Source organism: Nymphaea colorata, chromosome 14 (genome assembly GCF_008831285.2).
Source record: "Nymphaea colorata isolate Beijing-Zhang1983 chromosome 14, ASM883128v2, whole genome shotgun sequence".
In the NCBI taxonomy this organism is placed as follows: Eukaryota; Viridiplantae; Streptophyta; class Magnoliopsida; order Nymphaeales; family Nymphaeaceae; genus Nymphaea; species Nymphaea colorata.
Genome location: NC_045151.1, coordinates 343,084 through 487,262, shown reverse-complemented (window position 1 = coordinate 487,262; position 144,179 = coordinate 343,084). Strand labels below are relative to the sequence as shown.

The 144,179-nt window shown below is 37.3% G+C and overlaps 7 protein-coding genes and 1 non-coding gene across 18 annotated transcripts; 4 read left to right on the top strand and 4 right to left on the bottom strand.

Moving 5' to 3' along the window:
* Positions 1-9,880: 9,880 nt before the first annotated feature.
* Positions 9,881-12,187, bottom strand: LOC116267816 (3-ketoacyl-CoA synthase 17-like). Its single transcript, XM_031649749.2, has one exon. It carries the CDS (start codon positions 11,964-11,966, stop codon positions 10,557-10,559), a length of 1,410 nt encoding a protein of 469 aa, XP_031505609.1. The 5' UTR covers positions 11,967-12,187; the 3' UTR covers positions 9,881-10,556.
* A 42,140-nt stretch (positions 12,188-54,327) lies between these two features.
* LOC116267595 (type I inositol polyphosphate 5-phosphatase 1) lies at positions 54,328-61,792 on the top strand. 2 transcript variants are annotated; one of them, XM_031649424.2, is made up of 11 exons: positions 54,328-55,151; positions 55,346-55,496; positions 55,612-55,686; positions 56,547-56,637; positions 56,721-56,825; positions 57,706-58,543; positions 58,742-58,923; positions 59,302-59,410; positions 59,885-60,027; positions 60,111-60,345; positions 61,255-61,792. In XM_031649424.2, the coding sequence occupies exons 1-11, from the start codon at positions 55,122-55,124 to the stop codon at positions 61,267-61,269; spliced, it is 1,974 nt and encodes a 657-aa protein (XP_031505284.1). In that variant the 5' UTR covers positions 54,328-55,121; the 3' UTR covers positions 61,270-61,792. The 2 variants fall into 2 exon arrangements, with proteins under 2 accessions (XP_031505284.1, XP_049931199.1); XM_050075242.1 differs by having other exon boundaries at positions 54,330-55,151; positions 55,391-55,496.
* A 2,664-nt stretch (positions 61,793-64,456) lies between these two features.
* LOC116267434 (cysteine-rich receptor-like protein kinase 10) lies at positions 64,457-70,154 on the top strand. Its single transcript, XM_031649145.2, has 7 exons — positions 64,457-65,399; positions 65,533-65,643; positions 67,060-67,229; positions 67,802-68,012; positions 68,229-68,466; positions 69,037-69,190; positions 69,586-70,154. The coding sequence occupies exons 1-7, from the start codon at positions 64,589-64,591 to the stop codon at positions 69,880-69,882; spliced, it is 1,992 nt and encodes a 663-aa protein (XP_031505005.1). The 5' UTR covers positions 64,457-64,588; the 3' UTR covers positions 69,883-70,154.
* Positions 70,155-74,880: 4,726 nt separating this feature from the next.
* LOC116267523 (sterol 3-beta-glucosyltransferase UGT80A2) lies at positions 74,881-97,800 on the bottom strand. 4 transcript variants are annotated; one of them, XM_031649288.2, is made up of 16 exons: positions 97,553-97,684; positions 93,135-93,193; positions 92,515-92,586; positions 92,319-92,406; positions 92,029-92,165; positions 91,845-91,915; positions 90,071-90,152; positions 86,612-86,713; positions 86,393-86,448; positions 85,306-85,340; positions 83,242-83,461; positions 79,232-79,450; positions 79,091-79,150; positions 78,946-78,985; positions 76,460-76,681; positions 74,881-75,333 (listed from the first exon to the last, which is right to left on the bottom strand). In XM_031649288.2, exons 4-16 carry the CDS (start codon positions 92,395-92,397, stop codon positions 75,271-75,273), a joined length of 1,386 nt encoding a protein of 461 aa, XP_031505148.1. In that variant the 5' UTR covers positions 92,398-92,406; positions 92,515-92,586; positions 93,135-93,193; positions 97,553-97,684; the 3' UTR covers positions 74,881-75,270. The 4 variants fall into 4 exon arrangements, with proteins under 4 accessions (XP_031505148.1, XP_031505146.1, XP_031505145.1 ...); XM_031649286.2 differs by lacking the exon at positions 93,135-93,193 and having other exon boundaries at positions 76,425-76,681; positions 97,553-97,800; XM_031649285.2 differs by lacking the exon at positions 93,135-93,193 and having other exon boundaries at positions 97,553-97,800.
* A 1,305-nt stretch (positions 97,801-99,105) lies between these two features.
* On the top strand, positions 99,106-106,630 carry LOC116267397 (uncharacterized). The gene is made up of 10 exons (XM_031649081.2): positions 99,106-99,368; positions 99,490-99,551; positions 102,552-102,671; positions 102,966-103,065; positions 103,324-103,404; positions 103,715-103,764; positions 103,883-104,033; positions 104,765-104,821; positions 106,024-106,145; positions 106,246-106,630. The coding sequence occupies exons 1-10, from the start codon at positions 99,354-99,356 to the stop codon at positions 106,454-106,456; spliced, it is 969 nt and encodes a 322-aa protein (XP_031504941.1). The 5' UTR covers positions 99,106-99,353; the 3' UTR covers positions 106,457-106,630.
* Positions 106,631-109,326: 2,696 nt separating this feature from the next.
* On the bottom strand, positions 109,327-109,397 carry TRNAG-GCC (transfer RNA glycine (anticodon GCC)). The gene has a single exon. It is a non-coding gene; the product is annotated as a tRNA-Gly (tRNA).
* Positions 109,398-110,095: 698 nt separating this feature from the next.
* On the top strand, positions 110,096-117,632 carry LOC116267442 (tRNA(His) guanylyltransferase 2-like). 5 transcript variants are annotated; one of them, XM_031649160.2, is made up of 8 exons: positions 110,097-110,311; positions 111,071-111,255; positions 112,340-112,471; positions 112,655-112,699; positions 113,506-113,612; positions 115,306-115,391; positions 116,449-116,556; positions 117,224-117,632. In XM_031649160.2, exons 2-8 carry the CDS (start codon positions 111,152-111,154, stop codon positions 117,356-117,358), a joined length of 717 nt encoding a protein of 238 aa, XP_031505020.1. In that variant the 5' UTR covers positions 110,097-110,311; positions 111,071-111,151; the 3' UTR covers positions 117,359-117,632. The 5 variants fall into 5 exon arrangements, with proteins under 5 accessions (XP_049931149.1, XP_031505020.1, XP_049931148.1 ...); XM_031649161.2 differs by lacking the exon at positions 113,506-113,612 and adding an exon at positions 112,796-112,965 and having other exon boundaries at positions 110,102-110,311; positions 111,071-111,171; XM_031649158.2 differs by lacking the exon at positions 113,506-113,612 and adding an exon at positions 112,796-112,965 and having other exon boundaries at positions 110,102-110,311.
* A 1,530-nt stretch (positions 117,633-119,162) lies between these two features.
* On the bottom strand, positions 119,163-127,638 carry LOC116267441 (probable choline kinase 2). 3 transcript variants are annotated; one of them, XM_050075190.1, is made up of 8 exons: positions 126,299-127,638; positions 122,711-122,884; positions 122,053-122,174; positions 121,785-121,980; positions 121,270-121,387; positions 121,079-121,126; positions 119,592-119,692; positions 119,163-119,361 (listed from the first exon to the last, which is right to left on the bottom strand). In XM_050075190.1, the coding sequence occupies exons 1-8, from the start codon at positions 126,488-126,490 to the stop codon at positions 119,257-119,259; spliced, it is 1,056 nt and encodes a 351-aa protein (XP_049931147.1). In that variant the 5' UTR covers positions 126,491-127,638; the 3' UTR covers positions 119,163-119,256. The 3 variants fall into 3 exon arrangements, with proteins under 3 accessions (XP_049931147.1, XP_031505016.1, XP_031505014.1); XM_031649156.2 differs by lacking the exon at positions 122,711-122,884 and having other exon boundaries at positions 126,134-127,638; XM_031649154.2 differs by lacking the exon at positions 126,299-127,638 and having other exon boundaries at positions 122,711-123,930.
* Positions 127,639-144,179: the final 16,541 nt, after the last annotated feature.

Here is a 144,179-nt window from a genome sequence, read left to right as displayed (position 1 = left end):
GAAACATATCTCTGCCCAATGGTTTTGTAAAAATATCAGCAATGACGTGGATACATGCTGAGGTTGAATTATTTTCTGTTGAACCTTCTCTCAAACAAAATGACAATCAGTTCTATATAAAAAATTTTGTTCGTTCATGAAAAACTGGATTTTTGGAGATATACAAGGCTGCTTGATTGTCACAATATAGACTTATTGGTTTGTGATGGTATACATCCAAATCCTCTAATAGTGCCTTCAACCATACAATTTCGCATGCAGCAGTAGCCATCGCTCGATATTCCGCTTCTGTGGATGATCTGGCTACGGTGGTTTGCTTCTTTGACTTCCATGAGATTGGACTTTTGCCAAGAAAAACCACAAAACCACTTACTGATTTCCGACTTGAAGGACAACTCGCCCAATCAGAATCACAATACGCTCTTAACTGCATTTCAGTAGATGATGATAGAAAGATACCTTTTCCAAGAGATGATTTTAAGTATCTTAGTATGCGAAGAGCTGCTTCATAATGTGGAAGTCGTGGTGATTGCATGAATTGACTTAACGTATGAATTGAATATGTTATCTCTGGATGAGTAATGGTCAAATAGATCAAGCACCCTACTAACCTTCGATACAAAGCTGGATCTTTAATCGGTTCACCTTCATCTGGAGTTAGTTTCAGTTTTTGATCCATAGGAAACTCGGCTGGTTTTGCTCCTAATAGACCAGCGTAAGAAAGAATCTCCAATGCATACTTTCTTTGATTTAAAAATATCCCGGATGGCGCTCGAGCAACCTCAATTCCTAGGAAATACTTGAGATTTCCTAGATCTTTTATATGGAATCTGGAGTGTAAAAAGATCTTGATTGAAGAAATACCATGCTCATCATTTCCTGTAATAATAAGATCATCCACATATACTAGGATAGCAATAAACTGATTTCCAGAGTGCCGAGTGAATAATGTGTAATCTGCATTGGATTGAATAAAATGAGCATCCTTAAGGGCAGTCACGAGCTTGTGAAACCAGTTACGTGGACTTATGGAGGCGACAAACAGTAGTACTGAAATACTCCCCCTCACGAAGAAGGCCTGGAGGAATGGTCATATAAACTTCTTCGTGCAGATCCCCATGTATGAATGCATTACTAACATCCATTTGATATAGGGGCCATTGACGAGTGGCAGCAACCGCAAGTAAAGTCCTCATGGTAGTAAGCTTGGCGACTAGAGCAAAAGTCTCATGAAAATCGACACCCTCAATTTGAGTATACCCTTTTGCTACAAGTCGGGCTTTGTAGCGTTCAATGGTACCATCAGACCTTTGTTTGACTTTATATACCCAACGACATCCAATTGGGTTTTTATTTGGAGGTAGGGTAGTAAGAGACCAAGTGGTATTTTGTTGGAGAGCATGGATCTCATCAGCCATAGCTTGGCACCAGTGTTGATGTTGCACCGCTTCCGCATACGAGCTAGGTTCAACATCACTCAAAATAGAGGTCAAAAAAGCAAAGTGTGGTGGGGAAAACTTAGAATGGTAAAGATAATTCTGAATGAGATACCGTGTACCTGAAGATGGCGTCATGGAGTGAGGATCCTTAGGCGTCGAATCTGATACCATCACGTTTGAGCACACATACTGATTGAGATAGGAAGGTGGGTGTCTTGGGCGACTTGATTTTCGTATGGTGGGTTCAGGTTGGGATGAGATGGAAGAATTATGATGATTGACTGGTTCAGTAGAAACGAGATGGGTAGGTGGAATGGGTGGCGACATTGGTGGAACTGGCTCATGCGCACTTACAATTGGAGAGTCACTTTCTTCACTCACATAGTCTTCTTGTGGTGTTGGCAGCACAGGTGAGTTCAAACCATCATCATTTTGAAATTGGAATGGGAACCGGTCTTCATAAAATACCACATCACGACTTATAAAAATTTCTTTGGAGTCAAGATTGTAGACTTTATATCCTTTTTTATTTGAAGGATATCCTACAAAAATGCATCTATATGCATGTGTGGTAAATTTATCTCGGTGTGCACTCATATTTCGAGCATAACATAGACATCCAAAAACACGCAAATCTTCATAGATGGGCTTTTTATAAAACAATAGTTCAAAAGGAGATTTATTATTCAAAATAGGGGATGGGAGACAATTAATCAAGAATGTGGCTATTAAAATGCATTCGCCCCAAAATTTAATAGGTAGGTGTGCATGAAAACGAAGCGCTCGGGCGACTTCAAGTAAGTGACGATGTTTTCTTTCAACTCTTTCATTTTGTTGCGGTGTCGCAACACATGAAGTTTGGTGTTCTATCCCATGTATATAAAGAAATTCTTGCATATTATTTGTGATAAATTCTGAACCATTATCACTTCGAAGACATTTAATTTTGGTATGAAATTGGTTTTCTACCATGGCATGGAACCGAGTGAAACAAGAAAAGGTTTCAGACTTAAAGCGCATCAAGAAGACCCAAGTTGCAAGAGAGAAATCATCAACTATAGTGAGGAAGTAGTGTGCTCCAATATGTGAGGGCGTGGCATATTCTCCCCAAATATCACAGTGAAGCAATGCAAATGAGAAACTTGCTCTACTACTACTATGAGAAAAGGGCAAGTGGGAGAACTTAACTTTATGACAAGCATCACATAGAAATTCATGTTTGGAAATAAGAATACCAGAATTCAAAGATTGAGTTTTGTCAAACGACGGGTGTCCAAGTCTCATATGCCAAACATGAGATTTATTATGAGAAGAAACATAAAAAGCATGAGAACTGGCCGGTAATCGTAGATGGTACAATCCGCCACATAAGCTACCCACTCCAATCAGCCTCTTCGACAAACGGTCTTGAAAGAGACAGCAAGATGAGAGAAAAACAGCAGCATAGTCAGTGGTTTTAGTGAGTTTAGGAATTGACAATAGATTGTATTTAAATTCTGGTATGTAAAGGACGTCTATAAGTATGAGATTCGGCTGGAGTTTAATGGTTCCTGTATGAGTAGCTGAAAGTTGCTGACCATTTGGAAGATTAATAAGACACACTTTGGGTAGAGGAATGACATTGGACATCAAATGAAGTTGGGGGGTCATATGGTCTGAGGCTCCGGTATCAATAATCCATGGTAAATGATTGGAGAAATTGAGTGTATGCTTACTTGCAACGTTTGCGGCAGTAGGTTTATCATCAGCACTAAGCCATGCCGTTAATTTGCTGAGTTGATCTTCAGTCAGTTGGGAGAGAACTGTTGCAGCAGTAGTGACATTTGCCGAGGATCCATTTTTAGTGTGTCCGCCTTTAGCCATTTCAGGTGAAGCTTTAGATTTTGGATGGTTAGGCGGGTAGCCATGTAATGCATAAGAGCGTGCTTGGATATGACCAAGTTGTCCACAATGGTCACATTTTGGACGTGGCCTGTTTCTAGTGTACTGCTGTCCTCTTGGCTGAAAGTTTTTGTTATAAGAAGGTAGCGAGTTTACTGCTAACGCAGTATTTTCAGAACTTAAGAGTCATCGAGTTTCCTCTTGCAGCACAAGGGAGTAAACCTTGTTAATATTGGGTAATGGATCTACGGCAAGAATCTGGCTTCTAATGTTGTCATACGATTCATTGAGTCCCATAAAAAATTGATACACTTTCTCACGATCTTGACAGAAATTGAACTCTTTAAAAGCACCACAAGAGCATGTAAGGATAGTAGAATATGAAGCAATTTCATCCCATAAAGTCTTTAGATGAGTAAAATAATTTGGTAAGGAGCATTGCTCTTGTCGTAGATCAGAAACCATCTTCTTCAATTGGTAAATACGAGAAGCATTACCTTGAGAAAAATGATCTTGTAGGTCATTCCATACCTCACGAGCTTCATTGGCATAGATAACGCTGTTAGCGATTTCCTTTGAGAGTGAGTTGAGAAGCCATGAATGTACCAGATCATTGCAGCGGATCCAAGCTTTATGGTATGGACTGTTTAGCGGAGGTTTGGGAATGGAACCATCAACGAACCCAAATTTGTTCTTTGCACTTAAGGCCATCTTCATTGCTCTCTACCATGTTTAATAGTTGTCACCGACTAAAGGACTGGTCACAAGGATAGCACCAGGATTATCCGAGTGGTGCAGGAGAAAGGGTGACGTGTTGGCTTCAATTTGATCATCACCATTATTATGAACGCCCGATGCGGTAGCCATGAGAGCAGGATGAAAAACAGGGCACAGCAGAATGAAGAACAAGGCACAATGCAGAGAAACAAGAGGTGTGGGTGCTCTGATACCATGTGAAATTAACAGTAAGAAAGAAGAAGATGCTCAAGAGGAAGAATCGTATGTTCTATGCATTGTTATTGACAACTTTCTATCTTAATATACACAGTAGCAAGAAATTAGGGATATAAAGTTACAACGGATTCTCTGTTACAACAGAATTGGAAACAATATCTTGACTAATAAAGAAGATTTTATTTTCAAAGTTCTAACAGTTTCGGCAGTCATCCTACAGAATGAGCCATATTGGGTGGTGGAAAATCAGTCTGTTCTGTCATTTTGTATAAAAACACTGGCCTAAAATAATTTGAAAGTAAGGAGGTATATAAGATATCGAGATCGGTGTGAACCTAGAAGGCTGATGCAATGCATGTTGGCGATTCAGCGTGATACTAATTGATATTGAAAACCCAGATTTCTTATGGTTCATATATGCAACATAGGTATTATTTAGTGTTCATCCGCCCTTTTTGAGTTACTGCTACAAAAAAGGACTAGTTTCTATCTCACAACCATCCAGTCAACTTTATAAAAGAATGTTCGCAGTTTAACTACAGAAAACAAAACCCCAATGGGGTTGTGCAGGTAAGATAGGATCCTCAAATATTCACGTTTCTTTGTCAAAGCTTGTAGAATACACACATGTTCACACATGTGTGTGTGTGTGTGTGTGCACGTTGGTAGTTGTTCAACTGTGTCAATGTTCAGTTCGAAACTGAAGAAGCCTAATTGAAGCTAGTCAAGAGAAAGAAAAAACGAAAAAGTCTTGACATGAGAAGCAGGAGACAGTTCATGTAGCAAACATAACCTTTCTGTTGCCATAATATATGAAGCATAGGCAAGTCATCCTTGGCTGTAAAATCTTACTCTACCCCTTTCATGCAAAACCCTCATCTTCCACCAAACACATAGCTATGAATGTTCTACACAACACTGTTAGGACAGAATGCTTTACCGGCAGTTTCTGAAAGTACATCATCTAAACTGCACAACTCTTAACATCAGATCTACTTCTTGTTCACTTCACTTTTTCCATCTTTGCTTACATATTTATTTTCTGACAGATTTACTTTCACTATCCTCTTCATTAATGGCAGAAACGTCTCTCAGTCATCTCAGGTTTTAATTGAATCTCCAATCAAAATTTCTGTATGTGATTATCAGAATCAAATTGTGTGAATGGCAAGCAAGTTTTCAAAACTTTATGCAACTATTACCATTTATTACCACTTGGATTATGTCAGATTCACAATTTTACCCGGTGAAAGGTACACATTCATTTGGTAGTATGCAATTAAGGATCGATTTTAATTTCTTGCTTCACCATGTCCCTTTGGTGGGCTCCAAAGGGATAAAAGTTAGGTAGCAATGGAATTGGGCAATAACTTATATATATCATATTGTGAATTCCATTGTGAAATCCCCTAATGCTTTGTTGTTGTTGTTGAATTTATTGCCGCAGAAGAAAACAGCGTAGAATTGAAGGTGCCCCAACCAAGCATGTCATTGCTTCCAGCAAGCAGCCATGAATACGTTGGACTGGAATTCTATCCATTTTCTCTGCAGCCAGCCCTCCAAGACTGCATCTTCTACTTTCCAGCTGCCCCTGATTGGACAGTCGTTGGCCATCTCTACCGCCACTAACATATAATGCTTGATCTCAACAGTTCGACTGGTGATGGCATTCTCATAAGTTGTCGTCTTCAGAAACAAATCCAGTACTAGTTTGTCACCACAGCAAGGAAGGAATCTTGTCTTTTGAAGAGGTTAAGTTCATTTAAGTCTCCCTGCATGCTTGCTTTGTCACATTCACCTCTTTGTTGCGCCATATCTTGTTTCAAAAGGGCAGCATGATTTCAAATTTGCCATAGTTTCCATATCACTGAAGTATTACATGAAGGATACAGTTGAACATCAAGAGTGCAAGAAATTCTAATCAGGAATATTCTTGTCCTATTCAGTATGTTTTTTGGATTAATATCAAAAAAATGAGACAGAGAAAGAGAGAGAGAGGGTTTCTTTTGGGAGCAGGAACCTTTGCAAACAATAAGCCTTCGGAGGTCAAGGAACAAGACTTTAGTTCAATCCAAAATTTAAATGAAAGGATCGATCTTTCATTTTATATTGTCTTTGTCTGCAGCATTAATTTAGTGGAATTATATATGAACGATTGATCATATAAATTATGCTGTTTGATGCATTACGTAAAAACTTATGAGTTATGAGTTGTTTTTTATCTCAATTTTGTGGGTCATGCATTAGTATATATATATATATATACGCTGCCATGGCCCTACACCCTCATTTTCTACCCTCATTTTCTAAAATGGCTAAATCCTTAAAAGTTGGATATATTGGGGGCTCTTACCTATTCCTATGCACACCTGCACCCGCACCCATGTGACTTAAAGATTTTAGGTATCAAATCTACTGTGCAAAGATAAGGTGGACCGAGAAGTTGGTGAATCCCTTAACCATGCCAACAAGTGTGTAGTTTTGATATTCAACTTGCTTGTTTTTTGTTTTAAAGTTTTGCCATGCAGGTTTTTTGGCCAACTTTGGCATATACAGGCACAGCCAATGTTCTTCAATGAAAAGGTGAGGCACTCAATTTGCTACCCAAGACTATTCAATTGACTTTATTGCTGAATAATGTACATATCATTTCTTTTCATTCTCCTTGCAATAATACTAAAAAACCATAAATTAGCGACGGGTTTGGTTACGGCCACATATTTTTCTTCTGGCGATGGTGTTCTCGAATTGTTCCCTTGCAATTAATATACTTCCAAAGTAAACTTCAGGTTCCCCACGTTTTCCAGTTACATCCCCTTACTTTTGGGAAGCTTAATGCCATCTCTTTAATACGAATGGAAATAATAAGGTCCAATATATATCAAAGTTAGGATTTTTTTTCCTAAGGGTATGTTTGATGGCCTCCGATCTAAGATCTAAAGCTGATCTAAGATCCTTTTTATGCGAAACTCGTTATGTAAACAAATACTGTGTTTTACCAATATGAGAAAAAGAAGATTAGAGTTCCTGAGTTTATGGCTAAAGCTTTAGATTTGAGGTCGGATGGGAGGAGGAGGAGGGGAAAGGATGGTTTGGGTGTGGGATCGTTTTAATTTTAAATCTATGGATCTCAAATTCCTAATGATTTGAAATCACATCAAATCTCCTAACGAATTGAAATGACATCAAATCTCAGATTAGAGACTATCAAACGCACCACTAAAACGCACCACTAAAAAGGCCACCATGTAAGTTCCAAACTTTTCAATTTGGATCAAGTGAACATTTTTATAGATTTTATGTTATTTTTTGAAATTCAAATCCAATGACAATTGTCATTTGAGATCCATGACCAACTTGGAATCTTGATGTGAATTCAAAATTTCAATCCACATTCAAATTCAAAAACTGAATCCAACTCAGGATCTAAAATACTGTGTGGGTCCCACATGTGGGTCCACTTTGCTTACGTGGGCAAAGGCCCACCCAACAGGCCACACCCCCTCTCTTTCTCAAAAATATCTCATTTTTAATGAAACTATATAACATCATAATTGAATTCTATGGGAAAGGGAGGAATTTATAACTCTCTCTCTCCATTAATTAAAAAAGAAGCCACTAATTATGAAGAGGGGCTCAGTTCCAAGAAAGCTATGATGGCTTCACCTAACCTATTTAACTCAAAGAATGTTTGACTGGGTGCTCCTAAATGTGGCACCAAATTAAATTTAAAGCTCACTCAATATGAGCTTAACCCAGTCAAAGGACTAGGTCTATCCCACAATCCAAATTCAAAACCCCGAGAGGCCAAGGCTTGACCCCTGCTGCCTACAGGCCGCCGGAGCCACCAACTATATATATATATATATATATATATATATATATATATATATATATATATATATATATATATATATATATATATATATATATATATATATATATATATATATATATATATATATATATATATATATATATATATATATATATATAATATATATATATATATATATATATATATATATATATATATATATATATATATATATATATATATATATATATATATATATATATATATATATATATATATATATATATATATATATGAGGCAATCAGAAGGAAAATTCTAAATTGAATTTGAAAGCGGGGAGAGAAAGAAATAAAGAAGATATGATATTCTTCAACAAAAGTGGGTTGTTTCTTACACTGGTGGCGGCGTTGGGTTGGGGCTTGAGATAATCTATTGGAAACACAAAAAAATCAAATTTGTTATGTGCAACACTGCAAAAAGTGTGGCTCGCATGAATCCCCAGCTAATCAGATGACATCTGAACTAACGTTCTAACCATTCTAAGTTTAAGGGCATTCTGGTCATTTCCTCACCCAAGTACCACCGTTGAATCTGTGGCGGAAGGAGAAGTGGACGGTGAATCGTCGACATAAACGCATTGTATGAATCCAACCAGGCGATCCGCAATTAAATGTCCCTGGATTTTCTCCATCCCCCCGATCTCCGTTGTGAACGAGGGGAGATCGATCGGCTTCAATTATTGGTCGGACTCCCACGGCTACGCGTTTCCTTCGTCTTTCTCTTAATGAATTCATTAGATCCTGAGCCTTTCACAATTCTTCCAAGCTCATCCACATGGTGCTGAATGATCTCATTAAATTGTATTGCGAACGGATTCATCTCTTTAAAGAGTTTGTCAGAGACAGATCTGTAGTGGCTCCTGGTGCTAATGAACCAACTGACAACTCCCAGTTTATTCCTGTCACACTCACCCTGTTTGTCACTGTTCATAGAGAGAAGAGAAAGAGAGACAGAGATGGATTTGATTCACTCCTGCCCTTTTTCTTGCTCAACGTGTTTACTTCATTTTCTTCGCAGATTCTATCGTTCGTGGTTGGGATGAAAAACGAAACGCGAATAAGTTCCTGAACGCAGAGCGTTAAAGCACCGCCAAGTTCCTCAATTTCAAGAAATTTTGCTGCACGACCCACCGTATGTGGGATCATGAAAGCCAGGATTGCTTTCTCATGGCAGACCAGGCAGAAGCGTGGGCAGAAGGGTAATCGTATCATGCAATCCATAACAGGAAGACGCATCTTGATCGAATACTTGTATTTAATTCTCTCTCTCTATCTGTCTCTCTCATTACTTGTTGTTTGGTGACACCGAATGAATTCCCATTTTGTCCTCTCTCTCTCTCTCTCTCTCTGCAGATCATAATCTGAACCACCCTGCAGCAGCCAGGGGGTTGAGAATAGAAAATTCATGGACTCTGCCAATTGATGAACATTCATGTAAAACCTTTGAGGCACTCCAGTTATCTCTTCCATTCACCTGGAAGTAAGGCTGGACCTCCTTCGACGACCTTGGAGATGAAAGATTCTCCGGCTCGAAATCCAATAAAACGGACTCGGGAGAGAATAATTACGGCACAACTGTAAGAGAGCTGAAAGATCAATTTTACGTTCATTAATGGAGAAAAAGGAAGTTGGCCACAGAGAAATCCATTGAAAGCGCAAGTGAAAGAAGATGAGCGTCATTGAGTTTGGATGGTAACAGCGTAGAGCTTCCATTAAGAGCATTTACACATGCTTTAAACATTTTGCCTTTATTTTTCTCCATTACAAACAGCCAACATCATTAAATTTCAATTATGGAAACACGACAGTTACTGGGAGACGGCCAGCTAGAAATTTACAGCAGCAGCAACAACGAGGACTATAATAACCACATGACGCCACAAACACGTAATGAATTTCATTTCGAAACTTCAAAATAATACTTTGCATGCAAGCATATCTTCATATGCTCACTTATTAAAATGCTTTCTCATAGATGCCCATCAAGTAGAGCCACCAAACCTTGTCTCTTCTTCAATTTTTTTTTCTCTTCTTCCTGTATCTTTCACAGGAATGGAGCAGATACGGCTACAACCTTCTTAAGTATAAGACACTTAAATTTCTTTCTTCGTATTCCTAATCTCCCTTCTTTCTCTGCCACCAACAAGCAATAAAAAAAGAAAAACAGGAAAAATAACAGGCAAGACACCCGTTACATACATTTCCTTTTCATGTCATCATCCCTCAACACTATGGCAACTTGATACTTCATCTATGAAAATTAGAAGAATAGATAATTCAATTCTAATCTTATACTTCACCAGCTTTGTTTTCACCTTGCCATGTATTTTTATTACTAAACTAGATCTCTCTCTCTCTCTCTCTCTCTCTTTTTCTCTCTCTCTAGATCATTCTCTCTCTCTCTCTTACCATGCCTTGACTGGGTACCTATGAATGCAATCTGACCAAGGATTGGATTGGTCAAGGCTGGAGTCATGCATGGCCTTCCAAACAAGCGAGCACACCTTGAACCCAGTCCCAAAGGCCAGCATCCACACCTTGTCACCCTTCTTAACCCTCTTCTTGGCCTCAAAGTAGGCGTACTCATAGAAAACTAGGCTAGAGGAGGTGTTACCGAACCGGTGCAGTGTCATCCGAGAAGGTTCTGTCACGTCATCGTTGAGCTTGAGCACTCTTGCAATGTTTTCGATCACCGCCTTCCCGCCGGTGTGGATGCAGATGTGCTCGAACGCCGACGTGAAGTCCGGCACGTAAGGCTTTGCGGCGCTGCCGGAGACTAGCAGCTTGGACTTGGCGGCGGCGTAGACGTAGGCCAGCAGCTGGGAGTATGGTAGCACCCGCGGTGCGAAGACTCGGAGGTGCGCTCGCAGGCCCTCGCCGGCGACCCGGATCAGGTCCTTCGTCAGCGAGAACCCCACCGTGCCGTGTTCGTCCTCCTCCTGGATCGCCGCCCTGTAGGCTCTGTCGTCCGCTCCATGGTGGGTTCTCAGCGAGTCGATCAGCTCCAGCTTCACCGACTCGCTCTTCCGGTTCGTCAAGAGGACCGCCGCCGTCCCGAGCCGGAAGATGCAGTTCGTGACGAGCATGGAGCGGTTGTCGCCGAAGTACCAGTTCTGGCTGATGCTCTCGGTGACCACCACGAGCGCGTACGACCCCTTGCGCCGGTTCCGGAGAATCCGGCCGGCGAGGTCGATGGACGCGACGCCGGAGCTGCAGCCCATGCCGTTGAGGTTGAACGTCCGAACCGATTCTTTCATCCCGAATCGGTTGACGATCCGCGACGAGAGCGAGGGAGTGACGGCGAAGACCCCGGAGGTGACGATCAGGTGGTCGATTTCCGAAACGGGCACGTTGGTCTTGGCGAGCAGGTCGGTGATGGCTCCGAACATGCCTTGCTCAGCTTCTTCGATGGCGGAGCTGAGCTTGGCCTCGTAGTCGTGGTTGAAGATGAAGGGCGGGACGTAGGTCTCGTCGCCGAGGCCGGATTTCAGGTAGATCCCCCGCATGAACTCCTCGCTCACCGTCGAGAACCGCTGGCTCCGGCGAACGAAGTACTCGCAGACCTCGTAGCTGGCCTTCTGATCGAAGTCGGGCTTGAAGCAGGAGTAATCGACCATGAAGACCCCGCGAGGTCTTGAGCGGATGTATAGGAGCGCGGTCAGGGCGAAGCACCACAGGGCGGCTATGGAGGCGTTCCTGTGGTGCTCAATGACATGCAGCAAGTCACAGGAGGAGAGAGCATGGAGGAGAAGGCACAACCCTAGCAGGGTTCCAAAGGAGAACTGAAGCACTTGAATTTGTGACAGTCCCTTCATCTTTCTCTTTTCTGCTTCTCTCTATCTCTCTGGGGATGTTGGCTTTGTATCAGCTTGATGTGCTGCAAGAGGTAGGTTGTTCTAACACTTGCAGCCTTCTTCTTCTTCTCTCTCTCTAGACTGGTGTTGGAGGAGGGAGAGGGAGGAGGGGATATAAATAAGGTGGTGAATGGTATTGGGTAGGGTTTATGTCTTCCTTCCCTTAATCAAAGGGGTCGCTAGCTGGCTGGTTAAGTCTGGAAAGCATATTAATGGCCATGCATGAAGGGAGGGAGAGGGTTAGAGGAAAAATAAATGGGGAGCGTTGGGAGGCAGCCATGGGAAAGGAAGTGGAAACGCGCATAGCGCTCAGTGGGGTCACCAAGGTTTCCATGATCTCTTTCAACCTCTCCTTGTTGTTGTTGTTGTTCTTCTTCTTCTTCTTCTTCTCTGGTGGGGGCTGGTTGGTGCTTTGAATGATTATTTTTGGTCGAAGAATGGCTGCTTTGATTCCCAAGCCACGACTACTTCTGCTGTCATTAATTTTTCTCTTCACAGCTTTTTTTTTCCTTATCTTCGTGATGAAAGGAGATGTGAAACTGATATAAAAACTCGATTTGCTGAAAACAGGAAATCGCGGATCTTTGCTGTCTTAGTTAAAAAATGGTTCTCTGAATGAAGGATCTTATGGGTCTGTGTTGCTTTGTTCTAAAAAAGCAATGTTTGTCTGGAGAAATGGAATCATGGGTACCTGTAATTTGCATAAAAAAAGATTTTCTGCACAAAGAAAATTATGGGTCCTCATCGAATTTGCTTAAAGAATGATGTTGTCGAATAAAGGAAATTATGGGTATAATGGTTTTAAAAAGGATATGATGTTCTTATGAAGAAAGGAAATAATAATTGGCCACATAAAATACTTTTCTAGAACTTCATGACCAAGAAATTGAATGGAACTGAGGAAGCACGGGAGAGAAGATTTGGTCAACCTGTTTTACTGAAATCCAACCTCCAACTGCCCAGCGATATGGATCTCACGTCAGGTCAGACGCGGTAAAACATCAAGATGAGAAGAAAAAGTGACAGATCTTTGTAGGAGTCAAACGCGAGTTGAAAATTAATGGAGGAAAGGCGTTTCAGCCAACCACATCATCAGCTTCTCTGACTTGAACATTGAAGTGATGTTGATAGTCAGACCCGAATCCCAACAATCTAAACCTGTGGTCTCCAAATCAGACATGGATTCGGATTCAATCGCTTGCTTCTGAGAGGCCCACACTCAGCAGATCGAAGACAGGTATCCGGTGCCAACATGTGATCGAATCTGAGTTTGCTATCTAAACTGAGGTTCGATAAAGATTTGAGCCTCATTGCCCATAATCCAAATTCAATTATATGGAGTTCGATCCTATTAAGATGGATTTTGCAAAGCTAGATTTCACCAGAACTTTAAGAGTTTACTTGTCTACTAATCATTTGAATGAATTAGGAGATCAGGATAGATATGATCAATTAACAATGGTTGGAAAAAATTCGAATGAGTCCTTAAAACCATAAAATAATGTCCGGTAGCTTCCTTCACATGGCCTGATTAATATTACACACACGTTAAAGTTATCGACTTAGATTTCCTTGTACTTTCACTTTCTAAGATGCCAGAGGATTTTTCCAACCAAACCACGAGAGATTCCTTGCTAATTTTTTGCTAACCTTTCCTTTCCAAACAAACAAACACTTCGCAATAAACTATTTCTGGTAAGTGTATATGTACCTAGAAGTATTACCCTATTAATGCATGTCCTAGCACCTAATTCACAGGTTCATGCATTAATTAGTCTCATTTCTTTCCACTCCATAATATTATATATATATATATATATCTCAATATCATTTGATAGCTAACAATTATGTCTATGTATCAGCCAATAGTAAAATTTTAGATCCTTCTATTCTAACTCCGCTCATAGTTTACAATCTGAATCCCAAATTTGTACGCTTGCATCAAACTTATATGATTTTTCACATTTTACCAGAGATAAGTAAGTGCCCACTGAGTTGTGCTCTTGGCATGATATAGTAATGAACTTTTTTTTTTGCCATGCATTCTTCAATTTGGTGGTTGTGTCACCAGCTTTGTCAAAAAATTAAATAGTTAACGTCCAATATACTGCACTGAAGGGCTCAAGGTTTCCTTTCATAATCAAGGGAGAAACTTGTTTTACTTATAAACGACAAGATTCATTTGCCAGGAAGGTTGGCCCAGTCAGAATGGTGCACTTCCTGAATGAGGCCAAACTTGCCAGTCCAAACAAAAACTGCGATACATCATCCAGTCAATTTCATGTAGGAAGAAGAATCCATATTCAATATATTTAGTTAATATGCACTGTTGAATTGCTTGGTGGACAAGTAAAAGTGGGCCAATACATGAAACAACTTGGGGAGGGATCCAAATCAACCTGTCTATTCAATATGTGTTCCGTATCGGAAACCTGGACTATCCGCCAAATCGGCCGATACGTGTTGGCCTCTGCAGCAGATTCATGTTACTAGCCTGTGTCGGCCATTGTAGAGCCCATGTTCTGAGAATAGTGTGCGCTTGTTCTAGGAATTATTGTGTGATTATCCCTAGTGCTTAATTGTTAAATTTAAGAATAACATTTATAATCACATCATGTTTTCCAAAACAATTTACCTGAACATGATAATGAAGTTTCCTGATGGTACATTCTAGTGGGATCAATTGAACACTTGTTGGGACCCAACACACACCTAGGCAGGGGCGAAGGGAGGGGTGGGCCCACCTAGGCAATGACCCCACCCTAACTAACTTAAAAAAAAATTACATTAGAAAAATAAAAAATTGTTAGTTGTGCAATGTATTTTTTTGATTTAGGTTCAGTTTGGCCCTACCAAAATCTGAGGTTGAACTATTTGGTCCGTCCCGAAAAAAAATCCTAACTCCGCCCCCGCACCTAGCCTCCCCGACTAAAGAAGATTCAATCCGACCATCCGTTTGATCGAACTGAAAAGAAAGGGACAACAAGCCTCCACATTGGACCAAATCAAGGAACCAGGAAGGTTAACTTGTTTGAATGACAAAATTACCCTCAACAAAAAAAATACCACCAAATTAAAAGAAAGATGCCCCCCAATGTTGCATGAAAGAACACGTGTTGGGACCCAACAAGCGCCCAGGTCTCCTCGACTAAAGAAGATTCAATCCGACCGTCATTGAACTTAAAAAGAAGGGACAACAAGCCCCCACATTAGACGAAATCAAGGAACCAAGAAAGTTAACTTTTTTTTAAAGACAAAATTACCCTCCACAAAAAATAACGACCAAATTAAAAGAAAGGTGCCCCAATGGATTGGCTTTAATGTAAATTTCAAAAGTTTTAGTTTAACATATATAAAAAATTTGAAAAATTTTATTTTTGTTCTTGTTTAATTTTAAAACTATAATTTGACTCCTGCGACAAATGTCATAGCTCCACCGCTGCTCTATAGTGCTACATCACAGCTTTTGCTTGGGTAGATAGTTGATAGCTGTGAAAGTTAAAGCCGTTCCACTATGTGAACCCCTCCAAGGTCTAATTAAGGATGCATCCTTAATCCATACCTATTAATCCACACTTATTCGATCGAAAATCCTGAAGACAAATTGTTACTTGCAAGACACAAAGATTCTTACACCAATCCTTCTCATGCTTAATTTTTCTGCCCAAGGGGATTAATTTGAATGCTTGAAAATCATTGAAGATGACTAATTGTGAACTAACCACAGAGATTTAGAATTTGTTCACCTTGTTGCCTGTGCCTGTGAAAAGAAGTTCACGTATGTGTGTGTGTGTGTGGATCCAGTTCACTCAAACTAGCTCATAGTAAGCTTAAAGTTGCACATTCATGAGCCTGTTCATATATATAGATGAGAAGCCCAGGTTTGAAAGCAATATGTTGATGTGTTCATCTCCAAGGCTATCTTTGATTAAATGGTAGTGGTTGTGCTGCTTGGGTGTTTTCACACCTGGAAATCAATCAATTGGAGAAAGAGGGGACCTATCCTCGCTTGTTTTTAAAGCTTAAAATCATTACCGATGCTGACTATTCTTCACCATGTGTTTAAGTCTTTGTTTGGAGAGATGATAATAACTTTTTTTTTTTTTTGTTGAGCAAGAAAAGTATTTTCATCTCATCATTTGGAACAAGACTTGAAGCCTTTTCTTTGTCCTTATCCCCGGGTCTCCGTCTATGTCAATGCCTGGTGTGGACCCAATGTGTACTAAAAATACCATGTTTTTGTTGATGGGAATGGAAAAGCTTGTAAGGCAGCATTTTTCCTAAAGTGACAAAGTAAAGCGTCAGCGAAGATCTTTTCAGTGACACACTATAGCAACATGTTAGAGTTTTTATCTCTACCCTGATGTGATAATATTGTGCCGCATCAATTGGAGGGCACTGAGGGGACGGCCATGTTTTCCTGATGCAAAGTGGGGCGTCACCAAAAGGCAACACTGTTTTTGATGTGTCATTTGTGTCATTAAAAGTACTCAATTATTTTCCATATCAAATAGATGAATAGTCATGCCTTTGCTTTCCATGGATTCAGACAGTATTGCACACCCCATTGACACAATGGCGTTGCCACCCACGACAATGGAACGATGAGGGGGTTTTTACCTGGTGCCCGCCCAACCAGCTATGCTATGCCCGTCAATGAAAGTTGCATTTACATAAAGTGATTAAAGGGTGAAGATAAATTCATCTGTAATTTTGTTACTTTATCCATGCATATGGCGAAAGCATCCTTTTGCTACTTAGGAAAAATGGGTTTTCCTTAACTTACATCTTGTTTGTTGTTATTGAGCTGTTTGACAATAAGAACACACTATTATTGTCCAATGAATCCATATTAAAAAAAAGGTTAATTCATAGAACATTTGTTATAGTATTTTATGATCTAACTCATTTTTTTTGGATAAATTCATGGGACAATTACAATATGTCACTGATGCCAAACAACTCCTACATTAACTGATTTCTTCCTCTTCAAACTTAAATGTGCCCAAATTTGGATGGAATTAAAAAGCATTTAAAAAGGCAAGGATGAATTTGCCCATGGGGCCAACTCGGAGACATAATTTTCAATTCTTCTTAATGGTTAGAGAGAAAGTTGGTGATCAAAATGCCTTCATTTTCCAAGTTGGTGGTGCATCATGAGCTTGAAATTAACCTATATTCGACTTGCTGCATCCCCAATTACACATCCATGTGTGTGCAGTGGAAGAGCCTAAACATGTGGTCATGTGTGGGCAACTGCCCGCACCATCCCCATAAAATACCATCATTTTTTACATTGCTGCCGTCAAATATTTGACTATATGAAAATTTGGGATTAATGCTCCATCAGCCAAAATTTCTCGCTTCACCACCCTATGTGTATGCATGTATGTGTGTGTGCATGCAAAAACAGATGATTTTGTGTCCTCTAGCTAAGTAAAACATCATCACTCTTTATTTTTAAGTTTGCAAATTTTTGATAGATGCAAAAGAAAGACAGACAGTGTTGCTTTTCTTATGTGCTTCCCAACTGAAGATGACATCCATACATCACTGTGTTGCAGGTAGCGGCACTTATGATCATTTAAAGTGCCGATAGAGCTGCGGACGTGGATGAGTAATGGCCTGACTACCTGCAGTTGCAACCCTGCGACGTTCCACTGGCTTCCAGATGAAGACAAGAGGACAAGTAGTTTTCCAAGTAGGAAGGGGAGTTTAAGGGGCAGATGACTCATTAACTGTGGTCACTAAAACAGATAAGCTAAATTAACACAGAACTAACCTAAACAGATAGCAAAAGCAATAGAGCTACGTCATCTTCAAAAATTAATTGCACAGAGCATGTGTGTGTGTGTATATGCATTGTTAGTCTGTGGCTATATATATATATATACAGCCACAGACACAAATATGTCAAACACCGGATGTTGCTGGATGCTGGTAGTCGTCAGTAAAAGTATCATAACCATCACTAAAAGTATCTGTTGTCACCGAATGTTGCTGGATGCTGGCTGTCGTCAGTAAAAGCATCATAAACCATCACTAAAAGTAACTGTTGTCGTATTGTAAACTGTCACTGATACTACTTGATGCTTTTTTTTTTTATGACAGATTTTTTTAAGTTTTAGCCATCTGACAGATAGCATCTGATATTTTGTATGTGTGTGTCCCTCTCATGGCTTGGCAGGTGTTATCATAACCACTCTACATACATCGCAATCTATCAGCCAATAAGTATGAGGCCCCATATGGGTTTTTATTTACAAATCAATTTAGAATACTTTAAATTATCTTTAAGCTCTATAAATAGAAAACAATGTAAGTCAATGTGCAAAATAACGCTAACTATTGGTGCAATAGTATGTATCGGTGAACAAATTGCTAGGGCAGCAATTCAGTATTTTATAATATTGGCTCTACCCTTCGCTAGAGGTTGTATTTCAGATCGAGTGTGTGCAGACTTGGTTGTATCTCAGATCGAGTGCATGCACACTTCGGTGCATGCAATAAATGCGCACCAAACTATTGAAGGGCATTTTTGAAATTTTTAATAAAATAATGGTTAGTTTGGACTTTTTATTTTTTTTGCAATTTTTCTTACCCTTTTAATTTTTTTTTTTTAAACTTTAATGAAGATATTTTGGTTATGACCCAGCCATGTGCACATAACCAGCTTTGGTTGTATCTTGGCACCGCGCCGAAAATTATGTCAGTACTACCGGGATTAAGTGTAGAGGCCATAGTTTCGCTACCATGCTAGCGCGGCAGGGCTTGGCCCCTTTTCATTTTGGAAAAAAAAAATTATACTTATATTTTTGAAAACTTTTAAAATGGGCCATATAACATTTCAAAAAATATTGTTGGGCTCTTGTACACATTTTGAAAATGCTGTTCGGCCCCCGTCACAACAATTTCTGGTTCCATCCCTACCAGCCGGGTATCCGGTGCCTTCCCGTTTGAATTTATTGTCTAGCATGGGCCATAAAATTGATATCCAGCAATTACTCCCATGGTGCTTTGCAGCCATCGCTAACAATATCCCAGATTCCTCTGCCAATTACATCTTTAGTTTGGCTACACACCTGATAATAATTGAAACCTAAATTTCTGCGTTGCCTTCACTTTGATTTCTTTGTGGGTGTGCCAACATCTTTAGTTTTGCTATATACCTCCTGATAATTAAAATCCAGCAAATTTCTATATTGCCTTCATTTCGACTACCGCTTTGTAGGGACAGAGTCAGAAAATTTTGGCTAAAGAGCATTAGTTATATAAATTCAAAAATTTAAAGTACACCGATATATAAATGAAAAAAAATTACTTCAAAGTATCAATATAAAAATAAACCCTTTTTTTAGGTCCGAATGAGCAATTACCCACACACCATCCACACCTACCTGCTCCTACCTCTTTATGAAGAGGTGTAAGTTGCATTAGTGCTTTAAGATGTGTACTTGGGTGGCAAACTTCCGTGCATTTGCAGTCAAGATGAAACATCAGCTTCCTAAAGAATATTGGGTGCAAGTAGAAAGCCACAAGAATAATTCATTTAAGAAACATAATCTCATTGCAACATAAAGAAAGCTAACATTAGTGAAAAGTAGACATTCAACCGCTAGAATATTGGACAGATTAACTGATGACAGTCACGCGTGGGCGATTGCCCACATAGACCAGAAAAAATTTCATATTTTTGTATTGATATTTCTGAACAATTAGTTTAATTTATGAATGGGTGCCTTCTAAAAATTTAAAATTTTATATCTAATACCCCTTAGCCAGATTTTTTTTGGCTCTGCCCCCTGCATTAAAGGTGTTTAAATTAAACTTTACAGGAATTGTGATTTCTAGGAAGAAGCTTAATCTACATAACCTAATCTAAGTAACTTAGCATATGACTCCTTTATTATGTAATACTTTTGTTTGTTTGGTGTTAGTATCTATAATAATGAAAATGTTATTATTTATAGCGTGTTTGTGAAATATTGTGATAAAGTGTTGCATGAATCTTGTCTCAATCTTTTGTAACATATTTATTAATCATTGATTGACAAGCTTTACAGGAATTGTGATTGCTAGGAAGAAGCTTAATCTACATAACCTAATCTAAGTAACTTAGCATATGACTCCTTTATTATGTTATACTTTCGTTTGTTTGGTGTTAGTATCTATAATAATGAAAATGTTATTATTTAGAGCGCGTTTGTGAAATATTGTGATAAAGTGTTGCATGAATCTTATCTCAATCTTGTAACATATTCATTAAACATTGATCGACAAACTGCAGCCTCTATCAATACCTGTGCATTTCAAGGCAGAATCTTCAAAGTTAACATCGACCTTTGCTACATGTACTCAGAATGTTGAAGTTAATTCGAACAAGAGATGGGTGGGCCGAATGCAATGCACAGTGATACCGACGACTCATCCACGCAAGAGCTGCGTGACCGATTATCGTTTGTGACGCCCTCGAATCGAATTGGCACCTTGCTTTTCACAAATCTAAAATATCGATACGAAACCATTATAATCTTAGATCCTCAACAGATTCAGTTGGTGCATCAGATATTTGGAGATTATTTTTTTTCTGCAAACCAATAGATTTGCCAAGAAGTATCAGATTTCAAGGAGCCGGCCAGAATCTGGCCGAACCGGCGCCTGAAGGGCCAGCGGGGGGCCAACAAGCATTGATAATTGAGAGAAAGAGAGAGAGTGTGTGTGGGAATTCAATAATTAAAAGGGGAGAGGGACCAAAATACAGATGGCGACCAAGGTAGGTGATACAGAAGAATTGATGCAGGGCACCAGAAGGGGGGAGAGAAGGAGATGGTACAAGATCTTATCATCAGGAGATTACATTTAATTTGGGCGTTGAGAGCGGGTGAGAGGGATGGTAGGTAGACTTCTGAGCTCACCTTTTGATTTGCTTCTATACTTAACGGCCAAGTTAAGGCTCCACCAAACGGAGTTCTTGACCAGGATGGGCGCATGCTTCTGAATATTGCCACTGAATTAGGCCCTGAATATTTATGATGTATTTAATAGAAGGAGAAGAAGGTGGAGGTCGGAGGAGTCTGCTTGTCTACTGGTTAAATTAAGGTGGATGATCAGTTTGACAGATGATTTGATGTTTTGAGAAGGACATCAACTTTTTACTTGACTTACTTCATGATCGTGTAAGGGCAGATGGCGCATTTGTGTCAATTTTCATTTAAATTACAAGGGACCTTTTGGGACCATTTATTCTAGAAAAATAATGCATTTTAATCTCTCTTCTATTCAACACTCCAGCTTTTGTCTCTCTTTCGCGCTGCAAAATAATGGGTAGCAAAGCTGCCTCGGTGACATGTAATGAGCACATCCCTATTCGATTGTTAGGGGCACTGGTATTCTGATAGCATTGTGAGATGTTGGTATTGGGTTGAGGGGGGTATTTATCATGTTTAAGGAGTGATCTCTCTCTTTCTCTCTCTCTCTCTCTCTCTCTCTCTCTCTCTCTGTTGTGAAACATACTGGAATTGATTATGGTTAGTTAAATTATAATTTTCTATTAAACTAAGTTACTCTCTTCCTTAAGATTCATAATACTGATTACTGAATATTCATATTGTAGGCAAATTATGTTTAGACTTGATTAATCACAAGGGTTCTAACCCAATTTAAAGTTTAGCAATTTAAAAGAGAAAAATTTTTAAACTCAAAATTCCCTGAAGTTTGATGCATGGGCTTGGGCTAGTGGCTGGTAGATGGCCGGTTGTTGGTTTGAGTGACATCGGTCTCAACTCCTTATGCAAGCCTATCAAACACCTTTGATACATTTAGGACCGTGATTTCCTAGTAGTTGCTTTGTTTATATTGAACTTTTTGTGATTATAAACTCAACATGAGGCAATTTCTCATTGGCTTCTTCTAAAAACTTGGTGATAATAATAATAATACTTTTTGGGATTTCACTTCTTGTGGTTTTGTTTACAAGTCAAGATTATAACATTGAAATTACTACAAAATTATAGAAATTTCACTTCTTTTACCTGCCTGCCACCTACTTGACAGACAGTCCTCTCCAAAGCCTAGAAGGGAAGAAATCTAATATCATAAAATACTCCCAATAAGAAAGAGTGGCATGAAGCATGCAGAATGCAGCAGATAAAATATAGGCCAAGCCTCTGCACAAAATAAGAAGCGAACTCACAGTATGCAGCAGCCATTGATGCATGTTTTAATGAGCAAGTTGGGCAGCAACAGCATTCAAAGTAATTGGTGACATAATGATCTAAAAAAACATACATCTTTATATCCTGCCCTTATCAATCCTTCTCAACATGCATGACGAGGCTCAGTGAATGAAGCTCTGTCAAATTGGCCTCTCTCTAGGCAGTGACGTGTGTTGTGGAGAGCTTCCATGAGCCTGCCCTGTTTCTTGTGAGAAATCACACAACAGAAAAATGGCTGCCAAGTATGACTGTGATACTGATTTGTGTATAAATAATGGCCAATAACTTAACTAGAGGTTGACATGCAGAAAAGATCATTATTGGTTTTGACTCAGTATTTATTTTGCTGGGCTTATCATTGGTGCATACATAGACACAGGTGGGCGCCACTCATGACTCCATAAATGCCAATGAGAACTCAAGCACCAATTATTAATTTATATATAAATGAGTCAAACTCAAATATTCAATCCTGTTTGGTGGATTGTTAGCAATAACGCATCCTTTAAAAGCTAATCTGTTGCCGTCGTTTGAACATATGGTCAGATCCTGGATTAACAATGCTACAATAAAACTCAATTGATGCGAACTTAAAGCTACATATTGTTTCGTGGTCGATTCATTGACATGGTAGATCAGTTGGTAAAAGAAACATGTTCAGGACCAAGTCTTTCTAAAGCTCGTCATCGCAAGTGTTACTTTTTTGAACTATGATGTGTTACTGTTGGAATTTCAAGGGTCGATATGCTTTTGAAGATGATCATGATTCGTGATATTTTTTCAGAAAATGCATGCTTATTTGGTGCAATCATGTTTTTATTACTATACTTTATGATGCTTACATTCCTCTTTATAATAGATTGGCTGTAACATGTCATTGAAAAATTTATTCCTGTATTTGAGATCATGAGAAATCTTGGGGGCTTATAAAAAAGGTTATTAAGTGATTGATTATGCTGGTTTCTAGTATTTTTGGGGCTGGAACCAAAGTTGATAGGAAGCGGGGTGTAGATCTGCCAAACGAGAAGTGTGACATTACTGACCCTCTACTGAAGGTATGTGGTATAACTGGTTGGGTTGATGGACAAATAGAGGGTCTATCTTCAATTCTTTTTCCAATACATGGGTGTTCAGTTTTGGAGCAAGTTGGTTCTCTTTCTATCTCTCAGTCTTTCTTTTTCCAAGAGGCTTAACATAACTGGTTAGGTTGATAGGTTGGGCAAATTTAGATATGGGTATGGACATATCAATTTTAGAAAATATATGCACAAAGTATATATATATATATATATATATATATATATATATATATATATATATATATATATCATTATATGTTGATGAACAATAACTCTAAAAAATAGAATTAAAACTGCATTACAAAAAAATAAATCAAGTAAAATTAAGCAGTTTAGATCATTTTCGAAATAAAAAGTGCCCAAATGTGTCTTAGTAATGATTTTTGGTGTGGGTATGGCAAAATGGGTGCATGAACCTTATTGAAGTACCCATGTGACTTACCTTTTGGTGCAAGTTGTTTGTCAGTCTCTCTCTATTTTTTAGTAAATGATGCGATAGATAGTATAATTAGTGAGGGTGAAAAATAAAGAGTTAAAGATGAAAGGAAATATAAAAACTTAGGCATTTTTAATATCTCCCACCTACCATCTTTATTTTTTTCCAGCTCTCTGAGCAGGAATAGAGGGAGGGGGGCCGCCTAGGACGTGGCCCCACTCCAGCTGCTAAAAAAAAAATACATTAAAAAATTTGAAAATTTTTAGTTGCCTAATGTATTTTTTGTATATTTGATTTAGTTTGGTTCTACTTGAATAAATTCGTTGAACCATTTGGTCCGGTCGAACGACTATTTGGCCCGCTCTTTACTTGACTCCGCTGGTGTCTATGAGACTATTGCCAACAAAAAGAAAGAATCTACTGACTTCTGACGTCGTATCCAAACATGCACTTCCGTCATTTCTAAATAATTTTTTGTAGATAAAATTTGAGGGACTTTCCACTACAATATATTATTTTTTTATTAAGCAAAAGACCAACTCCAGCTGGAAGAATCAACTGAAACAGATAAATGACAGCCACCATGGAAGTTGAGTATGAGTGCATGAAAGAAACAGGAATGACCGATCTTATTTTGATCATCATCCCATCAACATTCTTGCTGCCAAATAGAAAGCCGCCATGAGCTGCTCTCCGCAGAACAGGGATCAGGTCTGCTGCTCGTTTTACCACTTCACCTCAGCTGCCATGTATTTTTATCAATGTATATATAGTTCATGGGCGGGCAGAGGCATGTTTTCTTCGAAAAGTTAATTTAGTGGTAAAATTTCGGTGAACTTGGGTCCAAATATATAAGATAGCTTACCAGATTCGAGTCACTGCTTCATGGTCAATTGAAAATTTATTAACTATATATTTAATGCCCCATTGAAAAAAAAATTCTGGTTCTATCCCTGTTAACTTGGCACAGTCTAAGTTGTTCAAGAACACAGATCACAGGTCATGGTGAACTAATCAATCTCAATTTGTTTTTATCAGTATAAATTTACATACTGATTCTCTCTTGTGCTGATAAATGGTAAGGTCAACTAGATTTTCTACTTCTAAACCTATTTGTATAGAAGGAATTATTCAGTCAAATTCATTAATTTTCTATAGTTAACCACTTGGACTCATCAGTCGCGGCCGCAATATATGGAAGCAAGCCACCAAAGATGACTGTAAATATCAGACGCCCATCATGGTCGTCTTTGTTCATATTTGAACTCATTTATTGCATGTCTATGACCAATTTAAAATGATCACTGTTATATGATCTTATCATATCGCTTTTTCGGGATTTCATTTAAGCAGTAGTAAACATAGAATGCATTTTAATATTGTTCAAGATTAATTGTGACAGAGAGCCCATCTTTTAAAAAAGCCTCATTTTATAAGTCAAAATATGTCGGCCGAAAAAACCTGTCCTTTTGAAAAAGACTCCAAAGCGAAACAAAATGCAAAGGAACACATTTTTTGGTATTTTTTATTTTTAATTCTACATTTTATTTTTGATTTTTTTGCATTTTTTTAAAAGATTTTTTAAATTCTGTTTTAAACTTACCCAATTTTTTTTGACATTTTCAACTTTATTGCATTATACTGAGAAAAACCACAATATTTAAAACTCATATACAATACTTGTAGCATTAATGCATGCGACAAGGAGACTGAGTTGCTTGCACCCAACACATATACATTAATTAAGGGAAAGAAATAAGGAAGTGGTGGTTTGATAAAACTATGTACATTTTAATCTTTTAAGATTTTCATAGTTCTTATTTTAGACTTTCAAAAGTCTTTGCTTTAATGGGGACGGTTGTGCATGTAACCATCTTCTTGCATCAACACATTGGACGAAGTTCGCTACTAGTGAATTAAAATTTGGTGTGTTAATATGGTTAATGACAAAAAATGTTCCAGTTTAATAGAAAAAAGAATTTTTTTTCTAAAGACAAAAAAAAAAGGAAATCAAGAAATAAAAAGACTTCAAAAAAACATTTTTTTTCAATCATTTAAAAAATATCAATTTTTTTTCTTTTTTGTTGTTCATGCACCGAGCCACGCACGAAACTCAAAATCCACATTAGATCCCTGCAGTACTATACCGTAGGGGACAAAAGGCAACTTATCGTCCTTTGGTTTGAGAATCACCTTTTCTGTCATTGCATGTTTAGTACTCTAAACCCCAGCGTGCTTCTCTCCTAATAAGATCATGAATCTTGGAGCTCAAAAACGAGAACGCAGTATATTTTAGAAAGCACATATACAGATTAAAATCTGTTGAACCAGTGCGACGAAGCCGGATGCATCAAACTCGGCCTTTCTCTACATGACACGAGCCCTCGCTGGTGGGTCAGGATGGCTTGTGATGTTGAGACGAATGGACCAGATAGATGAACCTCCAGCATTGACTTCCCACCTGTTAGTTGCAGAAGGTTACAGTCAAGTAGAAAAAATTGATTTTAATGAACTACCACTCTGGTTCAACCGTGTTTGACAAAGTTCCTTTTATCTTGGCATTAAACATGTAGCATTTAATTAAGGCTGGTAAAAAAAGAAGTTAATTGTTCTCTCTCTCTCTCTCTCTCTCTCTCTCTCTCTCTCTAACTTTTCTCATTTACATCTTCAAGGTACTTGGCTCATAGAATGCTCCCAAGTAAATCTATTGAGACACATATATTACCATTCATCCACTTACTAGAAAACCAGTATGTGTGAAAATAGAGACTAAAAGGTTAAAGTTTTGTACTTGTGTACCTAGAACGACATAATTTAGTGGGAATCAAAATGACCGAACCCATCACATATGACCGATCCATTTGTGATTTTATATGTCAACTTGTATAGGCAGCTGCGGCTGCTACTGTAGCTTTTAAATCCTCAATTTTTAAAATAAACTGCAGCATTTTGGGTGACTTGGAGGTTACTCACAGTCCGAACAAAAGCCGAACTCCTTTCTTTCATGCCTTTAGGGTCCAAGGTGGCATTAGTGTCTGAAGATTAATCAAAGTACATTCATCTCAGTACTACATTGGCACATAAAAGTCGATAGTGCTCACAAGAATTAATCAAACTGGCAATGCACCCCTAGCTTGACCGGGTACACTTTGCCCGTTGAAACAATAAATCGTCACCTTCAAATACATAGTAAGGAACAAAATCTAGCAAAAAAATAGATAAAAAACAATATCTAAACTGTCATGTCATGTCCCTAAAAGAGACCAAATCAAGGAAAGGAGAAACAAAAGGAGTACCGAGTTGAAGCATAACATGAGCATCATCATAGAATACAGAGCAAACTTAGACCTTGGAGAAGGGGGAGGCTTTGGCCTTCACTCGAACAGCAGGGTTTCCTTCTGCTCACCCATTCTAGTAAGTTGTTGCCACACCCCTCCAGTACTTTAAGTAGAAGTCTCTTTTATTTGCATTGCAAAGTGTATATGACATGGTCCCAAAGAGCTTGACTAAGTGACCCGCAGGCTTTGACTGTTAAATAGGCAGTTATTGTTCAATTTCCATAGGCACGACCGTTGGTCTAGCTCATTGATGTCAGGAAAGGCCTAAGAAGGGTTTACAACTAAGTTTTCTTTACCGAATTGAAAAGAAAAGGAGGAGGAGAGGAAAATAGTTTTTGAAATTCTTTAGAAGTACCTCACAGACCTATGGCTGCATTGGCTAGTTAGCCATACAGAGTCACACAATTTGTTTATTACATATTGGTGTCTTTCAAACATTTTATTATCCATTTCAAGGGTTTAAGAATCTTTGAGAAATTTAAAATTTGATCATTATAAAGTATAATTTTAACTAAAAAAAATTCTGGCTCCGCCACTGAGTGACAAAATTCAATCATGTGATTCTGTACAAGTGGAGATGCCGCAAACGGCGTGTGGAGATGCCGCAAACGGCGTTCGGATAGATGTCGTCCAGCCCCAACCTTAGCTAGCTCTCCATGCTACCGGTGATGTCCATGACACTAGCTGCCGATTATATAGGAACATTATAGCATGGACATGTTCAACATCTTTGGAAGGTAGTGTGATATGCATCGATGTATGTTGCCAGAGGCCGAGCTAAGGGGGCCGGTAGGGGCCATGCTGCAGGATATTGAAAAATCAAAATTTACTTTTTGAAACAATTTAGCAACTGCAAAAATTTTGAAAAATATAATTGACCCCATCAAAAGTTAATTATACAAATTCAGTCACGTTCAACCCTGAAATTTATATATATATATATCCCTTGGACCCTTGGCTTTAACAGTTTTCTCGAGAAATGGAGAAAGCCATAGTTTGAATGCCGTGACACTCGCTTAGTGGGACCGAACAGTGTTCAAATTCGAGTTGGCAAGAACAGCTTAGTCCACAAAAAGCGGGTCCAGTGGAGGAGGCATGATGAGAAGATGATAAGCAAGAAGAGGACGACGAGGGAAAGCTTGATTCACCTTCCTCCCCATCATTCATGGCGGGTCAACATGGTAGATGGACTGATGGCATCTTTAGAAAGACTCATTTATTAGCAAGGAAGACGAAGAAGATCTCATCTCTCTCACGGAACTGACAAGTCGCATGCCTTTTTGGTTCCCATTTATGGCATCCAGATATTATGAGGCCAACAAGGCCGACCGAAAATAAGGGGAATAGTATCAAAAACGTCGCCTGAGGTCATTTTCAGGTGAGGTGAGCCAGAGCGTTATCCCGCCATCCGGGTGGAAGCCCAAGCCTCTATGACATTATTTGATTGTCAGCACAGGGCGGGCGGTGTGTTGGTGTTGAAAATGACCAAAATACCCATATTTTCACATTGAAAAAACCCCCCTATAAGGGTAAAAGTGAAATTAAAAAAAATCTCTCTCATAAAATGTCATTCTAGTTAAATTGTGCAACATAGCTTCCCCTGTTAGCGGCATAACGTTGTGGGGATGCTTGTCCTCACTCTAAGTTGCAATCATGGCCTTCTTCACTCTTATCAATGTCATCAAAAATGTTAAAAATATGAGTTAGTAATAAAGGGCGACATTGGAAATAACCGCAGCTAAAAAAGTGAAAATGTGGGTTCATTAAAGAATTACAAAAAAAGTGATAGCTGGTTTGAAATTATAGTCAAAAGTCAGCTCCCAAACATAAATTAAATCTTCCTATTTAAAGCAATGAACTTGAAAAGAAAAGGAAAATGTCCTTGTAATGTCAAATCAAGCTTCTTTGGGTGTTTTTTAATATCAGTAATTGCAGTAGCAAATGAAATAGTATTTTTACTATTGTTCAACACTATTGTATCATTCAGCTAGAGAATGCGAGCCTCTACCACTGTAAAAAAAAAAAAAAAAAAACAATGAAATTTAATAATCTAAATGTGCTGTTACCAATTTGATTTACTTATATATTCCATTATTAATGACCACATATCTTGATGAACAATAATTTAGACAGCTGAAAAATATACTCTTATTTGCTGACTCGTTTTCCATATATTTATGGAAGGACAAAAGGAAGGATGTTGCATTTAAATTTGTTATTTTAATTAGCTGAAATTTGTAAGATCTACCGCATACTTCACTCTTAGCAAGAATACGGAAAATGTGCAACAAATTTTATGACTTTATGCATGGTTGGCTAAAAGGGCTTGAAATCCAAGTTCACATCCATTCTAATCGCGCAGAAGGTTATATGTTATAGCCCTTAACAAGGGATCAAATGCTATGATTGTAAAATTACCAAAAATGGCCCTATCGGTTAAAAGGAAGACTCTCTCCTATAAAGGCAAAAATGAAACCTGGGAATTTTTCTCATATAAAATCAACAACATGACCCTCTTGCAAAATATTAGCTGCATAACATGGAAATTACTCTCTATTTCCCAGGTCACAACTACTTAATTACAAGCTACAACTAAAATTAATCATATCTGTTAAGATCTAAATCAAGAGCAGTGAAATGGAGCTCAATTAATTTGCAAGTGGCCTTCTCAAGTACGTGCATGGGAGCTGATATACAAGACCAACCAAAGCAGCATTTCCCACCTAACATAAGTAAAGAAAGAATCCAAACAATATATATGGCGTGTTTGAATCAAAATAACAATGGACAGCTAGCATGGTAGTTGAAACCCCATGTGGCTTTGAATAAAGCACGATTTGAGGGTTGTTGATGTGAAGACCCTACATTAATCTACTAGGATGAGGAGCACCAATAATTCAAATTATAATGTTTATGGGGCAACTAACATATAATTAGATAATGACTATGGTGTATTACTATGTAAATAAGCAATTAGTGTGGGTCTGCATCAGTGGCGGAGCAAAACATTTTTGGTTATGAGGCATTGTTATAAAAATTCTCACGTCTGAAGGGGCACAACATATATAAAGAAGTAAATAATTGTAAAAAATCTATGTAAAAAGATGTAAAAATAAATAAAAATTTTGTTACTAGCATAGGCAACTGCCCACGCCAGCCTATATGGAGCTCCGTTGCTGGTCTGCATGCATGTGCATCTACCATTGCTTTAGACTAACCTGTGCAATTGGTGCCGGTTGTTTCTCACAAATCCCATTTTGTCGACGAGGTTCAAGTGTCCAAATCTACCTCAAGGGGCACAACTTAACTAGTCGAGTAAGGTATATGTGGGAAAGCAGGTTTATAGTTTGATTCTCGTAGGTGCTATACCTCTGCATTGTGCAATACCTAAGTTAAAGAGTACACCATTGCTATTATTGATGCCGATGCAGCTCACAACCTTAGAAGTAGAGAGAATGGAGGGCCCTTCAGGCCTTGATTATGGAAGGTGGGTTATTAACCTCTTGTTCACCTGGAATTGTCCAAATCCATATTCATATGAAAAGTTACTAAAACCTAATGTGTGTGGATGTGGTTGAATGGTCCCCTTATCTTGTATGGATATACAAGAATGTTATTATAATCTCTTCCTATTTGGATGAGTGGAAGAAGAATTCTGCTGCCTTGGTGAGAGCTGAAGCTGCCCCTTCCCTTGCCCTTAGGGTCCAGGATTTTGTTGATGCCATGTGTGAGCCCAATATGCATAAACTATTATAAGGCTACTCTTATATATTGACATAAGTAAAGGCATAGCACCAACTGGAACCAAACAGGTGTCAGCCCGACCAACCATACAATTCATTTCTTGATAATTCTTTAGTTATAAAAACAGATGTGGACTTTTCGCATTCATCCATATGGTTGGATTCTAAAAATGGCTGAACTGGCTGCCAGCACGCACTACGTGGTGGATACAATGGATGCATTTACTCTTAATGAAAAGTGAAACCTCATCGTTTTAGAAATTATCCTGGATTTGTTGTCTCGGGAGATGTAATTTTTCCCTTTTCGAGTCCTGTTGTTCCAAGTTGTAAAACTCTTAGGTAATTCTTAATCCTGAATCAGCAGGACGTTTGGATACATTTTAAGCATCCCATCAGGCAGCGCATGTCCCAGGTTTTCAACCCTGGATCTCTTTCGTGGGATGTTTGAATTCTACATGGAACGATCCGCATATAACATTATGGACATTTCATCATGCACTTGAATCAAACATGAAACTGAGTGTCCTCAAACACACAAACAAATTTAAGTATCGCACAATTAGCTACACTGAAAAGTTAAACTATCGCACCTTAGAATTGTGATTGGAGAGAAATTGGTATGAGACAGGATATCTCAGATCGGTCGACAGGATGTCTGAGACGCTGCATCTCATTACACCTTTATATTATATGCAACCCAAACAAAGTTGAGGAGGAGCTCCCCAGAAGTTTTACGCGATGAAGGATTTTATCACAACCAATCTAGCATTCATGTCTTCAGCCCAGGTTGCCGTTCATCAATCTCATGATAAATGAATAAATTGGACAAACATCTCAAAGAGTCCAATAGGCCATTGGATCATAAACCAGGTTTCACATAAGAGAGTGGTAGTAGATGCATGGCTCAAGACATGTCCAGGCGGGGGCGGAGGAGGGCGGCCGACATGGGCCTTGGCTCCCTTCAAATTTTTTAAATTTCCAAAAAATTGTATGTAAATTTTAAACATTTTAGTTTAACTTATATGTAAACTTAGAAAGTTTTTATTTCAAGTCTTGTTAAAATTTTGAAACTACAGTTTGACTCCTGCAACGAAAAATTTCTGGCTCCACCGGTGTCCAAGTATGATACAATACTAGGCCAGACTTATCAAAGGTGTTACAACATAGAGTTGATCCAATTAGATGAAGGCATCAATCAGTTTGACTCGTAACTAGCTCATCTGTACTTAATTCAAGTTTTGCTTTTCACTCAATCAGGCAGCTCAAACCCTCATAAATGTATGTGTTTACGTGCTTGCGAGACTTAAGCCTTTTATAATCCGATTTTATTACTATACATGCACATTTTTTGTTAATCAAGTCATCAAAATGAGATCTACAACATCATGCTATGGCATCATGAGTTGAATGAGAATTACAACCTCTGTGAAAATATAGATTGAGACGAATAATTGCTAGGCAGCTGCCACTATGTCCGTGAAACAGTTCATGTGCCCTACCTCGCACTACAAGAAACAAATGGGACCAGTGATGTTGGAAAAGCGTCACAAATGGGATTTACTGACGGTAAGTTCACATCAATGGGACCATCAATGAAAGTAGCGTAGGTTATTCTTTCAGTGACAAAATTATTTTTGTGATGATGGGAACATCGTCATTGAATTGGATTTAAATAACGATCATACTACATCAGTGATTAGCATGGCTGAAACCATCTTTACTCACGGTTGGGCACAATCACTGATTTTCTGTCAATGACGCCCAGTCAGTAAAGATGGTCAGGCATCATTAGTGATGGTGCCCAACCGTCAGTAAAGATGGTCGTGCATCATTAGTGATTTCGGTTAGTCGTGCCCGGCCGGTGGAATTCAAGCTACTCAATTAACAACCGAGCTCATTCGATTATCTTGTTGGATTGAAGCTGGATTTGTTGTCCATAATGCCACGGATCACGGTCCAAGAACTTGGATATTGGTTATTAAGCTATTCAAACATGGTTTGGATCCATAGATCCGCATAATCATCTAGATTATTTTGACCCAATAATTTGTAACGGATGAAAGATCCGTCTAGGCAAAAATACCATAGTTAGGAATTGTGGGGTCTTCATTAGTCTTCACTAACTTCATATGGATGCCAATTGCTTTGTGCTTCATTGCACAATATAATGCAAGAAAGAATCTAATGAGATTATCTTTTTGCGTACTAGTGATCTTGGTTTCGTCAATTATAGGATCTAAGGGAAAGTTTCCATAGCAGCAAAGGCATGATCGTACCATGCATGTGGTCGACATTGTAAACCAGCTAATCGGTTGATCGATTATTAAATTTTCTTCATCACTACTGCATCTTGTGGTGGAGCAAAAATCAGTGAGGCAAGCCAACTTGTGAATTATGTGAAGTGGGGTTGATGTCTTCTTCATCGTGAAGATCAATTTCTACCCATTGGCCTAATTTCCCGGTAAATGAAGCACACACTTCCTCATGTTATATATGCACTCTGCCTATTGTAGTGCCAGCTGATTTTGATATTTTTATCGAAAATTATTAGATTTGTTACTACACTAATCCAATTTGTTGTCAAGTTCTATTCCAATTTATGACTTATTATTTCACTAGTCTGTATGGGTTTTATTGTGCTGAATCTCTGGCAGTGTTTAAGAACCCAGCCGAGTCAACTAAGTTAACTCAGTGACTCGGTCATCAACCTGGTAAAAAAGAAGGAAAACCAAGAGTCGTCATGACCAGGACGGGTCATCGAGCTTTGACCAAGTTGAAGCTGGCTTTGGCCAAGTCATCTATGGATATGATTTAAGTGTGCATATTATATGTACAAATGTACTTACAAATGATACAAAACCACAAGTTAATATAGTGAAACCAGTCCTCACTGCTTGCATTAATCATGGTTTATTCAAGCTGGTATTGTGAAAAAAAATGTACATTTTTGCATGCATGTGATATAGAATGCTAACTTTGTCACGTACAACTGATTGTAACATCTCCAAGGGTTCATTTACGTTCGCCATGTGGACATATTTTTTCTTTCATCATCAATATGCACTGTAGGTTTGATGGAAGCTTCCTTAACCAATATAGCCATCACTACGTTATTAAATTTTGCTTAATTTATACATCACGGCTTATAACTTAGTCCTCTTTTCCCTTTTGAACTACTTAACAATAGCCCAACTGTTATTTTCTATAGAGTAAACTTTATTAATTATCTATATATTACGACTTCTAGATGTGAACACAACTGATGCCCTAAAAATTGACAAGCTCTTTAGACAAGGGAGACGCTCTGAGTAAAGCAGCAATATATCCTTCATATGGGTTGCCATTCAACCCATTGTTGATAGAAGCCTTTTACTTGAGGCTAGTGTTTATAGGTAGCGAGGAAATGTTCACAAGTTTCCAAGTGAATGCCCTTTGATTGACTAAGAACTGGTCTCTTAGGGGCCGTTTGGCATTAGGAATAGTGTGTTAGTAGTTCATGAATATGCCTTAAAATCGAAGTAGATTCATATAACACTTGTTCACATTTCCTGTGAATCTACTCCAATCTTTACTGCCAGAGTTTTTAATTCTAGATAGCCTCTTAAAATGCACTCCTTGATTAAATAGGACCGAGCCATGTGATATTGGACTAGTCTAGCAAAATGAGCTTAAGCTGCATGGTTTAGCTCGGCAGTTAGGCGATTGACCACTTAACTGACCTGCATTCTCTTTGACAGGCAAGAAACACAAGCAAGTTTCTGAATCACCCGGGTTTTAGGTGGACAAAACCAGGCTGGGGGAGCTCAAGCTGCAGAATGGCGGCCCTGGGATTTGATCCAGATTCTTCACCTAATTAACATCCTTCACAACTCCCCTTTAATTACCACCTGCTCTTGATCTGTAGTTAGGGATGTCAACTAATTGGATTTAAATTAGCTGTACTCTTAATCACATCCACTTTTTTGGATTTTCATATATTCAGATTCATAAAGGTACAAAAAAAAAATGTAATACCATATCCAAAGCCAAATTCATGTCTATAATTGGATGTGAATCTGATTTTTAAATTCACATTGGATTCTGGATCAGGCTTTTAAACTAAGTATGAACTACATTATGATATGTTAAGAACCCAGTTGGAAAATGTATGGACATTGAAAATATGATATTTATTTAAACCTAGATACAATCTGAATCTGAAACCAATTGGATATTTATTTAAATCGAATTCAAATCCAAATCCAATCATATGTCATTTCTTAAATCTAAATCCAATCCAGTTTCTTAGTTGGTGTTATCATTTTTTTCTTTTGAGACAGTTCAATTACATATTGGATCTTAATTTATTGACATCTTTATTTCCTTGTGTGTATATATATCCCTCTACTTGGGGGTTCCTGCGCACAGCTTCCTATATTATTATTTGGCCGTTAATGTAAAGTTCATTAAAAATCAACAAAAAAGATGGTCTTTTCAATCCATTAGAGGAAATATTCATGAGTCTGTTACCCTCTGCTTGGATGGTTTGGTATGGATGAAAGGGAAAAATGCTATCGTAAGAAATTAAGTCAGATTTAAGACTAGGCATCCGGCCCTGATCTAATGCCATTGGATCCAAAGTCAGCTCCAATAAGTTAAATCGACCCTCGAGCTAATAGAAACCCGGTCTGGCCCGTTTTGTTTACTCCATTGGCTGGGCCAGGCTGGCCGGACTTAAGGGTGAAGTTCAAAAACTGAACTCCCTAATTAACCTTAACTCGTATATATATTATAGGAGCTGAAATCCTCCGGCTATTTGTTCATCCGGATGTCTTCATGTGTAAGACATCCTCGTAGATGAATGGCAAGAGGAATCTAATAACTATATATAGGAAAACTAAATGATGACTCTAACTTTTTATAGTCATCCAGCTATCTAATATGTGCGGTCTGATCTAACATGATGGAAGATTAAAAAAAAAGTAAGGAGAAAAAGATGAGGCTAATTTCATCATGTGATATTAGTTTGCACTTTTTTTTCTTGTTTTTCTCTCAACCATCAGTCTATTTAGATGGACAACCTTGGTTAGATTACTGAATAACTCTAAATTATAACCAAAGTCATTGTTACTGACTCACTCTCCTATATATATATATATATATATATCACATTACATCCAGCTACGAGAGGCCAGATAACTTAATTGGAGAAATAAACAATATGATGTAAATATGAACCGATTTAATCAAGTGGCTGCTGGACAAAGTGTCAAGGCCTGTGTTCTTATAATCCCAGGCTTAGTGAAGGCCGTTTTATCACGCTAGAAGGTAATGGTCTGCGGGGCCTTTATGGTCGGGTAATGGGCCGGCACTGGTGCCCAGCCCTCAGCTCTAATGCTGCTTGCTGCTTTTCACTTCGTCGGTGTGTCGATCTGCACATTGTTGAACAATATTGGCGGTGATCGGCCGTTAATCATCGTTAGATTCTTGGTTTAAGTGATGCCCAACTCTTCCTTTGTTAGTCCTGCTTCCCTTTCTGCTTGCTGTGATGCTGAACTTGTCGTTCAATGATAAGAAAGAGTTCTCGTTCTCTTCACATTTCTCTTCACCTTCCCCATCGATTAAAAAAGAAAAAGCTCTATCTGGTTAGATCAGTTTCGGCATCTTCTTCCTCTTCGAGTAGCAACTGTTCGTCTCCAACTTCTCTGGTTGTAGGGTTGGAGCGAGGATCTTTTTCAGGGGCAGGCCAAACGGTTTGACAAACTTATCTGGGTAAGGTCAAACTAAACCCGAATTCAAAAAATACGCTACACAACTGAAAATTTTCAACTCTTGTATTGTTTCAATTAGTTGGGAGCTCTCCCTGTTTGTGACTATTCCTTCGTTCCTCCAATTTGTTGTATGAGAGATATTCTTTTTTATTGTGAATTCATCAAAGCTTAGGCTCCTGTCTGATATAAGAGATCTCGATTGTGTTGAAGAGATCTGAATTTCTTTGAGTGATGGTCATGACTGGATACGATTGCCAGAATGGGCAAGGAAGCAGCACCGTTCATGATCAAGCTTTTTGTTGCAGTTGCCAAAATTCAGGAGAACGAGTTGATTTGTATGCCACCCTGTGTACACAACGAGCATACACTAAGGGTGAACCCTATTACTAATATACATATTTACTTCAATACCTTAACATTGAACATACACAACAAACATTCTTAATTCTATCTATCGTTATTCTCATACTTCAATACTGATAGAAGTGGTATGAGATAAGAACATTGATATGAGATAATGTACATGAGATAATTGACAAGTGTATCAAATAATTAATTGCATGAGCAAAACAAAAAAACTGCTTCTTTGCCACTCAAACGTGTATGTTGGTCATAACGATATGCATATATTGACTGACACAAATCATTGAGGCTAATCTTTATCATATCTCAAAACTTTACTCTTTTTGGTATCCTTTTTTTCAGTTCCTACGAAAAGTTCTCTTTTTCCATGCATTAATCAAGGGCACTTTTCATTATGATTACATTAGTGCACAAAAATTTCATGCACCGGGTGGCGTACATAACATCCTTCAAAAATGAAGCTGATCAGCCTCGTTATTGATGACAATTATTAGATAAGAAGGACGGAGCACGAGCTCGTTCATTATATTCACAAAGCTCATCATGAATGCGAACCAAGGTGTTGTTCCTCAGCTCGGGCTTTGTTAAGTTCGGCTGAGCTCGTATATTGCATTTTTCTGGCTCTTTAGTTTCTTCATTTATTTTATTCTCCTTAAATGCCAGTTTCATTTGATCTTTCTAGAGCATGCAATTGTCTCCCTTTTCAAAACTGACAAAAAAAATTATCTTCACCAGTTTTTTAACAAGACTTCCGATGCCAATGGCTTTCCATCAGATAGACATATGGTAACTGGTAGATCCCAGACCATTAGGTCAGGAACGAAAACCAGACAAATCAAAAAAAAATTATTGATGTATTTTTGTATAGTCTAACGATGTAGATATGATATTATGAATGTTTGATGAGAATCATGCACTTAGTTATTCATTTTTTCCCTTTTACATGCTCCTATAGCAGTCAAAAAATGAACGGCTCTTATAACTTCAAACTTTTAATGGCATAAAAATCAATGATTTCCAGAAAAACGGCTTGAACTAAGACGTGCTTTGTTAAATTAGTATTTACAAACACATTACAATGTTAATATGTTGCTTAAGACTTTTTTTAAGAATTTAAGAGGTCTGGTTTTTGTCCCCGACCTAGCAATCTGGGATCTGCCAATTATATATATATATATATATATATATATATATATAAAATGTTGGATAAACTTATTTTTGTCTGTTGTTTCAGTTTAGTGAATAGAAATTTTTCTATTTTCTTGGTAACATAGTCGTGTCCTCTTCATCTATTTCTAGAACAGTATGCATTGTGTTTTTGGCCATATGCTTGACAAAGAAAATTTCAAATTTAATCTTTTTAATTAAATAGTGTCTAACTCGCGTCATTTTGGAAGAATAATGCAAAATTAGCACGATAACTGTCGAGTATTATGTTCCTGCACTAAGAGAGAGAGTTCCATCTTGGAGCCCACCATTTTGCCTTAATTCCAATTGCAAGGCTTGTGCTATTGATATTAATTTGTTTACTTTTTCTGAAAACTACTAAAACCTAAATCTGCAAGCATTGTTAATATTTTTGGTGTCAACCATGCATCAGTTGTGATGGTTCAGAATATGAGAGCCAGAAAGACGAAATTCAGTTCTAACTAAGAAATCCCGTGGGAATGTTTTGCTGACCATATCCTTCGCCTTCTTCCGACACTGCTATGTAGCTTATTTACACAACATTGCAAGTGTTTCCCTTGTTGGTGCTACGTGCTGGGTGTCGGCCCAGGTACCCTGTAGCTAGCTTGACTCGGGCTCGGGCCTGAAAAAAAGGGCATCGAGCTGGCCCGATCAATTATCGGGTCGGTCTAGGTGAGCCCGATAATGTTTTTTAAATATATATTTTATTGATTTATATATATAACTATAATATTTTATTATGATTAATTATATTTATATATTATTTTATATTAAAAATGTATATTTTTATTTTAATCAAGCTCGGCTCGAGTTCGCGTTTTAGGTGTCGAGTCAGGGTTTTGGGTCTCGGGCCAGGCCGACCTAAACCCGACTCTTTATTGGAACAGGCCGGCCTGATGCCCAGGCTTAGTGCTAGGGGCGGAGGCAGGTGGAGGTTTCGTGGAGCGTGCTCCATAGAGTCTATTCTCTGAAAGCTTAATTTAGTGGTTGAATTTAAACATATCTGGGTCCAGTTATATAGAATAGCCCCCCCACCATTCTATGGCCAATCAAAAATTTGTTAACTATATACTTAGTGCCCCATAAAAAAAAAATTAGCTGTGCCCCTGGTTGGTGCTGGTTGATGGTGAACCTAGCAGTAGTGACTGAGTTTCAGTTGGTGTTGATTAAAGGAGAACAAGTTCTTCTGTTCTTTCTGAGTCTGAAAAACTACCAGTTGTTGTAGAAAGTTTACAGAGATTATGCAAGAGTACGAGAGAGTATCATGAACTTGGAAAGTTAATGCATAAAAAACTTCGTTGCTCTAATTAACTTTACAGTTCAGCGGGAGAATAAAATACTCAAATTAGTTTAGTGGGTGGAAGGAATCTGCTTTGGATCTACATGCATCTAAAGGCAGTTTAAAGGATGGAAATACTAGAAGTGTTAATACAAAAATTTCAAAAAAGGCTGAAAGGGCATTGGGCTAGCAGGGGCGAAGCCAGGAATTTTTTCTCGGTGCGCAACTTCAGTTGATTGGACCCGTCTACTCATTACTTTGTTGCTATTATTGAAAAGGGCATAGAGAATACACAATCCAGTTTGTGCACTGTCTAGTTTGATAGTTTGGCATAAGAGATTATTTCCTATCTAATTTGGTTTATAATTAGCGACCATTATGAGAATTAATGTATAGACTGCTGATTATCGAGTATCCGAATGCTCCAACTGATCATTTGGTCTGTGTGGATTTAGGAATCGATGGCAATCTTGCACCTGCTGGTAGATGGAACTGATTTAATTTCCACCAATGTGATTCTAATTGGAAGATTCAGTACGATTTTATGAAACACAGAGGTCATGTTCGAATACATGGTATTAAAATGTCGGGCATTTAGTATCAGGCACAAAAGTTCTAGATTCCACCTATCATATCTTGTGTGATGATCTTCAGGGCACCTTCTCGTCACCATATTTTGTGGCACGCCTTGTGCAAGGTGATGTCCACTTTGTTATTCGGTTACGGTACCGTCTTTCGCTTGTTGCTAAGTGACTTTGTCGATCCATCTATCCACTTTCTTCCCACCATTCTTATTCTGCTTTATTATGCTTATGTCTTGTATATTTCATTCTTTTATTTTGTTTTTGCAATTTGTTCTTATATCTAAGGGACTTCTTGTCTCCAAATTTTGATATGCATTCTCATTTTATCAACTCTTTCTCTCTCTCAATAGTTTCATGTAAAAAAAAATCCTGGGATTAAGGTTCTATGTTTGTTTCACCATGGAATTTTTCTGAATTTTTTAGTCTCAATTCCACTTCTACAGTAGAATACCATGTATTCAAATCTAGCCCAAGAAAATTCTAGATTAGTGCAGACTTGGGAGAGGCTAGATGTATGGTCTCTTCTAGAATGGGCTGGCGGATAAAAGCAGAATCAGCACCAGAGGGAGCAGCTGAGTCCAAATGAAAATAAATTGATTGGATGGTGTGAGATCACAAGAATTTTTCCTCATAGATCATGTAATGTAGTGATTGAATCCAACCATAAAGTTTGTGCTAAGAATTATCAACAATGTTCTAAATGGTGTTGCCAGACAGCATGACTTTTGACAATCAAATTATGCAGAAGATGCGTTTGTGAAAATGTGTAGGGAATTTTTTTTTTTTGGGGTTCATTTTTTCCCCATGAATTAAAAAAAAAAGACCTTTTTTTTCTATAAACCATACTTAATTTCTTTTGAAGATCATCAAATAAAAGGTTAAAGTAGTAACCTTGTGTTAAGAAGAGATGCAAAAAGAGGCTGGATGAATATTTTCCACTATTACCCTCTATCACTAAATTACATTTTAACCAATATTTTTTTCCAATGGTTTTGCTTAAAATTGAGATAGATTCATGAAACATTATATTATGGGGTCTCCGCAAAAAAATTGAAGTAGATTCACTATGTTACAGGACTTGATGAATCTGCTTCAATTTTTTAACAATTTCATCGGACAATAACAATTTGTTACTAGTACACATTGTCTTATTCTAGCTTATCTATTCAAGGAAAAAGAGATGAGGGAATCACTAAAAGTCATGGAAGGAGGTGATTTAACTTAAAAAAAAGGTTTAACCTACCAAAGTTGGAAAAGGAAATCAATTAAAATATAGATCGACCACGTTTTGCGAAAAGAGTAACCCATGGCTTCCCGAGAAGCAAAGAGGAAATGACATTAGATTCTGAAAACAATTACAAAAAAAGTGCTTAATGTTTCGGAAAATAACAATTCATTGATCAACTTTTAAAAGTTAATAAATAGTGATTCAGAAATGATAAAGGTACTCCTTTTAAGTTTTAAAGAACAAAAAAAAATGACACTTTTTTTGTATGAGCAAATGACTTTTTTGAAAATTTTCTTCAAAATTGAGTGCTTATATGTTAATTTCTAGAAGTTGAACTGTCGAATGGCTATTTACTATTTGATCGAATATCGAGTGACTTTTCTGTAATTTTTTTTGGTTTGGTAGATTCACTTGAAAGGAATCACAAGGGAGACATGACATAGGTGTGCCACAAAAGGTTTACTTAACCAAAAACATAAACAAAAGCTTTTCCACTTTTATATTCTTTTAAAATATTAAATTATTATAACTAAATATTAAATTATTTTTCTACAATATAAGCTTCTAAGAGTAATTTGATTTGATGAGAAACATATATTAACTTATTCATTCTTTTACTTAATAATATTTTTTTTAATAACTGAAAAGTGAACGGCTCTTAAAACATCAAAATTTTGATAATAGAAAACATTAATTTTTTACTCAAGTCTTTGCAATTCAGCGAATACGGAGGACCAATTTGGATAATTACGTGTCAGCATTTCATTTGATGGCAAAAGCATAAATAGAGTGGACTGATAACCACAGCGAACACCGGAAAAGGCCGTCTACCATTGCTCTTGAAGCGGCCGGCAGAGGAGGAAGAGAGCAAAATCCAACATATATCGTGATTTTGGAGATCCAAACGAGGTACAGCTTATTGAAGTCTTCCCCTTCCAATTCATGCTGCTTCGCTTTTCTTTTCATCTTCTCCAACCTCGTCAGGATCTTGTATGTTGTTGATTTCTCGTTGAAGTGCTTCCAGTAAACTCCATATGGAGTTTGATCCCTAGAAAAACGAAATTCGAGGGATTTCCTTTGCTATTCCTCCGACTTTTCAGTGTTTTAATTGCTATTTCTGCCTCGGAATTTTGCAGTGAAATCCGAAGCTTGATCTTCTGTTCTTTTGCTTCTGCTCTGATTTTTTTCAATGACATGAAAATACGGCTTATTATATTTAAGTAATGCAACAGAAATGAAATTAAGCTCCAGCAAAGGAAGAAATGTGCGCGTAGAAAAATCAAATTAATTACTCAAATTGTGAAAGAACAAGCAATTTTAGTTATGTGCACAGGAGGGAAAAGAGAGTCGAAGCATGTAATTCATTTCCTTTTGTTGGGTTTTTAGCATGTAATCCATAGGGTCACATAAAACACGTTTTTTCGAAAAAAACTCAAAAAAACCCAATAAGTTAACTGGCCGTTTTAAACTTTAAAAAAAAAAACACATTTTTTTAACATTAAAAATAAAAAAACACGTTTTTAACACGTTTTTTCAGTTTTTTTAATGTCAAGCAATTTTTTTTATTTTTTATTTGTTGTAAGTCTACTTATCTTATCTTTTGATGTTTGTATTATTAGTTTCTCACTTATTTTATTTTCTTTTTATTTGTAGTTTTTTTAAATTTCTAAAAATTTATCGTATTTTCTTGTATTTGTTTATTTTTTTCAAGCTCACCGTATTAAACACGAGAAAAACCTCACCATTTAAAACTCGAAGACGTTATTTGCGACTATGAACTAAATAACACTCGTACACCACTCTCTAAATCATATGATATTTTTTTGGCACGTGGGAGTCTTTTGAAATAACACAGGAAGGAGGAACCTTAATGAAATTTTCCAAGAAACTCAGCCAGAGAACGTTTGTGAAAATGTTTTTAAAGAAGATGCTAAATTAGATTCTCCATATGTTGTTTAAAAAATTTTAGAAGGCTTACCAATTATAGTTTGTAGGTTCCTTGGTGTGGACTGAGGAGGACGTTTTTAGCTTTTGTTTATTTAAGTTGAGGAAGCATGTTGGGAAATTTGCACAAGTCCTTTTAGGATGAATGGGAATTTATCTTATTATATTTAGACAATTGGATGATTAAGAAAGTTTACTCCACTTTTCTTTTTTGATTGTCACTACTTTTACTGTAAAATTAAGTGAAGAAAGTCCAAGTTCGGACTTTTGTATGAATACACATGGTCTTAGACAATTGTATTCAATTGTGTTGGTTGGGTTTCCAAATCACACAACTACTTTTTTGTAACTTTGCTAGACAAGAAAAAAGTTAGCCTTGAAGTTTTCCGCCAATATATAGTAGTGGGTTTAAGCCTTATTGCCGCCTAAACCTGAGCAGGGCGTAAGTACTGAGGTTGCATTTGATAGCCTTGGATCTGTATTAAAAGGTGTGCTTTAGAAGTTCTAGGGATCTTAATAACATGCATCTGAAATGTACGTTACATGTAAAAAAAAACCATGTATTTAAGGTCGGATTAGAAAGTGGGTCCGTTTAAAACAAACACACCTTGAGGATGAGGGTATTAACCTCGGGGTTTTACACCGTTAGGCGAACGACAAAATCTCTTGGATCAAGATGTGGCTTATTTGAGTTAGGAAGTAAAACTACATGTATATAAAGTGCTAAAATGGGGGACGAAAAATATCATGAGTTCTATTTATATGAACGAAAATCTTTCTTACTTGTGTATAAATAAGTGCTAAGATCATGTATATAAATTATTTATGGCTTTCATCTTTAAGCCTATTCACCAACAAAATTGGACATCTAAAAGCAAAATCTCTATGAGTCTGAATTTAGGTGATTGCATGTACTTCATGTGATTCCCAATTAAAAAAATGTTTGAGGTGTCAAAATTGACCTTAATTAGCAATTCATAAATCAACAACAATGATTAAGTTGGTACTAACTGTTTTTAGTAAATCTAACCTGACAGGTATAGTCCGCACCACCAAATTTTTATTTGTTGACGTACAAATAGTAACCTGATGCTTATAAACTATATGTTTTGTAAGTTAAAGGAATGATGTTAGAGCTGCTGTCAGAGATAATAGAATGAAAGAAAAAGCCGTATATGTGACTATCGTCTAGACCGAAATAGTGTATATATGTCATCATTTTTCCGTTTGATAGTAGTTGATTGTCTTATTCTTTGTTAATAAATGGGAGGGAGACCTATTCTCAGTCCAATATATATATATATATATATAAGTTGTTCATGAAGTTACCTTATCTCTTTTTCCTTTTTGTTTTTTTCTGAACCATTTATCTCGTAATATAGACTATCAAAATAATTTCTTAGGACCTACCACTTAATGATATGATATCTATTCTGGTTTAGGTGAAAACAAGGAGAAAAATTGTTAATTAATTTCGTATGACTAAAATACTTAACTTTTTTTATTTTTCTCTCAATTTGTCTCGTAAGATCAAAATAATTCCTTAGACGATCACTTATATATATATATATATATGAGTGACAAGTCTGTCTCACCAAAATATATGTAACTGACAAGTCTGTCTCACCAAATCAGGTTGTACAAAACAAGCAAAATTAATGAACAAACGCGTCAAGTTTTGCGGAGGAAGGGAATTGTTTGAAAGAAATGGCTGGTGGCCTTCACGATTAGGGAAATTCCTTGTACGGGAAGCAATAGATATATAACTTGTTGGTTGGGGTTGGAGTGATGGGTCTGAAATTTTCATGTCTGAAGTAAAACAAAAACATTTAATATCGTCAGTAATGTAATTAGCTTCTCTCAATTTTATATATGCTAACAAATTGTAAAAAACAAAAATCAATAGTTATAATTTTCAAAAATTTTAGTTCGTCCCATGTCAAAAATTTGGAAAAATATAATGGCCATTTACTAAAAACTTACAGAAATTTCATTTAGTCAACATTTTCTTTCTTTCAAGTAAAAAAAAAAATCTATTTCGACTCCTCGTTTTGGGTAGGAGAGTTAAGACTGGCTGAAGCTTCTTTTTTCCCCTCTTAATCTCATCACCTATGCCATTCCACTCTCCTCATCTAGACCATCTTTGATTTCCTTGGATTTAAGGTTGAAGGCTGATCTGTTAAAAAAAAAAAAAAACAATGGATTTCAATTTTTAAATTCATTTTACATTTAAGATCTCAAATCGTATGTCCAAGATGATCAAATATAAACTTAATAAATAAGGGACAGAAGGAAATAAGAAAGAAAAAAGAAGAAGAGATTGTCAAGATGATCACTTATAAACTGATTGGTGAGTCTATCACTTTAGAGCCACACAGCCATTTTAATGGATGGTTAAGAAAAAAATAAAAAGAAAAAATGGAGTGTTTCCGTAATTTAATATAGTTTTCACCTTTTTTTCATAACCAGAGTCATCATTCATATATATATATATATATATATAATAGTGACTATAGTTTTTTTTTAGAGTCAGCCCACCATCTAACCAAGACCGCTGGATCAGCATAATAGATGGTTAAAAAAAAACAAGGAAAAAAAAGATGATAGGTATTTTTGTCATCCATTATTAATTTTTCACATTTTTTTCTCCATGTTTTTTCCCAATCATGTTTTTTTTTTCAATCATTCATCTCATGCTGCATCATATATCTCTTGTTCTTACAAGAGAGAGAGAGACAATGTCAAAATAAAATAAACCAGTTGACCATATGCATATACACGTATTTATATTTAAAAATCGAGCTTTGACAAGTGGGAAGAGGTTGAACTGTCGCATTTTTTCACCTGCAAGCAGCCATGAAAAGTCCATATCCGATGTCTCCCATTCCCATGCTGTAACGTCAATGTTTGTCAATACTTATTACTTGATACCTCCACGGCCAATAATATATATATATATATATATATGAAAAACAGAGAAAAGTTCATAGTTGGTCGAATGGAATCTGAATTGGGACCTCATCTAAAGCTCGTCAAATTTGGAAACGTGCTTGTGTTCCATAATAATGAGAGAACTGTAAACGAAAATATTAAAAAGATATCAACATTATATAGCGTGCCATTGCTCCTAATTGAAACGGACTTTCTAACAAATTAAAAAAGGGTCTGATACGGTTTAATTAATCAAACCCATTCTCACCTATTTTGAGAGCACCACTTCAAAGAGAGGGCGAGATGGATTCGGAACTGTTTCTAAAAACTTCAAAAGGGAGGTATGAAAGAAATGAAGAATAAACGTAATTTCTCCTATGAAATCCTTGATTTCTTGTAAGTTCGTTTGTGGATGACATCTTTTTTTTATTTGGGAGCTAAATATGTTAAATAAAGAATTGTTTGTGAGCGAACAGTCGCGCATCATGCCATGCAGCTCTGGGGAAGGATTTATCTTTAGTTGGCTTAGAGAGACAAAAATAAAACTACCTTGAATATTAAATACATATATATATATATATATATATATATATATTCAATAATATGCGTCGGGCTATTTGTAGCTACCAAATAGTATTAACATGTGATTAACTGTGTCCCAATTAATCAACTTTTAAATTTGCAGTAAAATTAATTGAAAAATATTTTTTCCTTATTAATGCCTGAAAACTATGTAAGAGAAACTTAGATGTACTTTCAGGGATAGGGCAAAATGGTAATTTTCTTAGCTTAACAGTTTCTTAAAAAAAAAAAAGAAGCTTGTAGACCGCCTCGAGTGATGCAAAAGAAGTTATTTACACTTATTTATTTAGAAATAAGTGTCACAATTCATACCTCTAATACGGCTCTGCTGATTTTATGATTCAGCTGAATCAGTAAAAATCAAATGTGCCTCATAAAATGCAACTAAATTCGTGATTTACTGGTTCCACGGAATTCGTCGTCATTTTCATGACAAACGCGTTTTATGAAGAAATCAATACAAAGCTCATGATCTTGCACTTCTTCTGTGTCTTCTTCCAAACGTGTCCCCTTGTCAAAATCAACACAAGATCGTGACTTTGCCTTTTTGTCATTTCACGTTCCAGACGTGGCCTTTCTCCAAGTGCATTGTCGCTTTCTTGCCACAGCAAGTTATGTCATCATCTATCAATAGAAAGGATCCAAATAATTAATGACAAATTAGTAACGTAAGCAAGACTTTACTCTTGGCTGCACTTAGATTTGATGTCAAATTTTTACTGGACAACGAGCCATTGTTCACTTACCTGTTACTGATTTTAAAAATAAAAAATAAAATAAAATAATATTTGACTGTAACCTTAACATGTGGTGTCCAGGATGTTGCCTAACATAAAACTTGTCTTCACATGAGTTCGAATGTGCATTTTTTCTACCACCATGCAAAAAGTCAAGTCATATATATATATATATAATAATAATAATCTTTACATATTTTCATGTCAGAATACATAACATAGCAAATATTTAAAGATATTCATTTAAAAACAAAAAAACTTTCAGAAGCTGCCCATATGTGGCTCCTCGTCTGATACAATGAAAACTTGCACTTAATAGATGAGTCATCAGATGTATCTGATCAATTCACATCCCTTTTCATCAATATATCCGCAAGTTCATTCATATCTCATGACTTCGACTTTTCAAGTGAATGATTAGATACATTAAATGTTCTCTAGCTAAGGTCGCTTCCATTCTCTAAATGTTATTAGATTGTGAGTTTGGTTGCTTATAAGTAGGTTACCAAAATCTGCCCATCTTCTTCCAATGCCCCTCCATAAATCCTTATGGACTGTTGGAAGCAATCTTTAGTTAATTCATTTGAACTTTGGGTAACTTGTCCTCAAGAGATTGGTACAACGATTTATGAGCATGGGGAATCAACCTCGTGTGCTATGAAAGGGGTCACAAATACACAAGTTCAAGCACAATAAGAACGGTACCTTGAGGCACTGAAAGCAGACTCTCTATCCTGAGGGACAAGGGTGTGGATGGGAGCTTCTGCTCTTTGCCGAGTAGTAAGTCTCTCGGAAACTCTTAGTAACTCATTGGTTCCTAATCTTACAAGGTCCTCGTCACTCTCATCATGAATGATTGATGTCCTTCAAGACATTGGAGCTTCCTTGTCGAACTTTCAGTCTATTCTTTGGATTCTTATCATGTTTGGGCCATTCAAGGAAACCCACCGATCCGAAATCCAAATTAGGGGTTTAAGTGGAAGTTTACATTGAAAAGCCAGTGAGAGCCCAAGACCTTTCGGTATCACTGGTCAGGGTGGGCGTGAAAATGCCACTTGGCAAGTTTAACATCCTTAGTTATTAGACAAACTATGTTAAACAAAAAAATAAAATATTAGATAAGGTACATAGTTGCATTTTGTATATGGTTTAGACCCTTAACATTATGACTCGCAAGTGGGGTTAGGTATAGGCAAAATAGAATATTAGTGGCATGCACATATTCTAAATGAGTATAATCAACCATGTGGTACCATTACAACTTAGAAACCGTAAAATTTGGACTTTATAAATAATCAGAACATTTCTTAATTTTTTATTTTTTAAGTAAAGCCATCGTAACCTACTAAAGTTTCCCTTACTAACATATATTAATTGAATATGGCATGGAAAGAAATATGCTTAATTTATACATATACAAGCAAGTATACACTGATCTTATACTCTTCATTTGGGAGTTTAAGGGAAGAGAGACTACACCTACTAACTACTCGGACCAAGTATCAAAGTGCTCTCTCCTTCAACAGCAGCACCGTGGTGTGTTCACGGGTTTCAACACGTATACAGTATTAAATCCCATCTCATTTGTCGGTCTGATCCTGCCACTGTTAATAGGTCATTTTCGTTCCACCTTTTTCTTTTTTGGCTGGTCAAGCAAACAGTAGACACCTTTCCTTTTCACAGGCAGTGATAATGAAAGATGAAGAAATAAAGTGCTAGAGTGACCGTGAATCATGGACGTGAAAGTGATCATACAAACAGAAGCTGGTTTGTTTGATAGTACCAGAGTACTGGTATTACGTGAATTTATAAAGTGATAGGGTTGGTACACGTTCTTACCTGTGTTTGATAGCCTGGAATCTCATAATCAAGACTGATTTAAGATCCCTTTTATGTGGGACCTATAGCTTGTGTTTATTTCACCATAGATCTAAGATCCGTGGTGATATGAGATACCTAAAATCTCAAATCTATGAATTTAAAGTCTGAACCCCCACCCCCAGGGGCGGAGGGCCCCACCCCAAGCAAATAAAAAAAAATTACATTATAAAAATTGATTTTTTTTTTTTGCCTCATGTATTTTTTGAATGTGAGTTCAGTTTAGTCCTACCCAAATCCAACCCAATAAACCCAACTCCCATTTGGCCCGCCCCTGAAAAAAATTCAACCCCCAATCCGATATTAAATCCATGGTTAACATATAGAATGGATTGTAAATCCATGCAATTGAAATCCTCCTCCGTTCATTTAAATTAAGGATCTCTCAAAACACACCTTTTTATGCAGCCTATGATCTAAGATCTGATGCTATCAAACACAACCATAGTGTAAACAAATACTGAATTTTTCACCATTTGAGAAAGAGGATTTGAGATCCTCAAATGAGAGGAGGCTATGACCTTAAATCTGTGGATCTGAAATTCCTAATGATCCCAAATTACCTTGGTTCTCAGATCTGAGACTATGAAATGGCCCTAAGGGCAGATCTTATGCCTTTAACGACAGAAAGAGGCTTACCATAGTTTGTTGACAAAATTAGATTTCTATTGTTCTAAACAGTTGTTCCATAGAGCAATATGCTGCTTTTGGAATAGGGAATAACTGAAATCTTAAATCCAAACATTATGTATGAATGAACTGGAGTGCTGAAATCTGGAACTATTGAAATCTTAGATCAAAACACCATGTATGAATGATATGGAGTGCTGAGATCTAGAACAATTGAAATCTTAGATCAAAACACCATGTATAAATGGTATGAACTGCGCCATCTGTGTTACATCTACATAAATAGGGAATAACCTATACTTTAAGCAGGGCCAAAAGGTATTTTTGCATATCTATATTGAACATTTTGGCAAGTCAAGGAGGAGACATGTGCCTCATAGTTTACATGTGACTCCGCCACCGACCGGTTGTCGGCAGTGACACTTGGATTTTTATATCTATTAGACATTGTAAAAGCCAGAATTGATCGTCTAGAATCACTCTGGATTTTACACTGGATCACTCGAGAAATTTACGTACAGATCCAGATTCTTGTCCACGAGTTAAAAGAATTAGATATTTGAATAACCACAAGCCTACAAGAATAAAAAGTAACATGTAAAGTTAAAACATGGTGAAAAAATTAGGAAAATTAACCTTAATATGTAACTTTTTTTTTTAAAAAAAAAAAAGATGAATGGCTGCTTCTGAAATTGCAGAGAAAAAGAATGAATACCTCCTTTAGAAAAGTTTCTCTGTTTCCGCTTATAATGTTAGTATGTAAAAGATGGTCGCTGTTGTTAACTGCTATCAGACATCTTTTGTGAGTGTTTTAAGAATATGCCCGAAAATTGTAGCAGATTTATTAGAATAGATTTATGAACACCTAGTTCTAGTTGTTTCAGATTCATAAAAATACTAGTGACTCACAGAGTGTTTGTTTCAACTGTCAAACGACCCTATAGTTTGGTTTTTTGTTACTAAATCCAGATGCTAATCTTTATTGATTTAGCAGATGTTGACGGCAGTACTGTCAGTAGCCAGAAGTTGGACTTGGATCTGCCCTGTTTCAGATTCGAGCGGGATCTTATGCCAAGCGTGAGCGATATTTCAATTATATATTGAATCTCATATTCATTCTTTAAGGTGCAAGTTCGCAGTCGGGAGGTAACGTATAACATCTGAGTATGATCTTGTTTTGATATCCACCTGAGACATGAAATCTGAATTTGATAGACTCACTTGCTGGCTTTATTGGCAATAACCATAAGATTATTACAAAAGTAGTTAACATCATCATCCAACAACTCCTGAAAATTTAAAAAGACGTGTGTTGCATGCCGGCGGCATACCGGCCGGAGGGCCCACTTTCAGGGTACTCCGGGCTGCATGTCGACATGGAAGGGTAGGCTTTCACGGCGGTCTCTCTTATGGGCCGGCCATGCAAGAAGGCTTGGTGTTGCATGTTATTAAAGGAATATCAGACAATTAAAAAACATTGTTGTGATATTTTTGTTTTACTGAAATCTCCAATTTTGGTTCTACTTTTGCCTATGGTTGTGAGAAAGACATTAGCTTTTGCAATTTTTCTAGTAATTACTTGCACTTTTCATAAATAAATAAAAAACTATCAAATAGAGGCTTGAAGTTGACCCATGTTGATTGTAAAATAGAAAAGGTTAGCAGCAAGTTTTTTCAGCATTACCGGGTCACTAGCTTACATTCTCGTCACTAGTTGGTCGGTTAGGGGATGAAAAGGTAGGTCTTTAATTCGATTCTCGTGAGAACTATGCTTCTGTGCCTTAAGTAGTGGAGCACGATATCTAGATATCTAAGTTGAACAGTGCACCACTGCGATCGCTTACCCTAAAGCAGGGTATAAAGAATGAAGAGAAAAACGTAAAAAGAGAGATCTCTTTCCTAAAATTATATACGGAAAGTATGGCATAAAATTATACGCGGAAAGTACAGCAAAATGTTTTAGTGACAAATCAAACAGTTTGTATTTACATGTTTTGCACATCTAAGAGGACAACTGTGACATTCGCCACTTAACATTTCTTTATTCCTTAGCTTTCCGTCAAAGACATGATGATGATCTGGTTCAACTAGCGGACAACCTTAACATTTATCCTTTTCTTATGAGCTCCCATTTTCAATATGCCCTCTTTGATTCTTGGGCTTTGAATTCAAGATCTGAACAGTCAGCTGGGCCCCAAGATCAGGCCCATTAGACAATGACCTCTACACTCAAACAGAAAGACGCGCACCAGCCCTTAGTTTTAGACCGAATCACATCCCAATGCGATCATGAAGTTGAGTGAGGATTGATCCGAAGGAATAGTATAGTTGGTCAGATTGATGAAAGTTTCATAGTCAGTTGGATTCCTATAAATACTATTTTTTTGAATTTTGAACTGCAAATGATGGATATGTGATACTCTAGTTAAAAGAGATATTTCGCTCCCCACACAAAACAAATCATAAAGCAGCTCTAAATCATGAGAATAGAAGAAAAATCCTTATTCTCTCTCTAAAAAAGTACATGAATTCCATCTGTGAAATGAGGCGTTTGGTTTCATACGCCAACTCCTTTTCCCATGGGAAATTTATTACATGTTTTCATGTGAGGATTCAATTTCTAATAATGGTACTGCGAAAAACCAGTCGGTGCGTTGCATAAATCTGTGCCGATATGGGCCGTGTATGGCCACACACAACTTGGTTCATGGTGGTATATTAATATAATAGCAGGTAACGTGAAAAAATAATTTAAAATTGGCTGATATGGAGAATCATTGAGGTCTGGAAAATGAGTTGGAAACCAACATTTGACAATGTTGCTCAGACCCAAGTTGAGGTTTAATAACAAAAAGAAATAGCCAGTGTTTTTTATGGTAAACCAGATCCAACCCACTTGCGGCCTTATTTTAGTTTCAGCCAGCAATAGTGCTGGGAATCTCCTCCCCTCTTGAAAAGCTATTTCCTGCGAAAAGGAGTTTGTCGTTTGGCAACCTCATGTCGCGTTGAATGTCAAATCATAGGGATAAACATTAGCAACAATACGATATCTTGGAAAAAATCCAAGAAATTTAGGGAGTGTTTGATAGCCTCGGATTTGATATTTGAGGTAATTTAAGATCATTGGGAATCTTAGATCCGTGGATTTAAGGTCAGAATCCCTGTCCCAGAGGTTTTACCATAAACTGAAGAACTCAAATTCTTTTTTAACATAGTAATATGTGGTGTTTGTTTACGCTATAGGTTCCACATGAAAGGGGTCTTAGATCAGATCCAGACTATTAAGCACATCCTTAGGTAGTGAGCTGCCAAAGCAAGGTGAGACTTGTCAAAAATACGAATTACATGCTGGTTCCTCTCCTCAAACAAATATATATATACATCCTTTTCTCAAACACAAAAACTTATATATAGAGAGAGATGTCTTACTTTAATAAATACATGTCATTTTCTTTTTCCATTTGAATTCAAACAGATTCCCTTAGATTATGCAGTGACAAGTATCATGAGCACCAAACACTTGGACTCCTTCCATGCTAAAAAAGTTCTTCTGTTTTATGGGCGAGCTAGTAGGGGTGAACCTAGAAAATTCTGGTTAAGGGGAACTATATATAAAACTTTATATTTTTTGCGGCCTTAATGTATAATTTTGAGAAAAAATACTCATAAAAGTCAATACGAAAATAAGAAAATTTTTAGTTTGTGTGTGGGCCTTTTGCCCACACGTAACTCACACCTACCTTGGGCCCCTGATAGCCAGTTTCAGCCGATATGGTAGCGTGCAATTCTCATTCCATTTGAAAACCATAATCTCCTGCAACATGCAGGCATTGGTGGGGACAGGGGCGGAGGGAGGGGGGGCTTGCCCGGGCCATGGCCCGCTCAGGATTTTTTTTTTACATTAAAAAAATCAAATTTTTTTACTCGCTCCTCGTCGCTTCTTTTAACCCGACCCTAGCCCGGCTCGTAAATCGTCTTGACTCGACTCTATAAAAAAATCCTGGCTCCGCCCCTCGGTGGGGACATCCCTATTAGCTCTTGTTGATAGGTACGTAATGTTCTTTATCGGCTTCCTTCTCCATCCAGTTGTATTGTTAAAAGGCGTCGTAACGAGGCCGACCCCGGCTGCCCAAGCGACGACACAGTCAATTCTCCTCTTCTAAGCATCATTCCTTGCCTAATCCAGAGCTACAACTTTTCTCGTCAGGATCAAGGCCCGCGGCAATTTTGTTGGTGAAATTATTTCCTTTAGAAGAACTTTACTTTTCCAAAGACCGACAACTTGAGCATGAAAGAAAGAGAATCTGTTTCGCACTCCCCTGTAAAACCGTGAAACTCCGCCACTAAACGCAAAAAGAATTGTTAGTCTTTCTGTGGATTATTAGTATAACAAAACCCCCGTTTTGACACCAAAATCAAATTTCTTCGGCCAATCTAGAATCCAGAACAAAACTATGGTCCAGCATTGGTTCACATCTTGGACGATGTCGATGGGCCCTCAATGATCTGAAAAGACAGTATGAGATTAAAATGTGTCTGTGTATACGTGGGGACAGTTAGATGGGCGGATTTCTTCGATAGTTGCCAGACTCATCCCAGCCGTGGAGAAGTAAAGAGAAAGAGGTTCGTGAAAATGCACCGAAGAAGAAGTGTGCCCTTTTTAGCGGATGGACGGACGGCCAGACGGCCACCATGCCCAATGATTGCCGTTTCGGGTGTCAGGCATGTGCCCACCTCCTTCTATCCTATTACGAACGCGCCTTTGAACAGAGTGGGGAGTCCAATTCCTTCACTCAAACATTACGCTGTTGGTCATCACTGTCCGTTTAGTTGAGACGAGCAGGAAGCGAAATTAAAATTTGGCTGCTGGGGGACTTCTCAGAAGCATAGTGTTGAACGGGATTTTCTCATGTTTTATTTGTTACGCCAAGAAACTGGAAGTGAGATTGTGCTTGCGTTTGCGGCCGTAATTGCGGCTGTTGTGCCCAAACTTTTGTTGATTAATAAGGGGAAACGATCTTCCTTTTTCAATGCTGGTGATGAATTGGTGCATGGGGATGAGCTTATTTTTTTGGGTTTGGACCGGTTGATGATGCTTGAGGTGTTGAATTCTTTGGCTGTGAAGGGAATCCTGCATTCCTGAAGTGGAGCTCTGGGGGGAAAAGGAAAGCCAGGAACGAGCGAGCTTGTTATTTTTTCTGAGTCTAATGCAATGAGGGAACATTCACGCAGGGAAAGAGAGGTACCGTCACTCACCTTCTAAGAGATAACCCACCTTGAAATGTTTTGATTTTGTTGGCGTTTCAGTTCTTCCGATTGTTGGTTCACATAAGTTTTTCCTTGTATACCTTTAGAGGCTGTTGATGGTTCTTGGTCTTTTTTTTCTTTTCCTTTTTTTTTTTGTTTTTGTTCCGAAAATAAAATGGAGAATTGCAGAGGAGTTGGGTTGAAATATGCTGTTTGGGTTGTTTATGCCTACAGCTTTCCTGGCCTGGATTGTTCCTGAAGAAATGGTTGAATATCAAGTCGACAGGCTCGGATTTCAGTGCGGATGATCGTGATAGTGACAGTGAGTGGGAAGAAGAAGGTCTGTTCTTTTCTTTCCTTTCCTGTTCTTCCCTTATTTTGTTTGGTTAAGGTTCAGATTAATTGACTAGGCTTTTCCTTCTGTTGTTTTTCCTTTTTCCCTTCCATGGTGACAGGCGGTAGCTTTTGGAACAGAGAAGGGAACAATGCTTCCGTCGAGAAGAACGATGGATTTAGGTGTCAGTCCATGGGTGAGAAATGGTTACAGTTAACGTCCAAAATTGGTGCTTCTCAATATCTTTAGGACCTCAGCATTCTCTATTACTTGTGTTAGATAATGCGGAATTAGAAATTTAGAATTTCAATTCACAAAACATATAGAAATTTTGGTGGGCAAGTTGCTGCATTCCTACTCTGAAGCCTGTTGGTCGTTTGAAAATTGAAACTGATGACGAATGCTCTCCCCTTGAGTGTTAAACCATTTCCCTTTAAACATTCTTTCAGCACTTCCATCTAAAGGGCCAAAATTAAATCTGTATTTGACAGTATTGCCGGTGGGAAATGGGAAAGGAACTGTATTCGCCTTAATCTGAGTTTGTGAAGGTCTACATTTGACCAATACATGCAGCTTGGTATGTCCTGGGGCCAATTAAATGCTTCCATGTTTCGTCTTCTAAGCACACTGTTAGGGCTCAAACGGCAATGCTTTTGTGGTCAATCGTACCGTGGACGAGACTCTTGATGTTATGTAAATTTGCTTCCCTTTCTAGTCGTCCTTAGATAGAATCTGTGGATGATGAGCTCTGTTTTCCTATTTTCCACTTTCTATTGTTAATGTATAATTTTTTTTTTTCTCGTCTTCCTACGAGCAGTTCATAATATGTGGTTTCGTTCAATATAATAAGATGGGAAACCTGGTTATGGAACCTCATCGAAGCAACCATAAAGCCTTATGGTCGTCCACAATGTGATTGACATTATTCATTCATCTTTTTTCTTTTTTTAACAAAGGTCAATGTATAATATGTGATGTATTCATTTTTCTGCTTCTCTTTATCTCTCCTCTTCTTTTGTCATTTTGATGTATGTAAGCCATCTCTCTTAATTCCAGGTCCTGCCACCTCAGGATTTCTTACTTGCAGGATGAGACGACGCAACTCTGAGACACTTCGCGTGCAATACATAGATGCCAAGGAACTAAGGCACTTTTTTTTCCTTCATAAATTGTTCACCTGCTCATAGTTTCTTGTTTATTGTCTAACTGCTCGAATCTTCTTATGTCCAGAGTTTGTGTTAGTACATGGAATGTTGGGGGCCAGATGCCACCAGATGACTTGGACATCGATGAATGGCTAGACATGGATGAACCAGCTGATTTATATGTGCTTGGGTAACTCCTTCATCAATGCTGCTTTGGAGATGAAAACTTTTATTCGTTTGATTCATCTATCTCCTTGCTTCCTTTCCCTTGGTTGTCCGTAATTTTACATTATATATCACTATGTTTTGAATGGACTTTTGTGCTACGTTCTATGCCCTTCTTTCCAATTCTAGGTCACAAGAAAATAGGAGGGATTCTTATTCGATCCTGTTGTTGTTTTTAGTTTTAGACTTAAATTTAATACGATACATGTAATTGACCAGTAAATCACTTTTCATTACTCTCACACAAGGAAAGTTCAGAAGGTCCCAAACGTTTTCATTCAGATCAAGATTGATCGAATGTTTCTTTCCCTTCTGTTATATCTATCTGTTGACATGGAGACATATTTCATTATGCCAGGGCATATTAAAGTATTTGCCTTTTCTCTCCATGTAGGTGGCTGTTGTTTCATATATATTTTCCTGTGAAAAGTACATATTGTTTCCAACTTTATAAAGGAAATGATTTACTTGCATCTTTTTTGTTCTTTTTCTCTCTGGGCTGAATGTTTGTAATTCTTTAATCTCAGTGCCCATGGATGCAGAATGTTTGCATAATGATATTTTGATGAGTGGCATCTTTCAAAGAAACTGAATTATACCTTATCAATCTCAAGTTTGAGCCTGGGTTGCGTAGGTGTAGGTGAAGTAACAGACCCATGCTAGTCAACCCAGGAATCAGACTCGAGTTGCAGAATGATAGTGTATCAGATAACCCAATTGGAATCTTTTCCCTGTATTTTAGTTACATTGCTTGATCTTAAAGATAAGGTAATCCATCTTGGCCGCAAGTATGGGATACCTTCGAACTTTGCATTTTATAGTTGACAGATGCTTCACATTTGCAGCCTTCAGGAGATTGTTCCATTAAATGCTGGAAACGTACTTGGTGCTGAAGACACCCGTCCTGCTTCAAAATGGGAGCATCTCATTCGCAAAACACTAAACAAGGTCCAAACTACGAAACCAAAGGTTAAATGTCATAGTGATCCTCCTTCACCATCAAGATTCCAGCCCTCAGAAGAAATTCATTCTAATTATGATGAAATATCAAGTGACGATGATAGCCATGATGAAGCTGAAAACAGGTGTGGGGATCCTTTGAATTTCTCTGTGAATGGTGATGAACATCAGGCATGTGCAAATGAACCTACGTTAGATGATGACCCAGCCTGTACCACAAAAACTAGAACAGACCCACAAAGCACCCATTCACCTACAGTGAAGAGATTGGACCGCATACATCAGTTCAGTTGGAGCCGATATAATGCTAATATAGAATCTGATGCCTCTGATACTCCAAAACAGAACAAATTAACCAGAACATATAGTGGCTTAGAGAAAGTAGGTTTGAGTTGGCCGGAGAAACCTCTGGACTTGTTAGATGTACATGATTTTGAAAGACAGAGTTCTATCAGGGCATATAATTCCTTTAAAACTCCAAAATCTTTGAGTCTGTCTTCACTTGGACCACGTAGCAGCATAGAAAAGGAAGAACCAGCTCCAGTAACTAGACTGGAATCTTTTAGATACAGAAGCAGAAGGCCCACATACGTGAGGATTGTCAGCAAGCAAATGGTTGGAATTTTTCTGTCAGTTTGGGTACATAGAAAACTTCGGAGGTTCATCCACAATTTGAACGTTTCCATTGTTGGAGTTGGCATTATGGGTTACATCGGCAACAAGGTGAGTGTTCTGCTCATAAAATGTAGTTAGGGAATAAACTGAAATAGAACATATGGTTTTCTGGTATCAGATAACCAAGTTAGAGGAATTCTTTTTGTTCTTATAATTTTTTAATCCATGTTTAAAATTATATTTTATATTTTCCAATGTATGTCATATTGAGGGATTTTCTGTCATCACCTTTTCATTCTTCTCCAGGGGTCAGTATCAGTCAGCATGTCTATCTATCAAACTCTATTTTGCTTCATCTGTTCTCATCTTACATCTGGTGAGAAGGATGGAGATGAACTTAAGCGAAATGCTGATGTGAAAGAAATCATCCGGAGAACACGATTCAACCTTGGGAGTATTGATCTTCCCAAAACTATCTTTGACCATGAGTAAGTGCAAAGACTTTTTAAAATGTAATCCAAGGTTTTTTATTTTGTTAGCTCATAGAGTCATGATGTTGCCATGTGAAATCTAGGAGTTAGATCTTGTCTGTATCATGGTGTGTAAATTGCCTTTGGAGATTCGTAATATGCTGTACCATATGCGAGAAGCCCTGATGCATCAGCAATAAAATCAGGATTCTAGTGGTCATAGTTTCCTTTGTTTGATGATGTTCATTAAGTGTCATCATTTGCCCATGTCACCCTATTGTCGAGCCAATATTTATAAGCAACCGCCCTTTCCCAGTTTGTTTTTGTGACGAGAGCCATTCTTTTTATATACTTTTTTATTGTGAAACCACACTTAGTGCTTTTTTGCTTCTGCAGAAGGATTATTTGGTTTGGTGATTTAAATTATCGAATCAATTTATCTTATGAGAGGACCAGAGAACTCATCTCCCAGAAGGAATGGTCCATGTTGGCTGAGAGTGACCAGGTATGTTAACCTCAAGGCCATTGCTTTTTTGTTACATCCTTCTTCCTTAAACCTTGTAGTCAACCATCTTTTGTTAGTCATGAGGTATCTATCTGTGCACTTGCTGATTTCACTCGGGTATTATTATCTTTGAAGAAAATAGTTGCTTGACTTGGTGGCCTTTTAATTTTTCTTGGCACAGAGTTCCTTATGTAACCTTGCCTGCTCTTGTAATTTGATGATGAGAACCCATTGCTTCCAGCAAATCTGGTTACTATTTTCCATCAACCGTCTTTTCCTATGGTTATTAGTTATGGCTGTTCAGTTGCTCCGTACCTTTGATTCTTAGTTAGTCCAGCAAGTCAACTTCTAAAACAACTGTGTGCCAAGTCCAAGTGAGCGAAGTCCAACATATGGATATTGCTCGGTTAATTTAGATATATGTGCAATAAGGTGGAACTTAAATGATGACTAATGTTCACCACATTATGGCAGTTGATAAAGGAGCTGCGAAAAGGTTGTGCTTTTGATGGGTGGAAAGAGGGTTGCCTAGATTTTCCACCAACATACAAATATGAGCTTGATTCTGAAAATTATGCACCCGAGGAGCCAAAATCTGGAAGGCGCACACCAGCATGGTGAGTTCTGTCTTGAGAAACTCCTACCGTGCACTTTTACCTAATGACATGATTCTGTACATTCTTCATATGTGTCCATTCAGGTGTGACCGTGTTCTTGCATTTGGAAAGGGACTCCAGCAAATAAGTTATAGGAGAATTGAAAAGAAGCTTTCAGATCATCGCCCTATTGTGGCCACTTTCATAGCTGACGTTGAAGTTTTCTGTCACAAGAAGCTTCAGCGGGCCCTTTCAGTAACGGATGCTGAGCTTGATGAAAATCCATTTCTTGGAGAATTTGGGTTTAATTCAGACTTCAGTCAGAAGCTAATTCTTGAAGTAAGTTCTTTTGTTTATTTAATGAACTCATTTATGACATCCAACTTTCCAATAAACGAGTATGAGGTGGATCTGTACTGGATTAATTTCTGATCTCAATAACCATAACTAAGTGGGATCTTGAACCGCTGCTGTCATTTAGGTCTTTTGACTCCCCAGGTCATCTCTCGCACCATATTTGTCAACCATGTATTTTTCCTCCACGAGCTACTTACTCTTTAGGTTACCTGTCTAATCAGACCTGGTTCCCAAATCAAATAGTGCTAAAGTTAGCCGGAGAGCTAGGCCGTACAGATTCAAATCAGATAATTCTGAATTAAAAAGTTACTGCCTCCTATTCTGGCACACATTGGTTTCTACTGCTGACCTCCAGACAAAGGTTTCTCCATGCTTCTGCTCCATCAGGCTCATAGATAATCAACCACTTTGGAATTGAACATGGTATATTCCCATGCTGGCCCTGCTGGTATGCTTTTTCTACAACAGATGAAAGCTCAGGCTTTTAGTATTTGATCATTATCACTTTGATCGACCCATTCTTTTTCCTCATGGGTTTTAGCATTTATATCCTATTCTCGACTCTTCCATTCATCTGCACCACAGTGAGTTCAGTCATCAGAATCTGCTTCAATTTGCTTGGATTGTTTAATTGGATTACCATTCGGATGTGGTTAAAAATGGAGCACATAGAAAATAACCAACTTGGTCTGATAGGATGCATGCATGCAGTTGTCCGGATCCTAAATGGTCTATATCTTGTGACTGTCTCTCTGATTACGATCCCAAGATGGTTAAGCATGGAGCTCGTAAAAAAAATAAACAACATGGTAGAAAACATGTGTGCAGTTCCTGACCCTGATTGGTCCTATACCTTGCAAACCTCTAACAGTTTGTTGCCTGTGAATGCAGGGTCTGCATAAATAAGACATTACCAGAAAAGGACGCTAAAATTTCTTATATTTTAACTCGTGGGATTCTCTGCTTGAAGGGGCTTGTAATGGTTGGTGGTTGTCAATCTACGGCCTCTGTGTGTTTGTAATTTTCTGATTTCATGTAAATCCCTTGTTAATCAAATCACCTTGTACGGTGCCGAGCATGTTCCCCCACTCAGCAAATCTTCCAAGCGTGATGGTCTCCAGGCATTGTACATAGGAGGCTTACTAAATTCATCAGCATTAGAGATGCAGTTTTCCTTCCATGCTGAACGTGATGAAAGTTTCAAGTTTGGAGGCAACATGTACATGTATGTAATTGTGAGTATTAATTGAGTTACTTCATCAAGTTCTTGATTTTCACCTTAAGGCCTGGTGATACGATATGGATTTTCGATTCTTTGTATTGGAATTTCTTGGAATTTTAGTTCTTATGCTGTTGATAGGTTTGTCCAGTCAGTACCCCTCCATAATGTAATGATTCTATTTATTTGTCAATAAATATCTTTCAGTTATGATGCGCATTAATATGTAATAAACAATGTGAAGGAAAAGGAATGGATATTTATCGCCATTGGATTTGCAAGATCGATTGCATATCCAAGGGTTCAACAGGGAAACAGATTTCCAGAGTCCAATTTTCATTTAGAGAAGTGTACATAAGAGAAAAACACAGTAGACAATCTCGGTCCCTTCTTTCCGTCTCCCTTTCCCTTTTCTTTTGTCTCTTCATGCTCCTTTTTGTATGTTCATGTTCCTAGAGTGGGATGAAGGCGATTACTTACTGTAACCACTCGTCTTTCCTTAAATGGGTCTGGACTCCTGCCCATCATGGGCAGATCCAAAATGCACACGATGTCATAAGAACAGGCACGTAGCGCCACAGAATTAGTGTCCTCAGGACAGCCAAGTATCACTACAAAATCTCCTGTTTAGGTGAAGTTGGAGAATACTGGCTTGGGGAATTCAACATCCTCAGAATGAATTAGGTTGCAAATGGGTTGTTTCCCAGCAGCGAATGTGTAAGTTAGAAGTCCATTTATTGGACTGGTTCTCTAGAAATTGATAAAATCTTCAAAGCATATTTGGACCACTTTCAACCCTACATTAAGCCCGAAATTGAAAACCACCACAATTCAGCCAGAACTATCTAAAAAGGGTGTTTGAAGACCCCAAAAGATTCTTAAGGTGGTTTTTCCTTGAAGAAATTTTCACAGCTTATTGTTGGACTCCTGCAAAGCCAACCAAAAGCCCAAAAAGAAAAATGTATAAAACAGATATAAGCAGATGACTTGATGTGCTTTCATAACCCTCCAAAACCCCAAAAAAAAAAAAGACCTTCGACAACCAGTTTAAAGAGATGACTGTGAGTAATGGTCAAGCTGCCCCTTGAACAACCTTAGGAGGGTTTTTGATAAGAAGAGCGTAATGTTATTGGAATACATATTCAAAGAACTCCATTTTTTGTTTTAGCAAATATGGTGCAAGTATATCTAACATTTGGTTATTGGATTTATAAACAACATTCACAATTTTTACCGTGTTTCATTGGACAAGAATATGGTGTTATAGAATCATCTATTCTAAGAACATTAAGAACATGTATTTTAAAGTTGAAGGGTGTACCACAGAACCAGGAGGTGTCGAAGCAGCTCTGCATTCTAGGAGCGGAACCACCTATAAGAACATGTATTCTACACACACAATGTTCTCCTTATGAAATGTTCTCTATGATGTCGGCTCATCAATCTTCGCTCTTCCCACTATAAATACTAACACCCTGAGCTCCACCAGTTGAATGACCACACTATTGCGCAATTCACCCGGGTAGCAACTTGATCTCTCATGTTTGATAACCACTCGCGTGGTTTGAGTAAATTTCAACACGAAGCGAAAATTCTTCAAGGCATCAAAAATGCCTTTACTATTGAGAATGGATCAAGCTCATGTCAAAATCCAGGAGGTCACCATGCCCAGCATGGGAGTCTTCCAGCTTCGGCCTTGTATCAGAACAAGTCCAGCATAATAGTCATTCTATTTCATACGACAACCGGCCATAACTCGCAATAGCCAGAAGAAGAAGCCCATGCGTGCACACAAGATCGAAATAGTAACTTGCTCTTCCTTTTAACGTCATAGATTTACAGTGGATTTTTCCTCAACAAAAAAAGGGTTTGCACTTGGGTCTTGAGTTGAATGAATGGGTGCAACTTCTAGATGAAAACAGGCAATCAGACTTCAAATGGCAACATTTCAATGGCGGCAGCTGGGGTTTCTGTCGAGGGGCCGATCTTATCCATTTCATAGACCATGAAATTTTTCATGAGAATGAGAAGGGTCGGGCCGAATTAAAGTTTTTAAATTTTGAGCCAAAATATATATTTTTTAAAATTTTTATATAGAACAAGTTGCATATTTTTAATTTTACGTATAAATTTTTATTTTTATTTTTTTACGTGGGGTTGCAGGTCTCCACCCTTTATATCTGGCCAAATCGTGCCAGCACTTTTGATGCTGAGGCGGCGAAGTTTGGCTTGTTATCATGCAGCACTTACATACTTGCAAGGAAGGGGCAACCCCGAACCTTAACCTGAATGGTTGGGTGGAGCATAGAACTAGTGATATGCACATGCTGACATTCTAGGTTTATAGGTTTATGTACATAACACTTATTTTTTTAAAGTGAAATGAGTTATACCTGCACGACAAATTATGCATAGGTATATATAATGATCAAAATACCCTAGTAAAAGTTAAAAAAAAAAACATTTTAAAAAGATAAAAATGGATTATGAAAAGTTAAAAAGTGTAAAGTAGATATTTTTTCATAAAAAAACTTCAGAAATATCCCAAACTCTCTCTTTTTCCTTTAGTGTATATTTGGGTCAAAACTCAAAAGACGCCAAAAGAAATAAGATGGACCTACGTAGTGTAGTATGACCGATCCTGTATCTTATTGAAAAAAGGGTGAGGTACCAATCAATCAATTTGTGGATTATCTTCGAATGAAAAAATCAAAAAAAAGACTCAAGACAAAAAGAGTAGAAGAGAGAAAGAACGGATTCATCAAAAGACTCCGAGCTGGTCCCCAAATACAGAGTCAACGTACTAACTCGCCGTGTTATGGAAGGTTGGGAAAAATAATGACTCCAATCGGTAGCAACTCACACATTATACAAGGCAGAGTTGATTGCAGCAGTAACTTCAACGATTTCCCTTCTCTTAGCTAACAAGACCAGTTACCCTCTGATCGGTGCACAAACTCTTTGGCTTCCAAGACCAGGAAGACTGCAGCCGTCGTCACCTACGAGATGTTTGTCACTGCGGACATCAAGTTCCTTATATTTCTCCTCCTTCTCAGCAGCTTCCACGCTGCCGATGCGCAGAGCTACAAGTGCCCCAGCCCTCAGCTAACCTACACCGCCAACAGCATCTTCCGGCGAAACCTCGACGACCTCTTGGCCTCGCTCGTAGACAAAGTTACTTCCCTTCCTGGGTTCTTTTACAATACCACGGTGGGCAGCAACCCGGACAGAGTATACGGCCTGGTGCAGTGTCACAGAGATGTCTCTGCCGAAGAATGCCGCAGTTGTGCAGTGTCTTCGGCTTCTCAGCTCCGCCAAGTGTGCACCAACTCCAAAGTTGCCATGTTCTGGCGTGACGATTGCTTCATCCGCTACTCGTTTTACAATTTCTTTGGGGTAGCAGACAAAATCCAAGAGGAAATGGAGAACCCCAACGCCATCTCTAGCCCCTCACGGTTCGAGCCGTTTCTGCTGTCCTTCCTCAGAAACCTCACCGCGTCGGCTACCACCGGCGGGTCTTCGCCGTTGTACGTCACCGGTGCCGCTCCCTACGCAAACAGCCTGACGGTCTACGGGCTAGTAGAGTGCACAGGAGACCTGTCCCCGGCATCCTGTCGCTCGTGTTTGAACAATTCCATAGATGGCATACGTTGCTGCACTGATCGCGTGGGTGCTAGAATTTTGTCCGGAAGTTGTGTTGTAAGGTATGAGATCTACCCTTTCTTCGGGAATTTTTCAACGGCAACAACGCTGACGCCGCCGGTAACTAACTGGTCCGCCTCTCCTGCGCCATTACCATTACCTGCTTCACCCCTGGGTAATACTTCGAGTGCTGACTCCTAACCGTCCTCTTTTCACTGTGTAGTGTGATTCTTGATAAACAATAATCTTGACTTCATGGGAGTAATTTCAAATGATGAAACCTTTATTTTACGATCGTAATAATGCAGGGAAGGGTGGAATAGGCTTTTGGAAGATACTTGCGATGATTGTCCCCATTGGAGGTGTGCTACTGGTCGCTTGTATCCTATGCTTCCTTCGAGCAAGGAAATCTCACATGGGTAAATTAAACAACCTGCTGTTTGTCTTTTAATTTGTACTACTACCGTAACAAGAGAATTTGTTATTTTATATATATATATATATATATATATATATATATACGAATGAATGATTGAACGGTAATTTTAGGTATCTAAAAGTTACTTTGACATTTAATCAAGATCTATCTATTTAAAGTATATGAATGATGGAGAGAAAAACAAAAAAAAATGCATAAAATAATATTACCCATTACATGACAAAAATGCTCATTAACTTTTTATTTTTTTTCTTAACAATCTATCATCTTAGATAGAACAGTAACAGTTAGATCAGTAGGCAACTCTGAAAAGTCAAAGTTACCACACCAATGAATGAAGAAAGCGACCACATATGTCAGTAATTAATAATTTCTTATTTTTTAAAAAATAAGAAAATGCTAAAATTTGACCCATAATTTTGAAAGTTTCAACCTCTTATTAAGAGGTGTGGGGAATAGGCCCCCACTCATTTATTTCAAAAAGAAAAAAAAGCCAGAATATATACAATAAAAACTTAGTTTTTAATCCTTCTTGAAACTAAGCGGGTTGACCTGACACCTGAAACCTGGAACCAGCCCCCGCCGACCATCACAACCCGAGCCCAAACTCAGCTCGGACCCAGCTTGATTAAATTAAAAACTATATTTTTAATATAAAATAATATATAATTATAATTAATTACTATAAAATATTATATTAATATATAAAAATTAATAATAAAAAATTATACCAGCAGCCGGGCCAATTGTCCAGCCTTATTTCAAAGGTAAAGGATCCCCATTCGGTGGTACAAAAGATGGACGAGACCACATGTTTGATATCCCAAGGTCTGCTGCTCGCTTACTTGTCTCGTGGCCACCAGCGTTGGAGTAAAATTTACTATAGATGAATTCCTCCATCTCTCCAAACTTCATCTTTAATCAACATCAAACATTTTCCTGCCACTAATCTGAGCAGCAAAAATTAAAAACCGACGTCCAAAACTCCCTTGTGATTCCTTGCATCCATTCCATGTCTGCTCACCAGCGTGCCTTGTGATTCCTTTCTCCGTATCCTTTCTACCATTGTGTAATTTCCACACAAAAAAGCATATTATTAAATGAAAGCAGTTTTTCCAACATTTCATCAACAATTTTTGTTTGAATTTCTTCGTATACCACCTTACATATTCATTACATAAAAATAACTACATTCTTACTTTGTAAGTCTTAACAATTTGATCATTGCTCAAATCCTAACAATTTGACGTTTGGGATTGATTTTTCTTTCTCAATCAATTTCTACTTTTTCCTATCTCTCACCAACTCTTTCCTTTATGTTTTTTGGTTATATGTATTGGTGTTCTAAATGTTTATTTAGATGACACAATTTATTCTTTGCACGATTAATATATAGAGAAAGTGAGATATGAAAGGGAGACATCCTTGCTTGACATTAACGGCCCCAACCAGAATGGGACAAACCACGAAGTGGCAATGGTAAGACTTAGAACGGTACAAACAGCCACGGATAACTTTTCCGAGTCCAACAAACTTGGCCAAGGCGGATTTGGTCCTGTCTACAAGGTATTTAATCAGACGGTGCCATCTTCCTTTTGTTCTTTTCAAATGCATATGGTTTTTCGCCTCCTTTTATTAGCAAAATCATGTTCAGTTGAAGCTTTCATTATTACATCTATTACTGAACCAAATGTGCAATAGGTCCAAATGGAGATGTGCACTGGTCCAATAGGAATTAGATGTGCTTTTAACTATATTCTTTTTCTTTTTTTTTTTTGGGTCTTCAAACATTCAGATTCCAATACGAACAGAAGATTGTCATGCATCCAAATTTGAAATCCTTTCACAATCTAAATCCAAAATTTGAATTCACAAATCCGAATTTTGAAACAAATCTAGCTAACTTGCAAAATGTAAGGATATTGGATGTAGGATATTTATTTAAAACTAATTTGAATCTGATTGGATATTTATGTATAATGAAACCGAATCTGATTGGATGTCATTCTTTAAATCCAAGTCTGATTATTTTTTTTTTTTTGTATCCAATTTGTTTTTGAACAGTTTAGTTGAATATTGCGTCCAAATTCGACATATAGACGTGCATGCTTGAGACACTTGAGCTTTTTTCTTACCAGGGCATTCTCCCCAGTGGGCAAGAAATAGCAGTGAAAAGGCTTTCTCAGTATTCTGCACAAGGTGTAAGGGAGTTTAAGAATGAGGTCAAATTGATAGGAAATCTTCAACACAAGAACTTGGTTAGGCTTTTGGGCTGCTGCCTAGAAAAGGAAGAAATGCTGCTCATTTACGAGTATCTACCCAACAAAAGTGTCGATACTTTTCTAAGTGGTACCCTTCGTTGCTCTTCATATGATACCATTTTACCTGTTTACATGCACATCAAGACATACTCTCTCTCCCTCAGCCCTCAGGCAGGTGAAGGTGCATATGCATGCATGACTTCATGTCTAAGCATGCATATGTGTTAATATGGGCGGAACCAGAATCTCTCTCTCTCTCTCTCTCTCTCTAGAGGTTGTCTAAGTTTATTATGGTGACGTTCAGATCCACAAAAACGAGCTACGTTGGATTGGGAAACGAGACTCAATATTATGGGGGGAACTGCCAGGGGCATGGTTTATCTTCATCATGATTCCCGGCTCAGCATCATCCACCGGGATCTTAAAGCAGCAAACGTTTTACTGGATGAGCTGATGAACCCCAAAATTTCAGATTTTGGGATGGCGAGGATCTTCAGTGGCAGTCAGACTCAAGTCAACACCAAAATAATTGTTGGAACATAGTAAGTATAAGGACTTCTTTTATCATTTGGAAGTTTCTCTTTCAGAATTTGAGGGCGGTACTTAATTCAAAACGCTAGCTCTTCTAATTGCTTTGAGTTGGAATTTGCTTCAGAAATCTTTGTTTAAGTGAATTCTTATGTATTCTGTCGTCCCTCAGAAAGGGGGAGCGACGTTATTTATTTTCCTCAAGTTTGTGGCACCATAAGATTAAACTCTCCATCTTTTCCGGAGGGAGCTCTAATGCGTTGTGCTGTCCCCCAGAAAAGGAGAGAGGAATTATTTTTAAGTTCATCTGCAAATTAATGATGAGTTCTTAATATACATTCGAATCAGAGTTCTTAATATTGCTCACTTTGCTCGCTCATTTACAGATGAACTTAAATTAGATTGTATTTTAGTGGATATTCTCAGATTAAGTGGGAGACTTTTCCTAGTGAGATCAGGCCGTGCCCATTTTTTGTCAAGCAATGTTTCTTTGCAACTCATCGATTCGATTCTACTTCAATTTAGTGCACTTCACTGCTAGCCAACACTTGTATCATTATGATTTTTTTGTGTTCCTGAAACAGCGGGTACATGGCTCCAGAATATGCTATGGATGGACTCTTCTCCATTAAATCAGATGTCTACAGCTTTGGCGTCTTACTCTTGGAAATCATCAGCGGCCAACTCACCAGAGAGTTTAATCAATCCCATCAAGAAAATCGTAGTCTGGTTGGATACGTAAGTCTCATTGGTTTCTTGCTACATATCTCCCGCTTTATTCCTGGAATGTTGCAATATTTAACTTCTAGTTAGCATATATGCACCTTTCCTTTAAAATCAAGACAATCTTTTCGAAGCAAAAGATTTCAGCATCCAGATTTTATACGGCAACCCCACAAGATGATGGAATTGCAAAGGGTTCTATATTCTGCCCCTGTGATGTGTTTCATTCTTCAACAAACCTCTGTTTGGCTTTCTCAAACTTAATCTTATTTGATCCAGAATTAGCATAGGATAACTTTATCAAATTTTCTTTGAACAAATGGGCGGTGAAATTTCCTTTCTCAGTCATCCTACTTGATCAAAGCCAGAGCTAACATTTCATGCATTGAATAAATGAAACTGGGACACAGGCTTGGAGTTTGTGGAGCCAAGGGATGGGACTGGAATTCGTGGACCCATTGTTAAAAGACACATGCCCAGCACGTGATCCATTAAAATATCTGCATATAGGCTTGCTCTGTGTTCAAGAAGATGCTGAAAGCAGACCAACTATGTCTTCTGTTCTTCTTATGCTTGAGGGTGAACCTCTGGCACTTCCGGTGCCCACAGAACCTGCATTTTCTAACAAGAGAACCAAAGATAGGTTCAGCAGATCACAGACTTCTTCAGTGAATGGGATTACAGATACTGAAGTTACTCCAAGATAAAAGGTGCCGCTCGAAATTAATAAGGATTCTGCCTGTCATTTGGATGGAATACCTGCCATTTCTCATAAGACAAAATTTAGCCGTGTTATATATGCATAGGACCTGTGCCGAAAAAGGTTCATTTGGACGAGAGCTTCTTGTTGTTCCTTATAAACGCCCTCTCACTAGTACCTTAATATTCAGCCGGAAAGTGAAAGTTGTTGTGCATTTGCTAAATTACCCACTAAGGAACTCGTATTGTATCAAATGTGGACTATGTTTTTTCGACTTTCCTCCTTGCTTTTTCTCTCTTTATCTGCACTCATGTTCGAGAAATCTTTGAAACAGTAGACATTGATTTAAACTCGATACTCGTTTGCATAGATGAACAAGTACCTATAACCAAGTGAAAACCAGAACGCAATCACACACACACACACACACACACAGAGAGAGAGAGAGAGAGAGAGAGAGAAAGCTCACAAGAAATACAAGAAGAGTATTATTACCCTTGGCTTCCAAGTAATGGGCAAGCTGCCCTGTTTTCCTGCCTGAAAGTCACAACAGAAGAGATATATATTCTGGTAGGAAGAAGAAGGTGAGAAACGAGCAACCAAGAATGTACATAAGCAGATTGACCATCCTCTCGCTGCAGGGAGGTGAAGTCAATTTCCTTTCTGACAATATTTCAAGATCGACAGTGCTTACTCCGTAAATTCCAATGTCTCTACGTCTAACCAATATAGATCCATCAATGTCAATCTCTAAAAGCCAACTTGCTCGTGTTTGTTTATGAAACAGAGCATCAGTAAAAGCGTCCTTACAAGTAAAAGCCGCTCAAGCATCAGTTGGTTGAAATGAAAGCATTCATATAAAAAAAATTTTATGTTAACCTTTATCAAATTCTCAAATGTTTTTTTTTTTGTCCCTACAAAAAAAAAAAATCTAATTATGGGTATTAGCGCATGAAATTTCATCAGCGTATATAACCAGCTTCACTCCAAATAGGCCAGGAAAACACAAGTGATGCACCGGGGGAGCTGTGCGTGCACGTAACCACCTTCAGCAACACGCTCTCTGCTTTTGCAATCATCTCTCTCTTACTCTTTCTGAATATTTTGAAATACCTTTGTTCACGGACACTCGTGACAACAAATGTGGGCTGTGTCCTCATGAAGTCTGCATATAACTAATATCTGTGTATAGGCCTCCTGCACGATTTAGTATGTTAAAATCTGTATGTACAGGTCTAAGGTGCAAGATTAATTTGCCAGTAATAAGCTTGACTCAGATGTTGAAAAAATAGTAATTCTCTTTGAAAATTTATTATCTTAGGGATCTAATAAGAAAATGCTTTTCACTCGTCGTACTATCGAATCGATTACTGACCATTAAAAACATGCATGTCTCAAAGATTAAGCCATGCATGTGTAAGTATGAACTAACTAATTCAGACTGAAACTGTGAATGCCTCGTTGCGTCAATTAAAACTGACAATGAAACACAGTCTACGCCGGCAGTTTTGAGTGGAATCGACAAGCACTTAGATTGAGATGTAAAAGAAACTTTTTTGAAGCCATGACGTGTGTTAAAGTGGCTTGAATTATTAAGCTTCATTGTGGAGCTAAATGTGGAACGATTGCAGGGTTCGGTGGGACTTGTTTGAGTTGCTTTAACAAAATATAGAAGGTTGGGCATGACTAGGTTTTATGTTGGGAAATTTATATGATAATAGTTGTGATTTACCATCCATTTACCTATCAAGGATAAGTGAGCATGCAACACAACTTTTTACTTTGATGGTAATAAATAATTAATCACTTCAATAGCTGATCGTTAGTAAAAATCTTCCCATCAATATGGCTCTTGTAAACACATTTTGTGAGTCTAAGAAAGCATTGAGAGGAAGCTTTGTGAGAAGGTTTTTAATTGTGAGATATCTTTCCCTAACTTTAAGGGTATGAAGAAAGTGTAAGAGCTTCTGTGAAGTAGAGGAATTTTGTGTAAAGGGCATCTAACTAGTCGCTTTAATTGTATGATTTATGATGATAAACTATTCCAGTCTCTCCTATAAAGGTAGGTTGTAAGGCTGATAACCTAAATTCTTCACATGAGATACTAATTTGATGATAATCTCATGATTAAAAGATTAATGTAGCATGCACTTATGGATGCCTTGTCATTTTAGTGGCACAAAGGCTCATACAACTCAGCCTTTTGGCAAGAAGCTATAATACCAAATTAGAGTTGTCAGTGATATGAGATTATAGAGGTCACACGGCATGACACATGGGACATTCATTGCAAGTAACTTGAAAATTGTTTTTATTATATTCAATTTTTTGTAGTTCTTTTAATATTATTTTGTAGAATTAGCAAATGAAAGGTCAGAATTTTTATCTTTTTTCTCAAAAAAATAAAAAATTAATGATTTTTATCTTTGATCGAGCCATTAATGTTGTAAATAATGGTATCATTTAATATTGGGAAACACACAGATAGTGACCTAAGCCAATTCAAAATAAATATAGATCTCATCAATTGCTGTCAAATATGAATTGTCAAATATGAATTGATATTGCACTAAATGGATGTCTATAATGCATTTTTGAATGGGAAGCTAGAAGAAGATGTTTACATGGACTTGCCTTCCAAATATGGAACATGGACTTGCCTTCCAAATATGGAAGAGAGGGGGAAGCACTTATGCACATGGGTGGAGCCAAAAATTTTTTCAAGGGTGGACCAAACAATCCAACCTCTGGATCCAGGTGGGACCAAACTGAACCTAAATCCAAATAATACATTGCGCAACTAAAAATTTTCAATTTTTTCAATGTAATTTTTTTTTCAATTCACTGGAGTGCAAGTTGACCAAATTAATTTATGGATTTAAACAAGCCCCAAAGAAAAGAAGCAATTTTCAAATGAAAGGAAAGAAAGGCAAAGCAAGAACAAAAGATAAAGACCTAGTCTGACAATTATAGTTGACTTGTAGACTTCGGCTAGAAAATAAAACAGAAAGTAGTTTTAATGTGTGAAGGACATCCAACCATGTTCATGCATCCTTGTCGGGTGAAGTAATTCGATCGGTTATTCTTCACTGGCCTCAGCCCTTGGCTTCCACGCTCTTTCATTCATTCCATACACCACCCTTTCTCTCTTCTAGCCAAGCTACATTTACCCAGAACTTTCTAAAAGGGTGTTTGATGGCCCCAACAGAGTCATAGGGTAATCTTTCCTTGAAGAAATTTTTACAGCTTTTTGTTGGCTCCTACAAGGGCAAACCGAAAGCCTGAAAAAAAAAATTGTATAGAACAGATTTAAGCAAAATACACATAGGAAACAGGTTTGAAGAGATGACTGTAAGTAATAATTAAGATGCCCCTTGAACGAGGGTTTTGATAAGAACATAGTGTTATTGGAATATATATTTGAAGAACACCATCTTTTGTTTTAAGAAATATGATGCAATCTTATCTAGCATGTGGTTATTGGATTTAGAAACGACATCCATAGTTTTTTTCGTGTTTCATGGGACAAGATCATGGGTGCTCTAGAATCATCTAGTCTAAGAACATGCATTCTAACTAACACTGAAGAGGGGCCGAGGACTCTGGCGGCAGGGGGAAGAAAAAATTCTTCGAGGCATAAGAAATCTTTGCTATTGAGAATGGATAAAGTTCGTGTCAAAGCCCAGGAGGTCCCCATGCTCAACATGGGAGTATCGCAGCTTCGGCCTTGTATCAGAACAAGTCCGACATAATGGTCATTTTATTTCACACGACATCGGGCCATAACCCGCAGTAGCCAGAAGAAGAAGCCCATGCGTGCACACAATATCGAAATAGTAACTGGTTCTTCTCTTTAACGTCATAGCTTTAGTTTGATCGCTACTTCTGTCATAAGAGTCGTCTACAGTTGTTAAACATTGTCAAATTTTCATAAATTCTTCAATGTCATTACAGTGAGTCGTAAAAAACGACAAGGCCTTGAGTAGCGTGATGTCTTACGATTTTAGTTTGACAATTAAACTAAGCTAAAAAGTTCGTCCGTGGAAAATGGAAAGCAATGGACTAATAAAGGTTGCGAGGAAAATGTCATAAGGTGTACCATATCTGTATCAAGGTGGCATGTTCTTTTAATAACATTTTAACAGCATTCGACATTTTTCATAGTCGTTCACATTATAATATATATATATATTATAATTATAGAGACGCGCACGCGTCCATTCTGCAGGCAATTCAAATTTGCTAAATCCCAGAAATTGTCTGATGGTTAAAAAATTAAAAATCTGACACTAAAAGACACTAAAAAAAAGTTTGCTATAAGGACATTAGCGACAGTTTATTATGCCAAGGATGTTTCCTTGTTAGGCACCGATGTCCTTGACCTCTAATTGTGCAGTTAATGCAATATGGCGATGGTGGTTGTTAAGGAACAAAATTTGTTGTCCTCGTCTGTCCTTATGACACTTCCACATGTTCTTTGCCTCTATTAGTGTTCGGGTGGAGCTACAGCACAGCAGGACCAGATAAACCTTTAAGAGATGCAAACACGGGCTTGCATATCAGTAGGCCATTTTCTGCTGCCTTTATTAAAATGATGTTAGGGCTGAAATCAAAACTAAAGCAGAATTAGCCAACAGGGCAGGAAATGCAAAATGAAAGACATGCATGTACACCTGCATCGTGTTTCTCAATATGTGCATTCATGCAGGCATGTTACTTCATTAATTCAGAAGTACAGATAATGACTATTCCCGGAAACAATCCTTGCTAGAGCTAAGGTTCACAGCACCATGACGATGCAATTGCACTAGCAAAGAATTAGAGTTGAATCCGAAGATTTATTTTCCCATGCTAAAGAACAAGTCGAAGAAGACATAGAAGCAGGGAAAGAAGTCAAATTGCATGGACAAAACAACTCTGAACTGCTCTAACTGACCATTAACATCATTCGGAATAGTAGCAAAAAGGCATGCTATGAACATCACATAAGAGAAACAGAATAAAGTGAACCACTTTCCAACACATAACCCCAAAATTAATATGTGCACTGAAATAGGATACTCGTGTTCTCAATAAATACCGAGCAACTATGCAGACGACACTGTTTGCGGACCCATAATTGGCTCAAACTATATTGCACCAGATTGAACATTTTTTCTCGGATCAAGAACTGCAACTGACACTCTGAACGTTACAAAACAATTGAAAAGAGACAACCTTGGAAAGTTCCTCGAGTGGCACCTCCAAAGTGAAATTACAAATTGAATAACCCAGGGAACCGCCATGTAGAGTTAGTTCCCTCACAGTGCACAGGGAACCCTAATGTAGAGTCAGTTTCCTCACAGTACAAAGGAAAAATCACTCAAAATCTTGCATTTGGTCAAATAACAGCTTTCTACTTTGCAGCCAAACAGATACCAGACTCTTTGAGAATTCTCAGAGCTTTTCCGATTCCATCCTGCAGATTTTATTTAAATCACTCAGGGAATGCACAAAGAAATAGAACATGAATTCATGGAATTGGCCCACTGGAAATACAAAATCAATTAAAAAAAAAATCTGAATCCCACTAGAAAGGTATAAATATCAAGCCATAAATGCAAGAAACTTCATCTAGTCCAGCTATTCCACACATCAAGCAAAAAGACTCTGATAACGTATCACCAAACTTATATATGCTCAAGTACAAGACTCAACACTTGTAACAGTCGTACAAGATTAAATTTGACTCTAAATGGATGAAACATTTTGGCATCTGTAAGCATGGTTACAAGACATAGATTAAACGCACAAGGATGGTACATGGAAGCAGTCATGGACTGTTCAAGCATGCCTTTGAACCTTTTGGTTATGAGGACCAAATATCTCCCAGTTATTCGAGTCTCTTCCATCATTATATTGCATCCTAGCAATCTAACTATCTAGTTGGACCAAATTTAGATTTCTGTGGAACTAGTACTGGTTAATTGGTGATAGAAGACAAGACAATTATCCACACCATTCCATTTTTCTATGCATGTTCATACCGGTGCATAGAATAATTTGAGCAGGATTTAGATCATCAGAGATAAAACCTCAGGCCATTCCGATGCACATAGGTCAGATTTTCAAGTTCTAACACTGAATCAAGCTGGATATACTTATCTAGGTCCCTGTATGGTATATAGCTATTTCCCTAATCTATACATATAGTTAGAAATTTAGAAGGAAGTTCTGAAATTTCCAAACTTCGATAGATAACACTCAGATCTTTTCCTTCTAGTATATGCAAGGAATGTACTTCTGAGAGTTATACCTACTCTAAATAGTACCTTCTATAATAGTCAAACTTGGTGCAACAAGTTGTGGCATGCCTAAACAGTGTTTTACTCGCACCAACTTCCTTTAGCTTTATTTCCTTAATAGTTAATAATTATTACAGTAGCAGATGCTAACTTACTAAGAAAAAGAAGGGTTGCATTAAGCTACAACTATGTTTCTAATGCAGACTAAATAGAAATAGGAGCAAGCTTGAATAAAAAATAAATTCACCAGAAGTGTTCAAAACACCTGAATTTAATGGGATTGTGCTCTCTTCCCCATACCTCCTTAGATATTTTTTGAGCAACTTCTGAAGCACGAGTTTTGATTTCATCAGACAATGCAGATCTTATAGCTTGGATCAATGCATTTGCAGCTTGACTGATGCTGATATGATCATCTTCATCTGGAATCAAGAAGCTCCTCGATAATGGGTCTGGTGCAACCCCAAGCCAGGACATTCTTTCTGCCCAGTAAAATTGATCTAGGATGAAGGGGCACAAAATCTGTGATTGTAATAACATTAATGATCAATGACAAACATGATCCTTCACTGTATAAGCAGCTCTAAAATGATGAACAAAGTTCCCTTTGCCACATAGGTAAAGGGAGCGAATGTGGTTTTATTTCCAAGCAAATCATGGGTGTAGGTTTAGAGAGGATTATATATATATATATATATATATATATATATATATATATATATATATATATATATATATATATATATATATAGCCAACAATTGTTTTGACAAGACCGTGTGACTTAAGACCCTTCAAGAGACTAGGTAGGCTAACGAACAAGATAAAGAAGAAGAAAGAAATAGGAAAGAAAAGAAGTTACCAATGCTAGACTTAAGCCTACATATATTACACTTACGCCCTATGTCCATGTGTTGAGATTATAAAACTAACAGAATGCATGAATGTCTACTCATATTCCTCTCCCAAGGCATGCACATATCTCACATTGAAGATGCTATAATCAGTAGTCATTTTTGAAAATTAATCTGCATTATATAATTCATTTTATACGGTTATACAACATATGTTGTTGCATTTCTCACTGCCATCATCTATCTGAGAAGAAATACAAAGTATGTGAATGCTGCATATGATCATCAGACCTCTGAAAGTTCAGGTTTCCCACTTTCCATATTTTCCAAAGCAAACCTTGACCTCCCAGGCAACACATTCTTTCTGGCCTTTAATGTACCTTGGAGGAATAAGTTGCCTGAGTCTCTTTTTTTGTCCTATAATACAGAGCATTTTTCCTTTATAGATTAGCATCAGTTACCGGATAATATAAGGAATCAAGGTCTTACGTCTATCACTGGCTCAGAATAAAGACATTCTGGAAAATGTCGCTTACCAAATATTAAATGCACTTGTTGGATGCATATTTCTTTGAAACCAAAAGTCAGACTTCACATTTCTGATTTGGTGCAGGACTGTGGGGTTAATAAAGGCAAAGCCATGAAGCAAGAAATTTATGAACAAATGCAAAGCAAGATGAAAGAAGCGACTAAAAGGCATTCTCTCGGTAACTTGGAAATTTCTTTTAAGGTTTCATAAGAGAAAAAACATCAACTGTCAAAGTTATTATAAGTTTATAACATATGTTAGTACCTAGCCAATTCAAGATTTCTATTGCAGAATCAATTGCTTCTAATAAAGCATGAGAAAACTAGTTGTTTCTTATCCTTCTAGAAAATCCTCTTACCAGGATTTTGAAAACATGGATAATGTGGGTGAAGATACATGATGCCTTTTGAGGGCATTAATAAGTAATTTTAGCTGAAAGCAAGGAAGGAGCTTTTTGCTGATTTTTTTAAAAAAAGCACTCTCATAAGCCATAACTAATATCTGGTACTCTTTTTTCTCTTTTAATATAGAATCTGGACCCAGGAAATGAGAGCAAGTTAATGGTTTTGTAGGTGTAACATCAGCCAGGACATGCACAATATCTACATCCAATTTAGATGATCAATTTATGGAAAACCCTATAACTGTTCAAATTAATTAATTATACCAATGGAAGATGATATCTCTCAAAAATGTGAGACATAGAATGCTGAAACGTCACTTTAAATACCCACCAAGAAAAGAGAGAAATGATAGACAAACCATTTGGAGGGTGAAGATACTTTATGCTAACAAATTACGGCAATGCACTTAATGATGACATTTTTTTATGAAATGCTTAACTCATGAACTCCTTGATAACTACCCTCACTAATTAGTAAGATATGTGTGTCTTTGTGTGTTACTGCTTGCTTTAATTTGACCAACTCTAATTTTGGATGTCTATAACACTGTCTCAGTGGATCTAACACTTTTTTACCATATACAGTGTGCTCTTTTATATCAGTCATGTCAGCACAGGAGCAGAACTAAATCAAATGTCTACCTAACGCAGCACTGGAGCAGTTTCCAAAGTTAACCAGAAAAAAGAAAGGAAAGAAAACAAAAAAACATATGGTGTGTTTGATGCCAAAATGTTCTTCAGGGCAGCTTGCACCCTGAAGAAATCATTGTTGATTTTCAGTTGGACATCTACAGGTCCAACTAAAACTTCAGAAATCCATACACTTTAGCAGTAAGAGGGGGAAGTTATCCAGGATGATTTCTCTTGTGCTTAATCCACTGAAGCAGTCCATCAAACATGCCCTTATATAAGAGCATTAAACAGTCTCTTAGGAACCATTATAAAAGTCATAGTTAGATCAGGAAAGCGAAAAAATTAATATATATGTTAACCATTACCAACCTGTGGTATGCCCGTCGATAGTGCTGCAGCTGTTGATCCGCTATACATGAAAAACAACACAATGCAGCAATAAGATTTTAGAATGTTGAATAGTAGTTTCAGCATCCAAAATTTTGATGCACTCTGAAAGAATAAATGGATGCACCTGCCACCATGATGTACGGCAATGGAGCACCTTGAGAAGACCCACTTGTATGGTATAGAACTAAGAAAGCAAAATAGGAGCATAAAGTAAGACTAGCCAACTGAAAAGAAATTACATAATAAGTAAAAAATGTCTAGTTACCCAGAAAAACAGAAGAGTTTATCATCAAAAAGTAGAATGCCATCTTCAATCAGATATTTCTGCTTTGCCTCATACTTCGAAGATTCTCGGTGGACCCTTCTGATAATGTTATTTAGTGGCTCATAACCAGCAGAGAAAAGGATCACCCGGTGGTCTGTATTCTCTAAAACGACCTTAAGGACCGAAAGAAATGCTTCTGGTTTTCTCATAAAGCCCATCCTGCACAAGGCTTCAAATGAAAAGTGAAAATTAGAGTAAATGAAAATATTCTCTATAACAAAAGCATTAAATTCAGTCACAAATTGCTACAGAATAGGAACAGGATAATGACAAATGAAATTAGTGTTTCTAAGATTAGAACAACAGATAATAGTATGAAGAGCTATGTCACACGGGTACTCCTCTTAAGGAGGAGTACCCGCACGGTACCGGTACGACACCGGTACCGGTACGGGTACGTTCGTGGGTACGGGGGAATGCGGCGTTGACCGTACCGGGTGCGGTCAACGCACCCACGGTCATTTTTTACCGTTTTCAGACTCGGTCAAAGTTGACCAAGTCTATAGTTGTCCGATTTTAATTAAAACGTTTTTTCCATTTTAACTTTTAAAGAATGAACTTAATGTTAATTTGTTCGAACCCTACCTTTTACGTTTCATTTCTGTCGTTCCACTTCCATCTTCACCCGACGAACGGCAGGCGACGGCGAAGGCAAGTGGCGTCCGGCGACGGTATTAGCTTTTTTTTCATCGTTTTCTCCATTTCTGTCGAGTTTCTGAAACACGGTGGTCGTGCGTGGCCGACAGACGGTGCTTTTCTTGGCTGAGCCTTCCATCGTCGTTGTTTTCCATCACTCGCCCCATCTTGCCGCCGCCGGTCTGCCGCTGCTACTCTTCGAAAAAGAAAGAGGGAAAGGGAGGGAAGAGCTAGGGCATCTTGCCGCGGCCGGTCTGCCACTGTTACTCTCCAAGAAAGAAAGAGGGAAAGGAAGGGAAGAGCTAGGGCATCTTGCTGCCGCCGGTCTGCTGCTGCTAGTCTTCGAAAAAGAAAGAGGGAAAGGGAGGGAAGAGTTAGGGTTTTCAAGAGGGATTCGGGTCTTTTGCCTGCCACCCCCAAATGGGTCTTTGGATATAAGTAATTAGAACTCAGATTTTAATGGATCAAGTTCTGGATCTAATAAGAGTCGGACTCACAAACACAGAACAGATCGGAGCATGCTATCTAAATGAAGTCATATTAAGGCAACTTCAGATTTTAGCAATAGATCCAATCTTGGCCTAAAACTCGAGCATCATTGTCTAAAAACCAGATCTCAGATATATTTTTAGATAAGAGCACCAAACGAGTTGGATCTTATATATATATATGTGTGTGAACATGTTATACCGGTCTGAATATATATTTTTTGATATATATATATATATATATATATATATATATATGTGTGTGTGTGTGTGTGTGTGTGTGTACGGCCGTACCCCCGCACCCAAGTTTTTTTAAAGTGATCCGTACCCGTACCCGCACCAGTACCCGTACCCATACCTATGTGACATAGATGAAGAGCAACCCGTAGGCATGAACCGCACAGCCAGAATGCAGGAACTTGTTAAACTAAAAATCAAATAGACCGAAGCAATAAAAGGGAAATGATTTTGCAATTGAAAAGGTAGCAATAAAGAGCAAAAGTAGACAGCTAAAGAAGAAAAAATTCATGCTTGAATTTTAAATTTAGAAAACAAAGTTCCAACTCCAGTTAACACATTCAAGCACCACATGACAAACATATCAACAAGCAAACTGGACAGTCCAATCCACATGTCAGTATGCCCCTCATGCAACTTTAACTGACCAGATGTGTTTTGGATCCAAAGAGAAGTTATCAGGAACAATTTTTTTCATTGTCATAGGTGTATTGTTATATTATTACCATTCATCATTATTGCTGACAATTGATGCCATTTTTCTAAAATATATGATAATATCAAGGAAAAAAATCTTTTTCTTCTTAAATGATGTAGTTAACTGCTGTCTGTTTTCAGGTGCAGTTTCTGTATTCATAGAAAACAGAAAATAAGCCACAAACAGTCTCCACATTATTAAGTTTAGGAACAATGAAACAAGCACAGACTCAAAACACAATTAACATAAGATAAAAAAGAGAAGTTATAGAAAGAACTCAGGCGTATCAAGAAAATAGGCACAAGGTTACAGGGAAAACTAACAGCATGCTCATACAGGGAACATATAAACCTCCAGATGCATTGATGGGTAAAGATGAAAAAAAATGAATGGCTACGCCAATAAGAGCTCCATCTACCTGTCTAGGGGGACAGGCTTGAAGCTTCAAGTAGATTCAGTATCCAGAATGTATCTTTGTTAACAAAATCTAGTAAGGATCTTACCTAGACCTAGCTTGCATATCAAAAAGGAACGAAAAAACAAGAGAACGAATGGGTCATTTGCAACTTTTTACACAAACCAAAAAAAAATATTTGGCTGATAATCAAACTTCAGAAGATTTGCCTTATATTTACCAAATAAATCAAATAAAGTTATATACCTAATGGAGAACATAATGCACGGATACATCACTAGGTAGGAGAAAAGTCAGTGGAGGTAGTGGCATTCAAGGTACAAACCATTGTCACATAAGACATTAACGGGTATAATACGGTGAGGAAAAAAACGGGTATAATACGGCAAGGAAAAAAATCTCGGGAATAAAACGGGAAAAAGTCGGTAAATTTTTTAAAAATAAATAAATAATCCTAACAATTATATAAAAATAAAATAAATGAGAAATTAAAAAAAACATTGGAAAATAGCTAGATAAGCAACAATTTTTAGGTACACGTCTGAAACAATTTGCCAACTTAAAATTTGAAAATAAAATTTAAATTGAAAATAAAGTTTAAAGTTAATAAACTCTTCCCCTTCCCCTCGCAAGTGAACTCCAGCAAGAGGCGGGAAAAGGGAAAATTAAAAAGGGAAAAACGAAGGAGAGGATGGGGGAAGTTAATAAGCCCCTTTCTCTTTTAAAAACACGTTTTTGCCATTAAAAGGAGCATCCAAGTTTCAAAAAACCAATTCGTTTACAAATATTACATGTGTGCCATCTTTAAAAAGATGTTTTTGCCATTAAAAGGAGCGTCCAAGTTAAAAAAAACCAATTCGTTTACAAATATTAAACGCATGCCATCCTTTAAAAAGATGTTTTTGCCATTAAAAGGAGCATCCAAGTTAAAAAAAAACCAATTCTTTTACAAATATTACACGCGTGCCATTTCTTTTAAAAACATGTGTCTTAAAAAACGTGGAAGACGCGTATAAAATGCGTTTTATACGCGTCTTTTATTTTTAAACGTTTTTTTGAAAAAAACACGTTTTATTCCCGTTTTATACGGTAAAGACGTTTTTAACGTATAATACGCGTTTTTTTTTAAATAACGGCGTTTTTTGTGACTACTTTCGCTACAAACTAAGGCCACACTATTTCAATTCTAACAAGGACAAACTTGAAAAACAACCATCCAAGGATATCATCATGGCAAAGCTATAAGTCTTTTCATGAGGACAACAGGAAACTTTGGCAGATAAATTTTGACAAAACTTTAACACAATGAAACGGTCTTCTGGTGAAGTCTGTGTCTAGCCTTGTTGGACTTTGACCTGCTCCATTCAAGTTCAAAACCACACTCCTCTGAAGCTGTCAATCTGCCACCTACATATGTTGTTTATTATGAATAACTTGATGCATCATATAGTAGCAACCGTAGTCTTTTATCATTTGACTTTTATGCTTCATTGCATATTTAAAAGGCTCACCCCATAGATGGCTACTTTCTTGAATCTTGCTCAAAAGACAATAAAATTGACTAATGTTCCACTGACAACAATAAAGCTGACTTGTGCCATGACAAAGACAGAATGTATTACTTCCCAATGCAAAGAATGCTAGGCTGGTAAAAGCAACAAAAAATGTTATCAATAAATAAGTGGAAAAGAAGTACCTTCCTATTGAACTCAATCCTATAAATATTGGTGAGCAGGTTCCTGATTTTTCCTCAAGAAAGTTCTGCAGAGCACTATGGTTCATGCATAGCTTAAGATTCATAGCAGATTCTTCTGAAGGGAATCTGGCTGCACTTTGTCCACAGTTGGTGCATGAAAATTCCCACTTCAAAGGTGGAAACCAAAGCCCACAATCATGAACACTTGATGGCCAGTAGTCTGTGATGAAAGAACAGAAACAAAAGAGTTGCAAAGGCCACTAATAAATAAAACTCATACCACAGTGAATTAAAAATAGTAAGCAATGACTTTTTTTCAAACAAAAAGAGAAGGAACCAACTTTTTTGGATGTGTTGGAATTGGTGACCTATGAGGCTTATGCTTATGATGCTTTATTCTGGCTGCTCCCTAAACCAAAACCCTAACCCCATTCCTTTGTCCTAATGGTGAAGGATGCATACCCTGGTATTCAGACACAAATCTTCTTCATCTTGCAGCCTTTTAATCAAACTCATGAACCATCCACAGCTTATTGCCTATGGTCCTAAAACCTATGGTGCAGTCAATAATTCCTCAATTCTACATCAAAGATGGGAAAGGGAAATTTTAACTAGCTCATCTTTGCCCTTCCACAAGCTCATCCAATGTAGAAAATTCAAGCAGATGACCAATTCCCATTTAATGACAGCAGCTGATAAGCGGCAGGCTCAACTAATGTAAAGTTGAATCAGGTGATAAGACATTCTTTGTTCTAGTTTAAACATTTATAGCGGATGATGATAAATATATACAAGGAAATGTTGAATGAACTCCAACCCATATGTTTCTCATAAAACTAACTAGACAAATGTGACCTGCACATCTACTGCCCTACAGTTGACAATACTGTTTAAAACCCTGAAGATTTTGAAAAATCCTCAATACAGGACTATTCTCAAGTCCACACACACATATGAGGTTGGCACACACGTCTACGCATGTGGTACCCCCGGTTGAGATGAACTTGGCGAGCTCAGTCCAAAACTAACTTTGCCCTCGTCTATCGGATCCAAACTACCCTAGGGCCAACTTTGGTTCATGGCCCAAAAAACCAGAAACCAGGAGAGCTGATAGTATGGCAGACAAGTGTGTATAAACTCATGTAAGACTATTCTCAACTCTTTCCTCGCATACTTGGGATATCATAACTATTAAACAATGTATAAATGTTTGATTTAAGAGAATGATGCTGTTCTCTTCTTTTGAAGAAAGGAAGAGAAAGCTTTGTCTCTTGAGGGAGAAGAAACTTGAGGCTTTAAAGGCAAGCAACTGGTCCAACCATAAATTGTAGTCCAAGTGGCATCAATCATAATAAAAACAACAAAGGAGTTTAAATGTCAAAATAAGCCCCTATTTAGAAATAATGTGATGAGGAAAGAAGCTAAACAACTGTGAAAATGATCCTGATTTGCAAAGAGGAAGTGAATTCAAGTTCATCTGCATTAAGGGTCCCAGGAGAAAGTAAAATTTGATGTAAGCCATCAGATTGTCTGAGAGAACATCCAAACACTAGCTTCCCCCTTTACGAAATTCTCTTTTGTTTTTGGCTGCCATAAAGAAGAAAATGACCAACTAAATTGCCTCAATTATCCAATACCATTAATTAACATAAAAAAATCAGATGGTTGGGCTCTTCAAAAGTAGCTGTCATGGTATGTTCCTCCGGCTTTGCTAAGAGCTCATGGATAATTATTGTGTGAATCCTTTAATAATCGGAATTTTTATAATTGGCTGTACTTTTGTCTTCATTAGTTGCTAAATATTGAATTATTGAATATATAAAAAGGTGAAGCACTTGAAATTCTCAGAGCTAAGGAGGTAGCTTGAACTGAAAAATTATGTCAGAATGAAAGTTTTCATATAGAAGGGATTAGTTCAAATGAATCAGAATCCCTAGGCAGCAACCTTTTCATTAAAAAAAAAAGTACCCCAAAAAACAAAAACAAAAGAAATCAGATCCTGGAAGCATATGCAACCAAATTCAGTTCCTTTGTGCAAGCCAGAAAAAAGAAGGAAAAAATTACCAGGGCACTCCACAATTTCCCTGCTGAATCCATATCTGTCACATTGTAAAGCAGGCATTGGTCAAACTTTTGGGAAATTTAATGTGAAACTTTTACCAAAATTCGATAAAAGGAATGTGTGGAAACCTAGAAAGAGAAATTCTTGATAGTTTCTGACATGTTGAATATCAAAAGAACCCCAAATGCAGTATAAAAATTAAGCTGGTCGTCAAAAATGATACCACTAAGAAACTTCCTGGCATTTGACCAGCATGGAGATAAAGGAATACATACATTGTACAAACATACTATATCTCAGTAAGCGGAGTACTTGAGACACTAGGATTAGCACCTTCTCAGCATGAAATGCAAATTTGAGTACTATCCCAATAAAAATGGTTAAAGCAGATGCCACATTGTTTTATAGCCAGTTAATCATTCTCATAAATAGTGCTTATTTGAGACAATATTACTGGCATTTCCACCTGCAAAAGATATACCATCCCAACCTTTTGCTGTCAAAACTTTTTGATGATGGGGATTGGATCAACGGTACAGAAGCCTCCTGGACCAAGTAAAACACCATTTCTGAGACCAATTAAACTTTGAATGGAGGCATGCACACTACACAGACAAATGGATACAGAAAAAAAGTTATATTTGTTTTCTCTTGTTCCTTTTATCTGTTTTGAGGAATGAAGATCATAATTCTTAGGTTGATCTTCATGAACATCAATGCAAAGGGAAAGAGGACTCATATCTAGCATTTCAAGTATATGCAAGTTGCAGTTAATAATCTCACTAAGCATTTTACTGAATAATAGAAACATTTAATAATTTAATGTAATCTGCTGGAAACAACATCGAATTGAAAAGAGACATTGTAACTTGTAAGCAATCTTACACAAAAAAGGAATAAAAATTGGACTGATTATTAAAGCCTTCTCCAGAAGTTGAAAACTCCATCAAGACTCATTCAAAACTTCACAAAACCCTTTTATAGGGCACTTAATTTATTTAATACACAGAATTCATTCACCGACACACAGAACGAATCATTTTATATTCTCCAATAAATGCATTCAAGGCAAAGGCAAAGGAACCTTACAGAAGCAATGGAGACTGCGGCCAATCATGCAGCATTGGAAGGCCAGTAACAGGATCCTGCATTCCATTATACCACCCCATGACTTGCTACAGAACCCCTTTAGTCATGACATGCTTATGCTTGAACGAGATATAATATGAGATGGGATGTAAATTATTACACAAAGAGCAGCTGCCTTCAATAAAAATAACTTTAACTTGATTTGATGGAGACACTGACCGTTAAAGGACAAGCACTAAGCCTCAAACACTGGCTCCTCCAAGATCCCCAATTTTCTGTAAAAAGTGGCCACATCCAGTGGGTCACATCTTTCCAGCTAACCTATTCATAAGTCAAACATCTGTGACGACTGAATCACAGACATCTTCTAAGCAAACAAAAAATATATACAACATACACGTCTATACTGTATATATACATGCATTACTTGCCAAATATCTGCCAAATAAAAAGCAACATGTTCTGGGTGCAACATCCATTTAGTTCCAGTCTTCCAGATTGCATTTTGTTCAAAACGTTTACAGTATATATTGAGATTTTGAAATTCAATTTGGATTTAGTGGGATACAGAATCTAACTTGGACCTGTGATTTGCTTAGGATTTTTAACCTCTAAAAATACTTGAGCCTTTCCTTTGGCTGAGGAATTGATTATTAGCTATTGTCTCTTTTTCTTTTTCAAAAATTAATTTAATTATCTGTACTATTATCATAGTTCATTTTAATAGCATAAACAGCAGCACTTGTTTGAAGTATGCAACAAATTTAGCATCAAATTGGTAACAAAGCTACATGAACCAACTGAGGCACTTCAAGATTTGTATATTCTCTGTTTTTGGATCTCACTAGCACCCTGATATACACGAACCATATTTTGCATCTGGAAGAGTTGGCCTTCAGCACAGCATGCCAACACAGTGAAGAAGTAAAGCCAAGAAATACTTAAGTCCAAATATATGGGTAACAAAGTAAAGAACAACCAAGTATGAAAATGGAATTGAAACTTGCAATGATAACGTCATGCATCTGATCCTTTGGCATATCATCCTTCTACTCAGCATCTAAATAGGAAGCAGTTAAACCTATTGCAGTAATGTTTTCTGCCACAGCACCAAGGCAAACTAGTAAGTTTGGAACAGGTCAACCACTGGCAAAAGGTAGTTTGGAAGGCTAAATCATGTTGACATGCAAATAAGAAAGGAACAGCCCTTTAAAGTGCATAGAGCATGTGTTTCATCCCTTAACTCTTTGTCATGAAACCTACAAGATGGATAGAGATTATAACTACCTATTTCTACAAAATACAGTCTGGGACAAGCATGGCAACGTATAACCACATAACCAGGAAAATGCAAAAACTGCTATTTTAAATCTCTTGCTCTCCCCTCTGCAAGATTAAATACAATGAGAAGATAATAGATTTGATAGAAGATCTTATGATGGAGAGACACAATATAAACAACAATATTAGACCTGCCTCAAACCTATTTTCCTGATCAAAACATTTTATGGAGTTACTAATGTATAATGTATATCCTGTTAAAGGTTGTACGATTTGGATCGGGTCAACCAGACCCGACCCATCTTCTCCACATGCCCAATCATAATGGGCGGTGGCATACTTGTATTTTTTAACATTGTTTTGTGTATTTTATTGTATACCAAATCAATATATAATGATATCAAGAGGTAGACGTTAGGGTTGCTGCTCTCTTTCTTCTCTCTCTCTCTCTCTCTCTTGTACGTGAAGCCCGCTCCTCTTCTTCTCCTCTTGCACCTAACTTCATCCGGTGGTTTGACATTAGATATCAAAATCTTACATGGTATCAGAGCAAGGTTTTGCCATTGAGAATGTTTGGTAAGAATCTATGATTTCTACCCTAATCTTTTGTTTCCTGTCTTAATCCCCAAATTTCTGTCCTAATCCCTCGCGTCTGCCCTAATCTCTGCCGTGTGCCCTAATCCCCAACTTTCTACCCTAATCCCCAAATTTCATCCTCAACTTTCTGCCCTAATTCCCAAATTTCTGCCCTAATCTCTGTCGTGGGTCTTAATCTCCAACTTTCTGCCCTAATCTCCAACTTTCTGATTGCTACAAGTATGGATCACAACCGGAATTCCAACATATTGTCGTCCAATTTCCTCTCTCAACTCATCTCACAAAAGCTAAACCATACCAACATGGAAACGTCAAATAGTTCCGTTCATCAAGAGTCATCGTCTCTATGGACATCTCAATGGCACTACACCTGCGCCACCTGAGTGGGTCATGCGAGAGGTGAAGAATGCTGCAGTGCAAGTTCAAGAAACCGTTGCAGAAGTCAATCCTGAATATGAGACGTAGATGGCACATGATCAATCTCTTGTTGCCTATATCACCTCTACACTATCAGAGGAAGTTCTAGTGGGTGTTGATGATGATTTTTAAGCACTTGAGTTGTGGAATGTTCTCGCTACCACATATTCTCAAATATCAGAAACCAGATTTCTACAATTCAATAGGCAATTTCAAGATATCAAGCGCGGAACACGTTCAGTCTTGGGAGTACATACATGAAATAAAAAATGTCAGCGATCAACTTGCAATCATCTGACACCCAGCCAGCGACAAGGACAAGGTACAACAGGCTTTGAGTGGATTGGGGTCTGAATTTGATGTTTTTTGCACTGCTTTAGAAGCATTGCATGTTCTTGCCTCTTTTGAAGATCTGAAAGCGAAATTGATTCAACATGAAGCGACTCATGTGCAGCGACAAGAATTAGTGCATTCTGGCAGTCACAATGTGTTGGTCACTGGAGCCCATAATTTGCATGGTAGTTGTCCAAGAGTTTGGAACTCAAAGGTAGGGATGGGGAAAAGTATTCTTCCTACACCTAATACAAATGCACAGACAAATGTACCACGAAGAATACCTACTTGTTTCTATTGCAATAAGAAAGGAGATGTGAAGTCAGAATGTTGGCATAATCCTCAAAACAAGGGAAACCAGGTCAGGTGTGACAATAAGGCAGCAGGGTCAACTGTATTGAACACGTTTGCAGCATCGAACATTTCTCCTGATGTGCAGCAGATTTTAATGACAGCTTTGTCTAAAGTCAATCTCAGGCAAAAAGAGGAACGGGTTGCACGTACAAGAGAGAGAGAGAGAGAGAGAGAGAAGAAAGCGAGCACTAACGTCTGCCTCTTGATATCATTATATACTGATTTGGTATACAATAAAATACACAAAACAATGTTAAAAAATACAAGTATGCCACCACCCATTATGATTGGGCGTGTGGAGAAGATGGGTCGGGTCTGGTTGACCCGATCCAAATCGTACAATCTTTAACATATCCTTCCATGGTTATCCTTGGGAAGTACGACCATGCATGAGTCAAGAATAAGTTTCCTGGGAATTCTAGAATCAATAAAATTCTGCTGATGAATTGCAGAACAGAGCCGCATTGATGATACCCATGCTTGCATTTAATTTTCATTTCACGAAATACTAGCAGATTTTCTTGTGCCTCTAAGAATTTTGACATCCCAAGTATAATGTTGTTTCCCACTGTAAGAATACTTCTCAATTAAATAGTAACTTGTGCAGGGAAATAAAAATGCCACAGTTAGTAAAATGGAAAACCTCATGATTGCAATAAGAGTAAATTGCTCAAAGTGATAACTTGACTCAATTACCTTGCCTGGCGGAGCATCTTGGAGGCATCTAAATAGAAGTGGAAAATCATTTTCAAATCGGCTCTCGTATGATGAAGGCATGCTACATCAGAAAACAATACGCATAAAGGAACACTGACGTCATGCTAAAGACAGTGAAGAAGCATTTGATAGCATGAATTCGTAACTCATGGAACTGGTTTGGTCATTGCCAAATAAGGCATAACTCGTAAGACATATGCCAAACCCACGATTTTGTAAACATTGAATCCATAACTCAAAATGAGCATCATAGGTTCCAAATTGGTGAGGTTCATGGCTCCATGGCCCAACCATGGTGATCTGAGATTCTGAGATCCTTACTTGTCATAAAGGGATCTCAGAAGCCTTCAGTTCTGGAAAGGAAACCAACGGTATGCAGCCTTAATGTAGTAGACTGTTTGGTACCATAAAAAGGAAAGCCTCTTCACCACAGAAGCATGGATGGGAATCTGAATTTTGTGCAATGTCATCATTAACAAGCCCTAGAAGAAATCTCCTGTGTTTGTCAATTCACCACCCTAACAGAACCTTGAACAGAAAACATCTGAGGAGAAATTCTTTCCTTTTTTTCTTTCTCTATCTATGCTAGGCCTCCCAAGGGGAAAGAAAAGTCATAAATGTCTCCGAGAACAACCAGTAGAAAACATTCTCAAGAAGAATTCTTCAACTACGTTTCATCCTCTTCTAAAATTGTCGCATTAAAATCACTAACCTAAGTAGTTCACATTGCTGATTATTAACTTGCTTGATGGAGTAGCCCTTAGACCTCCAAACTGTTTGAATTTCAAATTAATGATTTGTATTATAGACAAATAAGAGGGAAACAAGTCTTTGCACCAGTGACCATCGTAACACCAAAATCATGCAAAAAGGGTTAAAGAAATTAAATTTTGAAAGCCCAGGAACAGATAGAATTTGCACAGTATCATCTTTCTACATATACAAACGTGAAGTTAAGTCACAAACCATTTTCAAAACGTATGTAAAGTAGGCTTTGCAGAATCTTTTATTTGCATTAGAATTTCAATGTTACACAATAAAGACTAGATGGTAAATTTGCACACTACATGTGCAGACTGCAGGTGAACGGTAAATCAGGAAAGCAAGGTATGTGGGTGGAAATATTTCAGCATTCTTGCATTTGTCATGCTATTCAAACACATTTTACGTTTCCCACTGCATTATATGTAAGTTATAACACATCTTATATATGACCAGTGTCACCTCTATTTGAGAGGAAAACAAAGACATCATAGTATTTGTTAAGACGTGTTTATATTCAGTATTAGGCTTGAGAGGGCACTTGTGTAATAATGTTTCTTTTTAATGACTTTCTTGTAACTTTTCCCTCTCCTCTAGTCTATATAAAGAGGAGTTAGGGATTCTTTCGAGGTTAATCAAAGATTAGTTCTCTTAACTTTATCAGTATTTGTGTACTACAGCTTAGCATTCACTGCTCATATTTCACGCAATAATCCATGAACAGTAACCTGTCCAGGTTGACTTCTTACAGCCATCTTTTTATGCATTGTTACCTCTGAATCTGATACCATGTATTCCCTCATTCTAAACTAAATAGGCTTTCCCATCCCCGTATCACATGAAGTGCTTACAAATCATTGATTTTCCTCAAACATGAAAAGGAGCAACTATAGACTCCAAAAGGAGAATATAAAGAAAAATACCAAGTATCAATCTGCAGTAGAAAGACAAGTTATAGGTACTAAAAACTTGAGCTTGAAACAGTACACACCTGTATGGAACAACATAAGGTGCAGTAACAACACAAGGAACCCGAAATAGTTCAGCAAGATGCCAGCCTTCCTGAATGGCTATGCAATCAGAATAGTTTCATATATGAAGGAAATTCTAAGGTAGAATAACATATTGTACGAACGTATATGGCAGCTAGAAACATAAACTAGGTGGGTTACTACCAAAGCAAAGAAGTTCATTGCAATAAAATCTCCAGTCAAATATGAGCTTTCTTCAAACACACTCTCTACTGCAGAAAGGCATTCCAATTTGTGTCTCTCATCAATGGCCACCTTCCGGGAAGAGAAAGATAAATCATCTGTATCAAACCACATTTAGATCATTAAAATGGTTAAGAGTTTTTAAGGTCATATCGTTTTTTATAGGCAAGAATAAACACAAGGTTTTATGTTTATTCAATTCATAACTAAGTTTCAAGGGAAAAAGCTTGAAGAAGAGGTTGCAAACTAACCATCATCATGTTCCTGCATTGAAAGGACAGGTGGTGTTGATATGGGAACAAAGGAAACTTTTTCTGCTAACATGTGCATGCTCAGATACTGTAAGATTATCAAACCATTAATAAGAAACTACTGTCCTAATGGACAAACCAAAAAAAAACTGTATAAGCCTTAATTGTCAATTGAAAGCAATATTGCAGCTCATACCTCATGGGTTGTATGAGTAATTAAAAAAACATGATAGTTCTCCAAATTTCTAGCAAGAGCAGCAGCAATGGCCTGAAAAAAGTACAAGCATTATTTTACAAGTCAAATGGAGTAAATCCATTTGAAGAAGAGAAAACTATCAAACATGTGGCTGATTGAATTTAAGCATGCTAAACAAAGTGCTCTTTAACCATGAGGAATTGAGGGTAAGGGTGCTACTACAGAGTTCTCTTTAACCACTTGATGGCCATTTATGTGCAATGCATTGACATTTGACAGAATTTCATAACCAAAAGCAGCAAACTCGGTACTGAAACTAGTAAAACAGAAAGAACAACACCATCATTTTTTGTACACAAGGATATGACAGCAAGTAGACAATATGACAATAGCACTCTTATACTAATTATACATTACATGGTCCAATTGAGTTGCATAGGGTTGACAAAGGTGCCATTAGATGGTAGAATACATAAAGAAGAGGCACTAATGAGTGCATATGCTGCGTAGTGCTCGGTAAGTAATCAATGTCCACAATAATCAGCAGCACCAGACATAAAAAACTGGCCATGTTCATGTGGATGTTCAGTGAAACAAATTTTTGAGCAAAACCTGCTGACCTAATTTGATGGCCCTTAACACCTGATAAGTGAATGGTTTGAGTAACATATCATCATCCCTAGCAAGAAAGATAGTTATCTCTAGTGAATAAAACCAACAAGTTCTCAAAGAGCTAAACAGAATTAACTAGCTAACTGCCAAAAACTAAATGGTAAAAAAAGAAGATAAGCAATAGAGACAGTATGATAGTAAATTGTCCATGCAACTTTTCTGGTACAGCACCAGAATAACAACATTTTTTTTTCCACTTCACACAATGATTGAATTCTTTTATCATAAAAAAAAAAAACCCTTTACCAACCTTTACCTAGTACACATTCCTGTGCAACAAGAGCAGATGATCTGTGGTTAGTTTGTATTGCAAAGAAAGAAATGGACAAACAACAAGAGAAAACAAAACAGGAAGTAAATTTCTCATCATTCAGATCTCCTCCAATATCTACATTAATACATCAAACCAAAAGTTCAGGCTTTTCTATACACAAGGCCCCTGCATAAGAGTAAAGAACACATGTTTCTTTTTTTTTTCCTATGAAGTCATATAGATAAGTTGCTAAATAGAACTTGATAAGGTCCAAGATTTGGAAGAAGTCACGTACTATTGCAGGCAAAAGAAAAAGAGTAAGCTTTCCCACTTTCTTTCAAATTGTGGGGATAAATCTTTCAGCCAAAACTTTTGAGAACAGAAAACACCATCCTTTTATTTTTTCCATTTTCAAGTGGCTAAGATGACTTGGTTCAGAAAAGTCGTTCATTCATGAAGAAGAGGGAGTTTTTATTAAAACACCTTCCCCTAGCATAAGGATGAGTAATTTTTCGTTTGTTCTGAGTTGTAGCAGGAACTTTTTCCTTCCTTCCTCTAGCATAACCAGCTTGTTTCCTCATTCTGATAGCTCCTCTTTGGTCCTCACCAACCACAATGAACTGCTTTTACTCCATTCGCAAGTAGTCGAAACCCAGGCTATTAGTTCATTTAAAACTAAGCATGGGCCTCGGGCTTGGGTACCCGGTACCCGGCCCAGCTGGGCCCGAGCCAGAACAAACCAGCCCAGGTGGGCCCGACGGGGCCTTATTCGGCCTACTTTTTTTATATTATTTTTATTTAATAATTATATATATTACATTATTAAAAATGTATTTTTATATTCAAAAATTTTTATTTTCTATTTAAAAAAAAATTTTAACCGGGCCAAGTCTGGGCTCGGGTTTCGGGCATCGGGCGGGCCGAGCCTGACTCTTATCTGGCTGGGCCGGGCCGGGCTGGCCCAATGCCCATACCTATTTAAAACTAATCTACTTTTGCTACCGCTTTGATACTGACCGATTAGTACCTTACCACATTTTACTTTGTCAAATTGCCTCTTCTTGGGCTAAAGATTAGTAACTGCCACTCAACTGACTAGAACTAAGCTCTATCACATGGGAGGAGTACCCGCACGGTACGGGTAGGACACGAGTACGGCCCTAGACTGCGTTGACCGTATCGGGTGCGGTCAACGCACCCAAGGTCATTTTTGACCTTTTTCAAACTCGGTCAATGTTGACTGAGTCCAAATTTGTCCAATTTTAATGTTAACGATTTTTACATTTTAACTTCTTAAACCATTTTAACGTTAAAATTTTTGAAACCCTCATTTTATTGTCCCACTTCCCTCTTTTTTCTTCATTTTAACTTCTATATATGTATGTGCATGTATGTATACGGCCGTACCCCCGCACCCAAGTTTTTTAAAAATAATCCGTACCCGCACCCGCACTCGTACCTATGTGACATAGGAACTAACACTACATTACTCACTCACATCAGTTGAGATTCCAATTCATCTAGGGTCCCAATCAAGATTAGATTCTTATATTTCATAGTTCCATACATCAATAAGAAGAATTTCCATTGCACTGGCTCTGTCTGGAACTTACGTACCTTGAAGCATACCTCATTTTACCTATTTCCCTCAGCTAGAACCTCTTCTAAAGTGTCTCTTCTTCTACCACTATTATGCCATCTCCAATGTTCCTTTGACCACCTGTAGAAGTTTGTAAACCTTCTTGTGATGTAGCATATAACCATTTGGTTTGATATAAAAAAATTTCTGCAGTTGTAACTTTTTCATATTCTCTTCCTTAGTTACATCATACATGTTTGTTAAACTGCACAAATAATTAGACTACAGGTGTCTTGTCAAGTCCATGAGCCTTTGGGCTTTTGGGTTCACGACAGCAAATCTCCCGGCCAGCTTGCTTGTGTGAATGGCCCATAGCCACAAATATCGTTCTCAGGTTTCTAATGGCGAGGTTTTTCTCAGGTATTTATCGGCAAAGCTGTTCTTTTAGGGAAAATCTTAAGAGTTTTTTTTAAAATAAAAAAACAAAATGTTAGGTAAAAATACAAGAAATGAAAAACTAATAAGTATTGTATTGCATTTAAGAGGTCAAGTTAAATACCTAAAACAAGAGGAAATAAAACAATGAAACACAAGTTGAAAAAAAATAAAAACAGAAAATGAAACAAAAAATAAATGAACAAATCGCGTTAAAATCGTGATAAATTCATTTTAATGTTTTTTTCAATATATGGCGTATTTTCCCAGTTTTGTCGTTTTCTTTGTTTTTCTCGTTAATATCACCATATTTTTAAAAATATCATGATATTTGTGGCTATCAATGACCTGATCCAACTGATCCGAAATTCTCCCTTTCTTAATCTCAGAGCACAATGGTTCCCTCTGCACGAGCTAAAAGGCATGCCAAAAAATTAAAATGGGAAAAAGTCAAGTCTTCTATCATTCATCCGACAGGCATGATTCCCCTATGCTAAAAATGCAAGATTAAGTCCCCAAAAATCCAATATATACTATAATGACCTTATAACTAAAAAGACACAAGATTGACAAGTATTAATGTACATAAGCAACTAAGAAAAAAAAAAAACATATCATTTCACAGAGATATGACTGAAAGCATAACCTACAAATGGGAGCCATCCCCTATTATGTGCATCAAGGAGAAAGGCTATCCAGTCGGTATAGCCAACTGCTACTCCTTTTCCATTTTAGCAGTGAACAAACCACAGAAAAAAAAAATTCCAAAAACCAAAAAATTTACAAAAGCAAAAAAATACGAATATCATATATACACAAGAGTAAATACCTTTATATGCATGTAGATATTTGTGCATGCACGCAAGCATAATGAATTTGGTTTTTTATTGAGTAAGATCATTTCCTCTTGTCATTAACCTCCTATTCTTTTACACAACAGGTAAAATTTCATTGATGTTTTTGTACATGACTCTGCACAAATAAGCACACTCTTATTAGGTTTAGGGTCTTAGCCATATATATATACATATATATACATACAGATACAATTTTTTTTGAAATTTGAATCATGGTTTACGCACTTGACAACAATACTTTTAGGGTGATCGGCTTCAATAACTGGCAACCCACCTTCCATCAATGCACAGAACAGAAGGTTCTAACATTTTCCAGTTAAAACAAAAGAGCAGGTAAAGTTTTATACAACTTAGACCAGGGGAGTATTCTGTGGAACTATTCAAACCTGTAAGTTTTCCTGATAACTACGAGCGCTCCTCCCAAAAAAGTACGTACAAACTTGCAGAACCCGCAGTCCCATGTAAAAATCCAACCATTTCTATCTGAACTGTTGACGCTCCTTTCATGAAGCACATCAACGCCACAGACCAAATATAGGATCTTAAACACTTTTCTACCGTCATCAGGCCATAGCAACCATACATTCTGCCCCGCCACAATCCCTATATGAGAAACCTCACGTCTAGAAGTTTGTTACCTTCTTCATGCTATGATACGATTTAACTCCATTTCTTCTTCACACCTACTATTTTGCAAACCATGTCATTCTATTCAGTAGCTCTCGACTAAAATAGTATATAAAACTCATCCACTTCGCACCTCTGTCACACGGGTGTGCCTAAACAGCTGCCGCACCCGCGTTGACGCGACACGGGTGCCGATGCTGTGCCGGTACGGCTCCAACACAACACCGGATGCAACCAATTCCAGATTCACATAAGGAAATTCTACTTCTACAATGCATGCTGGCAGCATTCCCATTTATTGACGATTATCCACCGCCGTAAAAACTTCTAAGCAAGCCAAATTGGCAGCACCAACCAACAAATGGGCAAAAAGAATAACGGCTATCTGATCAACAGGTATGAGAAAATAACGGTGCCTCCACTGCCATCGACTTGATATCCAGCAATTAACAATCCAAAAAGGAGTACTCGGATCAGCATAAGACATTTCAAGACTGGGTTACAAACTCTTGTGATCATGGAATTAAAAGAAATTGTACCTAGAATTATTTCTCGAAACTGAGAATCGGACAGGCGCGAGAGAGAACGAATTTTTGCGATAGAAAGGAGGCTTACCGCCACAGGCAGAACGTCCCCCTTAGTTCCAAATGCCATGAAAACCGCCCGAGGCCTCCCATCTTGATCATGACCTAGTGGAGCTCTTCGTCTTTTCCGCTTCCCCCTCTCTTCCTCCTGCATCCTCCTCGCTTCCTCCTCCCTTCCACCTTTTTGGCGCCAGTAGGTTGCATTTAGTTTCAACTCAGCCACAATTATCGGCGATTGTTTTTCATATCGGTGATTTTAAAGATGTCGGTCCTCTTGACTTCTGCCTGTTAGAAGGGGAGAGAAAACACTCCATCAAGAAAACGAACTCGCCTTTATATTTTTTTCCTCAAATAAGGAAAGTGTTCAAACCCGACCATCGCATCGGGTACTCGATTCGATCAAGCCTAGATTCAAACTCGAAGAAATAGGTTTGGCCTGACTCAATTCGGGTTGATATTTTTTTTAAATCTTATTTTGATTTGAATAATAATATATATTTATATTTAAATATATTTTTTATTTTAACCGGGTCGAGCCAATCCTGGGCTCGGGTTTTAATTTGTTGGGCCCGGACCGAGCGTGGAGTTTTGGACTGGGTCCGAGCTCGAGTTTCACGCTACAGCCGGCTTTGAACTTGTAACAGTTAATAAACAAATATTCAATTTTTATCAAAAACCTGTACAGTAAAAGAAAATACTAATATTTGACGTAAAATAACGAAAACAACCATCTTGAAAACTCCCTTCTTCTTTTTTTTAAAAAAAAATGATGAGTAGTTTCTCGCAGGAAGTTTTTTTAATAGCAAAATATATTGTTCCATGTCAGTAGACGACAGCGGTTTTCTGATAATTTTTTGTACAAAACTAAGCGTTTATTCGTCAAATTTTAAAACTAGAGCAATTATTTATACAACTTTCGGCGACATTTTATTTGTTTGTTTTTTTTTTAATGATTACTTATGAAAAAACATTTTTGATGTAAACCTACAAGGATACCTTATGTTGCATTTGATTTCTTAGGGATCTTAGATCAGAAGGGATATGAAATTGGTGATAACTGGTTTGCAACACACACAAAAATTAATACAGGGAAACATTGGACCATACAATGTGAATCTCAAATCTTTTAGATTGTGTTTGTTTCACTCTATATTTGTGATCCGCGATGATCTGAAATCCAGATCTATAAATTTAAGATCAATCGCCTTCATCCGACCTTAAATCTATGATTTTTAATATACAACATTAACATTTTGGTTCAAATTTAAGAATCCCAAAACACACATTCTTATGTAGTCTTTAATCAAAATTAATCAAAAATATGAAACTATCAAATGCTATCTTATAATCTTTGAGACAAGAGATTCTCCAGGTTAAGATTTAACTATATAATAAAAGATAGGTTGCTGACAGGTTATCACTAAACCGTTCGTCTTTCCTCATCCTCCCCACAGCTTTCTTTATTTTTGTTATTTCCAATAACTTTGGTACTAACGTCTCATACTAATTACACTCGAACACTGAAGAATATTAGCTGAGAATGAATACTAGCGAGCAGCAGGAGACAGGATGGCGGGAAGTCTTGTTTAGAGGCATTGCCGGTTTAGCCGTTACATTGCCGTCAAATGCATCTAATGGATGGCGTGGACAGCTTTCGAACCACACACTGTTTTCAACTGCACAGGACGGCAAAGGGTGAGTTCCCTACTTTTATACATATCTGACGGCCATGCTCGTTGGATTGGCAGAAGCACCGGCAAGTCTTCCTCGACGGCAGCCGCCAAGCACCGACCACTATCTCGATTTCTCCCTTCCCAGCCCCACCCTCTACAATGTTTCTTCAGAAGGTCCCTTTATGTTCATCTCTCTGCCTTTGGTTGGCCCTATTTACAGCTCCCCTTAATCTTATCTTTGTCTGTATATGTGTACGACGAACAATACTATAAAAATCTTTTTTTTGGTGTTCAGGGATTCAGGACAGCTGCTTTTGGTCTCTACGGATTTTTACGTTTCACAAAATCTGGATTCGAGTGCGGTTCTTGCTCCCTTTCAATTTAATCAGTTTGTTTGTTGAATGTGGATTATTCCCCATTATTAGTAATACCTTTTTTCATTCTGGTAACGATATGCATGTTTTTTCCTGGATAATATTGTACAAAATTTATAGAAGTTTTGGGGTTTGGAGATGAATTTATCTCCATTTGCTCACTTTATATATATATATATAAATTGTTTATTGAAGTTACTCATGTTAAATTCCTCTGTTTGATTATTTCCCTGGAACATTTTATCTTGTATGTAGCCTACGGTAGTCGATATTTATGGTATGTGTATGTTTGGTGGGAAGTTGGAAGCTGTTAAAAGGTTCGTACTGAAGCTGTGGGTATCTTCTGAGTCTCGCTGATGATGATTAAAAACTACATCACATGGTTATTTTTTCAACCTTTCCTATGACAGTGCAGGTGTCTTCTTAGAGCTAATTAGCTCAGTGCAAGATGTTCGTCGTCAATGATGTTAGTACCTGAATCTGTTATTAGCATCCGAGTCATTGAGTAAAAACCCCAGCATTAGTGTTCTACTTTAGTCCCTTGACGTACTGCTGAAATTTTTGTTGCATTATTGTCACCATGAAGCTTTCACAAAAAAAAAAACACAATCATGGTTGCTTTTTCTGGAATCATGATTGGTTAAACTGTTATGGGGCATTAAAGTTCGAATTTCCATAATACTGGACAGTTTGACCATGGTATTAAATTGCTGAGTTTGGTAAGTAACTAAAACCTTTCATCCTTGAACCAACATGGATGGATGTCCTGTATGACAGTTTCAGAGAAATCATGAGGGATTTTGCTAAGAGGTGATGATGAATAATGAAATTTGAAGTTCATCATATTTCACAAATTCTGATCATTGGCAGCTGTGAAAAATATGAAGATGGGCTTCGTTGATGAACATCGTGCTATATATTTAATTAATTAATTTGTCTAACAATTTGCATGATTTATTTATGCAAGCGCATCCATTTGGCACAATAAGCGGAGAAACCCAAAACTGTGAGTGATTCAACAAATTTTATGTTGTGTGCTTCTGATATGGTGGTTCCATGGTATATTCTTTTCGAAAGCTAAAGCTCGACTAAGATTATTTTTTTGTTCAAATTTAGAATTACTGTAATAGCCGCCAGCTTTGTTGGCATCTTGGTGCTATTCACCTATCCACCTGATTGCATTGACCTGATTCCTAGCAGAGGAAACTGGGTTTAATCATCTTTTGAGTCGAGTAAGGCTTAAATGTCTGTAAGTTGTTGTAAAAAGCGTATCGTAAGCCGTATCGGTCTGGCTTTAAGATACGCTATATCGTAACGTATCGAACTATATCGTATTTAAAAAAAATATAGAAAAAAATCTAAAAAAATCAGTAAAAATTAACGTATCGTAACTGTATCATACCTATATCGTGACGTACGTAATCGTACCGTACGATACAGTGCCTGTATCGTAAATATACGATACATGTAGTGTAGCGTATCGCATTTTTGAAACGCGATGATACGTATCGTACGATACGTACAACACTGCCTGTAACTATTGGCAGTTTTGAGGAAGACTTCCTCAGGTGTAGTTTCTTATTTTTATGATTTTATTAGTTCGTGGAATTATAAACTGTTGTCCTTAAATACTGCTGACCAATAGGCAGTAGCCTGACACGGATGACATGTTTGGTGCTTTAAGTTTATTGCTGTCTAGGTATCTTCCATTTTCGTCTCTATTGGATGCACATGTAAGTCTAACAATTGTTACAGATATGGTTTCTTTAAACTGTTGAAAACAGGAAATGAAGGAAAACTGAAAAATATGAAAAATATTTTGGAAAAAAAAAATACCAAATGAAAATTTTCATGTTTTTTCGTTTGTTAGAATTTTTAATAATTTTTAATTTTTTGGAGGTTTCTTGTAATATTTTATTAATTGCCTTGATTTTCTCTAAGAAAAATATTATAAAACTCAAATCATAATTTTTTTTTTTGTGTGTGTGTGTGTATATAGATATAGATATATTTAAGTCCCTTATGTTTTTTTCTTCTCAAAAAAGCTTTTTGATTAATACCCAAGTAAAACCTCGGTGATAGAAAGCAGAGTGATATTTCTTATAATGGTTTCACCATAACACTGATTTAGGAATAAGCCCAGGCAACTCGCTTAGCCTTTTGAAGGCAAGGCACATATATACCAAAGCTTTTTGAATTTAATGTATTACAGGAGTATGAAGAAAATTTACTGATCAATAATCTTCTATGGACATATAACGCAATGGTAACTTTATGACTTGTATGGGTGCACATAAACTTTATGCAGGGGGAAATTATTATTTCTGTCAAGATTCCAGAAGGGGTTGGGAGAACAGAGATCTTTTACTCTCTATAAAATTTCAGGAGATGGGTGGGGAGCCAGGGTCCTGGCCTTCTCTGGTTCTTCCCCTGGATTATCTAACAGACATGTGACATGCACAGAAAAATATTAAAGCTCTCCTAATGTAGTTTTAGCAGTAAGACTAGCAAAACTGTCTGCTTCGTTGTGGCCACTAGCAAGGTATAAAGGGCAAGTCCTGGACAGGAGGAAAGAGAAAGAAAAGTCTAAATGGTGAATATGTGAAAGGGTAGGAAGGCAACATTTTGAAGATCATTGTCATAAAAACAGAACGTGAAGCATGTTGAAGTTGACAATACTACAGTCAATAACAGTATGAGTGCCAAACAACATTTGGGAATAATTTGAAAACAACAAAGTTAAACATGAAGCTCTTAGATGGTTCATGCACATCTCAATGATATTAAACATAAACATAAATGAAGCAAGGGAAATAAAAGGATAAAAACATTAGAGAAATGGTCTGCATACCTGTCACTTAGGACTCCACAATGTGAATCAGTGAAGTCCCCCTTTGATCTACTGGCACGACCTTTACTCCAATTAACTTTTCGAAAACATGTAGCTGCTCTGTGATTTCTCATGCTTGCTTTGCATCTTTAGGGACAATGCCAAGCGATTTAAAGCAGAAGACATGGAAATCCAGATGACAGGAAAAAATTGCATGGTCACTGGAGCAAACTCTGGAATTGGCTATGCAACTGCAGAGGGTCTTGCATCACGGTGAGTAGTTTGTATTTTACTGTCATCACCAACAAAACTCTCTCTCTCTCTCTCTCTCTCTCTCCCTCCTATGCACATGAATACATATATGCATGCATATGTCTTCTTTCTTCCTTTGTATTTGTGAAATGATGCTTTCTGGGGCATAAGTTTTTTTATTTTTCCTTCATATTAACATTTAAATAAAATGTAATGGCTGAAATATTTAATTCTTGTCTTCTTGGACCATTGGTAGGTTGCCTAATATTTTTTTATAGACTACTCCTGACCATGTGTTCCTCACAAGCTTTTCAGTGGCGCAACTGTATACATGGTTTGCCGTAATAAAGAGAAGGGAGAAGCTGCATTGTCTGAAATTAAGACAAAGACGGGTAATCCTAATGTACACCTTGAGGTATATGGCTTTTCAGACTTCCTGCATCTCTTTGTCATCATCTCCTTCAATTTGTGGCATCAAATGAATAAAAAAAAAACACTTATTTTTAGAATATTTTCAAACACATCAGCAGACTGGTGTGGAAAGAAAATAAACGACAGTTGATATTTGAAAGCTTAATGCCATTGGTCATGATTGTGTCTGCTTTAGGCAGGCTGCTTCATAAATTTTTTCTAAAGAATGCTCATTTCCACGTTTAAAATCTTGTATTGGCAGATTTGTGACCTTTCCTCCACGAGCGAAATCAAGTCATTTACATCCAGATTTTCTTCATCTGAACGACCACTTCATGTCTTGGTATAGCACCTCTGTAATGCTTGATTCATTTATGCTCATTATAGTTATTACGCAAGAATATCATGTTTCTGTTGTATATTTCAGAAGGTTACAAAAGGACAGAAAATGCAAACTTGGTTTGCACTGGTCACCACCTATCATGACTCAGGGATGACAACAAAATTGTCACGAAATAAATCACCTATTTGTAGATGGATGTTGTAGTCTATGCTGTTACTATGTGGAATTTTTACAAACTGTTTCCTTGAATAGTTATTTATGGTCCTCTTAATACAAATTTAAAGTCATAGTGAAGTACCTTTCACCTCAGGTTAATAACGCCGGATTGCTTGAGCACCACCGTGTTACTACTGCAGATGGGTAAGTTAATTATTATGTTTTTCACATGATGAACGCTAATAGTTTTAAGCTGCTTTGCATGTCAAGTAGTCCTTGATACCGTTGTGCTCATCTCAGCTGAAATTTTTTCTTTTCTTAGATTGGAGCTCAACTTCGCAGTAAATGTTGTAGCAACTTATGCTATGACACAACTGTTTTTGCCACTGTTGGAGCAAGCAGCACCTGATGCACGAGTTATAACAGTTTCCTCAGGTGGAATGTACACACAAGATTTAACAGATAACTTACAGGTAGTACATTAGGTAAATAAGTCCCCAGCTGCACATTTATACCCTAGAAAAAAACAACGAACTTGTATACATGTCTGCATTTTAGTTTCTTTCTCTCTATTTTTTTTATAATTTTACAATAAACTATTAAACTTTTTGGCTACCGTTTATTCATGTTGGTAAAAGTAACGCTTTCATATGCTCCATTATTTTTCCTCCAAACAAATCCAGATAATGAGATGGAGGAATTCAAACTAGTGCAGATTCTCTACATTAACTTGGTGTGTCCTCCATGTGTCCAAGTGCAGCTAGTCAAGGAATTTTTCAACTTATCTATAATTTGATCTAAAAAATGACGTCAACTTGCTATAGGAGAGGCAGGTCAGATTATTGAAACTTCAATCCCAATAAGAAAGGAACTCCCTTTTCATGGCCACTAAAAGGGACAGCGCATTTGCTCCAGATTCCTATATGCTTATGCTTGGTTGGTCTAGACGCTCCATTTAGCTTATGTTAATGAATTTAGAAACTTCCAGGTCGGAGTAGTCTGCATCTTAATGTTTAGGCACATCTTCATTATTTTCTCAGATGTTATGTGCTCGGTCAAGTTTCGGTCAAGTTTCAGTCTTCAGATTTCCAAATGTTTTGTTGTTGGCTGTCTCATGTTTGGAATTATTTTATTCGCTTGCTTGTCAATGTCTGAAATTTTCAGAGCTTAGTAATGGATGCTGACTGAATTTGTCTTGTTGCAGTTCAGTGAACCTAAGTTTGATGGGACTGTGCAGTATGCACGAAACAAGCGAATTCAGGTGAATAAATATTTCTAGAAAACATTGAACAATGTAGCATCACTGTCAGGCGTTTTTGCTAGTTTCTCTCTCATTCTCCTCCTCCTCCTCCTTCTCATGTGTGTGTGTGTGTACAAACTACAAACCATGACATCTATAGTGGTATGCACTCTTTTTCACATGTATCAGAACATCAAATGTTTGTGTTTACATGATTTGTTTTCTGTGCTTTAAGATTTAGGTTTGATATGGCAAAAATAAGTGGCTTACAGTTCATGACTGCAGAGCTGCTTGAGAAATTATCTGAAATATCATGTTTGAAGACAAATTAATACATGAAAATAGTGTCTTATTAACCTTGATCAGAATCTTCCTTACCTGGCTGTTGGGTCTGTTTAGGATCGAGCCATTACATGGACTGCGATAGTTGTGCTCCCTAAAATGCATTATCAATGGATCCATTAAACATCCTTGTATCTTTTCCTACATGAAAACTGGTGGATGTGTTTATGCTATTCTATTGTGTAGAAAACCTACTCTTTGCATGCCTCTATGTGCTTATTTTCTGATTCTTGGATTAGGATTATGAAGCTTGAATTGCAATAGAAACATCTGAAGGTTGAAGTTTAGTATCCTTGGTTGAATGAGCGTAGCTGTTGGGGGATGAATAACGTGAAAAGGCAGCAAAGTATCCAAGTCAAAAAAGACAACCTAAATGAGCGTAGCTGAACTACATGTACTTGAACAGGCAGAACAGGAAATTAAAAGGATAATGCATAACCTCACTACTATATTTAACTTATTCCAATTATCCTAGTTTTGTGGGCCTGCAACCCAGTTGTGTTGATGTGATACAGATTGCATTACATTCACAGTTTCCCATTCTTAGGTCGCAAGCAAATTTGTCTTTTCATAAGATCATATTTTCCATTAACTTTTTTTGCCATCACTGGTACTTTATATAAATAAACAAGTCTTCTTTCTTTCCTGTTATATTTCTATTTGATAAAGCATGTGATCAAGACATTTAATAAGATTGACAAGGTGGAGTAGCCAGAACAACTTAACTCAGTCACGTCTTCTACCCTGATTGTAAATCGGAAAAAGAGGACAAGGGAAAAGGAAGCAGAAGGTTCTTGGATTTTAAGAGAAATTTCCTGGGTAGCCATTCACTAGTATTAGGCAATACCTGTTGAAATTTGTTCCATTACTTTTTATCTCAGGTTGCATTGACGGAAAAATGGGCGGAGTTGTACAGCCACAAAGGCATTGGCTTCTATTCGATGCATCCAGGTTGGTCCGAAACACCTGGTGTTGCAAAGAGCTTACCGGGTCTCTCCAAAAGGTGAAAGTCTTTTCATTCATTTGATCTCTCTACACCTGATGATTTTTCCTGAAAACTTTTCTATGAGAACTCCATCTGATTACAAGGTGCAAACATTCAGATTATCTGGTAACCTCAGAACTATAGAGCAGGGGGCAGACACAATTCTGTGGTTAGCTTTGCAGCCAAAAGAAAAATTGACGTCAGGTGCGTTTTACTTTGATCGAGCTGAAACAACAAAGCACTTGCCACTTTCAGGTACCAGACATTCGCCTGCCGTGATGGATGCGATTCTCAAGAACCTACAAGCGCTGATATTTTCAAGGGAATGAGATAATCTTAACAGTAACTCCATTCTTGTCTCTCATGAGAATGGAATAGAACGCAATGACTTTAATATTTGTGCAGTAAATCGTAAGTCCATGTCGGCAATGATTTGAGTAGCGAAAAATGTTTTGTATAGTTTATCCGTTTATTTTCTGGTAATACATGATGGAAGTTCTTTACTAGCTTTTGTTCCTGTGCAAGCATGCAGGCATAAACAAGTGCTACGTCTAGGCATGCATGTCACACGTGAATACGTACTGGAGTCACCTGAGTCAGTCCAGCTCTGCCTACAAATTCTTCAAGTGTCGATGATACAATTTCTCTGCATCAACATTCTTATGTGATATCTGAAACATTGCCACATAAGCTAGCATTCTTGTGCGAAAAGACTACTAGAAAACTGAATGAAGTGAAGAAATTGCAATATTTTGAAAAAGAATGCTAAAATGAAATTATCACCTTGTCGGGTATATGTTTTCCATTTTCTTAATTAATAACATTTTAAACATATTACTTAAATAAATTTTGGATGTTAATCGAAGTTTCTGTGAGAAAAAAATATTTAAAAAATCTTAACTTTTCGAAACTAGTTTGTCAAAATTTTTGAATTCTGAAGGTTTTCCTGAAAAAACAAACTTCTGAATCAACAATCAAGAAAAACTTTGCCGTGAAAACCTATGAACCATCTGTGCCATATTCTTGAGATGATTTCCATGAGTTTGTTAGAAAACCATCTGGTCTTTCTACTGGGTTTTCCAGGTGATCAAAAGGCTCTGCTCATGCATGCATTAATGTGAGATGTTGGATCTCAACGTGAAAAAAAATCAGCCATTTTTTTTTCCATGTTTGATTGCCTGGGGTATCTGAGGCAATATATCATTAACCCAATCAAACACCAACTTTACCTTGCTCGATGGCACCAAAGTCATCCTCCAAATCGGGAAGTCTGCTCTTGTTGACATGGGCAAGGAGCCACGAAAAGGGCGAAACTGACATGCCCAAGTGATGAGTACATCACATAATGTCTTTGCTTGTTTATGGATACGGAAAATGGATTCAATCTTAGGTAGGGAAGTCAATGGACTATATTCGAATTGGATTCACTCTTTACTCTATATATTCTCTCGATTGTTCACCTATTTGGATTAGAATTAGGAGCCAAATAATGAATAAATAAAAGCTTGTACCATATCCAAGTCCAATTTTAAAATTCACAATCAAAATTCAATCTAATTTTCACATATGAAGCCAAATATAACTTTTAAATACACAATCAAATCTGAACTGCATTGTGATATGTTAAGAAGCAGCTTTCAAAATACATGGATATTGCAAGTCGTGTCAGGTATTGGATCTTAACTTGAAACTTTCCAAATCTGAATTCAATGAAATATTTATTTGCAACCAGATCTTAATTGGACCGACCAGATGTTTAATAAATCAAATCGGATCTGATTTCTTAATCGGATATTGATTATTGTTTTCATGTTCGAACATTTCTGAAGTATTTCAGTCAGGATCTGAATTCAATTCATTGACATCCCCAATCTTATGTTTCAAAGGGCTTAAGTGAGTTTGATGAAGTAAGGGCGCCTAAGCTTTTAGATTCAGCCTGACCCAACATACAGCTTCCATTATAATCCTAGACTAACATGTCTGTCTGATGTCTGACTTGACCCAAGAGAATGCCTTCAGCTTCAGATTCAGTGTGGCTGATGATTTGGCTATGCTTGGATTCACATATGGGTGGTTACAAGAGCCATTTCTTATGAGTTGTCTTCCATGGCAAGCAGGCTCGTCGCGGAGAGTCTGGAGTAGAGTTGCAGCCAAGGTCTGAGGTTTTTGCATTGAGGAATCCATAGCTAGCATTGCACATGACCCGAGGTCCGAGTTCGGCTATGGTCCAGTTCAAATTCAAGTCAACCTTGATAGTATTGAACTGGGCTCAGACCTGTCTTATGAACATTGAGCCAAACCTGGCTTGTCCACAAGCAGGTTGCTTACTTGCTTTAACCCATTGATGTTGGTTCGCTACACATATAAGATATTGCATTATGTGTATATTTGTGTATATTTAGCAAGTGCAACTCAATTGGTCATTCCCAAGTTTACTTTCCCACCTCATGAAAAAGGGGCCCAAAGGCCCCCAACCCGTTTTGCCTGGTCATGGGTTGCATTGCACCAATAGTGGCAGCACTGCACCAAAAATTGAACTAGAGACCTACCTCCTTTTGTCTGGTCATGGGTCGCATTGCATCAATGACGGTAGCACTGCACACCCTTGAACTTATGTATCATGCCCCACCATTTATAGCACAATATAACACCTATAGAATTGAACTGAAAACTTGCCTTTTTACATACCCTTACTATGACCAGCTACACTATATCCCTTAATCCAAGAAATTGTGTTCCTTAAACACTTGTTCTAATGACACTATGATCTTGTTTTGGGAAGCATTGTGTGATTATGTCCAGTACTCAATCTTAGGATTAATCTCAATATGTAGTTTCCACTCAAAGAATTTGAGCCAACTTGAATCCAATTATTGGCTGGTTCTCAGGGCCATGTAATGTAATTTGCAGATTTAAGCAAGTAATCTAAAATGAGACCCGGACCCAATCAACTCCAGATTGGTACTAAAAGAGAAAAATTATAAAAATGCTAACATGGCAGTGTATATTGTTTAAGAAAGCTTAAAAGGAGTATCACTTTTGCAAATACATGATATGTTTATGAAGTAAATACCAGATATCAATTTTCGATATGCGTCCACGGCTGGTCTGGCATAAATCTTTAAACGAGAGGCCCAGATCACGGATATATCGATAGACAGAAAGAAAAGGAAATAGGAGCACAAAGTAAAAATTGAATTGCACCAGCCGGGAATCGAACCCGGGTCTGTACCGTGGCAGGGTACTATTCTACCACTAGACCACTGGTGCTTCTGTTGATTCGGCTCAATATCAATCTATAAAGGTTTAAGCAAGTACCCGTTTGATGTGGCAATTCCGATTTCGGGAAAGGTTTTTCTGTTTTGCTGAAAAAAGAATTTGTCTATCCAACGTGGAAGAAGTTGTTCCGAAATGCATTTGCGAAACCGAATTCTTCAGCGACCTGCTGCTCATTGTCCACATTGTCCACCCTCTTTCTCACAAGCATCAAGTCGTATGTCTTTGTATCTTTTCTTTTTAAGTAGCATGATAGTTTTTTTTTTATTTATTTCTGAGACTGTATCAAAAGTGTGCACTATAGGATTAAATTAGAATGATATATAGTGAGTGAATCACCCAATTATGTAAGTAGAACTGCCATCCATATAAAGCAAACAAAAGATTGAGAGAAAAAAAAATAATAAGTATTTTTGTCACCCAATATTAGTTTATATTATTTTACTTGTACAATGATGAAGTCTTGATTAGATAGCTTGGTGATTTTAAAAAGTTAGAACCACCATTTAATTTTCTTAGATCTTAATTTATATATAAAATATCATACATTTTAAATCAGATGAGGGTGTTAGATGTGAGATACTGACTAGCTTAAATGACAGCATTACGAATCGGTCTTCCTTAGGTAAAGTTTGATTGCGTGGATAAATACCGTGCAGTGGGAGATTTCACCGCAATGGACCATTTTGCCACACCTTCATCAAACGAAGAAAAAGGTTTCGCCCGAAATGCATTTAATTCCGGTGAAACTCACAGTGGTAACTTGCCGGACCCTCCCCTCTGACTGAAGCGTCTGCCTCTCTCCTCTTAGGCACGTCTCAGGCAGCGGCTCCTCGATCCACCTCAGCAGCTCGACGCAGCCATTCCTGCGTTCCTCCTCCTCTTCCTCTCCGCATCTCCGGTACGAGGTAAGCTCTCTCTCTCTCTCTCTCTCTCTCTCTCTCTCTCTCTCTCTCCCCTCGCCCGTGAGAGGTATGCTGCTAGTGGGTTCTGTCATGAGGAAGACTTTGGTGTTCTCCAAATTGTAGGCGAGGAGCGTCTTTCCTTGGACTTCTCTGCTCAGGGGTTTGGTCATCAGTGGACGTTGTAGCAGAGACGCCCTTGAGAATTTCTTGCGGATGCAAGAGGCAGGCGTCGAGATGAATGTATATGCTTTCTTGTAGGTTGATGCAGATTAGAGTTGACATGCTTTTGATGGATATGTACTTGGAATGGTTATCTATGTTAGTAGATAGGTAGATAGATATATCGGTAGAGAGGGAGTGACTGACAGTATAAATATATATTCTGTATATGTGCTTGTTATGCAAACTTGATTCCACTGCCTTCCAGACTTGGTCAAGGCCCTTCAGATTGAGAGTCAACTCCAGCAAACCATAACCTTGCTCCTTGAGTGCCTACCATGCTAAGTGAAACTATTCAAACCTTGCAACTTAACATGTGGGAACAGCTCTGAACCTCCACTTGTTCTTGTATGCCCATTCATTTCGTTGTGTTTTCAATTCATTTCTGGGTGATTCTTTATCCAATATTTAAACCACATAAGTGGACAGTGATGCATTTTCCTAATCAATTTCCTAGTTTCTTGTGTTTTCCTTGGTTTTGATCACAGTTATTATTACAAAGTTTCTAAGATATTTATTAACTTTTTGTTCTTATGTTTTTAGATATCAGTTAGACAAGTCAGCTGAATATTTCTATCAGCTGCTGTTGTATCAGAAGGTGACAAGGAAGACCTCATCATTTCAATGGCAAATAGCAGATATGAGTACGTGAAATCATTTGAAGCCCATGACGCATTGTTGCCATCAACATGGATCGTTATCAGAATAGATGGCTGTCATTTCCATAGGTTACAACCAAAAATCATTCTTTTTTGTCATAATTAATAGAAAATTCCTTCTAAATCATGGTTTCTAGTCAAAAGAATTTAAATATTATCTAGCTGTCGTCTTAATATGATTATATTGCTTGGATATTGATAGAAGTAATCATACTTAACCTTAGCGCTTGAGGAATACCTGTGGCACCCCCTGACTTCCAGTAGCTTTGGTTGTCTGCTTTTCAATCCAATCCCATACTACAAATAAAAAGTTTAAACTTTAAATTAATCGATGTCTGAGAGGAATAGGATTTTCGAAACATGAGTTCAAGAGTTTGTTTTGTCAAAGAAGAACGACATGAAGATGCTTTCAACATTTTGAAAGCCCACCATCTTGTTGATGTTTAACATGTTGGCATCAAGATACTCCATTTTTCTCCTGGAGAGTAAATTTGAGATGTGTATTTCTCCTCTGCTCATGAAAGCAGACTTCTTTTCAATTAGGAGCTTATACTTGTCCTTAAAAGGAAAACCTTTTGTCTTCCTCATGCATCACAATCTCAGATATCTTTGCAGTCTATTTTTGTAGCATTTGTATTTTATGGCTTCCAAAGGTAGATAATGGTGGTGAGCTTTCTTTAGGTTGAAGGAATTTGCATATCTTTCAGGTCACAAGCGATTTAATTAGATTGCATCCACTTAATATCTGGGTGGCCGTATACTATGGTATTTATGAGGGAAATGAAACAAATATACTTGGTATGAGAAGGAAAATCTTAGAGATTAGGATATGGGGAAATGACAATGCATATTGTCTATGTGCATATATACATTTTTCAGCCTAAAGCATCTGGTGCAGATTTGAAATGACAGTCCTAAACCATTTTAGATAAAAATGTCAAACAATAAAAGTAAGTTAAAATTAAGACAGTGATGTTAGAGCATGTTTCATTTTCCTTTTTTAAATCATTGTCCTTTATGCTATTTGCTTCCAACATTGAGACGTTCAAGTTTATACCATCCATGCTTTTCTATTGCAGTGCTCCATCGCTGTATAAATGTTGCTTGTTTGCTTATATAAATGGTGTTTTGTGTGTTCTTTTTCTTTTTTAAGGTTCTCTGATGTCCATGAGTTTGAGAAACCTAATGATGAGAATGCCTTGAAGTTGATGAATTCATGTGCCCTTGCAATGTTCGAACAGTTTCCAGACATTGTATTTGCTTATGGTGTTAGTGATGAATACAGGTGACTTTTGCTATCCTCCATGTTTATGTTGAGGAAATTACTTGAAGGCTAGAGCTTGTTCTTTTCCTGTTATCATGAATTAATGGTCTTTGTGAATCTTATAGATTCTATTGAACAAAAACACATTTGATCAAATAAGTATTTAGTGGATTGCTGAAGTGCCTCTATTTTTTGTTTTTCCAGTTTCGTGTTGAAGAAGTCATCTAAGTTTTATGAAAGGCGAAGCAGGTTATTTCTGAAATAATTTGTCTCTGTTTTAATGATTTATTAGAATGTTTGACTCATTGTGCATTTAGTTTACATGGTCCAAATATAAAAATGCAGCAAAATTTTGTCACTCAGTGTTTCATTCTTCTCTTCCACTTATGTAATGAAATGGAAAGACTATTTCCCAGAGAAGTCATTGCAGTGCACACCTTATTTTGATGGGCGAGTCATATGTTATCCATCGCAAGAAATTCTTCGAGATTATCTTTCTTGGCGGCAAGTCGATTGTAAGTGAAATTGCAATATATGATCTTTCAGACAATTATTTTGAGTTGTTATGCACATTATAAAAATTTCCTTTCTGCAGTGTATTATGCTTTGCAATGATGAGCTGTACTCAATTTTCTATTTTGTTTTGAGAACTATAGGATCCATTTGCTGTTTTTTTGAGAATTTGTGCTGCTTTTTTGAGAATTCTCTTCAGCATTGTAACCAAGAAATTGGGATAGCTAATGAGAATAATATATGCATATAGTAGTACTTGTTCCAGTCTAATCCTTTGGAAGTTTATGATGACACCAATTAGGAACATGTGCTTCATTTTTGTCATGGAGTAAAATGATTAAATATTTGCTATACTCAATTCTATGTACAATATAGTTGAGATTTTGCAGTTTCAAACTTTCAAGTCATCCCAACCTAATATATAGATATATTAAACATAGGTGAAAATATGATATCTACTCTTAGATCTTACTGTTTCAATGTATTAATAGTTTCTGTTAGTTCAGAAAGTTGGGGCCAATTATAGTTCTTTTTCATTATAGGAAATCCTGCATAGATGGTGAAGTCTGGCAATTCAAAAGTCATTCTCCACTACCCGAAACACATGGATCAGTCAACCTGTCCAGAGTTATGCAAGACGTAGAAAATGGTACAACATAAGGTTTTAAGTTACTTGTATATATAGTTTATTCATCCATGTCATTGGTACTTTTCGTGCATAACACATTCTATTGTAGCTGTTTGCTGTTGCACAAGTTACCTTGTAGCCGAAATATATTCTGTTCATCCATTGTGCTTGAAGCACTTTGCTTCATAGTGAATATACATTGACCTAAATATTTGTGTAGATGTACTGTAAGATATTTCCGTGTATTACTTGTAATAATGAGCAACATTTGGATTTCTGTTTTATATGGATGGATTTTTTATTATACGGATCAACCATCAAAGATTATACTCTTTAGTTATTGTAGGCAGTTCAGCTATTGTTTTTTTGCCATCTATATATTCCTTTTTTGGGACATGAACTTCGACTGTTTCAGACTGACTGGTTCCAACCAGTCTGGCCCAGGATTTTAGGGTGTCTTCTGCTTGGTCACTGACTAACCTTTTTTGGTTACATGGATGTTGATGTCGAAAACAAATTGCTTGGTCTAACTTGACTACGCTCAAGCCCATAATAATATTTAGCAAATACACAATGCAGGAGGGGTATGATTTGGAACCTATGAAGCTTCCTTCTCCAACCAACAAGGTGGCTGTTAGTTTGATGCTCAGCTGTTGTTCTAGTGTACCACCATAGCTTAAGGTTATACATCCTTGACTTGCTTTAGTGTAACGCTGCGAAGGGAAAATTAACTTTTAGGTCATATTTAACTGGATTCGTTTGCTGTCTTTATATGTTAGAATTGAGCCTGGCATGATTTTCTGGACCAGCTTTGCTGCACCTCCATATTTTGTAGCAGTTGAGAGCCTTTGATTTTTCACATGCATATTTGAATTTATGATTCACTGTGCATGCTTAAACCTATTAGAGATGGAGCTGATCACATCCATATGGTTGAATGAAGCATTTTACCACCATAGGGTTGAATGAAGCATTTTACCACCAGTAGGTAATGGTGCTTATAGATATTGATAAAATGTATATAAATGTTTATCAATATCATAGCTCCCACTATGTTCTCTAAGGGGTCTTGGGTTTAGTTCCTATAGATTTTAGTGCCCAGGTTAGCTTAAGGAGAAATGGTATGTTTAAGTTGTTTTCTTTACTTACGGGAAACATCCAGCTTCTGTGTCATGTGGATGCGGCATTAGGCAATTGGATTTGGTCAATTTGTGGAGTTAAAATATTACTTCTATATGAGGAGGCACAATGTGAGAATCAGAGTTGGAACTATGTGTGACATTTCACTATGCCAGCTTGTTTTACACCCCTAAAACAGCCATTAAAAGGTCATTGTTAGTATTTGCCTATGCTTGATGTAGATCCAAGCATCTGGAGTTAAAATATTACTTCTATATGAGGAGGCACAATGTGGGAATCAGAGTTGGAACTATGTGTGACATTTCACTATGCCAGCTTGTTTTACACCCCTAAAACAGTCATTGAGAAGGTCATTGTTAGTATTTGCCTATGCTTGATGTAGATCCAAGCATCTTAGGTCCATGGCAGTTAACAAGCTTATGCACTGTTTGTTGCCATTTCATCCCTCAGCTAGTGAAACTGATGTAAATTACATTTCTCTATTGCAGGCTTTGAACTTATAAATTTTCCAAAATCTCAGTTAGGATATGCTCATGGAATATTAATTGCAGTACACTTTTCTTGGTTTTTGTAGGTCATATAAACAATCAATATAATACCTGTTTCTGGATGCTTGTTGATTCTGGTAAAAGCAAAAGAGAAGCACAGGATATCTTAAAGGTGGTTCAGGATCCCTTTTCAATCTTTTAAGGATTTCAATGTTTTTTCTTGAATATGACGCTTCATGTGGATGCAACAAATTATGATCTCTGCTTTGCCTTCCTATTTCTTTTATTCATGCATCATCTCACTATGATATGAATGTCACAAGTGCCAATTGATAATTGAGGCTTTATGACACAATTCTTACAACATGGAACTTATAAATTGGAAGTTTATTTTATAGGATTTATATTAAAAGCGTGTGCTGGAATACTTGGTTTACTATAAAAAATTGGACACTCAACTGCTGTTTGACTTCCAAACTATTGACAGAAAGATGCTGCAGTTCCTTCTAATTCTCATCGAGAGGGAATTCTCTTTCATCACTTTGTCAACACTGACCCAATTTTCCACAGTTTAATTGATATGGTTCTCTCTTTTGAAAAATTTTACATCCGGCCATAATTGCTATTGGTGACGACCCTTGTGAAGCAGAAGTGGTGGAAAGAGTAGCTGGTTGTTTCACTATACTGTATAGTGTCATTCAGGACTAATTGGCAGCTCATTTAGTTGTTGCAGTTCCACTTTCCTGCTTAAAGTTTCATCTTGTTTGCCCATTTCCCTGGTGAAATCCTCAAAACTAAGTTGCATGGGTGCTGATATTGGAAGTTCTTGGCCTTTACTGAGATGGATGCACTGCCTATCCATGTGAGTTAATGTGAAACCATTTTTGACATTATAACCACTGCTGACTTACCATTATAGGCCAATCTGTCTCCGTGGTCTTAGTTGTACCATTTTTCTGTTTCATGGCAAACCCAATGTAAGGTTACCTATTATGATGAAAATCATCTCTTCAGTGGGTACTAAGTTATATCTGGGGTGCCAATGTGTTTCAACAAAGTTTCTGCAAGGGTGGTTACCAGTGCATCGCTTTATATGTATATATTCATGGAAAAATTTCTGTGGCCTTCTTTTCAGTTTTGGTTTTATCTTTTGTATTCCTGCTTATGATATTTTTTACTGTTTCAGTTTAACGTTATCAGTGGCACTTACATGTGGTTTGATTCATCAGGGCACTCAAACATCAGAAAAAAATGAGCTGCTTTACGAGAAGTTTGGGATCAACTACAACATGATACCTGCTATTTTCAGGAAAGGATCTTGCATTTACAGGGAAATGGTTAGCCTTTCTTCCTCATCAATAATTTTGATGTTTTTAGCCGTACAGGAGCATGTGTTTTACTCAATAAGCATAAGTTTTGTCTCAAGAATAGTCCTCAGTTTGTCCCTAAGTTGATGAAGAATGAAATAGACGAACTATATCTGGGCTTGTATGCAAACAAGTACGTCTGAAGAATACTTTTGGTTGCTGTGCTTTATTTCATATTGGGAAATTCTGATGGAAGAAAAACCATCTTAGACTTGTCCATGGGGTGAAATCTCTGTTGATCTTTGATGTGGACAAATTATATTTCATGCACCCTTTGGATTTCCCTTAATAGAGTTACTGATTAGCTACACTTTTATTTTATCGGCTTTTATGGTACATGTTCATATTTTTTACCTCTATGTGTGTATGTGTGTGTGTCCATGGAGGTCATTTGCTAGAAAAAAGCGGTAAAAAACGAATCTGCCAAACCCTGCTTCTTTGAGAATTGCATGAGAATAAGCATATGCATTCACAAGAGTGGTAAAGAACAGCCAAGAAGAAGAATGAATACGTCCGTTAGAGACTTGAGTCATTGGGCTTCGGTCTTGTCAAATCGTTTTGTTTGAAGAGATGCATCCAATATATATGATGTCTTCGTGGACAAGCTGCATTGTAACCATGTCTGAATGAATTGCAGGTGGATGAAATTGTGAAATACAACGAAGCGGGCACTCCTATTAGAAGACCTCGCAAAAAGGTGGTCTTGGATCACTGTGATATCATTGGACCAGAGTTTTGGAATGAACACCCAACAATTCTCTTAGATAAATGAGCCCTTGATTTGTGTGGTGGGAAGTTCTTTTTGCACCGTTAATAGTTACGGCTGGCATAATATTCCTGATACTGAGCAATTTCCCGACACATTATGTGACCTTTCCGCTTACGTGTACTTTCTCGTGTTCGTGATACTTGTCCTTGCGTGCTTGCTATGTCAGACATAGTACCAGGCGCTATGGAATTCATGTATTTCCATCACAGTATGCTTCTGCTGTTTAATGTTTATTGACTGAGTTCACAAGTTAATCGTGATTGTGGTTTTCTCTTAATATTTGTAAGCCCTGTACTTCTCGTAATTGAGTTTCTTGGTTTACTGAACGTTGAAATAATTTCCAAACAGCTAATGATGTCTTTGCCATCTAGGAGTGTAAGCTTTATTCCTAAAATCCTATAATGCTAACAAATTTCCATTCTCCAGACACCATCTATTTCAACGATTAACAAAGTTGAATGTCATTAATGTTTTCTTTGCTGATAATATTTTCACCTGCTTCAGTGTTTTCTGAAAAAAATACTATAAAGAATCAGAATTAGGCGAGTTTTCCTGTATTTTCCTGTTTCAGCCGTGGTCAGCGAAAGATCTGCAGTATTTGACCGGGTCGACTCAGCTTATAAGAGCTGGTTAACCGTTTTTAGGTTCACAAATACGCTACTATGAAGCACAACAGATGCTTAAAGCGTCTGCTTGCAAGAGATAGCTTGAGTTCAAATTCTACAATCGGAAATCGGGGTTGGTAAGAGGGATTATGGAAATATTCAGATAAACACCTTGGGTTATGTTCCATCCCTTCCACTACTTAGCCTGATTTTTTCTATGGTACCGTTGAGCCATGACTGCAGTTCTTGCCAATAGTTATCTTGTCAATGGAAACGCCATTAGCGGTCCAACTTTGTTGCTTGCCCGGTAGCATAAAACCTACATGCTAGTCTTGAAAATTCCTATGCAAAAAAAAAAAAAAAAAAAAAAAGGCCAACCTGAGCTCCGGCAACTCCATGGATTCACAGGTGGTGGGGAGTTATGTGGTCAGGGTTTTAACAATTCTTTGTTTAGGTTCGGGCCAAAGGAAACCTCCCACTAGTGATGGCACTTGGCGAAACTCAAAACTGTTGAACTCCTTCCTTCCCTTTGGGAAGGTACACTCGTTTTCATTTTATGACACGGAATGCCCCTAGTGGACTCCACAGTTGCACTGTAGCATAAGCTGGATGTGATTCTAGCAAGTAGAGCCATAAGGCGTGAGCCTCAAAGGACATGAAATTCCCCATAATATACACAGTGCTAGTTTTCGTCAGCATGTTTAAGCGTATCTAAATCAAATGGGTGTTTTGTAATTGCATGTAAATCAGGTAAGTGTTTTCTTTGTTTTTATTGCTAACTGTTATATATTAGGCCCATCTTTAAGAGGGTTTTCAGAACTATTTGAGTTTCTTGCAACTAATCAAAAAATTAATGTGTTCGTTAAATCCGTTTTAAGAGGTAAAATAATGGATTTTCACCAATGCAAGAGATGACTGAACATATTGACAGAGAGGAAGTCCTGAAACCTTTCTGATTGACCATAAGGATGAAGACGGCTTAAAAGCCTTTTGAATTGGGAGCGTGACAAAGCAGCCATGCATTTTCAAAATTTTCTTTTCCTTGCATTTATTACTCCATCAAACCGCTATTTTTTCAGTTTAAGCAACAAAACTTGATAGAAGAAGAAAAACATTCTGGCGACAGAATTATATGGCTTTTTATATGAATCATCGTCAACATGTGAAATGAAAACCCGCCCAGAGGAGCTCAAGAACAGCAGTAGAAAGAGAAGCCCTCAAGAGTTCTCATTTCAATGACAAGATCAAAATCATTCTTACATTTACACAATATTGACAAGCAGATCTATAAGCAGATCAAGGACATGAACAACCCAAAGCAGCTGGTTTGCTCAGCCAGTACTGCTTGAACCTTTGCTTCGCATACTGCAGATAGTCGAAGTCTATATCATTTACATGTTCCTGCAGATAGAGAGGGTCCACCATAAAAATTAGCTTATATACATGGAAAAGAATTTATAGAAAACAATCTGCAGTACAAATTAATAAGCTGTCGACCACAAGAAGGCTTCACCACATGCCCACCTTATAAAATCAGTATTAACAATTTAAGACACGACAAACCCAGTTCCAGTTACCACATATATGAACAACAAACACAGAATTTATCAGTCCGAAATAAGTTGCATTACCGAGATGATTCCCCATAAACCCCATAGGAGATGACTCGCAAGTGCATACTTCTCCGTGTCCTTGACAAGTTGTTCAACTTCCATTTCACCAGCATAGTCACCTGCAAGAGAACAAGAAAAAACATATTAAAGTTCATTACCACCATAATAGTGGGAATGTATAAGAAAATGGTGCTGATAATAAAAAAAACAATAGGAGAAATTCGTTTTAGAGAAACATTATCAGATACAATCTCAGTATGTAGAAATGGAGGGTGCAGTACAAGATATTGCACCTTTCACTGTCCATAAGAGATGATGTTAGTTTTCAAGGTCAGTTCGTTAGCAGCCAAAGATTCTCCTAACCCTTGAAATTAAGAAAGAGTTTGCCAAGTATATCTGCTCATTTAGTTGACTCAAATCAGAAGTTGATACTGATAGATCCATATTCTTACACCATTAGCAGGTGGTACTTCGGATCAGGTTTGTGATACAAAGAAACAGGGAACTACAAGACAAGAACTGTTTTTTGGTTTGCACTTTGTTGGACATTTTACATATTAAAATTCCAAATCACTTGCACAACTGCTATATAAATCTAGCAAGATGAACTTATGAGCATTTTACGCGACAATTATATGCACATGTTGCATTAACTTAACCAAAAGATGTACATGTGGTCAACATGGTATGCTTAATAAGAATCAAACTTCAGCTGTATATTTCATCTGATTTTGGAACATGATATTGTGAATCACACTTTTTCCAGGCTATGAAGTATTCATTATCGACTAAAAAAGATCGGACATGTTAAAATTTATTTCTTACCAAAAAAATAAAATAATTTAGATGACATCAGTAATGTTTAATCTGCAAAGTGTTGAAATTTTGAAAGGACATGACGACTAGCTTCTGCTACTTCTACCTTCACTAGTACCAAAATATTTTTCGCACACATATATGCATGTGGATGTATAACTATATGTATGTATATATGTACGTCTTACTTGGAATTCATGTAAGAAGAAAATATTTCTTCTCTGATCAACCAAGAACCAACTACCATGGACCTCGGAAGTAAACAAGCATGACCATTTGCTGGTGGATGCATGAAGAGAAGTATGTCCAACCCTGCTAGTAAATTAGTTTTGGGGGATATCAACAATCATTTTCTCACTTGAACATAAGCATCAGACAACATGCTAAATCTTTGTCAACTGGATTTATTACCATGATTGGATAAGTTGCATATTCTCCAAATCACCAAAAGCACAAACAATTGGTCGTTCTTAGTGTGAAAGGCTTACCCACATGTACTTTTGTGGGAATATAGCAAAAGAAAGCATGAATAAAGATTCTTAAACCTTTTGACTATGTAAGCAGTAAACGATTGCCAACATGTAGACGCATGCACCAGACATAACTATGCCGCTTATCTAGCTTCCAAACAATCCAACTCGAATTAAAAAAAGATAGTTCAGTGAAATTTGGAAAATTAAGAAATTTACCTGAAGAAGTTAGGTATACATAGACAAACCTTTTACGCTCCTCATAGTCTGTCCAAGGAAAACAAATTTTAAAAATTATCTAACATATATATATGTTTTGACATGTAAACACGTCTATAACATAATAAAAAATTCAAGAAGTTTCTTCTTTTCAAGCTCTCCATAAATATATTAAAGCAAGGCCACTTTACCTGGATATTTGTTAAAGTCCAAAATATGAGGTGTTTCGGTATGATAATCAGCAGCCATTTCACAGAAGTGATTTGCAATATCATAAGCAACAGGATTAAAAGTTGCATACTCATAGTCCTGAAATTGAAAACAAAGAATAAGCTGTTGTATAGATCATTGACTAAGGATGTGGGAAGTGCTAGTCCAAAAATATATAGTATGCAGAAGTAGAAGAGCATCATTAAACTTGCAGGGTTAAGCTTAGCCAAATCGTCTGTCATTTCAATTCCACTGGCATGTTCTTCAAGTTTACATGTTTAAAGGAATTACATGCCAGGTCAAAGAATAAGATATAATGAGCCAATAAATGTCGTTGAAGACTTAAAATCCTTAGTCCTCCAAATATCAGTTCAACATCTTCTGGAAACAGGTTGTTACAGAAAAACAAAGGTACCTCATCCTACGGGCATGAGAAAAGGGAAAGATGAGTTGACTTAAGCTGCAAAAGTTTTATCAGAACAGGGAATGGACTTACTATGATGGTTAGCACTTTGGTCTCCTCATCCATCATGATATTTCCATACTGTAGATCATTGTGACAGAAGCCTATCTTATGATTGTCGTTCGAGAGCTCCTTTTCTAAGATATTTATCTCCTCTCCAATCTTGTCCAGCTCAAATTCTGCAGCTTCTTCTGTAGAGCAAAGTTTTGTAGCCACTTTAAGCCAGTTCCTGCAAAAAAAGATTGATTAAGCAAGGAATTTGAAATTTGTGCAAGTCATTGCTGTTGAAATGACCATTGACCTTAGTCGATTCCAGAGGAGTGGGTCTTTTGGCAACGGCATGTCAAGGTCATGAAATTCTCTCAATTTAGCTGCTATCAATGCAGATATCTCTGGGTCACGCAGATCAGCCGCTGAAAGTGTCTGCAACAATATCCGCAAGAACAAATAAAAAAAATTAGATAAAATTGCATTACTTGCATGCACCATTATAAAAAAACAGATGGAAGACAAACCTTAAAAAATTGAATTTACTGTATATATATAAACAGGGTACTAGATAACCAAAATATTGGATAATAAATTGTATTAGTCGACAAGAAGTAAGATTGTCTAAATTTAACATCTACCACCCTAATTCAATGACCAAGGAGAACATTAAACTTGATTTAGCTCAACTCCTCTAGATTTTGGATAACTATAGGAGAAGTTGACATGATTCAGATACTAATTATGGCAAATGAAGCAACCCGACAATCAATCGAAGCAACCAAGATTTCATAATCTAAAAATTGCACAGAAAAAGGGAAATAATGAATAAAAAAAATTGCTAAGACGTGAGAGAAACCGTAGATCATCGATATCAATGGTTGGTTGCTAAATTATTTAGCATAACTTTATCAATTTGGTGAAGGAGATATAGTCTAAAAGGAAGTAGAGAATTATGATTCTCGCAATACCCTTGCATGAATAAACTCCTCGATGCGGCCATTAGGGAAACGACCAAGAAGCCGAGGCCCCTGCCCGTGCCTTGACATGCATTCAAACGTACGTATTTCATCATTGCGATCGAAGAAGACGTCAACTCCTTCGCCGTATATCCTAACCAGGACCTTCCTGGACGACGTGCCCTTCTTCGTCAGCCAATGACACTGGTAAACCTCATTGGTCATCGCTCCTTTGAGGCGGACCACCTTTAGTTCCTTCTCGTCAACGATATCTTCCCATCCCGCTGCCAATGATAGAAGGAGCTTCTGCGCTTCCTTGGGAAGGGAATGCTCCGCTTCTCTGCAATTAGCCACCATGTCGGAAGAAACCAACCGGCTCACCGAGTAGATCGAGAATTTCTCCAAAGAAGACCTCAAACTCGTCCGGGAAATGCAAATCCTAGATGCAGTTCGGCATCGATATCTCAATTTACGCCGACCCAAATCATTCAAACCGTTCAAACTATTTTTCCCACTAAAGGAACCCAAACGTTCCCCGAGGAAATGCAAATCTTGCATGAAATTCGCGTCCCTGGCTCGATTTACGCAAACCCAATTGCCCAAACTAATAAAAATTCCCCTTCACCAAAAGAAACTCAAAATTCTCCCACGAAAGCCATCTCCAAAAGCAAATCAGCCTTCACTTTTTTTCAACTCATGCACATCCAAATTCCAAGAACCATCCAACAAAACACCTTCCACCGGAAGGAAGCCCCAAATCTCTCGGAATAAACAAAAAATCCAAGCTAAATTCGGGTCGGTCTATTACACAGGCAAAACCCGGGAGTTTCGGTATAAGAAAGAACACAAAACCTTCGAATCACCAGAGAAACTCTCCCAACGAAAGCTCAATCTCACCCTTTCCTAATCAGGGGGAGGCAATCAAGAAAGAACGCAGCGCTTTGGTCTTTCCGCGATTTCCAACTTAAAATCTTCCCACTTCTTGAGCATCTCCCGCCGATCCAGCCACGTTTTCATCTTGCTTTCCCGGCAAAAACTTATATCTGATCATAAAAATAGCAGGGCAATGTCCGCGACACAGAAGAACACATTAAAGTGCAGCTCTCTTTCACCGTAAGCCACGTAAGAGAGAAATATTTTCATTGCCCCAAAACGGGAAACATTTTAAATTAATCAGGGAGAGATCCAAGAACAGTTCCAAGTTTCACTGGAAGCCTTGACTCTTCAGAGTCGTCATTGTTCGTGACCTTGGGGTAAAAGAACGTGAAGATATTCGCTGTATTTGGATATGCTCGAGAGTCTTCAAATAGAGCAACGAAAGTACTTTCCCGTTATTCAGCGGACCAAATTCCCTCAAAATTTCCCTATACACTAAAAAAGACATAGATTTCATTCTATACTCAAAATGAGGTGGCCATCTTTTCTAATTTGTTAGATTCCACACTCAAAATTCAATTAAATTAAAGAAAATAGTATCCAAGCTTGATATTTGTAATTTTGTATGGATTTGTGTTTCAGATCTTGTACCCGAACCAAATCAGAATCAATCAGAAATCTGAATTGGGAAAGGTGTATTCTTGCCTTTTCTGGATCTGGATCCGACCCTCCACGTGCATCCTAAATCAGCATGTCAGCCCCAAGTTGTTTTTGTTCTTTTAAAATAACTACAAATTGATTTCAATTAGTTAAAAACTAGAAAAGAGAAAAAAGCCAAAGTTCCATGTTAGCATGTACCAATTGGAAATTGGCTCACAGATCGAGACGATGAGCATCAGCTGATAAGGGTCGAAAATATTTAACCAAAAACTTTTACACAGTGCTTATCAAGAATTATACTAAAAAAAATTCAGAAAGGTTCATACGACTAATTATACTGTGCATGATGCAATGCTAGTTTTAAATGAGTGTTATCTATATGTCACCTTACGGACCGGACCCATATCATACTGTATGATATGTACGATATGCTTATAATACACGATAGTATGATATATGTACGATATTCTTATAATATACGATATGCATGTGTATCGTAAACGTATTACCTATATCATATGATACCTAAACGTATTAACCATATCATATGATACGGTCAACCATGTGATACAGGCAAGTCTTACCATACGGAGACAAAACGAAAGAAGGCTTTATGGGCTGAACATATAAAACATTTCAAACACGAGCATGTTTTCTTTTATGCTTTGAAAAGTTAAACATGCTTTTGTAAAATGATCTTCTTTAGTTTTCCACGGCGAGAAAAACACCCAACAGGAAAACTAGTTGGTGCTCTGTAAGAACTCTTAAAAGGAAAAACCTCAACAAAGAAAACAGACAAAAAAACAATAAGAGGATTGGCATTTGAGTTGGAATCCTCAACTTGGCAGTCTTCACATTTCTTTCTTACTAGGCAAACCTTGTTTTTTTCTTTTCTTTTTTACTAAGCAATCTTAACATACAGAATATTTTTATTATAAACTGATGATGCAAGTTTTTTCACTTCTGGTTTGACTATGGATTATATTTAACGGGCCAAATCACGTTCCTTTGAATGTCAAATTAGCAATATCCATCCTGATGAGCGGTCGTTGTCTACTTTTTTTGTGGGTCCAAATGCTTCAGGTCAAGAGGACTAAGCATTTTAAGATATGATTTGACAGATGATTACATCTCTTCTTTTGGATTTTTCCTTTAATTTGACATGAGATGATCATATAAAAAAATAAAAAAATTAGAGCTTTGGAGCTTTTAGTTTAATACAAAAGTTGACTAATATATGTTCAGGTTTAGTTCCATTTTCCATAAGAAACAGCACAAAATATATGAACTGTTGACACATTCATCACGCCTTAGTCCTTTTCAAACCGCCATTATTTTTCTTCCGTGACCTTGACACCCTTGAAAAGAGAGAAGAAAAGCAAGAGATAATTAAGCCGCATAGCAGTAATGTCAGACAGGATTCCCTTTTTTATGTGATAGGAGATTCAAAGAGAGAGAGGGAGAGTGAGAGAGCACCAGGGGATGAAAAAAGCTTTGTCATCTCAAACAATGAAAGCACATGAGAGGTTCGTACTTTTTTTCACTGTAATTTTCTTTTTTATGAAAGCTATTCTTATAGTATGAAAAAGACTGGAAAACTATAGATTTTCTACTAATCACCTAGTCTTTTGGGCAAGATGCTGAAGCACAGATGCAGCACAAATGATGTCCTGCATCCTTTTTGAACCTACAGACCTTCGAGTCATGATTAGAAGAAGAAACGAAGATTTCAGTGGTCGAGGTCCATCTGTTTTCACAATCCGGTAATAAACTATTTACTGCTGCTACAGATACAGTTGAAACTGCCACCATAGCCATGAAATCAATGAACAGACTACAGAAAGAAACTTGAGATTCCAAACAGCGAAAGAGATTTGCAGAAGGAAGATCATGGCATACCCTTGCATGAATGAACTCCTCAACCCGGCCGTTCGGGAAATGGCCGAGCAGCCTTGGCCCCTGCCCATGCTTTGACATGCACTCGAAGGTCCTGATCTCGTCCTCACGATCAAAGAAGACATCGACGCCTTCGCCGTAAATTCGAACCAGTACCTTTCTGTATACCACCTCCTTCTTCGATACCCAAAGACACTGGAACACCTCGTTGGTCATGGCACCCTTGAGCTGAACCACCTGCAACTTCTTATCATCAAGCACATCTTCCCACTGACATGCCAACGTGTGGAGTATCTTCCGCACTTCCTTAGGAAGGCAGAACTCTGTTTCTGTCTCTCTTTCCTTCTCAATAGCCACCATACTCACGATCAAAATTCACTCAAGAGAAACTCCCCAGCAAACTTCTAAACAGGACAAGATTTTTCTACAAATCCGAAAAGATTTTGAGTGCTTGTTATAAACTTTGAAGATCAAATTTTGCGGTAGTAGGAAGGCGATTTGATCTTTTAGAGACAGAGCAGCTTTTGGTTGGTTACTTGGACAAGAGAAAGATAAGATAGATAAGAATTCCCAGTTGGCAAGAATGCTAATATCACAAGAAATGTACAGTGTCCACTCGAGAAAGACAAGAACAAAGGCACAAAAAAAAAAAAAATCAAGTACTGAGAATTCTTGGATAACAATTGTTGCCGAGAGACGAGAAATGCTCGTAGTTAAAAAGGGCGTAAAATTTAGAACAAAATGCGTTCCCACCAATTCGAGGTGAAACCCAACAACCCCCACAAAATCAGAAGAAAACGAAAAGCCAAACGTAACGAACTCGAAAAAACCCAAAATTCAGGAAAACAGAAAATCCAAACGACACAAACTCCCACTTTTAAGTAATATCTCTAGATAAATTAAAAAACGGAAAACAGAAAACCAGTAAACGCCAATTGAATTGAAGCGCCGGTAATTTCTAAAATTGTAAACAGATCTCCCGAGAAATAAAACCCCACAGAAATGGAGGAAAAAGAGAAGGCCTGAAAACAAAGAAAGCACAACCCAAATTCAAAGAGGGAAAAAGGAAAAAGATCACGACTGCTGGAACCCCTCCCGACGAACTTCACGAACTCCAAAATTCCTATTTATACCAACTCTACAGCCAAAATCGGCATCAATTCCACCTTTAATTTTTTAACGGAGAAAAAATCTCCACCTTCCTTCAATAAACTACAGAAAAAACCAAAGATTCCTCTCTCGTGAACCCTTAGTTGCTTTTATACAGGAAGAGGAAGAACACGAAGAGAAAAGACCCAAACGAGTAACTCAGAAAACTTTAACAGGATTTCACGATCTGACGGGGCAGAACCGCACGAAGTAAGCGCGAGAACGGGATCTCGCCGCGAGGGAACGACAGAAATCGTAGTTTTTCTGAATCTGGAAGGATTTTCCCGACTTCTTATACAACGAAGAAGAAGAAGATCGTAGATCCAAACGGGGAGTGGGATTCCGAAGTAAAGCGAAGGTCGAGATCTTTTTCATTCTTTTTATTTGGGCGAACGATTACCGCTAATGGTTGTTTCTACGTCAGCTAACTTCCACTTGGCAACTTTCTATTGGCCATTGAGAATTTACCGACATATTGGACAGACGCTTTTTCTTCGTTCTTGCAGGAAGGGAGAGTCAACCGAGGCCTCCTGTCCTGCCACGTGGGATATTCTTCACCCACTTTTTCCTGAAATTCCATGTCAGGTATCATATTTTCTCATTTCTGAAAAGCCACGAAGGAATGCAAGTCCAAGCGTTTTGCCTTTCCATGCAGATCATTTAATTAGAACATGAGGGGCAAGAGATGGAACGAAACAATTTGCTTTTTACTTTGTTATGATAAAAATTGGACGTTCGTTTATTAAGTTCGAACAGACTAGCAGATTTTTTTAAAAATTATTTAGTACTTGGTAAACTTGCAGGATCGTTATCTTTTAATTTTAAAAAGACTACACAATTTATTGTTGATAGCCACATTCTATGAAGAATAAATCTTGGCCAGGGAAAATCCCATTTGAAAGCAATTTTAGTAAATACAAGTTTTTATCATGCAGAAGCTCATGAAACAACAAAATGTTAATAACATAGGCCATAGTGGAATAAGAAATTAACTGGTTTCAAAAATATTACTATATATATATAATTTTATGTTTAGGTAGAGCCAGACATATATTTCCATCGTAAAATCAAAATATTTTTATATTACAAAAAATATGTAACTTAAATTAATCGAAAGGAGGCTGCACTAGGTTTTTACTTTTTCATTGAAAGGAAACATCCTTTGAGCAACAGATCATCACATCCTCTTGGGAGCTTGTTTTAATATCGTAGAAGTTTTAAGCGACCTTTTAGGAAATTAGAACAGTTGATGTCTGGGTGGAGTTATTTGTAAAAGTTGGGTACCAAAGAGTAATATTTAAAGTTACCTTGAAATGTATATAATATCTTGCCTCCACGTCACATCTCCCAGCACGCAGTGGTCAATTCTTATCCAATAAAGCAAATGTGGTCGGATTTCAGCCGAAAGATTACATATGGCTACCCAACTTTTGAATATTTGCAAACGACCGTCCAACCTTTCTCAAATCCACTCTCAACGCTTAGAAGCTGGTTTTAGGAGAAGTCCACAATGTTGTCTTTGATAAGATCGAGGGTGATCTCAAATCACCATGGATCTGAGATCCATGGTTTTCATGTCCGACCTACCTCTCCCCCCTCAAAATCTGATTTCAAATCCATGTTTTTCACATTAAAGTGTGGATTCGAATAGACTTTGGAGGTGTAGATGTTGAAATCCAAGTATGATACAATTTTAGATTTTAGCTATCACGACAGGGGCAGAGCCAAGGGAGGGCCTGTATGGGCCCTGACCCGCATCAATTTTTTTTAAATTTAAATGTAAATTTTAGAAAATTTCACTTATTTTATATAAAAATTTTGAAAAATGATATTTCAACCCCAGTCAAAATTTATAAACTTTAATTCAACCCCCTTAATGAAAAGTTTCTGGTTCACCCCTGATCCGATCTAAGATTTGTAGAAAATCAAATGCAACCTATGAGGGAGAGACGTGAGAAACACCTCTCTGATGTAAGGCCGAAAAGGGGTCCACTGGTAGGACCATTTGGCTTCGTGTCAGCAAAGGTAAATTCGCTATCATGCCCCTTTTATAAGCATAAGATACAATGTGCTCTCTGGTTCACTAGAAGTATCCAAGAAATGCTACCACCTAGCACCACAGGTGCGATAGTAAAGTAAGTAATATGTTATGGCTCTTAATAAGGGACGATGTGCTATGAATTTTAAATGACCAAAATACCCCCACCAATTAAATGAGATATACCTTCCTTACAAGGGTAGAAGAGAAACACAAGAAATTTTTTCTTGTAAAAATATGAAAACAGTTTCATGATAAAAGGTGGGAACATGCCTTCATATATTAACAACATACTATGCTCAATGGAGTGACAAAATGGTTAAGATAAATGCTGGTAGGAAGCTAGTTCCCGTTTGGATTGTTAGGCATCAACTTTTTATGCTGTAAAAAGGAAGTGTTGTAAAAAGGAAGCCACTACGTGCAAGTTGAAGCATGAGAGAGTGACACTTCAAGGCACCGAATGCAAGCCATACATCTTATGGAGACGAAGAGTTAGATGAGAGCTTCGGCTTTTCACTAAGCAGTGCTAAACTTTCAAATGGACAAGTATAAATTTTCCTTTTTCTGGTTTGTGTGTGTGTGAAACATTGCAAAACAACCATTAAAGAAGAAGAAGAAGAATAAGAAGAAGCATAACAAGTATATATCTTCTTTCGGTTTTAGTCTCTTGATTTCTTTAAAATAGGAAGAGCCAAGCAAGAAGCGGAGTTTTCTTTTCTTTTGGTTGTGTTACTGTTACTGCCATTTTCGCAGCTGGATGACCTTGCTTTTCACTAGCTCCACGGATCAACAATTTTGAATAAATTACAAACATGCACCAATGCTTTTGTGTTCAATTACCATTTGCTTTTATCTAAACTGTGGTGTGCATGTCAATCTTTCCATTTTCTGGACCTTGATATATATATATATATATATATATTCTTGTTATTTTACTATCGTTTGCATGAACAACTTATTAACACCTTCTATTTGGTTATTTTTTTTTTCATGTTTTAGATCCTTATCAAGAAGCAGTTAAGTAAGCCACATTTGGGAAAAAGTTAGAGCCTTGCCATGCTTACTTGGGAAAAAATTAAAGTGGTTTTCAATTAAAGAGCTTTGTACTGATTATAGGATTAGCTATAGGCATGTCTACATCTCATCCCAAGAGAAAGGTTTTTTGTTATAACAAGTGTTAAAAAAAGAAAACGTATGACAGCTTTTATGGATCCTCCCAAAAAAGTCTTCATTATCTTAAAAAAAAATAGAATTGCAGAAAATGAATTACCAAAGCAAAGAGGCCCTCTAATGCAAGTATATATGTATTGAACGCTAAGCAAGAAAGACATTACCCAATGGCCATTGGGTGTGAGTTCTCAATTCATATTTACCTGCCCTTAGAGTCTTTTGAGTTGAGCACATTTACCGAGAGGGTTAGAACATCACTCCTTTGGGACTTAGGTGGAGAACATGACACATTTCATGCCAATGTGTCGCACTTCAACCTTTTGACAATCCAATGCCCATAAAAATCAAACTGACGATCAAACTTTCATCAGCCGGTCAGTTCGACTAACTACACTATTACCCTCAGCTTACCTTTTGACAATCCAATGCCCACAAAAATCAAACCGACGATCAAACTTTCATCAGCCGGTCAGTTCGACTAACTACACTATTACCCTGAGCTTAACACGAAATAAAATAGACTTTTGCTCATTGTGAAAAGAAAAGTTTATGAATGTCAAATCAAAGGATGCCATCACTTACGAATGTCAAAGATCTTGACTTTGATGAAGGATTGCTGCAAGTTTCTCATTCCCATTGGCTCATAGGAGAGGTGTATCTTTGGCAAAAGATATGACGATTGATGCTTACACGCTTTTAAAGTTTTTATGTAGGCCTTTCACACTGACTTTTTGTCATTTCCTCTCTCTTTATAAAGTTGGTGAATTAATTAAGTTTCAGCAGGGTCCTTACATTTATGCAAGACTTATAATTAACACTAGGTTCATATTGAAACAGCAGTGATATGAGAGATAGCATAGTTAGTCAACAATGAAATTTTTGGGTCGCCAATATGATTGGCATGGGTGCTATGTCACTGTATTAAAAGGGAGGAAACATTATAAAAATTGACTTAGGCACCACACCACTCTGAACCTGGGAGCGAAGGGATGGGAGAATTTCACTCTCACGCTTTCTATTTAACTTTGACAGTTTTAGTCAAAAGGGCAAACGAACACGACCTGCTACTCCTGGTGATCCTGCGGGCATCCGGTCGGGTCGGGCCGGCCAGCCCTCTAAGACCCGGCCCGAGTCAGCCCATTGAGCCTGAAGCCCAGGCCTAGGCCTGGCCCGATAATATTGCCGGGCTGGGTAACCGACCTAGCTAAGCCTGGGCATCAGGCCGGCTCGGCCCAACCCGGCCCGATAAGGAGCTGGGCACTCGGGCCCAAGCCTGGCCCGACCATTCAAACCCAAACTTGAGCCCGTCCTGATTAAATTTAAAAAATATTTTTAAATATAAAATAATATATAAATATAATTAACCATACTAAAATATTATATATATATAAATAAATAAAATAAATATAAAAAAACATTATCGGGCCCACCCGGGCTTACCAGGCCCAATTGGGCCGGCCTGATAAAGAATCGGGTCAACCCGGTACCCATTTTTTCGGGCCCAGATCCGAGTCGGGCCGGCCGACGGCCCTGCTCGGTGCCCAGCCTTAGGGCCAAGGCCTATGTAGGCCCTCTCTTGTCTCCGTTGAACGGCCGATTGGCCCTTCAGTTTGCTTTTAATGTCTTTAGTTTCATTTGTATGCCTATGTGGGCAATTGCCCCCCAACATGCCTACACTTGCCTCTAAGGGTGGGCATTGGGCCGGCCCGGCGCCACCCGATGTCCAAAAGTTGGGCCCGTGCTTGGCCTGACCCGGTTATAATAATTTTTTAAAATATAAAATATTTTTTATGAATATAAAATATATATTTTAAAATATATATTGTTAATAATAAAAAAATCTTTCAAGCTCAGACCCGGGTCCGTACCAAGCAGCGTATTGGGTACCCGCCACCGACTGAGTCCAGATCTCACCCTTACTTGCCTCTTACCCGCCGACGACTGAGTCCGATCTCATCCTTACTTGCCTCTTTCCCGCCACGACTTTCAAGCCCAGACCCGGGCCCGTACCAAACAGCGTACTGGGTACCCACCGACGACTGAGTCCAGATGTCACCCTTACTTGCCTCTTACCCGCCGACGACTCAGTCCAGATCGATCCGATGGCTGAAAGTCAGGTCCGGGAGCCCGGCCCGGTTGTAATAAAAAATAAGTTTTAAAATAAAATAATTTATTTAAATATAAAATATATTTTTAATAATAAAATATATATTATTAATAATGAAAAAAAATTAAGTGTTATCAGGTCAGATCGGACCCACGTCGGGTCGATCCCGGTTAGCCCATCAAGCTCAGGATCGGACCCGCGCATATGCAGGGTACTTTGGGGCGACCCGCCTGGACCTCACCGTGACTTGCATCTGGCCATGTTGAGGAAGAGGACAAAGCCCTAATGAGCAAATTTTTTATGCTTGGAAACCCCACCACTCCGGTGGGATGCGGTTTCCAGGATCCTCATCTCTGATTCAGGTCCAAACGGCTATAAAAAAGCGTCAGGTTTTTAGCTGCAAATCGGGATCTCCTAAAATCCTCCCAATGCACTAACATGCACACGGCCAAAATAATTCTTTAGCAACAAATACAAGACAATCTCAATTTAATAAGAACGTAGCTGTTTACTATAAGTTATACATAGAAAAATGTAATAACTAAGACAGAGAGGTGCATAACCATTCACAAGGACAAAAAAACATAGCAAATGAAAGCCATGAGCCACTTGGCATACAACAGCTAAAAGGCCGAAAGTGAAAAGCAAAAGTTAAACTCAAATCTAATAGCAAGAAAGTATACAAGTAGAATCAGAAAAAAAAGAAACACGTATGAAGAAGAAGCCATGAACCATATATCATATGACATACAATTTCTAAGAAAAACATGTGAAAGAAATGCTTTCATATTCTACCATATGCTCGCAAGCCTGTAGTTGACAGGCCATGAGATCACTGTTAGCAAGCTTGAGCAAGATCCTCCCGGCTATCCAACACCACTATAAGGTCAGGCGCTATTCGATGAATCTTTCTTTAGGAAAATTGGGTTCATATGAAGAAAAAAACCAATTAATTCATTCCGGGAAAAAGGACTATTATAAATATAAATTGAACTTATTGAAGAGTCCGAGTTGCGAAAAAAAAAAATAAAAAAACACTACAGATATGATCTTTTATCATATAAATATCTTAATTATGAACATGTGAAAGACTCCAATATTTATGGATCACCATTACAAATAAACAGGCACGGAGAGATTTCTAATTACAATACACATAAATACAAATCTTTTTATGCTATAACTATAAAAGATAGCCTAGAAGATAAATATACAATTGATAGGAATCAAAATCTAGATAGAAAATGTTTATAATTGAGAATCACCAATTTTTACCCTAGAAACATTATTGAAACTAGGACTAGTACAGGTATCGGAACTTTCATTAATAAAAAAAATAAAACTACTAAGACTGGGACCAATAAGAAAGATATTCTTTCTCTTTATATCAGAATTCATCAAAAAATCTGAACAAAGCAAAAAGAGTTCTTTTTTGATTGGAGGGGAATTAATGAGCAAATGTTAGATCGCACTATATCAAATCTGCGCCCTTGGTTCTTACCAGAATTTGTGCCGTAAAAAAAAGAAAGATTTAATCTAAAACCAAAAGTAGAATCTAATCAAAAGAGATATCTTGAATTAGAGAATGGGAACCGGGATGAGAAATAACGACAACACCAAGGAAATCTTATATCTGATATAAGAAACCAAAGAAAAGATGTTGGAGCAAATTCCACGGGTTCATATATTACGAAACGTAGAAGGAAAAAGAAATTCAAGAGCAAGAAGGAAGCGGAACCAGACTTATTTTTGAAAAAATATTTTCTTTTTTCAACTCCGATGGGGTGATTCTTTCAATCAAAGAATGACCAATAAATAATATCAAGGTATATTGTCTACTGTATGAATCCGAATGAAATTGCTATATCCTCTATTCAAAGAGGAGAAATGGGTCTAGATGTAATGCTGATTAATAAGGATTTGTCTCTTCCATAATAGATAAAAAGGGAAATATTTATAGGTCAGTCCTCGTAAACATGAGTGAATACTCTCTTGTGATGCATTGTTCATCTTCGTCATTCTGTTGAATGATTTGTAGAAGCGTTTGATTTTGTACATATTGATGTTTGGAGACCAGTCGTGGTAAACTCTAATTTGGGTTATAAATATTATGCGACTTTCACTGATGAGAAGTCTAACATTACACGGTTATTCCTTTTAAAATGCAAAAGTGAAGTTCCAAAGACTTGATTTTTACTCAGTATTGAATTAAAAAAAAAAAACTTCAGCCTGACAATGGTGGAAAATATATGAACAAAACATTAAAATAGTTCAAGGAGAAATGAGGAATTCAACCACAAAACTCTTGTGCCGGAACTCTACAACAAAATAGAGTAGCGGAACACAAAAAATAAGCAATTACTTAATATTGTCCGTTCTTTTATGATACACATGAACGTTCCCCTACAGTTTTGGACTGACGCTATTGGGACTGTGTACTACCTTGCCAATAGAATTCTAAGTTCTAGTATTGACTACAAATTCCCTCTTGAAAGTTTGTTAAACAGAAAAATAGGTGTTTGGATGCATGTGTTTTATTCACATACAAGCTGGTTTTCGAAATAAACTAGATAAAAGAGCTCTTAAGTGCTTGTTCCTCAGTTATTCTAGTAGAAAAAAAATGATGCTTAAGTGCATGTTCCTCAGTTATTCTCGTAGAAAAAAATGATATAAATGTTATGAACCTCATTTGGAAAAATATCGTGTGACCTAAGACGTCAAATTTTTTGAACAGGAGCCATATTATAAATTTTTTGGACAAAAAGGCAAATTCTGAGACACCGATAATAGTCAACTACTTGGAATTTTTAATGAAGTTCATGGATCTCATCATTCTACTCCTGAACCTCCCATCAATGAAAATGTCTCTGATGAGGATCAAAACCAAAACCTTTCTGAGCCAAGTTTACTCCTCAACCTGAACCTATTATTTAATCAAACCAACCTGAGGCAAACCAACAACCAAGTCAACCCCAATCCAATTCTACCACCGGCAAATATCCTAAGAGATATTCAAGACGAAAAAAACCTCCATCAAAGCTTAGTGACTACTACACTTACCTATCCACCCACAACTTTCACTTTCATTGACAACTACTTTAGCTTTGACAACATGTATGAATCCTACAAGGATTATATCCTAAATAGCTACTCTATCCAAGAACCTAAAAACTATGAAGAAGCTCACAAGAATAAGCAGTACCATATAAGAGCTTGAAAGTGCTTGAAGGAGTCTGGATACTGAAAACATCAACCACCTTCAAATAGACACCTTTAATTTTAAACATCACTACAACAATCCCCTAATTCAAGCCGGCAAAAAAGTCAAGATTTTGTTTCTGAAATCACTTGAAAATCGTCTGTTCTTCTTGAATATTTGATACTTAAAAACTTGTTCTTCTTCGAAACGTTTGATCGGAAAACCCTCATAAATTTAAGAACATACTCTAACTGCCTGATCGACAAATTAATCCCAAGAATCCAACAAAAAATATTCTCCTTCTAACCTTGTTTTACATAAATGATGTCATGCCTAAAGCAAATGCCTCAGGCTGGAAGGGTGTTTGAGGACAAACTTATGCGCTTCGCACCTGTGAGGCGCATGCTTGTGGGAAAGTGTGCCTCACCTGTATGGCTCAAGGCATTTTAATGAAAAGACGCTCCAAGGCATAAGGCTGGAAGCGTGAAGCGCACTTGTTACTGTAAGGAGTGTTTGCTCACACAATTTGCAAGTCATATTTCACGTGCAACCTTTTTGTTCCCGAGCGTCTTCACCATTCTCAGAGATGTTCATAGGCGGCGTTAAACCTATTAATGCAAACATTTCCATTGTATCCTTTTTTGATATTGCCTGTTTTGTATTGTTTCTTAGATATTATTCGCTCCACCTTTTCTTTTGTTTGGATTTCTTAAGGATTAGTGTTTTAGTTTCTTTCTCATGCATCAAATGGATTAGCATATGCATTGTCTTATGGTGGAAGAAGAACTTGTGTTGTACTTTTTTTTTTTCTGCTTGGCTCGGGTGATCTAAGGGTGGAGTCAAAAATTTTTAATGAGGTGGGCCAAATTAAAGTTTCTAAATTTTGACATGGGCTAAATATCATTTCTCAAAATTTTTATATAGGACAAGTAAAATTTTCTAAAATTTACATATAATTTTTTTTTGAGGTGGGGCCAGGGCTCCCGCGGTGCCCCTCATGGCTCCGCCCCTGGGTGACCTATTGTCTATTTTGTCCAACTCATCATATCTGCAAGTTCAAAAGGAGACAAGTTTGAAGGAGGTAAAAAAACCTGCCTATTTTTTGTTATAATCTGGTAGGTTTTAACTTGATTGTTAGAGCATGATGGCAGGCTTTATCCATTTTCCTCTTGTGCCACTGCTTTGAAATTTTGTTTCTCCATTAACTTTTTATAGTTATTATAATGTAGGTGATATGAAGCATTAGTTGCTTTGTTGTTTTGGTGTATTAGATACGCACTTACTTGTTGCCTTGTAACCATTGGAAATACAACCGTAACAAAATTTACAAGTGGTAAATTTTCTTGTGCAACAAACACAAAGTTTTTTTTTTTTTTTTTTTCTAGAAAAAAACTTCCAAGCCATCAAACATGGCCTGGATTTGGAAAAACCAAAATTTCACCCTTCGTAGACTTTTTAGGGAATTTATTCAATGGAAAGTTTACCACCCAAAGATATACCCTGCCATCAAATGCTACCTAAAAGGTTTAGGTATTGAAGGTGGTTGCAGCACAGGATGGTGAACAATTTTTTTGCATCAATATGATTAATAACCAAAAAGCCTTCGTTAGTATAATTTTTTTTAGAGAAAAAAAAACTAAAAAAAAAAGACTGAAACGTCATTTCTTTTTAAATAATTTCTAAAATACCCCAACTCTTACTCTGCTTTTGTTGGCAGATATGTCTTGCGTGCACCGCAGTGCATGCAACTGACTTTCCATGTGTGCACAATTGTATTGAGTGTCCGCACATTTATCATGCAAGCACTCATGATCCAAGGACCAGATAGATTCATTCAATGAGAAAAGACCTGCTCATCTATTTTAATGATCAGGCATGATAGTTCAGGCTACTGAATGATCAGGGAACGTTAATAGCTTGTCACAGTTACATAATAATTTGGTGCTTTAAGGAAGTTTAATTTACATACAAAATAATGTCGCATTTTGTATGTGTTACAGGCCTATTGCAAGTTTGCTTGTTAACAGGTTTTTCTTTAAATGGACCATTCGTGCATATATTTTATGACAAATTTAACAGGTTTTTCTCGATTTCTATTCTCCTGCCTATGGCAATTTTATGCCAACAAAAAGGAAGTTTTGCAAAGGCAACCACTAGATGACTACAATATTTCCTTGCTTGTCGACATAGTAAAACTATAAGTATCGGCTGCCTCATGTTGCCAGATGACTAAAAAACTAAACAGTTCCAAAAGAGTCTTCAACCACTAGAAGCATTAACGATGCTTTTTGGTGCTTCTAGCAAAGTTCTGTGGTGCCATCAGTCATGGGTTTGACAACTCCATTACAAACTTAACAACTGCCTGGAAATGTATAAATATCAAGGACGACCTTCCCAAGAAGAGTAGTACCAAGTTGTCATTGACCAAAAACTAAGTTTAGCTCTTGAATGACTTGGTTAGGCCAATAGCTTAGCCAAGTTTGGCTTCGAGCCCTTCAACTTGTTCTCTGAATTCTCACGCAATATCCAATCCTACAAGTTGTAAGGAGAACATTATATTGCAACTCCACTTCAAGACCCAACGACCTATCTAAAATACCCCAAACCCCATTCTTTTTTCTCTGAAGTATCTCTATCTCTAAGGGTGGTGGCCTTTTTTAAATAAGTCTGCAATCAATGAGCATGGAAGGATCAGTTTTCGTCCTTTGAGTTAAATGGTTTATCAATGCGGTAACAAGGAAGATGATTAGCCATCAAGACCAGTCCTTGGACTTCCACTGTTTACGTTTCTGTAATTTTTGATGTCAGTAAAAATTAATTTTTTGTGAATTTGTTGTTTCTCTCTCTCTCTCTCTCTCTCTATATATATCTATATATATATATATATATATATATATATATATATATATATATATATATATATATATATTCGTGAAACTGTTGCTAAAACTTCAAAACCGTGCCTAAAAGTTTTCTAAGGGCCGAGATATTAGCAACGGAAACAATTGCTAAATGTACGCCTCTTAGCAATTATTTTGGTTACTACAGCTTTTGAGATTTAGTGATGGTATTAGCTAATGCTCTTAAAAGGCATTCTCTCGTTGTAAAGTTGTAATTCAACTAAATTGGAGTTTCTTTTTCTTCAAGTATCATTATGAGCCCACTTAAATTTGTTTACGGAAACATAAAGACCAAATTCTCAAAGATCTTTAACTGGCGTACATTATTCTTTGACCTTTTGTATTGAATAATTCATAGTCAAGAAGAAAATAGATTTATTTTGTGCAAAATAAATAAGAAACGCAAGGGCATATTATTTTTTTCTCAGTTTAACAATTGCACGTATGACATGAAAAACACAAGTTAAAGCTCTTAGAAGAAGCAGTAAGATAAATTTTTACTTCAATGATGTAAGATGCAACAGCTTTGGGCTCATCATGGTGTTGTCCATCAGTATACTTCCAATGCTATGTGCAAGCAAAATGTGCTTGTCTAGGAGACAATTTGAGGATAGAGCATGGAAATATGTGTTCTCCAATGCTATGTATATGAAAGGCCATAAAGTCTATAATTTAGGAAAACATGAAATTTCTACAAAGTTGAATGGTTTCTGTCAAAGAAAGTGTTTCCATTTCATAATCGGGGAGGGCGTTGGGTTTTTTTCACGAACTCTATTCTTTCTCCTGAAGCACAGACATAAATGAGGGAAATTAAAATACAAAGACTCGCACTTTAGAATGTATAGTTGCTAATATTATATGTGGGCAGCATTGGATGTCAACATTTATATGAAAACTTAAAATTTCCATCTTTGTTACCAGATATATGCATCAAAAGACAGGCTTCTTTATTTTTCCTGCAACTCTAAAAATTAAACCGATTGCTTCTGGTTTTAGTGCTATATCTCTCATTTTTCATCCAAGTCTTCAAACGATGGTAGATAAGGGGGACTTTCTAGAAAATTTGAATTATTACTATATTCCAATTTTATGCCTAGGACATCCAAGTTTTCAAACAATAGTGCATATATGGGGTTTTTCCATCTTTATATCCTCTCAAATAAAGCACAAGCTTAAGTTAGGAAAACTTAGATATTTGTACCCTCAATTTGGAACCTACAGCTGGTAGAGCTAAATGTTAGGTTGGCATCCAATGCCAACAATAGTATTAAAAGGGTAGTACTAAATGTTAGGCGTCATATGAGGTAAATAATAATATTAAAATAAAAAATTATCATCCTGCTCATTGATACATTGAGACATGAGCTTTTTTACTTATATGATAGTGTTGCCTCAAACGTTGTTCTATAGGATCTTTCTTGCTCGCATATATTTTTTTTTATTTAAATTTGCTTGATGAAGGATAAATCCGTGGGTCCTTGGGTGACCTCGAGTTCTATCAATAACAGGCATGCAGATGTGGTAGTTGATAAAAGTACCCCTTTCACTTGTTTATCTTAAAAAAAATGTTATATGATATATGGTTCATGACTTCTACTTGAAGTCCTTTTTTTTTCTTTTTAAATTTTAGTCATGCACTTTATGGCAACTAGATTTGAGTGTAAATCTTGCTTTTCCTTTTGGCATTTAAGCGACCATATGCCATATAGTTCGTGGCTTTTCTTTTTTGATTTGTATTTCTATCCTTGTGAATAGTTATGTACTTCTTCGTTGTTGCATTCTTTTATGTATGACTTACAATAGACAACTATTACCTTGATTGGGATGAATGTGGTGAAATTTCTTAGAATATGTGCTTTATGAACATGTATATTGGACAATCGGGGTCTAGAGTTTGGCTGTTTTTATCTGGTAAAACAAAACTACAAAAAGAGCATATACCAGTTTGGTATCCCACTGGGTAAGACGGTATGATAGAGGAAGAAATTGAACAAAGAGAGAAACAGAGATAGAGAAGGGGAGAGAGATAGAGATTTTTTTTTTTTTTTTTTTTTTCTCTTTTTGGTGTGAAAAGATATAGTGAGGTCGCCCATTGTTGGGGAAATAATAAAGCAGAGTTTGGTTGGTTGGTTTGGAAACTTTAACTATGTTAGAAATTCCATCTTATGTCCTGCTTATTTAAAGTAAGGGGTCCTAACTACTAACGAGAAATACCTTGACACGTCCAGTACAATACAATAGCTCCGCTCATCTAAGAGATTGAGTTTGGGGCACGCCTTTGTGAACGTATGCACCAAAGGAGGGGGTGAGGTATTTCAAAACTTTTTTAGAGACATTTTAAACTTTTTCAGTTGTTTTACAATTTTTTTTACCTTTATAAAATGTTTCGTCTTTTTTTTTAATGGGAGAGTATTTTGGTCACTATATACCCATGTGCACATTTTTTTGTGCAAAAGGCACATAACCAGATTTGAATGCCATCTTGTTTGCCCTTTCTAGCAAAGAAAGTTATACAACTAAAACTCTTAACTCTCTCTACAGTTATCAATTATCAATCTCATTCTAAGAACTAATGGTGAAAGACACCCTTGTAAATGACTTCAACTCTCTCAAAAGCAACCCACTGCCACCACCCTTGACCTCAAGGTTGTGTTTGATTTCCCACCTGAACTTGATTACCTAGTTCACAAAAAAACCTGAACAAAGTCGAGAACTCGATAAGTCTCGCCAAAACAATGTCCAGTAAAAACTTGGGCAACAGAAGGACGAGATATTTGGTAATTGATAAATGTACAAAGAATAAGAGTTTTAGTTGTGGAGTAAGCCAAAAGTTTTTATTATAAGTAAACAGACATTCTTATTATTATTATTATTAATATTATTATTATTATTTAAATTTAAATGAGAAAAAACATACACAAGAAGTGAAAAAATAAAATTTTCTATATAAAAACAATAAAATAGTTAATTAGTATACGGAAAAAGTGGTACCTATGTACTGGTTGTGAATCAAATTGATCTGCCCTTGGTTGACTTTGAACCAGCTCATTGAAGCCAACTTTTCCAAGACTGCACACTTGATGTTACTCTTTGAGTAGCATCACAGGCCACAGACCATACAATTTTGTTTAGTACATCCTTTGAAAGATTAAACCTGACAAAAATGAGAAAAGGTAAGATATTACTGTTAGGCTCATTTTCTCCATTACCATAAACTTGGTCTCGCCAGTCAACTTCCTTGGCCTAAAAGCTATAATTTTTTCATCATTCATTTCGTTTTAGAGAAAATATATAGCATTTGACCCCACTAGTATGATTCAAAGAACAACGGGTAAACTGGTTCAATGCTACTGTGGATGGCTCGGTGGTGGAGCATCGACGGTGACACTGCAACATCATCGACAACCTGCCGGGAAATCCCTGCGGTATGGAGAGAGGCGACCGCTTCCTAAAAAAAAAAAAAAAAAGAAAATAAGAAAAATTTACCCTCACATAAAATACTTTTTGGGTAGGAAGCGTCCTCTACCCTTACTTCATTTGGTGGAGTAAGCCAAGAGTTTTTCCCAAAATAAAGCCTTTTTAGTCTTATCTGCCCTAATACTGTCGACAAGGTTGCCATTCTTTATGACAGGACATGTACATATAAATAATGCAAAATTAAAGAAAGAATGACTGTCACTTGTGAAAACAGAAAACCAAAGAAAAGAAAAGAATTACACCTCTGGACTATTTATGTAACAAGTCATTCCCAGTGAAGAAAGAATCCCACTGAGGACCGAAACCCCCTCCTCCACTTTACCTTAATTGTTGGAGGATCCTAGGCTGCTTTTAGTGTCTTTGATTAAGAAAGAATATACCTTCTTTCTAATACCACCGTCAACTTTTCTCTTCATTTCAATTTTAAGATCATGAAAATGACAGGTCCAAAATTCCAGATTGGTTTATTTTCTGAAACTTCATTTTCAATCTAAAAAAATTGTAAGATGGAAAATAAACCAATCTGGAATTTTGGACCTGTTATTTTCATGATCTTAAAATTGAAATGAAGAGAAAAGTTGACGGTGGTATTAAGAAGAAGGGTATATTCTTTTTGGCTACAAACACACTAAAAGCAGCCTCAGACCCTCAGACAAGTAGGATAAAGTGGAGGAGGGGGTTTCGATCCTCACTTAGATGGTGGGTTTCTTTTTTCACTCGGAATTGACTTCTTACATAAATAGTCCCGAGAGGTGTAATGCATTAGGCGCTCCGCCACTGATGTGAACTCGACCCTATTCTTTTATAATGGCAAAGGACATCGCCACATGCGTAGCCAAAACTTTTGGTGTTGCGAGAATGAGTTAAGAAAAGCTTGTGTAGCATCTGGTGTTGTTGATCTTTGGTAGTTGCAGGAAATCAAACTTATAATACTGAAGAGGAAGGGGGAAAGGGAGTGTTGGGTGCCATGACAGTCAGAGTGAAAATCCTTACACTCTTTTTTTCTTCTTTGGTTTTCTTTTTTCACAAGTGACAGTCATACTTTATTTAATTTTGCATTAGTTATACGTACATGTCCTATAATAAAGAATGACAACCTGGTTGACAGTATTAGGGCTGACAAGACTAAAGAACGCTCTGTTTTGGTGAAAACTCTTCCCCTTATTCCACCACCAAATGGCGTAAGGGATAGAAGAGCTCCTGCCCAAAAAAATATTTGCTGTTAGGGCAATTTTTTTTTTGAAGATTGAATACCGTTCCATCCAAACATGCCAAAGTTTACAATTCACTTTATTGTAAGTAAGAAATAAGTTGTACTCATTAAAGTTTAAATGTTGAACCATTAATGTTTCTTAATCTTAAATTTCGGTCTCAGCTACTAATTACAATAATTTGAGGTTTTACATGAACTTGAGATGTTGATGTTGGTGTGAATAACAGAATAGTTAATTGCCATTTTTAAATAAAAAATTAGTGGTTCTAATATTTTGACTGCAAATAGCTTCATTTTATTCGTCACCCCTTTTTAGAGGTCGTTGTAGGTTAGCGAAACTGGTTACGTGCCCGTAAGGGAAAAATTGGAACTTATACTCTATGGTTTTTATCTGATACATAACTTTAGTAGAAGACCCACAATGAGTTGAAACACGTTCGTATTCTCTGAGCACAGTTGGTCTGTTATACTCGGTTTATAAATGGAAGTTTGACATCAATATCCCGTATACTTAGCTAAGGGGGCATCTCATGGAAAAATTTGGGCAATTTTTTAAAGAAAGATTTTTTTTTTAAATTAGGTAAAAAACAAAGTAAATAAGAAGCCTTATAAAAGGACATAAAATTGTAGATAAAAATAAATATTTTAGTGACAAAAAAATAATGTTAAATAATTCAGTTAAAGTATAAACAATCGCAAAAGGCTTCTTGTAAACAGGTCGAATTAGGAACAAAATAAAGATGCAAAAATGCATGCTAAAATGTGGTCACATCAAATTTATTTTCATTTTTTTTCA

Coding starts and splice junctions, on each gene's coding strand:
- LOC116267442 (XM_031649158.2), top strand. CDS start 111,152: ATGGCAAATAGCAGATATGAGTACGTGAAATCATTTGAAGCCCATGAC. Junction 112,472..112,654: donor GGTGTTAGTGATGAATACAG/GTGACTTTTGCT, acceptor TTGTTTTTCCAG/TTTCGTGTTGAAGAAGTCAT. Junction 112,966..115,305: donor TTCTTGGCGGCAAGTCGATT/GTAAGTGAAATT, acceptor TGGTTTTTGTAG/GTCATATAAACAATCAATAT.
- LOC116267441 (XM_031649154.2), bottom strand. CDS start 123,256: ATGCAAGATTTGCATTTCCTCGGGGAACGTTTGGGTTCCTTTAGTGGG. Junction 121,388..121,784: donor CCAAAGTGCTAACCATCATA/GTAAGTCCATTC, acceptor TTTCAATTTCAG/GACTATGAGTATGCAACTTT. Junction 119,362..119,591: donor GTTTATGGGGAATCATCTCG/GTAATGCAACTT, acceptor CTCTATCTGCAG/GAACATGTAAATGATATAGA.
- LOC116267595 (XM_031649424.2), top strand. CDS start 55,122: ATGAGGGAACATTCACGCAGGGAAAGAGAG. Junction 55,152..55,345: donor ATTCACGCAGGGAAAGAGAG/GTACCGTCACTC, acceptor GGAGAATTGCAG/AGGAGTTGGGTTGAAATATG. Junction 55,497..55,611: donor CAGTGAGTGGGAAGAAGAAG/GTCTGTTCTTTT, acceptor CCATGGTGACAG/GCGGTAGCTTTTGGAACAGA.
- LOC116267434 (XM_031649145.2), top strand. CDS start 64,589: ATGTTTGTCACTGCGGACATCAAGTTCCTTATATTTCTCCTCCTTCTC. Junction 68,013..68,228: donor TGTCGATACTTTTCTAAGTG/GTACCCTTCGTT, acceptor GGTGACGTTCAG/ATCCACAAAAACGAGCTACG. Junction 68,467..69,036: donor AAAATAATTGTTGGAACATA/GTAAGTATAAGG, acceptor TTCCTGAAACAG/CGGGTACATGGCTCCAGAAT.
- LOC116267397 (XM_031649081.2), top strand. Junction 99,552..102,551: donor TTCACAAAATCTGGATTCGA/GTGCGGTTCTTG, acceptor TTGCATCTTTAG/GGACAATGCCAAGCGATTTA. Junction 103,405..103,714: donor AACGACCACTTCATGTCTTG/GTATAGCACCTC, acceptor CTTTCACCTCAG/GTTAATAACGCCGGATTGCT.
- LOC116267523 (XM_031649285.2), bottom strand. CDS start 97,675: ATGCAGGAGGAAGAGAGGGGGAAGCGGAAAAGACGAAGAGCTCCACTA. Junction 92,166..92,318: donor AATGCAGGAACATGATGATG/GTTAGTTTGCAA, acceptor GGTTTGATACAG/ATGATTTATCTTTCTCTTCC. Junction 85,341..86,392: donor CCGCAGTCTCCATTGCTTCT/GTAAGGTTCCTT, acceptor ACAATGTGACAG/ATATGGATTCAGCAGGGAAA.
- LOC116267816 (XM_031649749.2), bottom strand. CDS start 11,966: ATGAAGGGACTGTCACAAATTCAAGTGCTTCAGTTCTCCTTTGGAACC.